This window comes from Camponotus vicinus, unplaced genomic scaffold, assembly GCF_025532165.1.
Source record: "Camponotus vicinus isolate PSW18456_S1 unplaced genomic scaffold, iyCamVici1.0 SCAF_2, whole genome shotgun sequence".
Classification (NCBI taxonomy): Eukaryota; Metazoa; Arthropoda; class Insecta; order Hymenoptera; family Formicidae; genus Camponotus; species Camponotus vicinus.
In genome coordinates, this window is record NW_028141956.1 from 17,144,199 (window position 1) to 17,288,377 (window position 144,179).

Genomic DNA, 144,179 nt, shown 5'->3' on the forward strand with positions numbered 1-144,179 from the left:
ATGTATACGCGAACGTTTATTTCTTAGGGCCTGAGCAGAATGGCTGCCTTAAGATTTTAAGACTATGTTTTATGCCTTAGGTCTTTGTCTTAGGTAACGCACAGTACTGTGTGTTATGTCTCGAGTCTTATGTATACGCGAACGTTTATTTCTTAGGGCCTGAGCAGAATGGCTGCCTTAAGATTTTAAGACTATGTTTTATGCCTTAGGTCTTTGTCTTAGGTAACGCACAGTACTGTGTGTTATGTCCCGAGTCTTATGTATACGCGAACGTTTGTAAAAAATAAACGTTCGCGTATACATAAGACTCGAGACATAACACACAGTATTGTGCGTTACCTAAGACAAAGACCTAAGGCATAAAACATAGTCTTAAAATTATAAGGCAGCCATTCTGCTCAGGCCCTTACAAATGTTCGCGTATACATAAGACTCGGGACATAACACACAGTATTGTGCGTTACTTAAGACAAAGACCTAAGGCATAAAACATAGTCTTAAAATTATAAGGCAGCCATTCTGCTCAGGCCCTTAGCAGTCTAGTGTATTATAGAAGTCTGTGTTTGCGACATTACGATACGACCAATGTAGACCCGGCTTTAGAGTCTATTCTCCTCTGTAGAATAAATTTAGATTAACTCTACCACTCATGGTCAGTCACTCGAAGTCACGGTCTTACATACAGGTCTGGAAACTCCGGTGGTGGGGGAGGTCTCACTTAGTGTGTCCGTTTTTCGGAAGTTCACGGCTTGCCTGCTAGGTTCGCTGCGATCTAGAAGTCATTTTAGACGTATGTTAGAGAGAGAACGACTACTGCCGTCTATCTCTGTCTCTCTCGCTCGTATTGCGACTTCTAGTCGAAAAACGGACACACTAAGTGAGACCTCCCCCACCACTAAAAAAGGCCTGAGTTTCCAGACCTGTATGTAAGACCGTGCTCGAAGTCAATGTTGCAAGATAAAGGTCAGTGTCTTGTACGAAGACGAATTTATTGTAAATATATATTCCCATTTTAATTAGTCTTGCGTACTGAATGATATTGAAAAATCATTCATATACATTTCTTCACTTATGGCGTACTACATGTGGTAAGAGTACTATAATAATAGTACTACTACTATAATAGTACAAATAAAACACAGGATAGCCATAATCAGCTGTCTACTAATGCTTGCGTACAAACGAAAATTGCTCAAAATATACTTGATGCATTATCTGGTGTATTATATGTAGATATAAGCATAATTTGAAAAAACACGAAGATGAAAAATTCAAAAATATATAAAAAAAGAAAATTCAATTTAAATTCGTAAATCTATTAGGTGCTATTGCATCTTTTGTAAAGAAATTTTATTACCTCAAACTATGAATAATCTTTTATAATTGCTAAGAGATATATATTGTTCCTTTTGTATGTATTATGTTTAAAATTTTTAAATTTTTTTAAAACTTCGTTTTTTTATATGTTTACAAAATAATTAAAATTATAATTATATATAACTATTTTTTAGTAAAATTATAGAAAAATATAAATGCGAAGTGCCACACAGAAAACTAGAAATTCTAGACCATGTGACATTTACATATTTGACAGCAAAGTTATTCGACAATTTTGTTGGCATTTCATTTTAACTGAAGAAAATAATGGTGTTTCGTAGGCTGCGTTCCGATATTCACTACCAGTACTGAAAATCTATAGTATGCGTGACATAAACTATAGATTCTCAGTACTGGCAGTGAATATCGGAACGCAGCTGTAATCGCGACTTGCTAATTTCAATCAAAGTCATCGTGTAAAACGACTGACACAGTCGTTTATCACCCGTTTTAGCGATAAACGGTATGCCAGCGATAAAAGATTGCACGACGAACGCGAACACATGTTCCACTTCCTTTATGGATATCTGCCCTATGGGGATTCGCATCAATGGGAGGTGGTATGACACGTGGCACGTGGCCATCAGCTGATCGTGCGCGGCACGCTCCGCTTTTCCAGAACATCTTACATCAGTCGAGTTCCAGCTGTTGTCGGGATCGGAGGACGTCAGCAGTCACCAACGATCATCGTGAAAAAAACGGTGAAAACGTCTTGCGTTAATTGTTTTCATAAATTTTCAATAAATTCATTTCCACTTGTTGATCGTCGAGCCATCGTATACGAAAACCTGTGAAACTTTGCGATTATCAAAGATCGCTAACTGTAAATATGTAAATATATTACTTAAATTTAATTAAAAAAAAAACTCGGACAATATATGCCTACGCTCAGTGAGAGATCAGTGAGAGTTTTAATATGTGCAGACTTAATATTCGCTTGAATCTGCATCGATTATAAATTAACAGTTATGGCCAATTGCGCGAATCCCAATGAAACGATTTCGAAATCTGTTTTTATTCATTTACTTATTTTTTTATTGCGCGTCTTGAAATAAAGATTTCTCACTCGTAAAAAAAGATTTAGCAAGTGAGAGAGCTAAACCTCACTTATAGTTCTAAAATTGTCTTCTCCCACTAAATACGCGTGAGAATCGCACGTATATTTACGTTTACTTGGGCAAATCGGTATTCCCATTATCGCAAGGTCGCTACATCATTGTTGATTTTAATTTTCGCACCGCTTGTATCATTTTAGTCAAAATTTTTACCTAATATGAAGGAATCGAAAAATTTATAATTTTATACAGCAAATTTGCGAAGAAAAAATAAAAATATTTTGGAATATTTTATATTTGTTGTATTATGCATTCTAGAAAAAATTCAAATATTATTGTAATTATGCATACTTATATGCATGTGTATTTATTTTTTTTTAATGTGTGGGACTTTATATATACATATACATATTCTTATATTTCATAATGTATTTTATTAATGTGTGACATTATAATTTTTTCAGATTTATTTTTCTACTATAAATTATTTTAAAACAAATGGTGCACATACAATGGAGACTGCCATTTCTACAATGAATAAACTATATATTAATGCTTCGTTTTATTAATTTAAATAGAAAAAAGGTAAATTGAATTAATTATACACTTTTTAAATAAAAATTTATATGTATATATCTTAATCAGTTTTTTTCTCTTTATGCAGTGTAATAGATATGTTCCTAGTTGCTACTTAATTTATAAAGTTGAAAAGCTAGATAAACAATGGCTGATAAAAGTAAGAAATTATCACGTTGGTATTTTGGTGGTGTTTCTTCTGCAGCTGCTGCATGTGTGACTCATCCTTTGGATTTACTGAAGGTTTTATTTACACTTTTCTTAGCTCAGTTTATTTTTTAGCTTATTTTTATAGTTGTCAGTAAAAATGATTTATTAATAGATATCATTACGTCACATATATTAATCAATATTTGGATATCAACATTTTTCATAAAAAGTAATTTTAATTTTTTTTTATCATTATCTTTCTCTCTTTAGTATCTCTCTTTAGTCTTTTTAATTATTAATAAATGTTGATTTTTATTAAATGTAGAGATTTAAGATTGAATGATTACATAAATCTTAATTTTCTAGGTCCATTTGCAAACTCAGCAAGAAGGCAAATTATCAATAGTACGTTCGACTGTTGGGATAATTAGAAAACAGGGAATATTAGCTTTATATAATGGACTTAGTGCTTCCTTACTTCGCCAACTTACTTATTCTACAATAAGATTTGGTGCTTACGAGGTCAGTATATAAAGAATGTATGTATTATCTGTATACGTATAAATGCCATTTCTTTCTTAATTTATTATACACAGGTCATATTGTTAAATATAATAGGTCGGCAAACAAACATTTGAAACACCTGACCGTCCACTACCTTTTTACCAAAAACTCTTACTGGCTGGAGTTTCCGGTGCTACAGGCGGTGTTTTTGGGACTCCCGGCGATGTGATTAATGTACGCATGCAAAATGATATCAAATTAGCACCAGAACTAAGAAGAAAGTAAGAACTTTGATATTATTATACATATACTACATATACTTTATAATTGTACTATTCTCTTATTAACTACATATATTTCTTTATTGCACAGTTACAAACATGCTTTGGATGGATTGTTTCGTGTAATTCAGCAAGAAGGTATTCGACAATTATTTAGTGGATGTTCGACCGCGACCATGAGAGCAGCGCTGATGACTATCGGTCAATTGAGTTTTTACGATCAGATTAAAACAATGTTGTTACAGACTGGTTATTTCCGGGATAATCCTTCAACGCATGTCTTATCCAGTGTATCGGCTGTAAGTGTCCATTGAAAGAAAAAATTTCAAAGTCATCTTGTACTTAAGAGCTAATGGGAGCTTTCCAGCAAGCGACACAAGTCGACACAAACATCATTCTGTCTTTTTTTAACTCCAATGAATAACGAAGATAGAATGATGTTTGTGTCGACTTGTGTCGCTTGTTGGAAAGCTCCCAATATCATCTTTTATATTAATATAAAGGGCGCTATTGCAACAACGCTAACGCAACCTTTAGATGTTCTGAAAACACGAGCAATGAACGCTAAGCCTGGAGAATTTAAAGTTAGTATATATGAGAATAATTATATATAATAGATTTTATGTGAAATATACAATTTATATTCTTACATTTATTTTCTGTACAGAATCTAATGGAACTTTTCTTATATACTGCCAAACTTGGACCACTAGCTTTTTTTAAAGTAAGTATAATTAAAGGATTTTTATTTCAACATTCTAAAAATAATTGTGATCATAAAGTTTTTTCAATGAATGATTCTATTTTACTCTAGGGCTATGTACCTGCATTTATTCGATTAGCACCGCAAACGATTCTCACATTTGTATTCCTTGAACAACTTAGATATAATTTTGGCTTCTATCCACAATCTGTGAAACCGTCATCGTAAATCTCATTGGTTTTGACAAGTAGAATACAACAATGAGATATTAAAATTAATTCTTTACACAATGTGTTATATAAACAAAAAAGTGTCAAATCTTTCTACAAATTTGAACAGACGGTTTTATTTGTATACAGAACAAAATGTGCACACAACAAATTGATTCATTTAATCATTCGCACACATTTAATCAAGCTTTGATTTAATTAGATATTATAAATTTGTTTCTCAGAGACAAATTTTGATCACATGTTATCTTCCAGTCAATACATTCCTTATATTATTTGTAATGTACATATTATATATACATATGTATGTAACAGTACAAATTTATACATATATATTTATTTAAATCAGCTTTTATATGCAAAGTGATTTTGTTTAGTATAAAGAGCTAATTTATTAATGGAAGATTTTTGTAATTTCTTTTTTATCATTAAGACTTCATATATTTGCAATAGTTATTCCATCTACATATACAACAAGCGAAATTGCCAATGAAATGTATAGTACAATTTACGAAAGAGCTTTAGATAAAAATATATAAAAGAACATATACAAAAAAATTATTTTTTTTAATTGCTAAAACAATATATGTACGAAAATATATTATTTATGCAGCAAGTATAATTTGCTAATAAAAATGCAAAATATTTTTATGATAAAGGTGATACATTGTAGTTGATTTTTTAATCTATTTTCATGCTTTTGGGAATGAAGAGAATATATTTAATAATCCAAGTGAGTCATATAATTATACAATTTTATTCAAAGAATTAATCCATGAATGTGATAGAAATTGTAAAATTATAATGGAAATAAATATATAAATGTGTTCACATATATATTTTTTTTGTATTTATATCCATACTTGTATTCCAATCTCGATTTTCGTTCTATCTGAAGATTATACATGTACCATATATTATTAAAATTATTTAATAGGCAGTATAATATACTTGGGTATAGTAAGATTTATATATGTTTTTTCTGGATTGTCTTTCAAGAAAAATTGTTCTGCATAAGAATCATATGTAGTTGCGCATAAGGAAGCCTCTAAAGTCTTCAAATTGTCATGTGACAATAAATTTATAACACCTGATGGTATTTCAGATACTGAAAACTTGTCACAATATTGTGCCAGACTACAGGAGTCTTTTCCATCACATATCACAATGACAGAATTACCAGCAATTAAAACTTGTGTCAATCGATCAAACAAAACAGTTTCATCTTTTTCTTTTAAGATGATAACACCTTTTGGCTGACGCATTTTTGTTATTTCTAATCGTCCACTTTGAGAGCACAGCAATGATGTTTCATAAATATTTGAAAATTTTATCCATTTTAATATTTTATCCGCCAATGCAAATTTACTAAAAAAAAATAAAAAATTATTAAAAATTACTATTAAGAATAAAATCAAAAACAAAATTATTATTAAGAAAATTAAAAATACAAATTTACAGCAAAATATAAGATATATAAAAACTTTTTAACATATATATAATAAATAATTTCAATATATAACATATATTTAACATACCCATTGCATTTTAACATTGATGCAAACTTGAATAATATTTGATTTCTAGAAGTAATAGATTTAGTACTCCAAATTTTAAATCCTTTCTCAGCTGAATCAATGCATCTCTTAATATCACAACTATAATAATAAAGCAATTAATTATAAATTTTATATGTAAATTTTATTAAATTTTTGAATTTAAGAATTATTTCAATTAAGAATATAAGACTAAGAGAATATATATTCATACCTTGTTGCATGTGCCCACAGAGCTTCATTATACATCCAATATGTATTTTCCACAGGTTGTTGCCACTTACCATTATAAAACAGATTATAAGTTGGAGTTTCAGCTTTCAAAGTCTCTGACTTTATCGCATAATTGTTAACATCACAATTCTGCAGTTTTTTGTATAATAGTGTATTCAATGTTTCACTGAATATTTTTATATAAGGTAATAGTACAATACCACTATATAAATCCATGTGTGTATTTATAAATAAAACTTCTTTCTGAATTATTAAAAACAGAAATAACAATTCTTAAAAAAATCTCCATTATACAATAATACTATGTATATAATTCAATAAAACAATTTAAATAATATACATTTAAGTATGATGCTAAATTTTTTGCAGCTATAATATCTTCCGACCATATGGATACTATTTTCATTTTACAATGTTCATGGTTTGTAAGTAATTCTTTCCTTGATCGAAATACATAGATGGGAAGAGTTAAATTCTCAAAATATTCTTTTACAAGCCATAAAAACTTTTCTTTTATAAACTCTTGGACCCAAATTTTATTAAAATAAGAAGAAAGATATCCTTGTTTAGGGTAGATAATTCTCAAATAGCTAATAACTGCATACAAATCTGAATCTTCTAGAAGTATCATTTCATTGAACTGATCTGCACAATTTTAAAATCTTGATTAAGAAAAAATATTTTATCATATTACACTTTTCTCTTACCTTTTATTAATTGGTAACATTTATGTTTCCATTGATATTGATATGTTCCATAATTTTTGCTAAAATAATATTAATGTAGAAATAATATTTATCAAATTGATAATTATATTAACTTTAAAGATAAAAAATATATAAACATTAATTAATATGTTTAACAAATATAACATAAATAATTACTAAATAACATCTTCCAAAAATAAGTGTATCTGAGTGTCTCCACATATATGTACAAGAGTAAGCATCACTAATAAAATTATATCATCTTTCTCATATTCCTCTTCTAGAAAAATTTAAAATAAAAGATTTTATACATATATGCTCCTTTTTATATTATTTATAAAAAGTTTTAAAATATCTTTATAATTGCAACTGATATTAACATATGTACCAAAATTACTGCAAAGCGAAAGTTTCACACCAAAATTAGTTAAATATTCAATAATAGTAGTAACCACATCTACATGTTTACATACAGATTGAAAAAGAGATAGATTCTTTTCTATTACAGATGCTGTTTCAAGGAATCTACAAAAAAATGTATTAAAAAGAGAAGCATTTTTTACATTTTTATCATATTAATATATCTTAAATTTAAAAATTTATTTACCTTTCTGAGATGTCATTAATATTTTTAAACTTTATTGTTTTAGATAAAGCAGATATTTTTGTTAGTACCTCCTAAAAATATGTATAAAAAGTAGTATTACATATTTTTTCTATGAGAGATATAAATTAAAATATATTCGTATCCGCAATTACATATATTATACATACATATATTAATATATTAAATTTCATAATTCATTAATAATATTTTTTATATATGTATATATATTTATACTTGCTTCTCTATTACTTTCATTATATTGTAGATTGTTGTAATATTTGTCTATAGTTTGCAGTCGACACATAATTATTAATCTCTGTAATTTTTTAAAAATTATCTGTAATCCCGTTTGTATTAGCTCTACACAGTAATATTAAAAACAATTAGAAGATAACATTAAAAAGTTTTTATTAAAAATTATTTTTATTTTTATTTTGAATTAGAAAATAAATTTCATACTTGTGGAAAAAGATATTTTGATATTTAAAGCAGCATAAAAAATGATGGTTATGCAAGGCACTCTTCGTAGCTCGTTTTTATCTTCGCAATATTACTGATAACTAAAAAGCGATAAACAACGTAAGAAAAACGTAAAATAAAAAATACATAACAACTGTGTTTCCATAAATGCAATGAATTTAATATAAATTGAAATGCGAGAGAGATAGCTTCATATTTTTATCTTTCTCAGTTTGAAGAAAAATATTTGCTTTTACACATATATAGGGCGTTTTCCAGCAACGACAATGACGTATATAACTAGACCACGGTCTTAAGCCTACGGCACACGGTACAATTTTTCGTACTGGATTTGATAAGATTTAGTAAAATATTAGAAATGCTGCATTCTGATTGGTGCATTTTTAGTATTTTACTAAATCTTATCAAATCCAGTACGAAAAATCGTACCGTGTGCCGTCGGCTTAACATACAGGTCTGGAAACTCCGGTGGTGGGGGAGGTCTCACTTAGTGTGTCCGTTTTTCGGGAGTTCACAGTTTGCCTGCTAGGTTCGCTGCGATCTAGAAGTCGCATTTAGACGTATGTTAGAGAGAGAACGACTACTGCCGTCTATCTCTGTCTCTCTCGCTCGTATTGCGACTTCTAGTCGAAAAACGGACACACTAAGTGATACCTCCCCCACCACTAAAAAAGGCCTGAGTTTCCAGACCTGTATGTAAGACCGTGAACTAGACCAAGCATTCTCAGAGAGGGGTGAAGCCGGAAATTGATTCGTATTAAGTTAGCCGGAAATTTTTCAGCCAACCAAAAATCTCCTTATGGAATCGTTTGTATTTCGTATGAAGATGTTTGAAATGTGATTAAAAACGTTTGTGAGTAATTAGAATAATTATAAAAAATTAATCATTTTTACAGTATGTAGTTAGCCAACATAACTAAATATTAAAAATTCTCCTTATGAATCGTTTGTATTTCGTATGAAGAGTTTTGAAGTATAATTAAAAAGGTTTGTGAGTCATTCGTTTAATTTTAATTAAATTTTTTTATATTGTGAAGTTAGCCGGAAGCTATATAAAATGGACGCCGTCCTGTGATTGGTCGATTTGCTTATGGTAAATACTAAAATTTTCTCATGTGTACTGACTTTAAGTGTAAGCAAAACGAGCAAATTTATCTCTTTTGTAACTTTTAATCCATGACTAATTTATTATTAATTCCGCATAATCGCATAATATATCATGGATCGTGGATAAGCGTAGATAATTGAAATATGTTTTTCTACCAATAAATAAGTAAATCTTTTATAATTGTTTTATAATGTAGTCATCATTCAGAAAATGATCACAATTTGTGATTATGTATTTAATTGTTATTTTATATTCGCTTTCAAATAATAAACTATATAATAATAAAATTTATATAAAAAGATGGTAATATATGTAATCCAATTAATCATAATTGACAAAATAACTTCTTGTGAAAAAATAAAAGTAAAAAATATAGAAGAATTTTTTTTATAGCTTGTATAAAAAATCAGTTTTATGCTGAGTATATTATAATTTTCTGGACTGTAGTAATATTTAATATATAATTTTTGCTATATAAATATATATTTCTGATATAAAATCTATTTCTACAGATAGTAAGATCGGCTGAGTTATGTCACAGAATATCAGAAGGCTTCGAAGCCTTCTGATATTGATGTAGAAATAGATTTTATATCAGAAATATATATTTATATAGCAAAAATTATATATTAAATATTACTACAGTCCAGAAAATTATAATATACTCAGCATAAAACTGATTTTTTATACAAGCTATAAAAAAAATTCTTCTATATTTTTTACTTTTATTTTTTCACAAGAAGTTATTTTGTCAATTATGATTAATTGGATTACATATATTACCATCTTTTTATATAAATTTTATTATTATATAGTTTATTATTTGAAAGCGAATATAAAATAACAATTAAATACATAATCACAAATTGTGATCATTTTCTGAATGATGACTACATTATAAAACAATTATAAAAGATTTACTTATTTATTGGTAGAAAAACATATTTCAATTATCTACGCTTATCCACGATCCATGATATATTATGCGATTATGCGGAATTAATAATAAATTAGTCATGGATTAAAAGTTACAAAAGAGATAAATTTGCTCGTTTTGCTTACACTTAAAGTCAGTACACATGAGAAAATTTTAGTATTTACCATAAGCAAATCGACCAATCACAGGATGGCGTCCATTTTATATAGCTTCCAGCTAACTTCACAATATAAAAAAATTTAATTAAAATTAAACGAATGACTCACAAACCTTTTTAATTATACTTCAAAACTCTTCATACGAAATACAAACGATTCATAAGGAGAATTTTTAATATTTAGTTATGTTGGCTAACTACATACTGTAAAAATGATTAATTTTTTATAATTATTCTAATTACTCACAAACGTTTTTAATCACACTTCAAACATCTTCATACGAAATACAAACGATTCCATAAGGAGATTTTTGGTTGGCTGAAAAATTTCCGGCTAACTTAATACGAATCAAGTATTTACAGTGCCACACATATGCTTGATACGCGTATTATTTTGATACGATACGCTTTCTCGATGCGTATCGTACCAACTCAAACGGCATTTACACCATAAATTTAGTACGAACATAACATTTGATACGCGTATCAAACGGTCGGTGTAAACCAGGCCTATGAATACTGGCCCTTATGCCTGTGCTCATTGGCTGCTAGTGCTACGTCTATATATTATTAAGTCGATGTGTAAAAGCATGGTGACACTAAATGTACAAGGCAACGATAGCGCAATTTCTTTCTAAATGTAATTTTACAAGATATAATACAAATCATAATCATAATATGATCAAACGATTGAACGACGTCCGATCTTCAACCTTTAGTTTCAATAATCTTTCTTCGATAATCTGATACTGGTTTAATGTGGCTTTCAAGTGGAATATTCTATTGGATAGCTCTCTTTGCTTGCACTTTTTAGAACTTTCAATTAAGATAAAATGGATATATCATGTATCGATGAGTGAGCGAGCAAGTAATCTAAGTGTAGAAAGTGTAGAAAATAAAACGGACAAATCGTTTTTCTTTAAGACAGAAAATCAAGTAAAGAGTAAGTGACATTTAATAATTTTACAGAAGAATATATATATATATATATATATATATATATATATATATATATATATATATATATATATAATCATTAAGAAAGTATTTAAGAAATTTTTTAATAATAGTTTGTTTGTGTATGATTTAATCTCATAGTAAAAAACAAACTATTATCGTTTGACAAGCTGTCAATATCTTAAATGTAAAGCATTATAAAGCACTAATTTCAACGAATTTAGAATTTTATTATTCAAAAATAATATTGTTATTTCTTATTTCTATATATGTATTAAAGTAGATAATTATTTAAATATAACATTTGTATTTAATATATTTCGAAGATCATTTCTAACATATACGAAGAATATTCTCATATATTACAAATATAAAAATTAATAAATTTTTCCAGTTATTAAAGATGATTGTATCAAAATAATATTCAATACTTAATAGTAACGAAAAGACTACTAATACAATATTAAAATATTGAAATAAAAAAAGAAATAAATTGAACAAAAGTAATATAATATAATATTAAAAGAGGATAAATTTAATAATTAATTACAAAGTATTATGTGTGCTAGTGTGTTGATCCTGTTTTAAATCTACACAAATATATTTATTTAAGATAATATATATCTACTAATTTTATATTAATATTATACTAAGTTTTATATTAATTTTATTAATATTATACCAAATTTTTTACATATTTTAGATAAATATAAAACTTTTTTTGATTATAACATATAACTGATTAATTTATATAACATAATTTTTGTAAAATAATATATATTTTTTATATTAATATATATTTTGTAAAATAATACATATTTTATCATATTTATCCTTATATATTTGTATAATTTTTTTGGATAAAATAATGTAGAAAGTATCAATTAAACAAGTTATTTAATAAGGACAGCTATATAATTAATGTTTAATTTATTCTAAAATATATAATATATAATAATATATAAATTAAAAATATTTATTTTATATTTATTTCATATTTATTTTCAGAAAACCAGACTGATAAGTTCCATGTTAGTTCATATATTTATATTACATATTATATTGATGCATATCATTATATATAATACATCTTGTATATAAAAAATACCTTATTTAAATCATTTTCATTTGAGAATCATTACAAAAAAAATTAGTTAATGATAAAAAGATTTTATTTTACAAAAAATATGTTATATAAATTAATCAGTTATATGTTATAATCAAAAAAAGTTTTATACTTATCTAAAATATGTAAAAAATTTGGTATAATATTAATAAAATTAATATAAAACAGTATAATATTAATATAAAATTAGTAGATATATATTATCTTAAATAAATATATTTTCTGTTTAAATAATATTTAGATGTATAGAAATCTATTTATATTTTTGATTATATTCATATTTTATGCAATAATGTAACTAATTTATGTTTAATTATTTAATTTATATTTAACTATAAATTTAGGCAAATATATTAAAGATATACTATTAAATATATCTATATTATAAATATCTATATTACTTATAGAGAAGAAGTTATCTTCTGATTATTTTTATTTTAACAAAAGCAAAGTATTTTATGGGAAAAACTTATCTATAATTTTATTCTTAAAAGACATAATCCATTTATAACTAATTTATCTTGCCTTGAGATACATGTAACTGATTAATTTATATAACATATTTTTTATTACAATATAAAATCTTTTTATTGTTAACTAATTCTTTTTTGTAATGATATATTCTGAATTAAAAATGATTTAAATAAGGTATTTTTTATATACAAGATGTATCATATATAATTTCATGTATCAATGTTTAATTTACATATTTAATATAACCTTTATGTGTAGATGTTATCAATATAAATATTAATTTCAATGATGTAAGAAAAATCTTTAAGAAAATAGATATGAATGAATAATTAGCAAAGTCATTATTAATCAAAATTATTTTGTTATTAAATTCTATCATTTTCATCAAATTTCAAATAGATATAAATCTAAAAAAAATTTACCTTGAATTGAAAATTTATCTTGAGTTTACAATTTGCCCTTTCCAAAAGAGATAAAATCAATAATTATGTCTATTAGAAAAATAAAATAGAAGACTGAGTTAATTAATATTTTTTCGAGAATTATATATATATACCCAGTCAGCAAAGTCTGTTCAAACAGATTTTGTCAATTTCTGCTACAAATTTTTGTCGACAGTAAGATTGCAGATTGTATAAAAAATTTGTTATATCAAATAATGATAACAGAATGTCAGCAGAAATGTTACAAAACCTGCTGACATAATTTGATAGCAGAAACTGAACAGGATTTGTTTAAAATTATCATAGCAGATTGGTGGCAAAAATCGAGCAAGATCTGCGCAACACAGTTTGATATCAGATTGGTTGCAGAAACCGAGCAGGATCTGCGCAATGAAATTTGATATCAAATTCTCGGCAGATATCGAGTAGAGCCTGCTGATATAACTGACGGCAGATTGATGGCAGAAATTGAACAGGATCTGTGCGACGCAATTTGACAACAGATTGTCGGCAGAAACCGAGCAGGATCTGCGCAATGAAATTTGATGTCAAATTATCGGCAAAAATCGCGTAAAGTCTGCAGATATAACTGACGGCAAATTGATAGCAGAAATTTAACAGGATCTGTGAGGCGCAATTTGATAGCAAAAATCGAGCAGGATCTGCGCACACAATCTCTGATAGCAGATTGACGGCAGAAACGGAACAGAGTTTGCATGATTCGATAGTTCCTTCACTTACCGCTACGTGAGCTGTACTTTCTCGTAATCTAATTTCTGTCAGAAATATATATAAAATCGCGAATATGAATAAAAGACTAAAAATATAGTAATTATCATTTTAATTTCTATCACTTTAATTTCTGATATCTGATATAAGCAGATGAGATTCAGAATATTAAACTGATTGGAATCAATATGATAAATGGAAAATTATTCATGTACTGTCTATTTGAGACATAAAGCAAGAATTTAATTCTAAATAAATTACATCTCCAGTTTTACAAGTTACATTTACTTTTATTATTTACTTTATTATTAATTTAATTTAATTAAATTAGTCCTTCGCTATATGAGATATAACTACGATATAACATATATTACATTAACATATATTACGATATAACATATGACATATATGTCATGTTAGAAGAAAATTGTAATTAACTTGCCGATCATATTCTTATTTAGCACTTATAATAATCAATTTTGTTGCATTTATATAATATTAATAAAAGTAAGCGTAAATCTTGTGCAGTTTCTGCTGTCAATTTGCCATCAGGTTGCATGCGCAGATTCTGCTCGGTTTCTGCTGGCAATCTAACATCAAATTGCATCGCGCAGATCCTGCAGTTTCTGCCGACAGTTTGTTGACAAGTTATATTTTACAGATTTTTCTATCGCCAAAACAAAAGCTTAATGCGGACACAGATGACTACGGTTCTGGTGTGGGATTCTGATCGAATTTGCTGCCAATCTGCTGCCAACCTGCTAACATTTTGCTTACTGGGTATATATATATATATATATATATATATATATATATATATATAAAATATTAATTTATAAAATATATTAGTGAAAAATATATTTATATGAAAATATATTATTATTAATATAAAAATTGATTATGTTAGAAAAACAATATATTTAATCAAAAATATGTTTTTTTTTCAATTCTATTCCAAATATATTTATAATTCTTGTTATTTTCTTCAGTATGTTAATATATGAAACAAAATATTAATTGTATAAATAATTTGTGTCTGCATATTATTATATCTGTATCAAAAAATTATTTGAAAAAAAAAATAATAGAAATTTTTAACTATTCTTATTGTTAAATAATTGTAATTAGTTTAGCATTAGTACAAAAATGATATTTTTTAAATATGCTTAAACATGTTCAAATATACTTTTAATAAATATTTTTTAAATTGATAGCAATCTTTAAAATGATAGCAATAGTTTAATATTATTTTTTAAGATATTTAATTTTATTGACAAAAAGAGATATATAAAGAATCAATCGATGCAAGATCTGTCATATGTTGTGTGTGAATAAATACAATAAGTTTGTCAATGGTACATTGATAACATTAATAAATCTACATTGACAGATTGCTCAATTTCTGCTACTATTAAGTTGTTATGTTGACAATATGTTCTATTATCAGCAGATTTTATCAATAAAACATAAGTTTTTAATGTGGACACTATGCCATTTTGTTGCAGTTTAAAATGGCGAACTATCAATATTGCTTTTTATTTACTAGATCATTCCAGGTAGCAAGCACACGTCATTTTGACGTTTCAAATTGGTCATTCACTGACTATTCTTGACATCACGAATTGACATTTTTATGACGTAAAAGTGACGTAATGTCACAGATTCTGACGTCATGACATGTACCACATTTTGACGTCGTAAAATGTACCATATTTTGACGTCTTTTTCTTAGCATAATAATGTATTTAATAGCATTGTCAAATAAAGCAGATTAACCTATTCGAGAGCATCATTGAACAATTACAGCCATTCTATTCTTCAGAAGAATCTCGGATCGATTAAACTGCTTTATTCGAAAACGCTGGAAAACGCAAATATGGTAAGAAAATAGGTCATAAGTTTTATATTTGTTATTATTATTTTATTTTAACGTAAATAAAAACTTACATCTAATATCATATAAAATTTTAACAAATAATGTCTCGTTGCCTGCGTTTTATAAAGATATATTTTGCCAATCAACTGTATTATAAAAAAAATATATATTTTTTGGTACTTTAATTACACTCGATTGATATAGCTAATATTTCACTGTGCACTAATTTAATGAATACTTGAGTGGTTAAGCAACATGAGTCGTGCACAAATAAATGCATATCTCGAAAGAAAAATTGTTAAAGTCTGATCGCGAAAGTCATTTTATGTAAAAAATTTTAAAAGATTTTTTAATGGGATCGATGTACTAACTAATCACATTAATAATATAATAATCGTCAGTTCATGACTGAAATATGACGTCAAAATAATGTCATATCAAGACGTCAATATAAAGTCATGTAGCAAATTAGTCACTTTGATGACATATGACCACAAATGACCAGTTTGGAACGTCAAAATGACGTGTACTTGCTACCTGGGATATTATATTTTTGTATTATATTCAGAATATTTATGCAGAATATCCTGTTTTTCATGCATCATTTTTTAACGATATATTTTTTAATTATTTTGGTATTGATTTTTCCTTAAAAAATATCAATGCATTAATAATTTTTAAGTGATTGAAAAGAAAACGTTTTTATAAATTAAAGACTATAAAGTATGCAATAAATAGATTAAAAATTTATTATTTTTTAGCTAATTTTAAATAAGATTTAATAAAATTTAAACTATAAAGATATACGATACTGAAGATTAGAAAACTACAATAGAAAATAAAATGTTAATTTGATATTTTTGTTAAAGAAAAATCGATTTCAAAACTGATTTGGTTGGTCAATTGATTTGAGTTAAAAAAATATAATGAGAAATATATATAGAAAATATCTTAATATTGCATTTTAAATATACATATAATAATTAAAATAATATAAAAATATATAATAATAAAATGTATATAATATTAAATATGTATATATATAATAATTAAATTATATAATAATATATTTTTATATGATTTTAATATATTTCTTATAATTAATTTTATAATTATAATTAATTTACTTATAATTACATAATTTATATATAAATAATTAAAATATAATATATCAGATATCCATAAAGATCAGAATTAAATTTTTATAATATGTTAACGGGACTAAATAAAGAAAATTTTTATAAACTTATATTTAAAAGTGCTTTATTAAAGAGTTAAATTTTCAAAATTAAATGTTGAAAAATAAGCGAGTAAAATTGTATTTATAACTCTTGTTAGACAGAATTGCTAACAATATTATGCATATTATTCAGAAGAAACACAGTTATTCACTGTAATTGCAAAAATAAATTCACAACGATTCAAATTGAAATTATAATATTAAACATATTAAAATCTAATAAAAACAAATGTGATAAAAATCTATAGATTCTATACATTCTATACATCAAGACATGTAAACAATAACTGAAAGTTATTTGTTTTCAAGTCAGCAAGTCTATTTAAGTTGCGTTTTGATATAAATTACCAGTACTGAAAATCTATAGTATACGTGATGTAAACACAGCCTAAGGCTGTATTAGAAACACAGAAACTTATTAGAAACTTTAATAAAGTTACAAGAACAAAATTGGCTACTGATCTTTGAAAGATTATAATTTTTTAATGAAGCATTTTCGGATATAAGTTTATATGAACTTTCTTAGCTTTATTTATTCAACCTATTAACATATCGTTTACATTTGATCCTAATTTTTACAGATCTGTTTTTACATATATTGTATTATATATTATATATATGTATTTATATACATACACTTTTTATATAATATATATATATATATATATATATATATATATATATATATATATATATATATATATACAGGGTGTCCCATTTAACTTGAGACATCGAAGTAACTCGAAACCATGGCGGTTTCGGTGAGAATGTTTTAAACAAAAGTTGTATGGTTTTAAGGGGGCCATAAGACGGTGTCATTGGTTTTACCTTGAAAAGTCGTTTGAAGGCCACGACAAGGCCACCTTGAATTTTTTAAATGGGACCCCCTATTTTTTATTACTTATTCTTGTAGCTTATCTCGAGAGCTTTCCAAAACACTATAATAAAGTATTTCTTTATTGAGTACTTTTTGAGTTATGAGGCTTGAAATAATTTCTTAATTTTACATAAACCATAAAATATCTAGTAAAATATTCATTTTTCGATTATCTTACCTTAATACTTTTATGTACAAAATAATGAGAGTAATCAATTGGTGTAAAGAAAACATACAATTGTTTTTAAGAAAAAATATGGAATTGTTAATTGCAAATTACATATTTTTTCTTCAAAACAACTATGTGTTTTCTTTACACCAATTGATTCCTCTCATTATTTTGTACATAAAAGTATTAAGGTAAGATAATCGAAAAATGAATATTTTACTAGATATTTTATGGTTTATGTAAAATTAAGAAATTATTTCAAGCCTCATAACTCGAAAAGTACTCAATGAAGAAATACTTTATTATAGTGTTTTGGAAAACTCTCGAGGCAAGCTATAAGAATATGCAAAAATATATAGGGTGTCCCATTTAAAAAGTTGGAGGTGACCTTCACGTGACCTTCAAACGACTTTTCAAGGTAAAACCAATAACACCATCTTATGGCCCCCTTAAAACCATACAACTTTTGTTTAAAACATTCTCACCGAAACCGCCATGGTTTCGAGTTACTTCGATGTCTCAAGTTAAATGGGATACCCTGTATATACAGGGTGTCCTAGACCACCCGTACACCCCTTTTCTTTCAAAAACTAAGCATTTTAGAGAAAAACGTTTTCGACAAAAATTGTATAGTTTTGAGGGTAACATAAGATGGTGTCATTGGTTTGATCTTGGATAGCATCGTTAAGGTGAGGTCAAGGACACCTTTAATTTCTTAAATGGAACCACCTATTTTTTATTGCATATTCTTATAGCTTATGTCGAGAGCTTTCCAAAACACTATAATAAAGAATTTTTTCATCAAGTACTTTTCGAGTTATAAGGCTTGAAATAATTTCTTAATTTTACATAAACTATAAAATATCTAGTAAAATATTCATTTTTCGATTATCTTACCTTAATACTTTTATGTACAAAATAATGAGAGGAATCAATTGGTGTAAAGAAAACACAAAATTGTTTCGAAAAAAAAAATGTAATTTGCAATTAACAATTACATTTTTTTTTTCGAAACAATTATGTGTTTTCTTTACACCAATCGATTCCTCTCATTATTTTGTACATAAAAGTATTAAGGTAAGATAATCGAAAAATGAATATTTTACTAGATATTTTATGGTTTATGTAAAATTAAGAAATTATTTCAAGCCTTATAACTCGAAAAGTATTTGATGAAAAAATACTTTATTATAGTGTTTTGGAAAGCTCTCGACATAAGCTATAAGAATATGCAATAAAAAATAGGTGGTTCCATTTAAGAAATTAAAAGGTGTCCTTGACCTCACCTTAACGATGACCCATCCAAGGTCAAACCAATGACACCATCTTATGTTCCCCTCAAAACCATACAATTTTTGTCGAAAACGTTTTTCTCTAAAATGCTTAGTTTTTGAAAGAAAAGGGGTGTACGTGTGGTCTAGGACACCCTGTATATACAGGGTGTTCGGAAATTCAATCGACAAATTTTCAGAGATTGTCGGGGGCACCATAAGAATCATTTTTTGCAAATGAACCTGGGGTTGGAAACATGTCATTACATCGCTACGGCATACGGAGTGTTCGAAAGAGTCGGGACCTCGAAATATCACAAAAAATAGAAGTTTTACAAAAAATTATTTCAAACAAAAGTTGTAGGGTGTAAAATGTCTATTTACTGGCGCCATGTGTTTGACCTTGGATGGCGTCGCCAAGGTCACGACAAGGCCACCTTGAATTTTTGAAATGGAACCCTCCACTTTTTATTGCATATTCTTGTAGCTTATCTCGAGGGCTTTCCAAAACACTATAATAAAGTATTTCTTCATTGAGTACTTTTCGAGTTATGAGGCTTGATATAATTTCTTAATTTTACATAAACCATAAAATATCTAATAAAATATTCATTTTTCGATTATCTTACCTTAATACTTTTATGTACAAAATAATGAGAGGAATCAATTGGTGTAAAGAAAACACAGTTATTTTTAAGAAAAAAAAAGTAATTGTTAATTGCAAATAACATTTTTTTTTTTCGAAACAAAAAAATGAAAAGGACTCGAGAAGGGCTACAAGAATATGCAATAAAAAGTAGAGGGTTCCATTTCAAAAATTCAAGGTGGCCTTGTCGTGACCTTGGCGACGCCATCCAAGGTCAAACACATGGCGCCAGTAAATAGACCTTTTTACACCCTACAACTTTTGTTTGAAACAATTTTTTGTAAAATTTCTATTTTTTGTGATATTTCGAGGTCCCGACTCTTTCGAACACTCCGTATGCCGTAGCGATGTAATGACACGTTTCCGACCCCAGGTTTATTTGCAAAAAATGATTCTTATGGTGCCCCTGACAATCTCTGAAAATTTGTCGATTGTATTTCCAAACACCCTGTATATACAGGGTGTCGCAGACCACCCGTATCAGCCGAATATCTCAAAAACTGAGCGCGGCAGACAAAAATACTTCAGACAAAAGTTGTAAGGTTTCAAGCAACGCATTACATGGCGATATCAGTATGACCTTGAAGAGTGTTATCAAGGTCACGTGAAGGTCACCTTCAATTTTTTAAATGGAACTGCCTATTTTTTATTACATATTCTTGTAGCTTATCTCGAGAGCTTTCCAAAACACTATAATTAAGTTAGTTTTCATTAAATACTTTCCGAGTTATGAGGCTTGAAATCGTTTCTTAATTTTACATAAACCGTAAAAAATATCTTGTAAAATATTCATTTTTCGATTATCTTACCTTAATACTTTTATGTACAAAATAATGAGAGGAATTAATTGATGTAAAGAAAATACATAGTTGTTTCGAAAGAAATATGTAATTTGCAATTAACAATTACATTTTTTTTTTCGAAACAATTATGTGTTTTCTTTACACCAATCGATTCCTCTCATTATTTTGTACATAAAAGTATTAAGGTAAGATAATCGAAAAATGAATATTTTACAAGATATTTTACGGTTTATGTAAAATTAAGAAACGATTTCAAGCCTCATAACTCGGAAAGTACTTAATGAAAACTAACTTAATTATAGTGTTTTGGAAAGTTCTCGAGATAAGCTACAAGAATATGCAATAAAAAAATGAGGTTTCCGTTTACAGAATTCAAGGTGACCTTTACGCGACCTTGACAACACTTTTCAAGGTCATACTGATATCGCCATGTAATGCGTTACTTGAAACCTTACAACTTTTGTCTGAAATATTTTTGTCTGCCGCGCTCAGTTTTTGAGATATTCGGCTGATATGAGTGGTCTGCGACACCCTGTATATGTGTGTGTGTGTGTGTATAGTATATGTAATATTTAATATAATATTTTATATACCTAATAATGTAAATATATACTTAAATATGATATTATATATTATATTTCTTTAATGTCCTATTCAAAATATGTAAAAATTAAAAAAATAATTTTACAATATTTTTCATCTATTTCCTTAAATGTCAAAACAAAAAAATATGTATAATTTTTAATAAATTTTTAATAAATATGTATAATTTTTTTATTTATGTAAATATTTAATAATTTTAATTTGATAATTATAATCTTTTATATTTATAGAAGTTTTATGAAATAATATGATTGTATTTATTTGTTAGGAGGTGTATTAAAGAAATAAAAAAAGAGAGAGGATTATTAATAATCAACTATATTCTGTGGATTACAAAGATCCTCCAATGATGTTTTCTTCAGGCCTTAATTGTAATCTCTCTTTTCCCAGTTGTTTGGGTTATCCACAAGATAGTGAGGAATTGATTCCAAAAATGGCACGTGAGCCAATTATTCTTAATGTTTATGATATGGTAAGCTATCATTTTCAACATATTGCAACAAATAAATATCATTAAGAATTATTTATTGTTATTACTTATTAATTTTTATAAATTTAGTTGTACACACACACACACACACACACACACACACACACACACACACACACACATACATACACAGGGTGTTCCCGGTATCTCGGAACAAAGTAAAGCCATAAGTAGATCTCGTTAAACTGAACTAAAAAGTCTTTTATTATTTTACAAAAACCACGTAAAATTTCGAGATATTAATTAAAAAAGATCGATCAATGCGCGTGGCTAGAAGCGTGCAGCGGCGAAGGCGGTCTCACTGTATCTTGATAGCGCACGGCGAAGCGTGAGTGGGAAGGGAGCGGTGGATGGACTCCGAAACATGATGGCGGCACGCGCTTCTAGTCATGAGAGCCACCCTTATATATATATACATATATATATATACAGGCTAGCCCACGTAAAGTGTTACAAATTTATATCTCGGAAACGAAGCAATTTAGAGAAAAATGTTTCAGACAAAAGTTGTATGGTTTCGAGGGGGACATAAGATGGTGCCATTAGTTTGACCTTGAAGAGTCACCTGAAGGTCACCTCCAACTTTTTAAATGGGACACCCTATATGCTTTTGCATATTCTTGTAGCTCATCTCGAGAGCTTTCCAAAACACTATACTTAAGTTAGTTTTCATTAAGTACTTTCCGAGTTATGAGGCTTGAAATCATTTCTTAATTTTACATAAACCAAAATATCTAGTAAAATATTCATTTTTCGGTTATCTTACCTTAATACTTTTATGTACAAAATAATGAGAGGAATCAATTGGTGTAAAGAAAACACATAGTTATTTTTAAGAAAAAAATGTAATTGTTAATTGCAAATTCCATTTTTTTTTTCGAAACAAAAGAACGAAAAGGCCTCGAGAAGGGCTACAAGAATATGCAATAAAAAGTGGTGGGTTCCATTTCAAAAATTCAAGGTGGCCTTGTGACCTTGGCGACGCCATCCAAGGTCAAACACATGGCGCCAGTAAATAGACCTTTTTACACCCTACAACTTTTGTTTGAAACAATTTTTTGTAAAACTTCTATTTTTTGTGATATTTCGAGGTCCCGACTCTTTCGAACACTCCGTATGCCGTAGCGATGTAATGACACGTTTCCGACCTCAGGTTCATTTGCAAAAAATGATTCTTATGGTGCCCCCGACAATCTCTGAAAATTTGTCGTTGAATTTCCGAACACCCTGTATACAGGGTGTCCCATTTTAAATAATGCATTAAGATTTTCTCGAAAACTATGGTAGATATGAAAAAGTCTTTTAAATAAATGTATGGTTCGGAGGGGCACATAAGAAGGTATTATTGAATTGAGCTTGGGTAGCATCGTTAAGATCAGGTCAAAGTCATCAATTTTTTAAAATGGAACACCATATTTTTGACTCCAGAATCTAATAACTGATAGCAAGAGCTTTTCAAAATACTATAGTGAAGTTCATTTTTATTGAGTACTTTCCGAGTTATGAGACTCGAAGTTACAGTTTTCAGCATTAGCACCGAGACCTTAAATTTATTAACGTGAGATTACCTTGCCTCTCACGTTGAGGTGCTTTATTAACATGAGTCCCCCTTGCTTCTCACGTCGGGGTGCTTTATCGTACTATTAGTGTTATAGTACATACTACATTAAATTCTTAATATTGCGTTTATTTTTAATTCATTTTTTGTGCACCACATTGTACGTACATAAAAAATGAACTAAAAATAAACGCAACATTAAGAATTTAATAAATGCTCAAAAACTCATCTCTCATAACTCGAAAAGTACTTAATGAAAATGAACTTCACTATAGTATTTTGAAAAGTTTTTGCTATCAGCTATTAAATTCTGGAATTAAAAATATGGTGTTCCATTTAAAAAAATTGATGTGACCTTGACCTTAACGACGCCACCTAAGGTCAAATCAATGATACCTTCTGTCCCCGTATGAACCATACAACATTTGTTTAAAACATTTTTCCGTATCTACCAGTTTTCGAGAAATTTTAATGCATTATTTAAAATGGAATACCATGTATACAGGGTGTTAGAAAAGTCTAGAAACGGTCAAATATCTCGAAGACGAAACGTTTCTGAGAAAAATGTTTCGAACCAAAGTTGTAGGATTTCAAAAGATCTATTTACTGGCGCTATGAGTTTAACCTTGGGTGGCGTCGCCAAGGTCAGAGCAAGGTCACCTAGAATTTTTTAAATGGGACCCCCTATTTTTTATTACTTATTCTTGTAGCTTATCTCGAGAGCTTTCCAAAACACTATAATAAAGTATTTCTTCATTGAGTACTTTTCGAGTTATGAGGCTTGAAATAATTTCTTAATTTTATATAAACCATAAAATATCTAGTAAAATATTCATTTTTCGATTATCTTACCTTAATACTTTTATGTACAAAATGTAATGAGAGTAATCAATTGGTGTAAAGAAAACATACAGTTGTTTTTTCTTTACACCAATTGATTACTCTCATTATTTTGTACATAAAAGTATTAAGGTAAGATAATCGAAAAATGAATATTTTACTAGATATTTTATGGTTTATATAAAATTAAGACATTATTTCAAGCCTCATAACTCAAAAAGTACTCAATGAAGAAATACTTTATTATAGTGTTTTGGAAAGCTCTCGAGATAAGCTACAAGAATAAGTAATAAAAAGTAGTGGGTCCCATTTAAAAAATTCTAGGTGACCTTGCTCTGATCTTGGCGACGCCATCCAAGGTTAAACTCATAGCGCCAGTAAATAGATCTTTCGAAATCCTACAACTTTGGTCCGAAACATTTTTCTCAGAAACGTTTCGTCTTCGAGATATTTGACCGTTTCTAGACTTTTCTAACACCCTGTATATAATTAGTATGTTATGAGAAATACTATATATATATGTGTGTGTGTGTTCTATTTCAGTACTGGATAAATGAATATACTACACCTATTGGCCTTGGTGTATTTCATTCAGGAGTGGAAATATATGGAACAGGTATATATTTGAAAAATTATCAATTATGAAATAAGAATTTGAAATGTATTTCTGCTACAGAATATGCATATGGTGGTCATGCTCAACCAAGAAGTGGTATTTTTGAAATCACACCAAGGGTAGCCGAAGAATTAGGCGAACAATTTAGATATAGGTACAGTTTTTATTTTTTATATAAAGATACTCTTTAAAATTAAAATCTACAGTGTATTATATGGTTATGTTATAGACAATCTGTTCATATTGGATATACAGATTTCACAGAAGAAGATGTTTCAAGAATTATTACAGAGTTAGGTAAAGATTTTAGAGGGGACCGTTATCATTTGATGAATAAAAATTGTAATCACTTCAGCAGTCAGTTTACACTGGTATATTATTTTTCTTAACAACATAGATATATAGTATAAACAATATAATGAAAATCAATATATTTTAGATTCTATGTGGGCAGGAAATACCTGGTTGGGTAAATCGTTTAGCATATTTCAGTTCATGTGTACCCTTTCTACAACGTTGTTTACCAAAGGAATGGCTAACGCCTGATGCTTTGCAACATTCTCTCAGTCAAATTAGTCATCACGAAAGTACACCACCATCGGATACTTCATTGTAACATTTAGTTAATATCGTTAAAATGCACGGTCTAAAATACCGTAGAAGTTATACATTCTAGGTAATATTAAATATGGATGGAAAAAATATTAATTAGAGCTATGACTTTGCCAAGATTTGAAAATCTAAGAAATTAAACCGTCAAAGCAAGGTACAAATTTGATATTGTACATTTGAATGCGACTGCTAACAATTAGTACTAAAAAGATTGCCTTTGTTGCAACACATCTCCTAAGATGGCAATCTGCAATGTCGCATGTGTTCTTTGTTGAATAATACAGTCAAGATACTATAGTTACATAATGAATAGATTACATATAAATTCAAATTATAATATATGCACAAGGAACTTGTATGTTAATGAAAACAAAACTTGTTATACTAGAAAAGAATAATTACTAAAATTAATTTTTTTACAAAAGTTTATTTCATATTTGAAGCTGTAAAGCACTAATAAGTTTTAAAATATGATGAATGAACGTCATATATAAATATGTGTGTGTGTGTGTGTGTGTGTGTGTGCGTGCGTGCGTGTGTGTGTGTGTGTGTGTGTGTGTGTGTGTGTGTGTGTGTGTGTGTGTGTGTGTGTGTGTGTGTGTAAATTATATGTAAGAAATATGCAATAATGTGAATATATTTAATGATCTAATTACTTTCTATAATTTGTGTATGTGTGTGTGTGTGTGTGTATACAGGGTGTCGCAAACCACCCGTATCAGCCGAATATCTCAAAAACTGAGCGCGGCAGACAAAAATATTTCAGACAAAAGTTGTAAGGTTTCAAGTAACGCATTACATGGCGATATCAGTATGACCTTGAAGAGTGTTGTCAAGGTCACGTGAAAAAAATATGGAATTGTTAATTGCTTTTTAAGAAAAAATATGGAATTGTTAATTGCAAATTACATTTTTTTTTTTAAATAACTATGTATTTTCTTTACACCAATTGATTCCTCTCATTATTTTGTACATAAAAGTATTAAGGTAAGATAATCGAAAAATGAATATTTTACTAAATATTTTATGGTTTATGTAAAATTAAGAAATGATTTCAAGCCTCATAACTCGGAAAGTATTTAATGAAAGCTAACTTAATTATAGTGTTTTGGAAAGCTCTCGAGATGAGCTACAAGAATATGCAAAAGCATATAGGGTGTCCCATTTAAAAAGTTGGAGGTGACCTTCACGTGACCTTGACAGCACTCTTCAAGGTCATACTGATATCGCCATGTAATGCGTTACTTGAAACCTTACAACTTTTGTCTGAAATATTTTTGTCTGCCGCGCTCAGTTTTTGAGATATTCGGCTGATACGGGTGGTCTGCGACACCCTGTGTGTGTGTATATATGTGTGTGTGTGTGTGTGTGTGTGTACACACACACACACACACACATATGTATAGATTTTATACCTTTTATAGAATGTTTTATTGTAAATATTTTAAATAGCATATTCTGAAAATGAATTAGAATCAGAAATTCTACTAGGATAATGTTAATGTTTTTTTTATTATAAGTAATTGAAATTAATAATATCACATGAAATTTCCATATTCAAGTTTGTAATACGTACGTATTTTCTCATCTGTTCTTAGTCTATAAATTCAATCAAGAACAAATCGATATAATAGGTCAATAGCATATCTATATTATTATCTATATTAGAGCTGAGGCTATATAGAGCGCTATGTTCGTTATGTATATTATGTTTACTATGCATGTGGAAAGTGACAACCTGTATTGACAATGTAAGTAGCCATACCATATACCTATAAAGATTGCGTTCCGATATAAACTGCCAATACTGAAAATCTATAGTGTACGTGACGTAAACTAGTGAATATCGGAACACTGCAAAAGTATATACTGCCGATACTGCTTGAAAAGTGAAGCCAACATTAGAGTGCAAATATATCATTTTCTCTTTCTTGATCTAAAAACTGAGCGATATTGCAAATGTGCATAATTAGTACGCAATCGCACAACGACGGATGTTCGACTCGATTGCAACGCTTCTAGAATGAGTAAAAAGGGAAATATATCTTCTTAAGCCCCTTGCATAATGCTAGGCAACAGGCAATAAGAACAGAAATAGTATTTATTCTCTGCTCCTATTGGCGAATATTTTCTGTTCCGCGTATTTATTGGTAAATAGTTTCTATTCCCTATTTCTATTGCCTGTTGCCTAGCATTGTGCAAGGGTCTTTACTCTCTTTGGGCGTTTTTCAACAAGTGTAAAATGTTACAACCAATGGCCGCATTCAGCAGACAACTGCTAAGTAGCAATCGAACGTGATTGGTTTCTACTTTCAGGTTCGACCAATCAGCGTCGAATTACATCGGAAAATCTAGTAATGTTGCCCAACTGTTGAGTCCGCTGAATGCGGTCAATGTTAGGGTGGGGTCCCATGGAGCGTATTACGATACGCGCATATCGGGCGTATTGAAAATCTGACCAATCGCAGACGTTCCGCTGTTTGTGATACAGGAAAGTTACGTCTGCGATTGGTCAGATTTTCAATACGCGCGTATCGTAATACGCTCCATGGGACCCCACCCTTATAGTGTAACATTGGCCGCATTCAGCGGATTCAACCGCTAAGTAGCAATCGAACGTGATTGGTTTCTATTTTCAGTTCTGAAGGCACAATTTCACGCAGCGAGTAAAAGCTGGCGTTTTACCCCCATTCCATCACAACGCAAAGCAGCGTTAAAAAGTGACGATTGCTAAGTACATAACCTGACATAACCGCAACAAGTATAAAAATGGAGTTGGAATATTATAATCAATACATCGAGTACGTAAAATATTATATACATACAGTGGCGGTTATAGCTCAAATTAGAAGACGACGTATAGTTGCTGCAGTTGCTGCGATGTTTTTATTTAAAAGAAAAGAAATAAATATAAGAAGAAAAGGTTTTGGGTAGCTCCGATTTTTAAAAATAATGAACACACGGATAATGAACACAGTTTCTTCTTTGCATCGGTTCCGAAATTGATATTGGAGGACATACGATTTCACAATTACTTCCGAATGACTGCAACTCAATTGGAGGAATTATTAGGAATAATCGGATACAAATTGCAGAAGCAGGACTTTATTCGAGAATCTATTTCACCACCAAAACGATTGGCATTAACCTTGAGGTTTGTTTAGCTCAACCAAATTAAATTTTTTAACTTAGTATTTTTTTAGTGCATGTATGAAACAATAGGTTTGTTTGCGGTAAACGTATTAGAGCACATTGGAGTAGAAGTATATTGGAGCATGTGACACGAACAAACTTAATGTTATAAATTTTTACTTAATGAATATATATAAATATTATTATATAAAATATTGTAGATATCTTGCTTCCGGAGATTCGATGACATCAATGTCTTATCAATATCTTGTGGGAGTGACAACAGCGAGTACTATAATACATGAAACGTGCAAAGCAATTTGGGATTATTTGTGCCCTTTGGTTCTTTCAAGCCAGCTTGAAGAAAAAGACTGGTTAGATATCGCCAATGATTTCAATGAAAAATGGATTTTTATTCACTGTATTGGAGCCATAGATGGTAAGCACGTTATTATTCAAGTGTGTAAATTCATTGTTAGTGTATAATATAACTTAAAAAGAAGTACAATTAAAAATAATCCTTCTATTTTTAGTGTCCCAATAATGCTGGATCAGCGTTTTTTAATTATAAAAATAGTCACAGTATAGTACTCATGGCCATCTGCGACGCAAATTACATTATTCGATTTGTGGATATTGGGACTTAGGCTGATGGCAGAGAACGAGATGTTAGCGCTTACGTTTGTCGTAGTCATAGACGTAAAATAAGGCAGAGAAAAATATATATGTTACTTACGTATACGTTTTTCTCTGTCTTACTTTACGTCCATGACCACGACAGATGTAAGCGCTAACATCTCGTTCTCTGCCATCAGCCTTATGGCTGAAGAAGTGATGGCGGTATTTTTAAGGAGAGTGCTATAGGAAAAGCGTTCGATGAAGGTCGAATGAATATCCCACAGCCAGCAGCGATTAAGGAAGGGGGACCTATTTTACCATATTGTCTTGTAGGAGACGAAGCCTTTCCTTTAAAATCATACTTACTTCCGGATACTACCGTATCCGGGAAGAGGTGGACTTACACCAGAACAAAATATATGCAATTATCGTTTGAGTCGTGCAAGACGAATAATAGAAAACACATTCGGTATAATCGCCAGTCAATGGAGAATATATAGAAAACCAATTATCGCCAGTCCTGAAAATGCAAAGCTAATGGTTCAGGCAACTGTTTGTCTCCATAATTGGCTTCGTCAACAGGACAATGATATAAATATGTATGTTCCTCCATCTGTGGTCGATGTCGATGATTATCAAAATAGCTTTAAACCAGGGTCTTAGCGAACTATCACGGAAGATGGATATGCTTTCAGAGAAGTCTCAAACTGCGGATCAAACACGAGTTCAAAAGAAAATATAGAAATTCGAAATAAATTTTGCCATTATTTTAATAACGAAGGAGCAGTACCGTGGCAATATAATAGAACTAAATAAAATTTAAAAAATGATTTTTATAATGTAATTTGTATAATGTAATTTGTATAATATTATATAATAGATAAAATACTAATAAATATAAACATTTTTTTACTACAAATAATTTTTTATTACAAAAACCTTTTTCTATAAAAAATATAAAAAGTTTCCATATATTATAAACTTTATTATATAATAAACTTATATATTATAAACTTTATTCTTTATTTAATACTTATTTAATACTTATAGAACTAAATAAAGCTGCTTTGTCAGTCGGTAGAGGAAATAAACGGCAGTGATTTAATTAGAATTTTTTTTCTTAGCATTATTAAGCAATTGCATCACTTGCAGCATTATGTCATCCATAACCTGAGGATTGATTTCTCGTAATTGAGCAGCAACAAGGTTACCATACAAAGCTGCTTTGTCAGAGGGTGGTGGCGTAGGAGGCACAAACGGTGGTATGCTAATCGATTGATTTATAGCATCAACTAATCGGTCAAAATTGGAACCATCTTCGCTATCTATGCTACTGCAGCTACGTTTGTGATTACCTACAATCATTTAGAGATTGTATTTTTTTACTTTTATTTTAATTACATTTGTAGATTAAATAGAGTAGCGAAAAATTGAAAACAAAAGATAAAAATTTTTAAATCTCATTAAAAAATAAAATTTCACAAATATTAATTTTAATTTTTCATTTCCGTTCAATACTTTTCATAAGAAAATAATTAATAAATTAACATACGTGATCCACGACCACTGCTGCTGCTTCATCAAAAGTCATAGTATCATTAGACTCTTCGCTGAGAAATGTCGCGATATTGATTACAGTTCTGTAACATACAGTTTAATTTTACATGCAATGAATATAAACAAATATGTACTACCCCAGTAAGCAAGAAACATTAAATCAATCTTTTGAAACATTAATTTTATGTAAATTTTTGTAACGTTTTGACATGATGTTTTATAAATATTTTAAACATATTATTTTATAATATAGTATTTTTGAATATTAAAGAAACATCCCAAAAACATTATTTTAAATATTTATCAGTATTATTGTAATATATTTATTAATATTAAATTCAATATAGTTGTAATAATTTTAATTTATTACAAATTTTATATTAAGAATAACGTAATTGCATTAAAGAATTTTGTGTTGTTATAAATGTTTCTTTTTTAATATTATTCTAATGTATTTATAACTTACAAAAAAGAAATATATATATAAATATACATTTTATAACGTGAGTTTTATTATACATAAAGTGAGAGTAAAATAATGTTTTTATTAGTGTGATAAAAAATCCAACAAATGCATAAACAATGCCAAATTCTTCAACAATAAAATTATTTAAATAATATATGTTTTATAATACATGTTTGATAAAAATTTTTTGTGAATCGGCCGCTAGCCGATGTACAACATTTGTAGTTGCGCGCGCAGCGGCTACTACGTCGATAATTGGTTAGCGAGTGATACTTGCGCTTACGTAAGCGAATACACTGCAATATCATGTCCTGATTGGCTCAGGGCATGCTGGGAAGTGGGACTGCCGGCACCGGTACACATCGACATTAGTCGAGCTTTATCTTCCGTACATCTCTCTCGTTTGAGGCCGTCCAGTGTCAACAAAGAAAAAGTTTTATCTTCCGGATTACACGGACAAAGGACTGCTAAGTCGTAAGATACGATCTTTTCTAATAATTCTAGAGTATTAATTAGATCGCAGTCCAAAAATAAAATTAGTTAACGTTAGTTCAAAGTAACGTGTAATTGTAGTCCATTGTTCCGTCCATTTTTTATAACGCATAGTCGTGTTCCGTCCATTTTTCGTAACGCAATCCACGTGATGTAAACTATAGATTTTTAGTACTGGCAGTAAATTCGAAACACGGCCAATGTATGAAGCAAATTACAATTACAGATTGTGCTCTACTAATCTCTGTGACAAAATGTTTCAGATATAACGCAAGAAAGGAACAAGGGAGAAAAGCTTCCATCATCTTTATCATTGTGTGTGAAAAAGGTAATTATTAGATCATGTCAATATTTGGGATATGTTCCGATATACACTACCAGTGTAGATGAATAATTATATATTATGCGTTAAATGAATTATAGATTTTTAGTACACTGGTAGTATTTATCGGAACATGCCTTTAGTTATGTAAGTGAGTAAAAAATATTATGCATACAGAGAAAATAGTATGCATACATATTTACATATATACATACATACCAACTATTTTGTAATATTCTTTTAGATTTTGCTTCGCTCATATCAACTTGTGTTAAAATGTTTCAGGTGGTATATACTACTGTCGAGGGAAGTTGAGACAAAAAAATACATGCTTGCACCCATGACCAAGCTCTGTGATATAGTTATTAGCTTATGATATATAACTAGAGATATATGTATTTTTTTAATTATTGAAACCAAAGACAGTATGACTTAAAAGTGAGCAAATAGATCTCGCGTTATAAAGATCGCTAGACATTGTGATTTAAAATCTGTTAGATATATTGATCTTTTCTTTTTTCTTTTTTTCTTTTGTTCCCGAGAAAACGCTTAGAACATATATCAATGGATAGGGAATTGGTTTGTTTGAATTTGTTTGTTTGCTTTTGTTTTTTTTTTTAATTCAAGGAAAGCATACCATCCCATGGCAACGATGATATCAATACGTGCATTGCGGATGATAGTTTGTCTCTTCCATTCTTTTTCGCACAGCTCTTGAATTCAGGCTCGTTCGCCGGAAACATAGGCAATTTCCCTTTTTCAATAATATATGTTTTAAAAGAAAATGAGAGATTACTTGAATGTGTAAAAACAAGGTAGAACTTTGATATTAAATACAAAGTAGAGAATTTTATTTTATATTATTAGAAATGTTATATAGAATATAACAGAGGGTTATACATATATATATTTTCGAAAAAAACGCAGAAAGTGTCATTCCATTGTTTCAAACCAAATTTTTTTTACTTTATTCTCTCCTCTGCTGATTGTGATATTATATGCGACATTATATGCAACAATTTTGTCATGGTGTAAAATATTTCAAATGAATATAATATCTGTTCTTTAAGATGTTTTTATTTTCATTACTCTTAGGTACATAAATGTGTAATATTTATGTGATATCATAAAATGATGTTTGTTTCTTTTTATATTTTTATATAATTTCATTTTATATTTATATATGAAAATAGATAAATATATAGAAATAAATAAATACAGGTTTTTCTACAGATATTTTCTTATCATCATTCATATTTTTCTCTCTCCCTACATACATACACATAATATAAATATATTGTATTATATATAAAAAATAAATAAACGCAATAATATATGAAGTACGTAATATATATATTTTCCATTTTTAGGAAGGAAATGGAAACATCAACATTATTATTATTAATATATTTTATTTCTATTGTAAGTAATATATTTCTTCCAATAATTTACAATTTCACATTTTTTTATTTTCCAAGAAGAAAATAGAAACGTTATAATTTTAGAAGTTTCAAATATAAACAATTTTTTATATTTGAAATTTCTAAAATTGTAACGTTTTCATTTTCTTCTTGAAAAATAAAAAGTGTACAAGAATTGTAAATTAGTGGAAGAAATATATTACTTATAATAGAAATAAAATATATTAATAATAATAATATTGATGTTTCCATTTTCTTCCTAAAAATGAAAAGTTAATGAAATGTTAATTATAATAGAAGTAAAATATTAATGACAATTTTAAATAAATGTTAGAATATATATGTATATATATCATAGAAAACATTTTGTTAATATTAATATTGTTATAGAAAAATGTAATTAACACTTTCACATAAATATTAGAATTAATATTATTTAATGTTAATATAATGATAAAATATAGTTACAAATTAAATTTAAATCAGCATTTATTTAGTATTATTAGAATGTTACAAAAACATATTATAGAAACATTGTCGATATTTCGAAATCTGGGTCAAAGTTTTTTCAGAGTGACGTTGTATACAACATTAAAAACTACATATTTGAAAACGTTAGACATTAGAAAATATCATTGTAATAACGTTAGGTTAATGATTTTTTGCTTACTGGGACTGCATTAAGATATGTTTGTACGCTCGTTATTTCATAAATACGTACTCGATTTCGGGCTGCATATCGCTAAGAAACTTCATTCGTTCGAAGTGCACCCATTTCTTTTGTGAGGTCCCTGCTGAACCGCTTGGTTTCTGCTGCTTACTTTTATACGTCCTATACCCAAGGAGAAATGACAAGTCGGATAGACGTTTGTTAGACGTCTAAGATGTCTAATAAACGTCTATTGGACATCTATTAAACGTTTTAGACGTCTATTCGACTTATCATTTCTCACTGGGTAAGTATCGCACAATGACTTCCATTTTTTCTTTATAGTCGCAATGTCTATTATATCTAGAAAAAATACAAAAATATGTTTAATGGCTCTCTACTTAATCTTATCCCAATTATGAGTATAGAATATTATTATTCATCGCTGTTTTTATCTCTTCCCACAGCTTTTTTTTTGGCTTGCATAGTTCGTTCACTAAGAGGAAGCTTGAAATTCCACAGCGGGGGACGTTTATGTATTTCTTCGATGAGCTGTTCCTCTTCCAAAATTTTACTATTTCGCCAATTGCTCTTGGCCTCTTGGTTTGAAACCTGGATGGTATCTGTTACGATCGCCTCCCACAGACTTTTATATATACTAGACTGCTAACTCCTTATATATAAGACGGCTTCGATTTTATGTACAAATCACAGATAGGTATATAAAGGTATTCTATTCTGCGCATGCGCTCTGCGATAACGCATGTTTATATGTATATACATACGCAAGCTAGGTTAAGTATATGATATATATCTATATCGATTGTATCTGCGCATGTGCAGAATAAGTCACGTTAGTACATAAAATGTGAGGACATTTTATATAAGCAAAATATGGGGAGTTAGCAGTCTAGTTATATTAGAAGTCTGTGCCGCCTCCTCACCATCTATTAAACTTTTGCGTATTATATGTCCGTCTTCTACACATTAAAGTATTCATGTTACTTGTAATGTTACTTATAAAATATATAATAATGAAAATGTTACTAATGTTCACCGGTTTGAGGATAAAAATATAAATTCTCATCTATAACCCGACAAAAACAATTACGTCACATCCTCGTTGAATCCACGTATTTTACGTGGCTTACGTGGATGCAGATTTATCCACGAATTATCTACGTGGATACAACTTTCTTTTTTCATTATTACATCGAGGTACTTTATTCTCGAAATATCAATGTAGATTTCATGTGGATATTTCTATTGAAATTATGATTAATCATTCAACGACTCGGTAATATTGTAATGTTAAAAGATATTTTATTAAAATTTTTCAATTGTAATTTTGTATCTGAAATATTTTAGAAATATACCTGCATCATGTTTTTTATAATATTTATAATATTTATATTATAATATTATAATATTTATATTTTATATAATATTGTATTTGCAATATTTCTGAAATCTTTCAGAAAGATAAAAAAGTTTGCTAAAAAAAAAGATTATATCTGTATGTTTCTAAATATGTAATAGTACATATGTATATAGAATATGCTTCCTCGCTTTGCCGCTATGCGGCGCTGCATCAAATTAGCTAACTCGTATTCAACTTTTCGTCATAAAATGTATATAAAGAACTGATACTAACACGGTCCGAAGTTTATTTTTTCTTTTAAGGACCGTCTACGGGGCGGCGTGTGGCTAAGGCGGCAAAGTACTTGCCTGCCATATAGGCCAAAAAGAGGTCTTGAATTCAAGTCCCGCTGAGGCAGAAAATTTATTTCTGCGATATAGCCGCCCCAATCCCCCTCCTACTCCTTCCCCTCATCCTTTCCCCTTCCTTACCTATATTACGCCTTACTCCACCGTCCACTCCACCGATATTATTTTCATTGTAGACGGTCCTTTAGTCAGTTTAATTTAATAAACTGATTTAATTTAAAATAATTTGTTTAATAATCTGGATCGCTTGTTGGGATTCAGAATATGGAACAGATTATTTGAAATTAAACGGATAAATGGGAGATAGCCTATTTATTGCGTATATTAAAAATAAAATATAAATAAAAATAAAATTATTCTTATGGCCGAGTGTATTTATATACTTTTATAAATGTCTAAGATATTCACTTATCAAAAATGAAAAAAGTAATATGTCTCGAAAGTTCATGAAATTTTCACATAGATTCCACGTACCCAAGGAACACACTGAAGTCAAAAAAAAGTCAAAATGACTTAATTTTGATTTGAAATAGTCACGCATTTTTCGTGTGACGAAAATTTGATTTATGACATGTGCTGCTCAATGACGAAAAAATGATCGATTTTACGCTGGCCCTGTAAATTTAGTAAATGTGTGAAAATTTTCTAAAAATGATAAAAAATTCTCAAAATTATACAATTATTATTCATAATGCACTAAAATAAATCATTTTTTTTATAATTTAATAGGCTTTCCACTATCATTTTACTTTTTATATGTAAACGTATTTTTGAGCTTGTAGGAGTTCTATTTATGGTGTATTATGTGTATGTAATAATTAATTTCGCAGTGAAACTGTTTTTCGAGTAATGCAGTTGAAAAAATTTTATATAGAAAGTGCAATATTATTGAAAAGGTGCTGTTAACTCATTTGAATTTACCGCGTGTTCATACATTCGCTACAGTAGCCAATCATCTCTTGCTATGTTTTGCTACTTCTGGAAGAGTAGCCGATTGGCCACCGCCGCGCATTTGCAATAGCCCATGTGTGCAACGTGCAAATGCGTGCAACGGCAACAGGCAACAGTATTATTTCCCGTTATTCAACGAATGTTTGTGAAGTGAGCCAAAATAGTCCTGTGAAAGCATTGCTATATTAATTACAGTAATAATAATATTAAAAGAATTTTCTACTGTAATTAAAATAATATTCTTTCGAAGATGGAGGATATCGAAAAACCAGTAAATATTATATAGCCGTGCATTACAATATTTTGCTTATGTTGTGTTTAACTTTTGTTTATATTCTGTATTTAACACTTTGAAGAAAGTTCAAATTAGCATTAAGCTTCTTTTAAGAACAAAAATTATTCATGCATTTTATGGCATACTGACAGCAAACAGGATTAGGGTTAGGTTATAGGTTAGATTAATCTCTTACATTTAAGATTAATCTTGTCAACATGTCTCTGTGCCATCCCAAGTAGCAAAAAAATATTTTTTTAACGTTTTTAAAAACATTTTTCGTAATAAAAAAAAAATGTTAAAAAAACGTTAAAATTAATGGGATAGTTCCTTGTTTTTTCATTAAAAAAATATTTATTTTAATATTTAATAAATGTTTGTTTTTAACATATAATAAATGTGTTTTTAACGTTAATTAAATGTGTTTTGTTAACATTAAATAAATATGTTTTTAACGTTATATTAATGTGTTTTGACATTAAATAAAATATTTTCTTAATATAAAATAAACGAATACATATATATTTATACATATATTAACATAATTTATAACTCTCATAGTGTGTAAATTATAAAGAAATTATTCGAGAGGTAAATTATAAAAAAAAGTAAGAAACGATGAGCAATGCAGCATATCCTCGTTCTCCATCTGTCTGAGTGTTTTATGCTTGGACGCGCGATTGGCGTCTGGTTCCTTTTTATGCTGTAACAATATGTCGTACCCGTTCTTATAATAGCCTAGGCTCTCGAGATTTCTATATACGAAATCCCATTCATTGCCATCTCTGTTGTTCGACTTACCGGTAATCTCTCGTTGTCGCTCGACTGTCGTGGAATGTTTTTGAATTTTAATTTTTAATACTTGGATTACTTGCATCACTGTTACTGGCATCACTGGCATCACTGGCATCATTGGCATCATTGGCATCCTTGGCATCACTGACATCACTGACATCACTGGCCTCACTTTCAGAGGTTTCTTTATTGTCTTCTTTATTAGTTCTATAATGTTAAGAAAAGAATAAACATACTAATTATGGAGATTGATAATTTATGAAAAGAAATAATTATTATTTATAAATTATTTACATTATAAGTAATTAAATTACTTCTATTATAAATTACTTATATTATAATTACTTATAAATAATATTTACTTTTTTAAACGAAAGGCAGCTTGAGCCAGCCATGGTCCGGCTTTTCTCCCAAATAGTATTGTATTCATGCTAGGATAGGTTTTCATTATTGCTTCTGTAAACAAAATATCGTACACAATTGAATCAAGTCTTAAAAATGTATCAAATAAAAAAAAGTTTTAATTTACCTATCATAACTTTACTGATTCGACGGCCACATAATTTTTCTTTTTTTCTCCTTTGGCCCTTCCAATTAAAGGAAACTGCTAAATTGTCGTGAAACACCATTCGTAACATCGAATTAATCTTCTTTTGAGCCGAGTCATCCGTACTTCCAACATGTAATGCATTAATCTAAAAATTTAAAAACATTATTTATTACAATATTGACAAAAGCTGCGATCGTTTTGACGCTTTTAGCGCATATTTATCTATTAACAAATATCGTTTTATATACTTATATACATATAATCGTATACTGTTTTAAAGAAAGCTAAGCCAAAACATTCCACTGTTAAATTGAAATTTGAGATTAAAGCCTGCAGCAAACGGTGCTTGTTTTTCTGCTGGATTGCTTGCAAACTAGTAAATTATTAAAAATATTTGTTTTTTAAAATTCAAATTAATTCAAAAAATAGGTTTATATTGATACATTTTAAATAATAGTGACTTTTAAGTAATTTCTCAAAAAAAGATTTAAACGATAGTAACTAAAGTAATTGAATCGCAGCACTGTAGTTATTACAAAATTAATATAAAATATTATAAATAATACTTATACGATTTTAGAACGGTAAGAATCATCTTTTTTAAATTTTCTTTCAACTGCCTTCAATTGATCCAAAGTTGAAAGTGGAAATTCATCTAGATAACTTTCTGGATTTTCAGGCTGAGATTGTTTAATTGATGCATTTTTATTCGTTGTCACCTCAGACTCCACAAAAGTTTCCATAGTTTTGTCAGTTTTTCGTAGTAACGATTTGCACAATGACAATTCACCTAAACAAAATAAAAAAGTTTTGTTATTTTATTCATGTTGTAAAAAATATTAAGTATAAATTTAAATATACAAAATTAATTGGTTTATATCGGTTTAGATATAACATTAAAAATAATTCAAAAGACTTTTACAAAATGCAAATAGATAATGTAAATAAAATATCAACATACTGCTGAGAAAACAGATTGCGTCTGCAATAGATTCTAACGACACTGTTCCATCTGAACCATATGCGCATTTATGTACTGCTTTTGGATTCATCTTACACAATCCTTTTTTCTTTATTGAAGAAAACTCTTCTATATTGCGACCTTTTTTATTCATATTATAAACATTATCTTCTTTAATATTATCAAATTGCCTATCAGTCAGAGGCTTTTTAGAATGTTTGCAAAGATGTAATGAATCTTCTTTAATATTGTCCAATTGCCTATCAGTCAGAGGCTTTTTAGAATGTTTGCAAAGATGTAATGAATTCTCTTTATTTTCATTCAAATGCAATGGCGATATATTTGTTACTGACGTAAACTTTGGAATAGGTGGTATGCTTGACTGTCTTTTATCCAATTTATTTTTTTAATTATCTCGGCATCAAACTGTTTTTTTGGTTTTTTTATTCTTTTTCCTTTTCCTTTTTCTTCCATGTCTGAATACAGCGTTGAATTTGAATCTCTGCAAACTTTTACAAGCATTCTCATGCCTTGATCGTAGTTTTCTACAATTGCAATCATATATAGACAAAAAATCAATATATTAAAAAAAAATAAATTGCACATAATCTTAAAAAAACATACTAATATTTTCCTCAATAACTTTCATAGAAAAACAATTCCATTTCGGATTAGCTTCTGCACACTGCTTTGCTAATTTTTGAATTGTCGATTTATGCTCACGGATAGGATACCAACAAAGTGTTTTATTGCTCGAAATCCATTTAGATGGAACAAGATCCTTAAATCTTTCAACATCGTCTTCTGTATCGGTGTCAAATTCTAATATAGACCACTGTTTAATTTCATCAGTGCGCACTTCGCAAGATGCTTCTTGATATGTTTCAGTATCATTAGAAACTACAAACAATGTACTGTTTGTGTCCATATTATCATTCATTGTGATTATTATAAATTCCTAAAAAGAAGATACAAAAAATTAACATAAGATATTATAGATCACTAAGTACTATAATAACAGCTAAATATTTTTTACAATCATATATATTATAATTTCTTTGAAAACTGCATGTCGAATGTAAATAAAAAAACCTTTTGCACAATTTTACATTTTTCTTTAAAAAATAATAATAAAATCATTAGTGTCAAGCGTTTTTGTGACATAAAACTTGTGAATTATTTATTATTTATTTTCTTCTTATGATAACGCATGAGTTGTCATCTCACAAAGTCGCTGTAGCAAACATTACTATTGTATCATAAATTTTTGCTGATATTTCAATTTATGTTATCATAAAAAATAAATAAACAATTCACAAGTTTTGTGTCGTAAAAACACTTAGCACTATTCAATATGACTTTATTTTTTTAGAAGCAAAACAAAAATATGTAAAAGAATTTACTTTTTTTATATTTAAGTGTGCAAACTTTCGTTTTTTAATTTTTTTAGTAAATGTCCGCATATGTGTGTATGTATGTCAATATATTTGTGATGTGCAGAAGTTAGAGATACCATACAGATATTTAAAATATTTACGATATCTGTAATTTCCACTCATCTTTTAATATCACTTTTTTTTTAATGTTGAATATCAATAAAAAAAGCTTAAGATAAAATTGTACTAAAACTGATAAAAAATTTTCTGTTTTTAAAAAAGACAAAAAAAAATAAAATTAAAAAAAACAAGATATCTACATATCACCAATATCAATTCAAGCAAAATATTTCTTGAATGATACTGTACATTTAAAAGCAAACTAAGATATCTCAAGATTTGTAGAAATTAAAAAAATTACAAGAAACATACATACAAATATTTCTTACAATTAAACATAATTTTTCGACATTTTACAATATTCTTAACACATTGATATTAAAAACTAAAAAAAATTTTTACAGAAATAATGCTTCCTGTATGAGGCAGCAATAATACACATCTACATTGCATATTTCAAATAAAAGATTCGTTGCACAAATATTAATTAAATATTTGCGCAAAGATGGATGCGCAGCACAATATTATATAAAAATTCAAACTTATCTCGTGCTTTATGTAACTATATTTTAAAAATGTTTATAATTGATCAAATTATAAGCGATTATGCATATACACATATAAAAAAAATATAATAAAATCACTTTACCTATTGTTGATCATCGTTTTCAAAAAGAGTCGCACTTACAACATAAAATCGAGTCCAGATGAGAAAAAAATATAAGAAAAGAAAAAATACATACAAATACAAACATAAACAAATTTAAGAAGCAAGATCAAGATGTAGTATAGATGCAAATAATATAAAATTATGAAATGTCACAATGTAAAATTGATGATGCTATGTAGTAATTTTTGTATGGTAACTGTACATATTTTACATTAATCTGTGACAATGGCCACATCTTCAAATTAGATAATTGCTTAATTTTAAATACACCTACTCGAGAACTCTCAATAGGTACATTATAAAAATCGTATTTATTAACAAATTCTCTGCCAATTACAACTGGAACCTATAAATAATCAGAAAAAGCGATATTTTCAACTTGAATGATTGCACCATTTGCAGTACCGCAGCAATTGTCGGGAGTTTTATTTGTAATTCTGAATAGAGGAAGAATAGCACCCCGATATTGACGTATGCAACCTGGTAATACAGGACCCGCGTTATGCGGAGAAAATAATTTTGGAAATGTGTGATTTTGGAGTTTTTCTGTTGGATAATCAGACTCGAACAACATGATTTCTCCAATTCTTCGACCAATTTGCTCAAATGGTTTATTGCGTCCTCTAACTTTATTTTTAATGCTTTGCATATAATTTTCAAACGGGAATGCAGATATTGTATGTAAACTAAAATTATCTAACTTGTCTTCAAAATAATCTACATCGTCAGCTATATGTATATTATTGTGAAAATTATGTGAAATAAAATCTTTATGATATAATATTTCAGTTGATTGAACAAAATGTTTTAAAATATTTTTAGCAAATTGTCGAAATTCCCGCTCTTTACATAGCTTTGCGTTTAATAAAATTCTCATCGCGCTATGGAATTCTAAAAAGTGAACATATTTCTCCTTACTTAAAATATTTTTTAAGACAACTGGACCTACATATAGCATGAATACCTAAATTCTGTTGCCTTCCATCTTAAAACAATGTATACCTCTCTACACTTTCTCGGAAATTCTGCAGGAATATAGCTTCGAAGCTGAACAAGATGGTTTGACAGTATTTCGATCTGAGCAGCAGTAAGTCTGTGAGGAATTGATCCCTTATACCACATATTCAGTATCATAGCACGCATTACACCAAGACATTGCAAATGTAAATAATCCAGAATAAAATGATGTACAAAGTCCAAACCTGCAATATTTATAAGCGGAGTAGATCGCCGACGAAAATTAGGATCTTTCCATTCTATAAAATCTTCGCTAGTACGAGCAGGACTCTCTAAATCAAGGAAAACACGTCGATTATTCGAGGTGACACCGCGAACAGTGCACCTAGTACATGAACTATATCCTGTATGCGATATCGTTCCTAGTATATAACTTTTTGCTGGTGCATCACAAACAAAATAAATAGCATCCAAAATTGTAGTGTGATTTTGAAAAAAAAGACCATGTTCACTAAGATTAGTAACTTCGATAATAAAGTCTTGTAAATAGTCGTTTAAACTTTTAGGTTTATCTTTTCCGTAATATATGCCTATAGGAATAACTTTATGGCGCAATTCAGGTATAGAAATTACAATACATAATATTGGATAAACTTGATCAAGAGAGCTTTTGAATAGGGGTAACCCGTCAATGTTTACTAATAATTTGAACGTATTTACATTTTTTAGATATTTTGAACAATTTTTTAATAATTGTTTCTCCAGCCCAATATGTATGTAATATCCTGGCTCAACAATTTTTTTAGTAGATTTTACATTTGTCTTAAGTAACGTTCGCGCATCGATACAGAATTTGGGTTCTAATTCGTCATCGGCAAAACAATCGTGACTCCTTTTCAAACCTGCCAACAAATCAGAAATTGCTATGTGTGTTATATTGTGCTTTAAAGACCAACTACGAAGAAATTGTAAAACTTTTAATTTTGAAGAAACTGAATTTTCACAACATTGAGACAAATTAGAAGAATCCGATGGTGAATGCGAATCTAGAGAAGAATCAACATCAATATTTTCATATAAAATGTTACTTTCATCATTACTATCTCTATTACTGTCAGAATCAGAATCAATTTGTTCATGAAGTTCAGAGAGTTCTGAATGTTCAGAGTGATTAGAAGAGTGTTCAGAATGATTGGAGTGTTCAGAGTGATTGGAATGTTCAGAATGTGAGTAAGAGAAATCTGGCAACTCGATTTTATGAGTAGTGCTACAATGTGATTGCTGAATACGCAATGGCTCACAGTCATTCGAGGAGTCACTTGAATTACATTTTTCAGTATTCAATCTCTTTCTTTTACCTCTTTCACAAAGTTTGTAAAACGGTAGATTTTTCGGTATATTTAACAATACACTGTAAAAAATATGTATACATACAGAATGTTTTATTTTAAATAATATGTTTCCAAATATCATTATATTAAAAAATTAAATATTACCCTGAGAGAAAGATTTGACTAACAATTTGACTGTAAATATAAATAAAATTTTCCTGGAAATTTGTTTTAATTGATCAAGACATCAATCACGCAACTCCCTTAGAGCAAAAAAGTGAAAAATGAAAATTTTTCTATATGTGTAACATTATATATAGAAAACTTTTCACTTTTTCGCCCTAGGAAAAGTTACGTGATTGATGCTCAGATAAAAATATTTTGCTAAAAATACTATAAAACTGACATAAAATATAAGTTATTGAAAAATTATTGTGTGTGTGTATGTGTGTGAATATATATAAATATATATTCTTTTATTAGTGTAACATAAAAATTAAAGAAAGTTCTTCATTTATTCTTAGTGACTACTAATATATAAAAAATTGTTAGTATAATTTAGCTTTACTGCTTACATTTCACAGTATTATGTTAAATTTTATTACGATTAAAATGAAGAACTTCTTTAATATTTAGTCAATCTACACTGGAAAATTTCTTATATAAGTTCTTTATGTACAATATTTTGACTAAATCTTTAAATCCTTTTCAAGAATCCTTAATTAAAATATTCCTCGATTATTTAAAAGCAAAAAGGTAAACCATAAATAATATAATACACTCTCCTCTTTTTTAATATTAATATAAGAAAACAAACACCTTAGATAATCACCAGACAACCACTATATGACGTGGCTCAGCAAATGTATATTTCCAAAGCAAGAAGAATGAAAGAAACCGGCAGTTTCCAAAATTACAATATGTAATATTATGTCCGGCACTCTGCTCTTGTACACAATGTATTTATCTGTAACAAGAATATTTCATTTGTAAATAGTATTTTTACAAAAATCGACATATGCACAAAATATATAAAATATTGCAAAGAACATCATCGAAGTTCATATTTTACGATTTTTGCGAAAAAGAACAATGGATTATTTCAGATAAAAACCATATATACAACATTACAACAATGTTTTATTGACGATTTGAGAAAAAATAACCTCAAATTTGCAAAAAGTTTTATCGCTTATTCCAAAACAAATATGAAAAATAACATAAAAATTATATTTATATAAATATATTTTTGGAAATTGGAATTAACATTTTTCTAATATTAATAACAATATAAAATATAATAATATAACAATATAATAATATAAAAAAACAAACACCTTTACCTTGGATAATCACCAGACAATTTAACCTATGCCCTAATAATTTAAGGCGGTGAGAGGTTAAGATCACTCAGTTTTATGGTCTTACACGTTATGACCGTTATACACCGAAATACTTAATAACCACCAGTGTGAATTAATGAACCAAAAATTATTGAGCACTTATTAATTATTTTCCAGTTCTGATGCTCTCTCGGATATTTCGGATAATATTTGAGTCACCAAAAGTACGTTGCTGTCGCTGTGAGTGCAATGGCGCGATTTTGCTTAGCAAATGTACATTTCCAAAAATACAGCTGCGTTCGGAAACTGTTTACTTCTTAAAATTAAACAAAGACAAAACGACACTCGAGTGCACCCGCGTGATGTTTCCGAACGCAGCCTATTATAGACTAGAATAGAGAGCCTATAATCATAGGCTCATGATTATAGGCTCTCTAGACTAGAAGAATGGAAGAAATAATTATTGGTAGTTTCAAAAATTACGATATATATATTAGGTCTGTTCGTTTTGTCTGAACTGACTGCACTAGTTCACAGTTTATCTTCTTCTATTGGAACAAAAAGACAAATTGAGAACTAATGCAGCTAGTTCAGACAAAACGAACAGACCTATTGAATATAGATATTATTAAAAAATAAATTAAAAAATAAATGTTAAATTAAAGTTCTTTTTTTAGATAATACGTATATTATTTTACATTTATATTTTAAATTAATGTTAAAAACATGTTTTTTAAGTCGTTATTAAAACAATTTTTTTCTAGTTTAACATAAATATTAAATAAACGTTAAATAAATATTTTTTTTAAACATTACTTTAAATGAAAAATTAATGAAAAATAAATATTTATTAAACATTTAATAAATATTATTTTTCAAATGAAATTGTACAATGTATAATTAATGAAAGATAAATATTTAAAAAACGTTTAAAAAATATTATTTTTTAAATAAAATTGTACAATGTATAATTAATGAAAAATAAATATTTAAAAAACGTTTAAAAAATATTCTCTGCTACTTGGGATGCATGGAAGGAAATAAATATCAAGTCATGTGCAGGGAATGTGCATATAAATTAGATGTAAAGATTTAAGTATGATAAGAATAAACCCGGTAAGCAAAATGCGCGCAATTTGCCAGCAGATTGGCGACAGATTTTCACAAAAGTTGCTAGCAGATTGGCATCCGTTATGTCCGCAATAGGCTCACGATTTGCTAGCAAAACCTGCTCACAGAATCTGATAGCAGATTATTAGCAAAAACCGAGCAGGATCTGCACGCAGGTAATCTGACGGCAGATTGGCAGCAGATCCCGAGCAGAATCTGCAGCTTCTGGTCATTCATATAAATAAGTAATATAAATACAATAAAATTAATTACTACAGATGTTAAATAAGACTATTATCGGCGAGTTATCGGTTAATTACAATTTTCTTCTAATACAACATATAATATGTAATATGTTATATCGTAGTTATATCTCACATAGTAAAGGACTCAATTTAATTAAATTAATAATAAAGTAAATGGTGAAAATAATTAAATTTAACTTATAAAACTTGAGATATAATTTATTTAGAATTAAATTCTTCCTTTATGCTTCAAATAGGCAGTAAATGAATAATTATCCATTTATCCTATTGATGCCAATCAGTTTAATATTCTGAATCTTATCTACTTGTATCACATATCAGAAATTAAAGTGATAGAAATAGTTACTATATTTTTGATCTTTTATTAATAATAGCGACTTTATATATATTTCTGACAGAAATTTGATTGCGAGAAAATACATCACATAGCGGTAAGCGAAGGAACTATCGAATCAAATGCAGATTGTTGCCAATTTGCCATCAGATCACGCATGCAAACCCTGTTCCACTTCTGCTGTCAATCTGCAGTCAAATTGCGCGCACGCAGATTCTGCTTGATTTTTGCCGACAATCTGATATCAAGTCATGTTAGCAGATTCTGCTTGGTTTCTGCCACCAATCTGCGTCAGATTCTGTGAGCAGACTCTGTTCGATTTTTGACATCAATTTGTCAACTTAATTGGTAATAACAGCTTCAGTACCAAATTTGTAGCCGTTTTGCTAACATTAGTTGATAGCAGACACTTGGCATGATATGCTTTCTACAGACTTTGCTATCTGGGAAGATAAGAATATTCTATTATATATGTTATAACGTAACATAATTCTAATTAATAAAATTATTATTAGTATGTGGCATATAATAAAAGAATTAAATAATAAAATAGCTTGCCAGTATTAGCAGAAACATTCTGCATGTGTATCACATTTCCAATAAATTTGACAAGTCATTTTATTTGTTATTTAACTCTTCTTATGCTGCGACAATAATAATTCTATCAATTAAAATTATAATGAGTTATAATATATTAATATATATATATATATATATAGAATATCTTTATTTTTATCATACTTAAGTCTTTATATCTAATTTCTATTTCTAATTCCTCATTTTTCTTATTGTGTCTGAATCTTAATCAGTCTGACAATTGCACATGAAATATTTCAGATTTTTGAAAATTGTTTTCATGTTAAAATTTTTATCAGGTGAAAGCATTCTGTATACTTTATATCTTCTTTGTATTTATACAGGATTGTAAAAGAAAAATTAGTCGTAAAGCCAAAACAAAAGCAGCATCGCGATTGCGTGTCATAAAGTTACAGCAGCGTATTAGAAACATCTTCAATCCCTCGCTTTCTTCAAACAGTAGTACTAATAACAGTAATAGTGAATCCGAACACGAAGAATCCGATTCTGATAGGAATAATGTCGAAGAGTTCAACATTGCCGAGACGCAGGAGAGCAGTGACAGTAATATAACTGAAGTTTCAAACGGCATTCATGAAGATAGCAATAATCCAGAGTTGATATAAATCAACTTCTAGAGCAATTTTTACACAGTCTGATTTCTTATATTTAAATTTATTTTTTATTTAGTAAAGTGATACATAGATTTTCATAATTATTAAAATAAAATGCCACTGAATAATATTTTTTCATTTTATTTCAAAAGAGACAAATTTATTAAATAAAATTTATTAAATAATTTTTTTTGCAGCCACTGTTCTGCAGAAATTTGGGAAAACAGTCGATCTAAAAAAATCCGAAGATTATGTGAAACGTTGGTTTAGCACCAGTGCTCAGCGAGTGGTGTAAATGCGCGACATTTTTTATTTTTAAACATTATCAAAAGAATAATTAGTTTTTTTTTACTTTTTCATTTTTAGTTTGTTTTCAGAATACTTGGTGCACAGCAAAGGCTAGCTTTAATACTTTTGTTTTAGTACAAAAATTTTAATGTGCAATTGAATTCTTTCGCATTCGTTTTTATTTATCGTTCTTATGTCAGAACTATACCCACACAGCAATCTATATCTCAGACGTAAATCAGATAGCATTTCGTCAATAAATTTTTGTTGTATTTGAGATATCTTGATATCTGATATATCTTGAATATCTTCAGAATATCTGATATCTTCAGAATATCTGATATCTTAATTATCAAAATATTCTAATAATATTTTTACGAAAATATAATCTTTTCTATCTGATTTGTTGCAAGATCAGATATCATATCTCAGATGAAAAAATCATACATTTTTGCAGTCTGGAAGATATCTTATAGATATCCCAGTCATATCTGAGTAGCATTATTTAAATCAGATATTCTGATATTTAGATATCTCTTAGATCTCTCTATGATATATTTTGCTGTGTGGGTATTTATATGTATGCTTTTTACTATTAGATATAGACAAGTTTCTTTTTTGCATACGAAATTTTGATTTGAGTTTTCTAGTCCGTGCTAAAAATAATCTTTCAAACAGAATATGATTGAAAATATCAACATTTAATGTAAAAAATTGCAATGTACAAGAAAAGTAAGTTTTATATATATAATATATATAATGTTTAAAATGTTTATTGTTAATTTTATATTATAATTATATAATTAGTCAAATAAGTTTAATATATATATTATATACAATAAATTTGTTTCATGTTTTACTGGATAAATGTGTTATATTTTCAATCTTCTTATAATATTGTAGTAAAGAAATAAACTTGTATATTATTTATAGGGTTGGAGCACAGACTGATGCTATATTGTATATAACGCATAAGAGAGAATCAACTATCAATCAGAAGCTTTCATTTTCATCCTGAGGATAGAAATGAAGAATTCTGATTCATTGATTCTCTTATGCATTATACGTTATGCAAAAGTCTGTCCTCCGGCTCTTAGACCGCTTTGATTCCTATATTAGTACAATAGGATTTCTTTTTGATGTTTTCTTGACGTCAACAAACCGTCAAATTTTCAGACCAAAAAGCATCATATTGACTTTTTCTATCATGATGTAATTATGACGTCAAAATGACGTCATTTTGACTATGATGTGTTCCTTGGGTAGATTCTAATACCGTTTTTGAGCGGATTATCCACTCGAATATCCACGTGGATTCAACGATATTAATCTGCGTGGTAATAACGTGGATTTCACGTAGTTTTTGTCGGGAAAGCATTTGTCATATCCCTCCAAACAAGGCGAATGACAAGATATTTCTTGTTCAGTACAAATAGTTTCGCACACACCACAAGTGTACGAGGGCAACAGAATTTCCTAAAATATAAGAAACACAATTATTAACACAATATAACAAAATTAATCTATCTAACATAAATAAATAAGAAACAAAGAGCAGTCTAACCTATAAGTATGTTTACTGTATGTATATAATATATACTAACTTCGTTTATATTTTCGGGTGCTGTCAATTCATTAAATCCTTCAGCCATAATTTCTTCTTTTATACACTTTTAATTAAAATAATTTAAATTTCAGCGTTGCTTCAATTCGCTAAAAGTTGGACTGTGTCGAACTTTGAGCGTTTATTCGCTGGATTCACCATTCTGGCGAAAATTGATGGAGTGGGGGTAAAACGCCAGCTTTTACTCGCTGCGTGAAATTGTGCCTTGAAACGCATAAATCGCATAAACGCATCAACGCATCAACTGCCTCAAGTCGAGAGTAGAGGCAGTCAATGCGCTGGAAGGAGTGCTAAGAATTTAGTACGATTAGTACAATCTAGAGAATTCTCAGCGCTACTAAAGCGCTACCAATGCGCGCATTGGTTAAATCGGAACGATTTTCTATGCAGTCTACGCGCTTCATGCGTAATTCGGAACGCACCCTAGAACAAAATAAATTTTTTTTTACAGAATGTAAAAGCATATATATAGTACTCATATATTGCTAACTCAATAGAAGTGAGCAAAAACATAACGGTGTAGACGATACCTTCTCTCTCGCACAGTTAGTCTCTCAGTTAGCCAAGTCTGCTCGAACAGATTTCGCCAAGTGCTTGCTAAAAATTGTTGTCAGCAAAAAGGCTACAATTTTGCTACAAGAGTTGTTATTACCTGATTAAGCTGGCAGATTGGCGGCTAAAACCGAACAAAGCTTGCTGACAAAATCCGACAACAAATTGGCGGCAAAAAGCAAGCGAAGCTTGCTGCATTACTTGACGTCAAATTGGCAGCAAAAACCGAGCAAGATCTGCGCGCATAATTTGACGGCAGATTGGTGGCAGAAACCGAGCAAAACCTGCATAATCGGTATTTAGATGCCTTGATTCAATAATTCCTTCGCTTTCCGCTACGCGATGCACGCTTTCTCGCAATCAAATTTCTGTTAGAAGTAGATATAAAGCCTGCTAGTGGCTATTAATAAAAGATCAAAAGTATATTTCTATTGGTTTAATTTTTGATATCTCATACAAGCCTAATATGAGAATACTAAACTGATTAGAATCAACAGGATAAATGGAAAATTATCCTATTTGAAGCATAAAGCAAGAATTTAATTATCATATAAATTATGTCTCAATTTTATAAATTAAATTTAATTATTTTCACAATTTACTTTATTATTAATTTAATTAAGTTGAAAGAGAATTTGCTACGTGAGATATAACTACGATATAACATTACATTTCATAGTTATTTATGAAAAGAAAATTATAATTTACTAATAAAACTTATTCTGTAATATTAAATTTTATTGCACTTTGGTCAAAAGCAGATCATGCTCGGTTTCTACCGTCAATATGCTGTCAGATTGCGCGCGCGCAGATCTTGCTCGGTTTTTGCCGACAATTTGACGTCAACATGTCAGCAAGCTTTGCTCGGCTTTTGTCACCAATTTGCTGTCAGGTTATGTCAGCAAGGTTTGCTAGCAAAACACGAGCTTAACGCGGACACAGGTGGCTATGGATTTGGTGTGGAATTTTGATTAAATTTGCTGCCAATTTGCACGCAATTTGTTAACATTTTGCTTACTGGGATATCATTTTTTATGATCAGAGATGGACATCATATCTAAGCATATACAAAAACGTATGCTCTGATAAAATCATATGTGATATTATATATAATCATATAAGACTGTATATAATTTTACTTTTTTTTATATAAATAGACATGGACTTTTTTTTCCCGGGAAGTCAAGTGAAATTTAGAAGCTGTTATTTATAAGATAAACGATCCCCAGAAAGAAATAAAATTCGTCAGTTTTCTTAAAGATAAGAATATTTAATCAAATTGCGATTATTATTTCGTTTTTCATTCGTCCATTTCCAGTTTATTTGTTACTTTATGTAATTTCGCGTTTGAATATTTTATTCTTAAGCGTTACGTTATAACCCTCCTGGACGGTAATAATTAAATATTGTGTAGAAACTGCAATAATATTGCATTTGTCTCGTTACGCGTTGCGCCGTCCCTGTTTGCCCGTTATATCGGACTCGTGAGTAGCCAACTATTTTCTATTATAACTCAAAAATTAAGCTTTGAACAAAATTTTTCAAGAGGAAAAATAGTCTTAGAATTCGTTCAAGAATATCATATTTCAAAGACATCAGGTTGTTTTGAATCACCCTGTATATATTTGACGCATTCGCAAAAGTGCTAAAACAGATTAACTGTGCGAGAGAGAAGGTATCGTCTGCACGTTATGTTTTCGCTCACTCCTCCTACTGGGTTAGCAATATAGGAGTACTATATGGTTGTTTTCCAGCAAGGGACACAGGCGACACAAAGTCACACAGTGTTCGACACAATGCTTTCCTACAACGACATAACTCGACACAAGTATATACAGCTAAAAAGGTGAGTCGAGAGATTTGTGTTCAATTCATGGCTGCCAATTATTTGACGAACATAGGAAAATTTCTTATAAAATTAATATTAAGCACAAAATGTATTTGTATAAATTACACTTACTATGCCGTCAATACACAATTTTTAATTTCTATATAATTTTTAGAAACTGATAGGTTAGGTTAGGTTATTTATAAAGAGATGTAAGAATAAAATTTTACAAGAAAAATCACTATTATTAAAGCGCGAATTATCGGCTGTACTGAGAATTAAATAATGTTCCAACAAGCAGCTTTACACTAGATTCGTATTAAGTTAGCCGGAAATTTTTCAGCCAACCAAAAATCTCCTTATGGAATCGTTTGTATTTCGTATGAAGATGTTTGAAGTGTGATTAAAAACGTTTGTGAGTAATTAGAATAATTATAAAAAATTAATCATTTTTACAGTATGTACCCAGATAGCAAAGTCTGTAGAAAACATATCATACCAAGTGTCTGCTATCAATTAATGTTAGCAAAAAGGCTACAAATTTGGTACTGAAGCTGTTATTACCAATTAAGTTGACAAATTGATGTCAAAAATCGAGCAGAGCCTGCTCACAGAATCTGATGCAGATTAGTGGCAGAAACCAAGCAGAATCTGCTAACATGACTTGATATCAGATTGTCGACAAAAATCAAGCTGAATCTGCGTACGCGCAATTTGACTGCAGATTGACAGCAGAAGTGGAACAGGGTTTGCATGCGTGATCTGATGGCAAATTGGCAACAAACTGCATTTGATTTGATAGTTCCTCCGCTTACCGCTATGTAATGTATTTTCTCGCAATCAAATTTCTGTCAGAAATATATATAAAGTCGCGATTATTAATAAAAGATAAAAAATATAGTAACTATTTCTATCACTTTAATTTCTGATATGTGATACAAGCAAATAAGATTCAGAATATTAAACTGGTTGGAATCAATAGGATAAATGGAAAATTATTCATTTACTGCTTATTTGAAGCATAAAGGAAGAATTTAATTCTAAATAAATTATATCTCAAGTTTCATAAGTTAAATTTAATTATTTTCACCATTTACTTTATTATTAATTTAATTAAATTGAGTCCTTTACTATGTGAGATATAACTACGATATAACATATTACATATTATATGTTGTATTAAAAGAAAATTTTAATTAACCGATAAGTCACCGATAATAGTTTTATTTAGCATCTGTAATAATTAATTTTATTGTATTTATATTACTTATTTATATGAATGATCAGAAGCTGCAGATTCTGCTCGGGATCTGCTGCCAATCTGCCGTCAGATTACGCGCGCGCAGATCGTGCTCGGTTTCTGCCGACAATTTGACGTCAAGTGATATTAGCAGATCCTGCTCGGTTTTTGCTGACAATCTGCTGTCAGATTCTGTGAGCAGGTTTTGCTAGCAAATCGTGAGCCTATTGCAGACATAACGGATGCCAATCTGCTAGCAACTTTTGTGGAAATCTGTCGCCAATCTGCTGGCAAATTGCGCGCATTTTGCTTACTGGGTAGTTAGCCAACATAACTAAATATTAAAAATTCTCCTTATGAATCGTTTGTATTTCGTATGAAGAGTTTTGAAGTATAATTAAAAAGGTTTGTGAGTCATTCGTTTAATTTTAATTAAATTTTTTTATATTGTGAAGTTAGCCGGAAGCTATATAAAATGGACGCCGTCCTGTGATTGGTCGATTTGCTTATGGTAAATACTAAAATTTTCTCATGTGTACTGACTTTAAGTGTAAGCAAAACGAGCAAATTTATCTCTTTTGTAACTTTTAATCCATGACTAATTTATTATTAATTCAGCATAATCGCATAATATATCATGGATCGTGGATAAGCGTAGATAATTGAAATATGTTTTTCTACCAATAAATAAGTAAATCTTTTATAATTGTTTTATAATGTAGTCATCATTCAGAAAATGATCACAATTTGTGATTATGGTTCATATTCTGAATCCTCTTTTATTGATAAAAGTGCCTTTAAAAGTGGCTTATAAGCCTTCTGATTGGCTGTAAGCCACTTTTAGAGGCACTTTTATCAATAAAAGAGGATTCAGAATATGGACCTATGTATTTAATTGTTATTTTATATTCGCTTTCAAATAATAAACTATATAATAATAAAATTTATATAAAAAGATGGTAATATATGTAATCCAATTAATTATAATTGACAAAATAATTTCTTGTGAAAAAATAAAAGTAAAAAATATAGATGAATTTTTTTTATAGCTTGTATGAAAAATCAGTTTTATGCTAAGTATATTATAATTTTCTGGACTGTAGTAATATTTAATATATAATTTTTGCTATATAAATATATATTTCTTCTTAATTGACAATAATTAACAAAGTAATCAATAATAATCAATAATAATTAACAAAAAAAATGATAACATAAAAGAATATGCTAAAAATGTGCGCTTATATATATTTGAAAATACAAAAGAAGATTTACTTCCGATAAGGCATGGGCAATTTTCAAGTTTTCAGATGCAAAAATAATAAAATCTACAGAGATATCTATTTTTGCTCTTACAACATCAGCAATGGATTCATATTGATATATGCCATTTCCTCTCTCTCGCATTTTGATGTAAGCTTTCCGATATTCTGTGACATAACTCAGCCGATCTTACTATCTGTAGAAATAGATTTTATATCAGAAATATATATTTATATAGCAAAAATTACATATTAAATCTTACTACAGTCCAGAAAATTATAATATACTTAGCATAAAACTGATTTTTTATACAAGCTATAAAAAAAATTCTTCTATATTTTTTACTTTTATTTTTTCACAAGAAATTATTTTGTCAATTATAATTAATTGGATTATATATATTACCATCTTTTTATATAAATTTTATTATTATATAGTTTATTATTTGAAAGCGAATATAAAATAACAATTAAATACATAATCACAAATTGTGATCATTTTCTGAATGATGACTACATTATAAAACAATTATAAAAGATTTACTTATTTATTGGTAGAAAAACATATTTCAATTATCTACGCTTATCCACGATCCATGGTATATTATGCGATTATGCGGAATTAATAATAAATTAGTCATGGATTAAAAGTTACAAAAGAGATAAATTTGCTCGTTTTGCTTACACTTAAAGTCAGTACACATGAGAAAATTTTAGTATTTACCATAAGCAAATCGACCAATCACAGGACGGCGTCCATTTTATATAGCTTCCGGCTAACTTCACAATATAAAAAAAATTAATTAAAATTAAACGAATGACTCACAAACCTTTTTAATTATACTTCAAAACTCTTCATACGAAATACAAACGATTCATAAGGAGAATTTTTAATATTTAGTTATGTTGGCTAACTACATACTGTAAAAATGATTAATTTTTTATAATTATTCTAATTACTCACAAACGTTTTTAATCACACTTCAAACATCTTCATACGAAATACAAACGATTCCATAAGGAGATTTTTGGTTGGCTGAAAAATTTCCGGCTAACTTAATACGAATTTACACTAGAGGTCTAAATATCAGAGAGACGCCAAACTACCCCCACCATGCCGCCGCGCCGCCATCTTAGATCCTACACGCACGTGATGTTATAGTGGTAGTGACGGTGTTTCAGTATTAGTCCATGTAAATCGCAGGTTAGTTTACCTTAGTATTCCCTAGGTTTACTCCCACTTTGTCACCGTAGCCGCTATCTTAAGAACGGATAGCTCACCACCAATCAGAAGGAGGCACGAGTTGGCGCCTCTCTGATATTTAGACCTCTACCTGAGAGGGGCCATGCCGTCATTTTTCGTGTGACGGTTTCACTAAGCTGCGCAGTGGCGCCCCATAGATCCATTTTAGAGCCGACGGAACTACATAGCCAGATCCACTTTTCGATGCCACGGTAAAACCATCGATTGGTGCGTGTCCGGACCAATCGATGGTCCTAGATCCATAATTGTGGATCAAAAGTATGAGAACATATTATGGGTTTATTAATTGTTTTATTACATATTATTAATTGCGCGTAATCTCTTTTGTTTTAATACATATTATGAATTCGAATAATTGATCATATAAGAAAAAACTATTTCACACTAAAAATATTTATTTATCATAAAATTTTGCGAGACATCTTTATACATATATGTGTGTCGTCACGCACGTATAAAGACGTCTCGCAAAATTTTATGATAAACATTTTCAATGTGAAATAATTTTTTTTCTCATATGATCAATTATTCGAATTCATAATATGTATTAAAACAAAAGAGATTACGCACAGTTAATAGTATGTAATATATATATATGTGTGTATGTGTGTGTGTGTGTATGGTATGTACGTATGTATGCACGTATGTATGTATAAAAGCGATGCGAGTGTTACATGAGGAAGCGAGAAGGACGAGTGAAATAACAATAAGAGCAAACGAGATAGAGATAGCACGAGCAACGAGGACTCGAGCCTCGAGCTCAAGAATCGGATTTTTCTTGCGCGCTATTATTTTGCTCTCGCTCGCTCCTATTACTGTCTCGCTCGCTCCTATTACTGTCTTGCTCGCTCCTATTATTGTCTCGCTCGTTCTTGTTACTGTTTCGCTCGCTCTCGATTCTTGGGTCCGCTTATCTTTCCGAGCTATCTATCACGATTGTCAAGTGTGACAGAGAAAGTAAGACCATGAGTAGAGAGCGAGGGAGATGACCTATCATCAAAGAGTTCCGAAGTACTCTTACAATCGGTTTCTTTGCATCCTCTATCCATTTGCAATTCACGAAAATGTAAACATCTTATAAAATAAAAATTGAAACTTTTAGTTTTAATTTCATCGGTTTGCAAGTAATTTTAATGAATTAAAGAGATTTTTGCGATTAAAATGGTATCAAACATGACGTGAATCGGATAATTTTTAATTAGTCTGATAATAAAAATTTTATAATTATATATTTAACTAAATTTATGCAATTTATATCGTGTTTGATATTATTTTAATCGCAAAATTCTCATTATTCTATTAAAATTACTTTCAAATGAATAAAAAATGCATTTCATTTTTTGACATATATTCGTGAATATTATAAATGACGTCTCATGTAAGAAACTTCGGAATCTGCGACATCGGTAATATTTTCGTTATTTATAATAATATACGACTTTAAATTACCATAAAATAAAAACTAAAGCTTTTATATTTTATTTGATCTTTTTGATTAAAAGGGGTCAATGAAATTTTTGCGTTTAAAATGACATCGAACACAATATTATTCGGACAACTTTTATTTATTGTTATATAAGTAAAAGTTGTTATATAAGTAAAAGAATGTATCTAATTGAATTTTATTCTAATAAAATATTAGGTTTAATGTGATTTTAGTCGTAAAAATCATATTAATTCTACAGTTATGTTCAGTAAGATAAATTAAGTAATGTAAAAATTTTAGTTTCTAATACATTTTTAATGTTATCAATTGTAGTGTTCACATGACGTTTCCTGGTCTAAATATGGTCAATATAATTAATATTAAATGGTCTATATATTGTGCAGTGAAACAAATTATTTTAATTTATTATATATATTAAAATAATTTATATATTTCTTTCACATATTTATTACACTTTCACGTTATTAATATATTTTAAATAAGAAAATAAGATGCAAAACATTTTGCATTTAAATATGTGAAAGAAATATAAATAACTTACGTCCGCTTCGGACGACGAGACACACTAGAGTGAGTGCCTCTATGACCTAGTTTACACCCAGCCGTCCAATCCCGATTCACTCCGAAGTGAACTGGATTTAGGGACCGTTTACATTTAGATTATCTTAGGCCGGTATTCATAGTCCGTTCTTATATTTAAGATCGTCTTAAGAACCCATTCAACCAATCAAATAGCTGCAATGCGGTCATTGATTGGTTGAATGGGTTCTTAAGACGATCTTAAATATAAGAACGGACTATGAATACCGGCCTTACTCCTAGTAAGAACTAGAGACCTATAATCAGAGATGCGTCAATGGCGAACAGTTTTTGATTGGTCAGGGCCTGAGCAGAATGGCTGCCTTATAATTTTAAGACTATGTTTTATGCCTTAAGTCTTTGTCTTAGGTAACGCACAATACTGTGTGTTATGTCTCGAGTCTTATGTATACGCGAACGTTTATTTCTTAGGGCCTGAGCAGAATGGCTGCCTTATAATTTTAAGACTATGTTTTATGCCTTAAGTCTTTGTCTTAGGTAACGCACAATACTGTGTGTTATGTCTCGAGTCTTATGTATACGCGAACGTTTATTTCTTACAAACGTTCGCGTATATATAAGACTCGAGACATAACACACAGTATTGTGCGTTACCTAAGACAAAGACCTAAGGCATAAAACATAGTCTTAAAATTATAAGGCAGCCATTCTGCTCAGGCCCTTCCAAACGTTCGCGTATACATAAGACTCGAGACATAACACACAGTATTGTGCGTTACCTAAGACAAAGACCTAAGGCATAAAACATAGTCTTAAAATTATGAGGCAGCCATTCTGCTCAGGCCCTAAAGGTACAATTTCATGCAGACGCTCGACGCCCATTTTTAGCGTCAAATCTGGTCACGTGATAGATTTTTAAATTCCCGCGTCGAGAGATAAAAGCTAAACTGTGTTTAGCTTTGACGCTCGACGCTCATTTCAGTCAATCCAGTGGTTACCCTACTGAAAAAAATCACATCACGAAATCACGTCACAAAATTAGATAATTAAATCACGTAATTAATGACATAAATAAATAACGTAACAAAATGTTTCAAATCGGTACCTGATTTTAAAAAATCATGTAATTTGAAAAATCACATGATTTTATAAAATCATGTGATTTTAAAAAATTACGTGATGTAGGGAAATCATATTTTTGAAATTTTATGATCTGATCTAAAAAATTATATTGTATCAAAATTTAAAGATTCTTGATATCTTCAAAAAAAGGTAAGGTCTCGATATTTTTAAATTAAAATATAGATTTAATGGAATCTATTATATATATATATATATATATATATATATATATATATATATATATATATATATTATTTATGTAAGTTCTAAAACGTTTTGTTTTAATTTATAATCTTTTTATTATTGTTACATCTAACAATAATTATAGTAATCAAATTTTAAAGAGTTGAATGATAGAAATAGAGAAAAGAAAAAATATATAATTTCAATTATATAAAATATTTATTATTCAGCGCTGAAAAGCATCGAAACGAATGTAGCCTATATATAATTCTTATTTGCAATCATATACAATATATTTACATTATGTAGAAGTATATTTACATTTTGTATGAGTAAGAAATATTTACATTATATACAAGTAAGAAATGATTAATAAAAATATAAATTTGGTACTGCGCATATATACCTCATATTATCTATATTCATAAAAACGCAAACTCTTTCAATGCTGTTGATGTCTTTTGCTACTAAATTATCAGAAATATTAACAATTTTTTTCAGTGGTAAAGAATTATTAAAAACATTTTCCGTACTTACTATATGACAAATAGTGTATTCTTTCCTTGTTGGTGTATCGATAATAAAGTCTACAATGTGAATAAAAATCCCTTCTGTTGTTAAAGCATATGAATTATCTGATCGAATGATATTTCTTTTTGATGATGTGTACAAACACCGTTCTTTTACAATTTTCTGATAAGTTCGACTTTCATCAGATAATTCAAGTTTTTCTATCCACATTGAACTAGTTTTGTAGTGTGGTCCGAAATATCTTGCATGCGAAACTTTACATGTTTGTTTTGCGCTTTTTTTGTCTAGGTAAGAAATAAAATTATTTACATTTGAAAACGCTTTCAAAGCAACGTGTTTCTTTAAAATCAATTCGCTTTGACTCATTGCTATCGATCTACAAATTTGATGTACAACGCCCTTAGCACCGTGGACTTTTCGAATTATTTGACCATTCCCATTTTCAAAACAATAGCCAGAATGAGCCCAAAGTGGGCCCCAATTTGCTACACTTTGTGCCAAATGCAATAGTTGATGGACATTGTATGTCATAGCAACTTTTAAATAATAGTATTCAGTGTAATAAACAAATTTTGTTAATAAAGTATGAGCATAATTGACTTCGTCACGTGTAATGCTTTTCTTTAATAAAATATGGAATGCTTCTACTAGAAATGACCAATGGTTTGCCCATATTTCTAAATGTGGAAAACATAATAGAATCGGTAAACTGTAATACAAAATCCAATTCTCCCACTCTCTTGCCTTCCAATATTTTCTATCTCGTATGGAGCGAGATAAACGAGCAACTTGATTAGGAGCTTTTATTGTTAATAACAAGTTATCAATTTTATTAACATCATTATTGGATAAAGAATATGGCAAGTTCGATTCCATCCAATATCCTAAAAATTGTTCTCCTATTCCCAAACAAAGACAGTGCATACTGTCTGGTACAAAACCAGATATAATATTGAAACCTTGTAAATTAATTAAATATGAAGGTCTTTTTACACCATAAACGGGATTTCGAGATGTAAGACTTTGTCGCATGTGCTCGATTGTTTCAATTTCAGTTCTTTTAGATGGTATTTCATTCAACAAAATATATTTTATACTTCCACCTTTCTTGTGGGCAATATAATACCCTGGGTGTAAACACCAATTACACCCAAAGTGGCCATTATATTGAACCATACCCTGCATCGGTGCACGGGCCACAGAGTCTACGCAGCAACATACAGTGAATATTTTAATAGTGCGTACTTCATTTGCAATAGTACATCGTATACCATCATTTGACAATTTGTTCATGTGAACAATGTACGGCTTTAAAAAAATATTCATATTTGGTTTATCTTTACCGAACCATATACCGCACACTATAGGTCTACAAGTTCTTACATCCAAGGACAATTCATTTATAATTACTTGAATCGGCCAAATCGAAAACCTAGAACTTTCGAAAATCGGCGATCCATCACTGTTCATCGTAAGTGTAGCAAAATTAAATTTATCATTTGCTGACAATGAATCAACAAGTTCTTTGTATAATACTCCGTCTATTATATCATCGAATTTTTCATGATTTCGTACTCTTTCGCGAATTATATAATCATAGTATTTTTGATTGTCTTGAATTAAATTTGTAATTTCATTATTTATATTTATAATAGCAAAAAAGTCAGTATATGTTGTATCTTTCAATGCAATTACAGTATTGCATGCTTGACATTCAACGCGACGATCTTTGCGATCAAACTTTGCTATATATTTTTTGCAATTTGGACAAACTGCATGATATTCTATGACTATTTCCGGATTGAACATTTGGTCAACAAGATAGCGTGTACTAGGCAACAAAGAAAAACTAAAGAAACAGTTCAACATTTTAAAAAGATCGGCTAACGCACTTTGTGATAAACAATACGTGAGTCCATACTTCAAAACTGCAAGTAAAATTTCAGCTTTACTTACAACTACTACAGCATTCATAGTCTCATTATTCTCTTCTTTTTGCATCATTTTTATTAATTTATTAAAACCAATATTATTTTCATTATTGACTTCTTCAAAGTTGACTTCTTCATCATTGTCATCGTCATCACTATCATCTTCATCACTAAATTGAAATAATTCTTCATGTGCATCATAGGCCCATGAATCCTGTAAATATAAATTACGTTTATTATTATGAAGTTTTAAGAATTGATTATAAAAATACTTATGATTTTTAAAGATGGAAAAATAAAATTAATTTCAACATTTATATGTATAATATATAGAAGAAGAGATAGGTAAAATAAATGTAATAACAATGAAAGAAAATGAATTGATTTTTTGAAGCTAAAAAGTTATTTGATGTTAATGGCCGCATTCAGCAGACTCAACCGCTAAGTAGCAATCGAACATGATTGGTTTCTACTTTCAGGTCCGACCAATCAGCGTCGAATTACATCGGAAAATCTAGTAATGGTGCCCAACTGTTGAGTCTGCTGAATGCGGCCATTGTCATATACAAATTACATATATATTGTAAATCATATGAAGTTAAAAAATATATTCTTACATGAAAATTTTCATGCTCAGAATCTGATAAGCTGTATATTTGATTCCTATTTATTGAAGTTTGGGATACATCTACTGCCTGCAAAAAACAAATTTTATATTTTAAAAAGTATACCATGTTCTTAGTGTATACAAAGTTTTTAATGTACTGCCCTATACTGGCGAATAGAAAAATTATAATTTAAAAATAACCAATAAAATATTTAGAAAAACTTTAGAATAAAAACTTTGTTTAATATTATTCATAAGCGAATTAAATTGAAAAACATAATAGCTACTTTTTGTATTTTGTTAATTACCAATACATTTCATAAAAATAGTAAATTTTAATAATAATAAGTTTTATAAATTACCCACAACACTCTCACACTGCCATGAGTGTTCAATAAAACTTTCATAACAAAAATTTTTAATTTTACATATCAAATATTTAAAAAGATTCCAAATAAAAAAGTAATTTTTCAGTATAAAGAGTTATATACTAACCTGTTCTAATATTGATGATTGTTCATCATTTCGCTTAATAAATGGATCTTCATATATTGATGAAGATTCATGACAATTATTTTGTATATGATCCATATACTGATCTTGTATTAAATGCAATGAGTCAGAACTAAGTTGCTTATTGTTTTCAATGTCTGCTAGCAATGCTTCATTGAAGGGTGATGAACGAATACTATTATGTTGACTCAGGCTATCAGAATCTGTGTTGTCGCTATCATTAGATGATTGACGATTACAGTAATCCTAAATGAAAGTAATAAATATATATATATATATATATATATATATATATATATTTATGTGTATATCATACTTGCAACACAAATTCATAATTTATATATATTTATATATATTTATATATATTTATATATATTTATATATATTTATATATATTTTTACCAATGTAACTTTCTAATGCTTACCCGCCATTGAGCATCTTCGACATTATTATCACTGCTTTGATCACTTGATTCACATCTTATACGATTTTTTCTGTATTGACTCGTTCTTGGGACTTCTTGAAATTTATTTTCAAGATAATTGTGATATCTCCCCATTATTTCATAATAAGAGAAGCACAAACAAAATACACAGTCACAAACGTGGATTACGACTTTGTCATTAAAAATTACGGAACACAACGTTTTCTCAATATAATTCAATATAATAAACTCTATTTATATATTTCTCAATATAATAAACACGCAAAGTTACGTATTAACCTATGGTATTAACAGTCTACACCATCTTATTGAGATGCGCGCGTCGCGGCTACTTCGTCGTGGATTGGTTGTGAGTGAGTAGTGTAATGTGTTGCGCCGATGATGTAGAGAGTGATTGGCTGCCACGACATCACGTGGGTGGCATGAGCTAGCCGGCAAGTGGGTTTTGGCGGGCTCATCGCCAAACAAAGGCAGATATGCGAGGAATATGGTAGAATATGGAAGATTGTCCGCAGCGATTGTTTGCAGTGATTGTGTTTTGTGGAAAGAGTATTCGCTAATTAGTGACGTGATTAGAAATCTTTGAACTGATACTTGCGTGTTTAATATTGAGGAGTACTGGGTGTGTAATATTGAGGATACTGAGTGTAATATTGAGGAATACACATTCGTCATTTTCGACAACACGTGTTCGACTTAGCAATACTTCCAAGCACATCAAGTAAATAATATTTTGTATAAAATTTGTTTGTATATTTTTGCGTTTTCAATCTACTTGAATACTAGAAAGAGAATTTAATTTGACTTAGTGGGATATTCAAAAAATGATTATAGAGTAAGCTAAAGGCTACAGTATAATTCTCTTTTTATGTTGTATTTTTTTAATTTCTTACAATTAGTAAAATCATTAAAATGATGTTCTCAAAATAATTAACATTTATCTCTATTCAAGGTAGTTTACATTATTTTTTATATACATTGCAGAAAGCATTTGAGTTTATGGACGTTTTTCAGCAAGTGACACAGGACACAGTGTAACACAGTGAATCATTTCATCCTTATTTACATTCGGCAACCAACAAGGACGAAGTGATACACTGTGTCGCTTGCTGAAAAACGCCCTATATTTTGATTCATGATTCATAAGCAAATTTCAATATTATTAAAATAATTTAGAATAAATATGATGTAATACTACATAATTTGAATCATTTTTATTGCAGTTAAGAAATGTTTCCTAAGTTTTGAAAACATAATAAAAAGAACTTTTTACAGATGATCATGGATTCACAAATTAAGTTTGCTAGTGTACGTTATTTTGATGACGAAAGCAAGAGAATCCACATTGTCCCTATTGAAAAAATAAAGAATTTTGCAATTCTGGAAAAGTACGAGAATCCATATTTTGTAAAAAGGCTGAATCCTATAACCATGGAAGAAAGTATGATCGCAGTTCAAATTATGGAAATAGGAAGTGTGTACAAAATTCATACAATTCTCATAGTAAATTTTAATTTTGTTTAAATTATAAAGTTTATTTTTTTTCCCTTAAAACGTTATACGGTTCTCTTCTTTCTTATTTTTAAAAATTGTTTTTTTTAATCTTTTTTATATAATGTTTATTATTATACTCCTATTATATTCTAGTTTTTAGTATGCTATTATCTACTAGTTAAAAATGTTCAGATTCTATCGTTTATTTTTTGTATTTTTTTTTATTTTCTTTTATCATAATAATTTTATTATCCATTCTAATCTTTTATTAAATATATCTAGTAAATGTTTTTCGTTTTTAATAAATGATGTAATTTTATTAAGTTTTTACTACTATTATTCTTTGTAGATAATGAAGAAAATTTGAAACATAACAAACAACGCTATGTTTTTAAAAAAATGCGTTACAGTGATGCCGTACAAAAAATATTAGAAGAATTAGAAGATCTAGAGTCTGATAAAATTCAAAAAGAAACGGTAATAATATTTCATCATGTTATTTTTCAATTGTAAAACTATTAATGCGAAAATAAATTTTATGATACTTGTTATTTTTAAATTATTAAAAATCATGAATTTTCAAGGAGTTCAACAATAATGAGAGGACATCGGAAGAAGACGATGAAAATATTAATGAGAAATTCAAATCTTCAAATAACGACGTTAAAATATCTGATAGAAACCATGAAAAATTTCCTAAAATTCCAAAATCTATTGTAGATAAGAAAATAGACGAAGATATAATCAATGAGAAATTGGAAATTTTAAATCGTGATAATATAGTATTTGAAAAAAACCGTGAAAAACTGCTTGAAAATCCAATTGTTCCAGAAAAGGAAATTCAATATCTTTAAGAAGAAAATAAAAAACTAGAATTGGAAAATCACAATTTGAAAAATGACATATTCCTTCTAAAAGATGAACTTAATACATTAAAAACAAAAAAACAATTATTTCCTGAAGGCAAAAGACATTAATTTTGAACAAAAATGTTTTTTATTTCTTTTTATTTACTAATTTTTATTAATGTGCTGGCAATGTATTTTTACAGAACTAAAACGTCCAGCATCACCCATAACCAGTACCCCGAAAAAGATAAGAAATGAGACTAATGCTCGTTTACAAGATACTGTTTTTAATGAATGTAGTACTTCTCAACCAATGTATGAACAATTTTCATTGCAAGGTGATTTTTGTACACAAATGTTCGTAGAAAACAATGATCAAACTTATAAAGCAAAACATCAGAAAACAAAAAGTAAGAAAAAAGATAAAAAAAACAAAGCACATTAAAAAAATCTAAGAAAGATAAAGGAAAAAAGAAGAATAAAGGAAGTGACCTGGATTACGATTCCGACCAATATATTGGACTAACAGACAAAGAAAATATGACTACTTGGAACGACGAAGTCAACGGAACAATTGTAAGTTTAATGTAAAAAATATTTAAATTTAAATGTATTAAATTAATGCATTTCTAGTGTGTTCGCAAGAATGAAGCAGTATGGGTTTTTCGTACTCACAACTTAACAATTTTTATTTTGTTGCGCAATTTGTTGTATTTTACTTGTAATTTAATTTTTGTTTTATATTTTTGTTCGTTGAGGTTTTGATAAAAATAAGTTTTGAGAGATTTTTGAGGTTTTGATAAAATTTAAGTAGTTTTGATAAAAATAATTTTTTGGGACTTATTTTTTAGTTTCAAAAACTTAAATTTTTTAAGTATGAGAAATAGAGAGACATGAGAAATATATAAATATTTATAAATTTTAAGTTTTTAAAACTAAAAAATAAGTCCCAAAAATATTATTTTTACCAAAACTACTTAGATATAATTCAAAAATTATTAGAACTATCTTAAATTTATAATTATAATTCAATAACAATAATAATAAAATATTTTCTACAATAACAAAAATTTTAATTACTTTTTTTAGATTAAAATGATGCACTTAAGATATGGTATCTCAATACCGTATACAACATGGAAGGAAATCAAGAAGTTGAGAACACCTTCTTTATTTGTTAGACATTTGAGTCGAGCACTTTGGGGAGTACACAAATTGATGAATAGAGCTCTGCTACTGGAAAGAAGTGACTACAAATAGATTGCCAAATCGATCCCCGAGAAAGCCACTGACACCAGTAAAAAAGGCTGTTTTAAAAAGTAAGTATAAAAGAAAAAATAATCACGTTGTTAGAGAGTTGTCTTAATATATAAAAGTATTTTCGAGAGGATAATGGAAAAATATGATCCAATAGTAAAGTTAGGATTTCACACATTCTCACTTTTAATATATTCTGTTAAAATAAGTCTAATAAAATCTTATTTCATATAGAGTGCTATTCAGCTTTTATTGAGATACATCACAATAAAGAAAAGAAAAAATTGCTAAATAAATGGAGACGCTACCTGAGCATCTACATCAATTTTCTCATTGAGACAAAAATAAAAGGTAAATATTTTTTTAACATCAAAATAAATAATTTTTATTTAAAATTTGTTTAAAAGTACTTTTCTTTTGATGGAGGATATGTTTATAGATTGATATAATCATAACAATAAAAACAACTTAATAAAATTAATCTTTAAAGCATAATAGTTTTTTCTATTAATGATTAATTATATATTGATTAGTTTTTTTCTATTAATAATTAAGTTTTTTTCTTTACTCTATACATTATTAAAAAACTCTTAAATTAAAAAAAATATTTAAAAAAGTAATTTATAACATGTGTTTATATGTAAATTATAAAAGACATTCAATTAAATAAAAATTTTTAGTAATTTTAAATATTTTTAAATATAGTTGATTATAAAAATAATAAATATTCTAGATTTTAACATTTTTTGAGACAAAGGCATATTCATCAAATAAACACAAAAAACCAGAAAATATACTCTAAAAAGTTAGTATTTAAAAATCAAAAATCGCTTAATAAATAATAATGTCAAAAATATTTTGCAGAAGAAGAAGAAAAACAAAGAAAACGTCAATCACCCAATTCATCAGACTCAACTTCTTCACGTGGCTGTGACTCAAGTTCAGCTTCTAGTGAATCATCATCAGATGATGATTAAAATGCGTTACCATAAAATATATTACAGTTAATTTTATATAAATTATATTTGATACATTTTAAAGATTTTGATTTATATAAGAAAAATTATATACTTACATATAGTATAATGTAATTATATACTTATATATAATATAATATAATTATATTAATTACATAGTGCAATATAATTATATACAATATTGATTTTTTAATTTAGAATTACCCATTCTGCTAAAATCCTGGTTTACATTTTACATTCAAATTATTAAAAAAGCAATCAAATAAATTTTATAGTTTCTATATTCTCTTTTTATTCAGATTTTCAGAAAAATTATATGATTTCCTAACATTACATGATTATTCAAAATCACGTACCGATTTGGAACATTTCATTACGTTATTTATTTGTGTCATTAATTATGTGATTTCATTACATGATTTCGCGACATGATTTCATTACATGATTTCGTGATGTAATTTTTTTCAGTAGGGTAGGCTCGTGGACCTAACATGGTTAGGCTATATTTCGCGTCCCTCTGAATTATTAAATATATTATTATTAAAAATTTACCACAAAGTTATATCGATTCCGGTATTAGTTTAAATATCTATTATAGTAGAGAGCAAGATGGATTCCCAACAGGTAAATATCAATTAAAATTATAGTGGTATCAATGTAACCCCCAAATATGCTTTTTATTACAGAATATTATATTGTTTGTTTCATATACTATCAAAGATGCGCTAAGTGATAAACAAGTCGATAATACGGATACAGACTCCGCAAACGCTCAAACAAGCATGGACGCTGGCTGTTTGACGCTATTGCCTCCTCCACAGATAGAGCGTCAAATGTAGTCACGTGACCAGATTTGACGCTAAAAATGAGCGTCGAGCGTCTGCATGAAATTGTACCTTAACATAGCAATTGAGCGATAACACTTCTCTCTTTGTAGTTGAATCAGTTCAAACTACAAAATTATAGCCGCTGGAATACGTGCGACAAATTTGTCGCTTTAATTGCTTATTTTAGCAGCACGTGAAATTGCACCTTTACGCATAAACGCATAAACGCATAGATCGCATAGGCCGGTATTCATAGTCCGATCTTATATTTGAGATCGTCTTAAGTTCGAGCTTGAAATGCTACGCAGCCATTTGATTGGTTGAATGAGGTCTTAAGACGATCTTAAATATAAGAACGGACTATGAATACCGGATTAAGACAATCTTAAATATAAAGCCCTTTGCACAATGCTAGACAACAGGCAATAAGAACAGAAATAGTATCTATTCTCTGCTCCTATTGGCGAATATTTTCTGTTCCGCGTATTTATTGGTGAATAGTTTCTATTCCTTATTTCTATTGCCTGTTGCCTAGCATTGTGCAAGGGGCTTAAGATCGGACTATGAATACCGGCCATAAACGCATCAATGCATCAACTGCCTCAAGTCGAGAGTAGAGGCAGTCAATGCGCTGGAAGGAGTGCTAAGAATTTAGTACGATTAGTACAATCTAGAGAATTCTTAGCGCTACTAAAGCGCTACCAATGCGCGCATTGGTTAAATCGGAACGATTTTCTATGCAGTCTACGCGCTTCATGCGTAATTCGGAACGCACCCTTGTATTACTGGAAAGCACTGTGTGTATTTTGTACATCACTTTGGATTTGTAAATTGTTAAATAATAGGAAAGAAAGTTTATAATTGAAAATCGAGGACTGCCGTAAATATAAAAATCAATAATTCACTATGAAGGAGGTAAATTTATTTTTAATTATAATTATTTTTTTGATAAATATATAGAATATTTTCTCGCCGATTTCGAGAAATTTTAATAATTTACCTGTTCGGATAATGTATATAAATAAATAAGATATTAATTATATAAAAACACAATAATTAAGTTCGTCAATTGACATTATGAAAAAAATTATCAGCTATTAAAATGACGCTGATAAGTGTTTAGTTTAATCCACTTTGCTCAAATTTGATGAAAATACATTTAATGGTCTTTTTTGTAAAAAAAGGTTTAAGAAAGTTAAAATCATCCTCGCTCGTACAAAAAGAATAATCAACAGTTCTAAATAGCACTTTGATGAAACGTCTAAGTAATGGAATATAAACGTGCACTTTGATGGAAATAGCATTCAAATAATTTACAAAGGCATGTTTGTATGGAAGGCAAAAAATAGTGCATAGGTCTCTATGAAAAATTATAAACTTGTACAAAGTAGCATGTAACTAATATAATTGTTTAATTATTATTTATATAATCCTAGCAAGTTTACAACTTTACTTTTCGTGTATGAGACAAGATTTTATAAAAGATCTAAATTTATAATATTTTTTGCTAAAGCAATTTCCATTATCACTCATTATTTTCTACTTTCCATCCATGTTATCATTTCCTACTTTCCAAAAACAATCATGTTATATAAATAGCATATTTTTATATACATATATATATATAACACATGTTAATATATATTTAAACTATATAGTTTGACTATAACTTATATGTATGCACATATATAACATATACAGAATGTATCTGAAATGATGCACTAAACTTTAGGAGCGTATTCTAGAGGTCAAAATCAGACTTTTTTTTTCTATGAACATGGGTCTGCAAATGAACCCCCCTTTGAGCTAGAGGCCCCTAAAGTTTGGGGAAAAAATTGAAAATTGGTTGTATTTCAGAAAAAAATTATTTGACCTTGGTTTTGACGTTACCTATCACTCTCTCTTGAGAGATAAATAAATTTGCGTTGCGGGTGTTTAGTCAATTTCACACATTTTCGAACTTTAGCTCGGAGGGGGGTTCATTTGCGGACCCATGTTCATAAGAAAAAAAAGTCTTATTTTGACCTCTAGAATATGCTCCTAAAGTTTAGTGCATCATTTCAGATACACCCTGTATATTTTATACATACATATATATTTTTTTACACAAATTTTTAACAAATAAATATATTTCCAAAAAAAGAATAAAGTTTTTATCAAAAAGAGTTTTAAAAATAGGGTGAAAAACTGAATATTTATTTTATATTTTTATTTTATTTAATAAAATATATATATATATGTATACAAAATTTTTTTGAAATTTATGAAATTCCACATAGTTAATTGATTATCATACAGATTATTTAATGTTATCTTAAATATATTAATATAGCTTATTAAACATATTACAGATTGTGGTAGATATTGAGCATCGTGCTGATGATTATGACAATTGTAATACATTTGTCTTACCTTCAAAAAAAATAAAAACAAAGAACATAAATAAGGAAGTAAAGACTCAGTTGTTATCAAAAAAACGTAGGAAACAATTAGAAAACATAATAGAGAGAAAAAAGAAGAAATTACAGGTATTTTACTCTTTTATGTGTAAAAATAAAAAAAATTAAACATATTATTTATTATAAAAGATATTTTTTTAATTTTATATACAACACAGAGAACAACATTGTTAGAAGATTTGGCGAAATTACAAGCATCTTCAGATGAGTTGCAACAATATACAAGTTTAACATCTTTGCAAAATAAAGGTTTAAAGCGCCATTTTCGAGAATTAGAAATGCCTATTTCAAAATTAAAATGTAAGAAAAATGAAATAGAGAAAAGTGATATAACAGAGGCAACTTTTTGTGCAAATTCTATCAAAGGTAGCAAGAAGAAAAGATTAGTTACCATTAGTTTGGACCATACAAAACAAAACAAAACTACTTTTGATTCAAATATGGTTGGATTTGAAGTAAGTTTCAAGTAATCAAGTGATAAAAATTGTCAAATTGTGATAGAAGTAAAAAAATAATAATATTTAATATAATTGTAAATATAATATATAATATTTATTTAGTCCAGTGATAGCAGCAATGAAAATGATTGTAACAATGAAAATGAAAATAAAACACATGTTTCTGACAATATTGCTATTTCTATGGAAAATGAAAAAAATAATGAGAATCTTCTAAAAGATACGCAAAAGAAAATACTTCCAGCTAAATCTCAGGAATCTAAAAAATCAGTAGGAAAGCAAACAGCTATTTCTAAAATTTCTTCATCTACTGTTTTTGTACCTGTAAATAGAAAGCCAGAGATACAAGCAACTAGATTAAAACTACCCATTGTTGCAGAAGAACAAATAATAGTTGAAACAATAAATGAAAATCCAATAACCATAATTACTGGAGAAACAGGAAGTGGTGAGTAAAATTAAATTTGAGGGATAATTATAATAAGAAAGTTATTATTAATTTCCTAAATAATAATATTGCTAATATTAGATAATAACTTAGGCTATAAGCATATTTTTTAAATTACTTACATTTGTTTATATGTGTGTGTGTGTGTATATATATATATATATATATATATATATATATATATATATATATATATGTATGTATGTATATATATATATGTATGTAAATATATATGTATGTATATATATATATATATATTTTTTTTTTAGGCAAAACAACACAAGTGCCTCAATTTTTATATGAAGCTGGATATGCTGAAAATAAATTAATTGGAATAACTGAACCAAGAAGAGTAGCAGCAATGTCAATGAGCAAACGAGTAGCTGAAGAAATGAATCTTACCGAAAAACAGATTTCATATCTAATCCGCTTTGAGGGAAATGTTACTGAAGAAACAAAAATCAAATATATGACTGATGGTGTTTTGCTGAAGGAAATTCAAAATGTAAGTAACAACATTGTAATATGTGAAATCAACTTTAAATGATTTGTGGCAAAATTTGAGACAAAATTTTATTTATAATTTTATATGTCATGTAATATAGAAAACAATTGAATATGTAAAATACATACAAATACAAAAAAAAAATATATATATATATATATATGTATATATATATATATATATATATATATATATATATATATATATATATATATACATATATATCAGAATACACATATACATTAAGAGACAATATATAAAATTATAAATAGAATTTTATTCTGCATTTTGCCGTGAATTATATAATAAATTATGTTTTTGAAATAAATTTAGCATTTTATGTATATAAATAATGTAAATAATTTACATGATCTCTTTGTTATAGGATTTTTTATTAAAAAAATATTCTGTCATTATACTTGATGAGGCACACGAACGCAGCGTATACACCGATATTCTGATTGGTCTATTATCAAGGATTGTTCCGCTTCGCAATAAACGCAATGATCCATTGAAATTGATAATTATGTCTGCTACATTGCGTGTGGAGGAATTTGTAGAGAATATGAAGTTGTTTAAAGTGAAACCGCCAGTAATTACAGTTGAAACACGACAATTTCCTGTAACAATACATTTCAACAGAAGAACAAACGAAAATTATATCAATGAAACATTGCGTAAAACAATCAAAATACATACTCATCTGCCAGAAGGTGGTATATTAATTTTTTTAACAGGTAAGTATATTAAATTCCTATTTGTCTTTTCACACATTATTATAGAAAAATAATTCTGTATCTCAACTCTAACTACTCAGTTATATTACTCTTCACTTTTATATTTCTCACAAATATAAAATAAAAATATTTGGTCTATTCTTTTTAATTGAACTGCTGCATTAGTTCAGAGTTTATTTTTTTTACTCCACGTTAAAAAGAACGAGATAAATTCTGAACTGCAGCCAATTTAACAAAAAAGAATAGACCCTATTGTTTCACGATTACATAATACATACGCACGTACGCATGCATATACATATACACACATTCTATGTATATATATGGCTAATAAAATAATAAAAGTACAAAACAAAAAACAAAGTAATAAAAATATAAAGATTTTATATGTGTGTAATTTTGTGTTATAAGAAAGAAATGGACACTACTATTATACATTATAAATATAATAATAATTTAATAAGTTAATATGTATAAATAAAAAAATTTAATATAATGTAATATTTTTATAATAAATATATATATATAGTTTAATATGATAAATATAATATTTTTATAATAATAATAATGAGACATTCTCTTTATATATTTTTATTATATATATATATATATATATATATATATATATATATATATATATATATATATATACAATAATAATAATAATAATAATAAATACGTAGCTTTAATAATAATAATAATAATAAATCCATACTACATAAGTTTAGCTTTTAATTTGCTTTAATTTTACACATTATATTCGAGCCTTTGATACGGTCGATCCAAATAATTGACATTTATGTACCGATCAATTTATTATGCAGTCGATAATCTCCCGCATGATAAAAAGATTGACACACGAAATAAAACTCACCCTGTATATATATACATATATATATGTTATATACATGTATATCTATTATTATACATTTTTTAAACATATTTTTTCAACTTATTAATTGCAGGTCAGCAAGAAGTGCATATGGTCGTACGTAAATTACGTAAATTATTTCCATTAAAGAAAAATAAATATCTTAAAATTAAATTAGTAGATTCTGAAAAAAATGAAATATCATTGAAAGAAGTAACGAATAATGAACATAGTAATAATGATGATTCCGATAATGATTTTGATGCCAAAGAAGCACATCATAATCAACAGAGGAGAAAGAAACAAATTATATTTCCGACTATTAATCTTGATGAGTATGTATATTCATATTGTAATTATTCTAATCTTTCATATTATTCTAAAATTTATCTTATAAACATTTATATTTAGTTATTCGACAACTCTTATTGATGACACACATGAAGATTTAATTAATGTACAAGATGGAGATAATTTAGACGAAGATGAAGATGAGGATGAAATTATTGATTTTAAGTTGATGACAAATACACAACCATTGTGGGTTCTACCTCTTTATTCTTTTTTACCAAGTCATAAACAAGCTAGGGTAAATATATATATGTTATATTTATCACGCATATGAAATAATTACAATAAAACATTCTTTAAATTGTAGCAATTAGAATTAAATTAATAATAAATTGATTTTTTAATGAGTTTAGGTGTTTGAATCGCCACCAGAAGGATGTCGTTTATGCGTAGTATCCACTAATATTGCGGAAACATCTTTGACAATTCCCAATATCAGATATGTTATAGATAGTGGGCGTTGTAAAACAAGACTATATGATAAAGTGACTGGTGTGAGCACATATCATATTTGCTATACGAGCAAAGCATCAGCCAAACAGCGTGCTGGCAGAGCTGGGAGAACTCGACCTGGTCATTGCTACAGGTATCTCGTGACCATTAAATATCATATATATTAGAAAGAGTTCTCGAGCTCAAATATGAAAAATTTTAATTTCAATTTGAAGGAGATAATAATTAATTTCACTGAAAATAACCTGAAAATAACCTGAAAATAACCTTATGATCAAAATTTACAATTATTTATTAATTTAAATTTAAAATAAAAAATAATTAAAAAAGAAAATTTTTGATATATTTTTCTAATTCATATTATCAAACATGCGCGATTCCATCCAAAAAAACTTATTATTTCAGTATAATTTACAAGAAAAAAGATATAGTGATTTCTTGCTTTTTACATCACCATTTAGCATAATGTCAATACAGGACTAATATGCGATTCTGTAATTTTAACGACGTTACAGAATTGCAATAGCCTTATAAAGTAAAAAGAATTATAGGAAATTTCTTCTCTTGTTATATAGGAAATCTTCTCACAATATGTATAAGATTTAGTTTTCATGTGATTATTATTTTGCAAATGAATGCTTTATACATATACAAGATATTTTCATAAAGATGGTAATCTCTCATAGAGTGTATCTCTCTTGTAAGTGTAGAGTAGATAAAAATAATCTCATAAGTTCTCATAAAAATTGTTTTGATGCATCTCTTATATCATTTTATTATCATCATTATTTACTTTCTATCAATTAAATGTGTTTATCTTGAGAACAGTTTTGACGAAATGAAACAATAGTACTCTTTTTTTAGAAAAAAATATAGAGAATCTGGAAGTATATTTCAAGATAAAATAAAAGTACCAGCTTCAAAGTTTTACAAGATAGAAGGCTTATAAGTGATCTGCCTTTGATTCTTCAAAGTATCAAGAAATTTATCATGCTATGTTTTTATAGATCTTTATTTAATATAAAAAAATTATTACAAATTGTAAAAATCTACAGAATAATATAAAAGTATTTAAGAAAAATACTTTCCAAATTTTAACTTTAAAGATATAAGCCAGTAGAGGTGCATTGTAAAAAAAATTTTATAAGAATATATAGGATTATTTTTATTTGCTCTACATGTTCACGAGAGCTCACTTTTACTGAAACGTCATGTATAAAGATTCTTAATATATTAAAATAGACTTTTTACAAATTTTAAAATTATAGACTTATTATCAATTCTTGTTTATAATAGATATTCGTAACGCTATTTGATAATCTACAATCTACAGCAACGAAAAGAAATGCACGTTTGTCTTAAAATCACTATAATCGATGCACAACCATATCCACTAATATACCATTAATACCATAATATCCGAACTAAATATTCATATAATCGTATATTCCAAATTTATTTTATTACAATTAATTAAATTAATATTAAGTATTAGATATACAAGATCATAATTGATGTCTCGTTCATCAAATGAAAAAAGTTAAATACCCTTCAAATATTAACCCTTTTTATGAAATTTTTTTATTTAAACTAGATCTCTCTTTCTCTCTCCCCTCTCCCCCTTCCTCCCCCCTCTCTCATATTATGAATTTAATTTCTTGCTTTGAAATCTTCATGTATATATAAAACTTTCTCTTGTGTAGATTATACTCATCGGCTGTGTACAATGACCAATTTGAAGAATATAGTCAATCAGAAATATGTAAAAAACCAGTGGATGATTTGTTATTACAAATGAAGGCGATGAATATAGATAAAGTCGTTAATTTCCCATTTCCTACGCCACCGGATATTGTACAATTGAAGTTTGCAGAAAAACGACTTACAGTACTTGGAGCATTGCAATCAGTTCCGAAAAAACAAGGTAATTAAACAGTCATTTGTTATTATTTAGATATTATAAAATTGCAAAATCAAGAGACACAACAGTGTCTCGCGCCAAGTTCATGCGAAGTATTAGCGAGGTACTCCGTGTATCTATATGCGAGTCGGACAGTTGAGAGTAACTCAGATTATTGGATTTCAATAACGGCTGAATGAATCGAATTCTTACTAGGCTTAATCGATAGGGCGAGTTTGAATTGTATAAAGAAAGTATCTTTATTTTTGCTGCGTGATCTATAAACGGAGATATCATGACGCAAAATCGAAATATGAAAATTTTCAATTAAAAAACGTCTTTATCATCACCGTCATCAACGTACATGTACACAACGCATAGAAAGAGAAAACGTACGTTTCCTACTCTCGACAGAAGATTACGTTAGCGACGTTTTGCGATATTAATGACATGTGTCATTAGTGACATGTATCATTAACCGCATTTTGAGTGATAAGTAATAAAGTGCAAGTTAAATAATAAATAATTAAATTATTAATTAAAAATTTGCAAGAGCCAGTAAGGTATGATAATTGGAGCGCAAGGTAAATAAATATCTATTTTACAAGCTAAATATAAATATACAGGGTGTATAAAAAGTACCGGGACGGTGAAATATCTCGAAAACTAAGCATTTCAGAAAAAAATGTTTCAGATAAAAGTTGTAGGATTTCAAAAGATCTATTTACTGGCGCTATGAGTTTAACCTTGAGTGGCGTCGCCAAAGTCACGACAAGGCCACCTTGAATTTTTGAAATGGAACCCTCCACTTTTTATTGCATATTCTTGTAGCTTATCTCGAGGGCTTTCCAAAACACTATCCAAGGTCAAACATATGGCGCCAGTAAATAAATATAACCTTTTTACACCCTACAACTTTTGTTTGAAACAATTTTTTGTAAAACTTTTATTTTTTGTGATATTTCGAGGTCCCGACTCTTTCGAACACTCCGTATGCCGTAGCGATGTAATGACACGTTTTCGACCCCAGGTTCATTTGCAAAAAATGATTCTTATGGTGCCCCCGACAATCTCTGGAAAATTTGACGGTTGAATTTCCGAACACCCTGTATATATATATATATATATATATATATATATATATATATATATATATATATATATATATATAATGGAAATATTTTCAACTTTTGATTCCGACCGGAAATACGCCATCCGGATCGGAAGTTGAATTTTTTTAGGGGAACATGGTACTTTTTATTACAGATTCGAATTGTACGTGAAAAAATAAGAAACTTTTGTATCAAACGTTTTTTCTGAAAGTGCCTCTGTCAATCTTAAAATTGACCTTGAAAGTAACTGTGATGAACTTTCAATAATTAATATTTCTATTATTATTACAAAAATCGTTACATGGAATAGGATTTCTTTATTTAATTTACTGCGCTCTACCTCCTCCCAAGTGCGTGAGCTCATGCTCAGGGACACCCTCTGTGTGTGTGCGTGTGCGTGTGCGTGTGCGTGTGCGTGTGCGTGTGCGTGTGTGTGTGTGTGTGTGTGTGTATACAGGGTGGCCCATTTTAATCCATCCAGTCGAATATCTCGAAAACCAAGCCCGGGAGAGAAAAATGTTTCAGACAAAAGTTGTTTGGTTTCGAGGGGGCCATAAGATGGTACCATTGGTTTGACCTTGAAGAGTCATTTGAAGGTCACGTGAAGGTCACTTCAATTTTTTTAAATGGAACACCCTATATATTTTTGCACATTCTTGTAGCTCATCTCGAGAGCTTTCCAAAACACTATAATTAAGTTAGTTTTCATTAAGTACTTTCCGAGTTATGAGGCTTGAAATAATTTCTTAATTTTACATAAACCATAAAATATCTTGTAAAATATTCATTTTTCGATTATCTTACCTTAATACTTTTACGTACAAAATAATGAGAGGAATCAATTGGTCTAAAGAAAACACATAATTGTTTTGAAGAAAAAATATGTAATTTGCAATTAACAATTACATATTTTTTCTCAAAAATAACTATGTGTTTTCTTTACACCAATCGATTTCTCACATTATTTTGTGCATAAATGTATTAAGGTAAGATAATCGAAAAATGAATATTTTACAAGATATTTTACGGTTTATGTAAAATTAAGAAATTATTTCAAGCCTCATAACTCGAAAAGTACTCAATGAAGAAATACTTTATTATAGTGTTTTGGAAAGCTCTCGAGATAAGCTATAAGAATACATAATAAAAAATAGGGGGTTCCATTTAAAAAATTAAACCTTCATGTGACATTTTTGCTTATTACTCTATAATTATTGCGAATTTTGCAAAATGGTAGAGGACTTTTCTTCTTAGTTTGACCCAATCTATCATCACTTTTCGTTTGGTCCCTCACTGCCGATGTTGATCATCATTGACAATCTGGAACGTACATCTCACAGTTTAGTCATGCGAAACGCACGCTCATTTGTCAATCTTTTTAAATTAATATTTCAATAATTATTGCGAAAATTGCAAAATAGTAATTGACTTTTCTTCAATTTAGTGCATTCTATCCGCTTACGAGAGTTGGCATAATTTTTATGAGACATCCTGTTCACATATTATTATTTTAATGGAATATTATATTGTTTAATATATTTATAGACTCAATAAATTCATTTGTTTAGAGTTGTATTGTGCAAAAGTGACATTGCTTGGACGTAGTATTGCCACATTTCCGGTTATCCCACGCTATGGCAAAATGTTAGCACTATCACATCAACATAACTTATTAAAATATACAATATGCATGGTAGCAGCTCTTAGTGTTCAAGAAGTGCTCATAGAGACATTTGGTATAGAAAGTTCGGTTAAACATAAATGGCTATCAATGCGTCGTTGCTGGGCTGGCACAGGCAATAGTTTACTTCTTGGTATGTAATTTCGAGACTATTTTATAACTGTTAAACACATACACATACTATATATAATAAATACGAAAATATGGATTTTTGTTATATACAGGTGATCTAATGGTTCTGATAAAAGTTATTGGATGTGCCGAGTATGCAGAATTTAAAAGAAAACTGTTCTCCTTCTGTGAAAAAACTGGCTTAAGATACAAAGCTGTAGCTGAGATCAGAAAACTTAGGCAGCAACTCACTAATGAAATTAATTTAAACATTTCTGCTCTAAATCTAAGTATTGATCCAAAGTATGTATCATATATAATCGAATTTTTCTATTCTGGAGTTTTTGTATGTTTTGAACTTTTTTTTATTCTGGATCAACTTTTTTCAGATAAAATTTCTCTTTTTTTGCTCTGCTATTATTTATATTTATTATATGCTTATCAAGGTTGGGAAGTAACGCGTTACTTGTAATACCGTTACCGTTATAGTTATTTTTTTTTTTTTGGTAATGTACTAATAACGCATTTTTTTCTGTAACTGTAATAGTAATGTAAGTTACATTTTTTAATAACGGTAACGAGAGAGAATTTAATAGTTATTTTTAGAGTTATTTTTCATATCTTAAAAATATTTATTATATTGTATTTTCCAGAGATGTGCAAAATGTGTGTCTAAACCCATTTGAAATAGAAAATGCAAAATAATTGGAATATTTCCATTTTAAAATACAAAATGCAACATAAATTTAGACTCACTTGTAATAGAAAATACAAAATAGCTATTTTTGAAATGGTTTCTTAAAATGGAAATAATTTTTTTTTATTTTTATATAGATTTATTTATATTAAATTTTATTTTTTTATTTATATATTTTTTATTATTATTTTCATTCTTAATTTTTACATAAACTTGGAAATTACAAAAATACTTGGAATTACAAAAATATTTGTCGTATATTATGCTCTTTAGAAATAGAACGTGATGCTTTTTTTAAAAAAAGAAGTTTTTCAAAAAAGGAATCTCCCATTTTCCTTCTGTAAAGTTTCATAATTAAATCACTATACGAGAAAAGTTCTGCAAGCGCTGAACTCGGGAAGCATGTATTGAATTTGAGAAATAATTTCAATGTCGGATAAGATTTTAACATTGAACATTAAAGTAATGTATCTCCATCTTTTAAATATTGAAGGGCTTTCAAATCTTCTATTGTCTTACTGTGGATGATAAATCTAATGAATCATCTTGGAACATAAAATATTATTCATCTCTTTTCTTTTTTCCGTATTACTATTTTTTTATTATTTTTATTCTGCTTCAATTATCTTATTTCTATTAAGAATAATGTTTTTACATATTCGTTTTTGTCTTTCGGTACCTATTTTATTCTAAAGAAGGGATGAGCCACTGATGGCAAAATAGCATCATTTGCTGTTGATTCGAAAAGCAAAAATTAGTTAAATTGCTGTCTTAAGTTCTTATCTATTATTTTAATTATATGCCTGCAATATTTAAGATCTTCCATTTTCAGATACGAAAGAATTGATGATTCTCATCAATTTAGGCAACAGCATTCCAGAGTATGTATTTTTTCTCCCTATAAATTTTGTATGCTTCGGCTATCGGCTTCAAAGATTTGACATATTCGCTCAAAAATTACAGATCTATTTCTTTAAAAAGCGGAAGTTTTAAACTATTTAGTACTTCATTCAAATTCTTCCTCCGTTAAAAAATCGTTTACTGACAAGGGGAGTATCAGGTAGTGAGATTACGGATTTTAACGAACTTTAAATATGTTTTTAGAGCTAACCCTTCACTATTTCATAGGCAACCTCACCATGCAATATTCAAGTATTCGCGAAAAATTTGCATTGAAAGTTTTTCCCGCGTCTTTAATATCATATTTAAAAGGTTTGCAGGTAATAAGCTTTAGCGTAGCGGATGAGACAGCGGACGGGAACAATGTATGTTGCAGGTTCGAATCCTGCTTTTTTCCAATTTTTAAAATGTAAATTTTTACAAAATATACATTAATGTGAATGATTAGGCAACATGGAGTCGTTGAAGTGGAAAAATTATTATTTTTATTATTAAATTTAATATTTTATATTAATAATTATATTAATGCACATTTTATATTAATACATTTTACGCCGCATTTCTGTCTGTAACTGTACGAATAATATCATTTCGATTAATATCGATATTTAACAAAAACCTCCAAAATCACATTTAAATGTTGCATTAATAGAATATAATTATATTTAATAATTGTAATATTAGTAATTATAATTACATATATATATATTGTTGGAATTAAATCTCAAACCAAGAGATTATTCCAAGTAAAGTTTTGATCATTACGCAATTACATCCGCGATAGGCTCTTATTACCCAAATATTAATATCACATATATATATATATATATATATATATATATATATATTTTAATTATAATATTTAATAATTATAAATATACATAATAATTGTAATATATTATACAGGGTGTTTCATTTTAATCCGACCAGTCGAATATCTCGAAAACCAAGCCCGGGAGAGAAAAATATTTCAGACAAAAGTTGTTTGGTTTCGAGGGGGCCATAAGATGGTATCATTGGTTTGACCTTGAAGAGTCATTTGAAGGTCACGTGAAGGTCACTTTAATTTTTTTAAATGGAACACCCTATATATTTTTATATATTCTTGTAGCCCATCTCGAGAGCTTTCCAAAACACTATAATAAAGTATTTCTTCATCGAGCACTTTTCGAGGTATGAGACTAGAAATAATTTCTTAATTCTACATAAACCGTAAAATATCTAGTAAAATATTCATTTTTCGATTATCTTACCTTAATACTTTTACGTACAAAATAATGTGAGAAATCGATTGGTGTAAAGAAAACACATAGTTATTTTTGAGAAAAAATATGTAATTGTTAATTGCAAATTACATATTTTTTCTTCAAAACAATTATGTGTTTTCTTTACACCAATTGATTCCTCTCATTATTTTGTACATAAAAATGTTAAGGTAAGATAATCGAAAAATGAATATTTTACTAGATATTTTACGGTTTATGTAGAATTAAGAAATTATTTCAAGCCTCATAACTCAAAAAGTACTTAACGAAAAGGTACTTAATTATAGTGTTTTGGAAAGCTCTCGAGATAAGCTACAAGAATGTGTAAAAATATATAGGGTGTTCCATTTAAAAAAATTGAAGTGACCTTCACGTGACCTTCAAATGACTGTTCAAGGTCAAATCATTGTCACCATCTTATGGCCCCCTCGAAACCAAACAACTTTTGTCTGAAATATTTTTCTCTCCCGGGCTTGGTTTTCGAGATATTCGACTGGTCGGATTAAAATGAAACACCCTGTATATACAGGGTGGGCCATTTTAATCCGTCCACTCAAATATCTCCAAACCTGTAAGTTTTAGAAGAAAACTTTTTAGAAAGAAGTTATTTGGTTCTGAGGGGGACAGAAGATAGGAATATTAGTTAGACCTTGGGTGGCGTTATTAAGGTCATATCAAGGTCACATTGAATTTTTTAAATTGAAACCCCTATTTTTTATTGCATATTCTTGTAGCTTATCTCGAGAGCTTTCCAAAACACTATAATAAAGTATTTTTTCATTGAGTACTTTTCGAGTTATGAGGCTTAAAGTAATATCTTAATTTTATATAAACCATAAAATATCTAGTAAAATATTCATTTCTTGATTATCTTACCTTAATACCTTATTACCTTAATTGTTAATTGCAAATTACATATTTTTTCTTCGAAACAATTATGTGTTTTCTTTACACCAATTGATTCCTCTCATTATTTTATACATAAAAGTATTAAGGTAAGATAATCAAAAAATGAATATTTTATGGTTTATATAAAATTAAGATATTATTTTAAGCCTCATAATTCGAAAAGTACTCAATGAAAAAGTACTTTATTATAGTGTTTTCGAAAGCTCTCGAGATAAGCTACAAGAATATGCAATAACAAATAGGGGGTCCCATTTAAAAAATTCATTGTGACCTTGATATGACCTTAACAACGCCACCCAAGGTCTAACTAATATTCCTATCTTCTGTCCCTCTCAGAACCAAACAACTTTTTTCTAAAAAGTTTTCTTCTAAAACTTACAGGTTTGGAGATATTTGAGTGGACGGATTAAAATGGCCCACCCTGTATGTGTGTATATATATATATATATATATATATATATATATATATATATATATATTAATAATAAAATTATATATATATATATATTATTTTATAATTATATTTAATGTGTAAATACATTAATAATTATATTTAATATAATTATTAATGTAAAAAATTAAATTTAATGATAAAAATAATAATTTTTTTATTTCGACGATTCCATCTAATTTATGTTAAATGTTGCATTTTGTAAAAATTTACATATCGTGTTCCTGTCAGATTCCTCATCCGCTACGCTTACCTACCTGCAAACATCTCAAATATGTTTGGTATAAAAGGCGCACGAAAAATTTTCAATGCAGATTTCTCGTGAATACTTGAATATTGCATCATGCCACTTGTCTGTGAAATAGTGGAGGGGTTAACTCTAAAACATATTTAAAATTCGTTAAAATTCGTGATCTCACTACCTAATACCCCCTTGTAAATCAAAATAAGAATTCCATTTTTCGGACATGAAGAAGTGGAAGATTTTTCTGTATATCTTAATTAATTTTTACAATTTGCAAGGAAAATGCATCTGAAATAAAAAAACAGGTAATAAAAACCATTTAAATAAAAATGTAAAATGGTTTATGAAAACATATTTTATAAAATAGATATTTTACATTTTATATTTCTATTTTAAATGCATCTATTTCAAACAATGCACATCTTTGGTATTTTCACATCAATTTCAATGTTCAACTTTCAGTCATCAATCAATATTCGTATACTAAATTTGGATAACATAAATTTATTATAATTTATTTATTATAATTATCGCTGGGGGAGGGGGTGATTAATGATCATGAGCTAATCACAACCATTCCATTTTCCTAAAGAATTAATCAATGATATCATTAATCATTTCCGTTTAAATTTGTGATTTAAATAATCCTAATCCAAATAATTGTCCTTGTAATTTCATGCATTTTTAGAAGAATTTTAAGTTTAAAATTATCATATTAAAATTTTTAAACATAAAATTGAAAGTACAAAGAGAGTATAAATTTAGCTGTATTTATAAATTTAGTAGAAATCAAAATTTTTTTATTTTAAGCATTTTAAAATCTTTCTGCTTAAATTTTTTATGGTTTTGCAAATTTAAAATAAATTTATTGCTTTTATTAATAATTTGATAAAAAACATTACAAAATAAATTTTTTATTACATTCTATCTCGTTTTAGTAACATTAAAAGTAATTTTTTTTTTACTAAAACATCATTACACTGACAAGAGAAGGGCGCGATCTTCAGAACACCGAATTAAATCATACTTTATTGCAATAAAGTACTCTGCCTAAAAAGTACTCGGGTAAAATATTAGACTCCAATGCTCAGCCATTTTCGAAAAAAACCGATCGAAAAAATACCGGTATCTTGTATACCAGTGAGTTTCGACCGATTATCGAAAAGGCAGTAGAACCCGAGACTATTATGCTGCAGGTCCACAAGGTTCGATTCTAGTCCTTTGAACTTTTTTTTCATTTTTTTTCTCATAATGCAATCTGCAATATTAAAATATAATTAATTTGATCAATTTTGTGTTTTTTTTAATTTGCACTATCAAATCTTTTTTAATCTATAAAATCTATTTTATATATTCCGATATAAAATATCCCTGTATATATCGCCGCGCGCTGGCAGGCAATGTTTGACACGGTGGGCCGTGCTATAGCTCAAGCACTTCTCTCATTCGTCCGATTTTAATAATTAATATTTCTATTATTATTGCAAAAATCGTTACATGGAAGAGGACTTCTTTATTTAATTTACTACGCTCTACCTCCTCACAAGTGCGTGATGGACACAGGGACACCCTGTACACACACACACACACACGCATATATATATTTTTGTAATTTTTATTTTCGATATTTAAATAATCCTTTTAAAATAACTCTCCCTCTTCCCCCTCACACCCTCCCTCCCCCTCCCCCTCCCTTTCGCTCTCTCCTTCATTTCCCCCTCTCCCCCTCTCCCTCCCTCCCTCTCTATATATGTATGTGTATATATATATATATATATATATATATATATATATATATATATATATGAAAGAATTTTTACAGAATGTTGCCACCAACTGACATCGAAGCTAAATTACTCCGTCAGATAGTTCTTGCGGGTATGGCGGATCAAATCGCGAAAAAGGTTTCATTTGATGAGATAAAAGAAGATCACAACAAAATCAAGTGGAAGCACGCCTATAAGTATGTTAACTATTATGAATATTTTAATTAATTCAAAACAATTTCTAATTTATTCTATTATATTTTTATATTTTAGAACAGCAGAAATGGAGGAGCCTATATTCATGCATTCTTCATGCATCTTATGGAAGACCAGTCCGGAATGGGTAGTTTACCAAGAGCTTTATGAAACAAATAAGGTGTATATGCGAAATGTCACAGCAATAGAACCTGAATGGTTACCAAAATTTGCACCTACATTGTGCAACCTCAGTGAACCATTGATTGATCCACCACCAAGGTATTCTTCTTACAATTGTTATTTTTCTTATTACAATATATATTGTCATTTTTTCCCAGCTGTATATCTATGTAATCTAAAATATGTTTGTATTTATTATATTATCGAATGTTATATATTTTTCATCTAATTTCTATAATTATTTTTATTATATGATTTTTGATATAATAATATTCTTCTATTTTAAAATTATCTAAGCTTTCATTCTAGAAACTTCATTCGTGTTTTTATTCTATTACAAATATGTAATGTAATATGTAATGTAACATATGTACGCTTCTGCGCAGGATAAAACTGCGCACTTTGCCTTTTTATTCGTATTTTCACTGTAAGCATATTTGCGTGGCAAACATAGTGAAAAAACATAGTGAAAAAACAGTGCAAGAAACGAAATTCTCTAGCACTTTGCACTCCGAAATTTTTTTAATACGAGCAACATCAAGACATTTTTATAGTGTAATTAAAAAAATTTTTTTAGCAAAGATGCTTATGTTTAAATTTTATTCATTTACTTTGTTAATATTGTATTACAATAAATTAACATAAACATAACAGTTTGTATTACAATAAATAAAATTTGAATTTTATTCTTGAAATACCTATATTTCATGATTTTATATGGTATCTGTGTAGAAATAATCTGCAAGTGAAAAAAACAAATTTATACCGAAAGAAAGATAACCGAGCTTAAATATTGAGATTCTATTATATTTCAATTATATGAAAGATAGAGATGAACGAAAGAGGAAAGAAAAAATAAATTTTTTCTAATGTAAATTAGAGAATGTTTTTTATACAAAAATAATTGTATTTGAGATTTTTTTGTCATTTACAGGTATGATCGAGAAATAGGAAAAATTATTTGCCGTGTAAGCGGCACATTTGGAAGAGCAGGGTGGAAACTTCCATTAATGGATATAGAGCATCCATTGACAATGGATGGTATCAAGTGGTTCGCATTTTTCTTCTTACAAGGTCAAATATGCCCTAAATTGAAACGATTTGTGCCATCATTATTGACGACACCAAGCAGCGTCACTAAATCTTGGGCCAAGTAATTTATTATTTTATATTTTTTTATGTTTATTAAATAGATTATTAATTTTGTGACTTGTCCAGGCTAATACCACGCACTCAAGCGATAGTACAAGCGTTATTATCGTATGAAATCATGTCCAAGGATAAACTGCTGCAAATGTGGAGTACAGATAAGAAATGTGAGTTTAAATGTGAATTTTCACAATTTCAATAGTAATCTTCGTTCTGATATATCGTCATATATAATCATCTTATATTTTAAGTAGATGCCGGAGTCTTGCTTAAACATATTTGCTTACTGAATACTTGCTTAAACATATTTGATTAAATATGAAATCTTTTAATTTCAGTCTTGTTAGTACCCTATCAGAAATGGCTGCCGGAATCAGCGCACGCAGAAATAGCTTTTTTATGGCCACCTTTATAATACAATTCATAATATTAAGATTGTAACTACATAATTTCTTAATATTTGTTATATATGAATTTTTTTATAATATAATGATAAAATGTATCTTAATTATTGTATTAGATATGTAAATTAAATCGGTGCCTTTAATTTTATCTATTGCCAATGATTAAATTTAAATTTACTCGCATATTTTTTGCATCTTGCGATTTTGAACTGTTATCATCAATGTATAAAATTATTGAATAAACTTGAAAAAACCAGGATTATACCGTAAATTTCAAAATTACGTTTACATGAATTGTTTATGTATTGTTACATCATATTTACATGAACTTTGTCATCTTGTCAACTTTGTAAACTATTGTAAAGTAAATAGAATGTGAAAAAACAATATATTATAAAATAGTTAATATAATATATTAGTAATATATTTATTAACATAGTAATATATTTGTTAATATATTACATAATATATTAATATATTATAATATTAATATATTATTATTTATTTAACAGTAATCTATAATATGTATTTTTTTTACTATGAATTCAGTTAGTTAAATCTTCTGTTAATTTTTTTGGTACTACAAAATATTAAAATTGTAATGTTACGTTTAAATCATGCAGTGTTGGTATATGAGGTACAGATTCCTTCAGACAAGACTCCTGTGTGATTACGTCAAAGTACATGGCCAGCTTCAATAAACTCATAATAGTAGTAGTAATAAAAGACGGGTGGGAGTCTAGGTCAGTCCCTACTGTCACCTGGATCTAAAAGTTCTTCTGTAACCCCCGTAGTTGATTGACGTTATGAGTAACGATCCAACTTACCCTTATAAGAAGGGGAGACCATTGTATAGATCGCCCACTCTCACGTTTCGCAGATCGCTGGGTTCTGGAAATATAAGAATCTGTATCTCCTAAAAGCAAGAACAGGACAATGACATAGAATGTGAATGCTGTCCTCTTTTTCTTCGCCACATGAACGGCAATCTTTCCGCTCAGCCAAGCCGAGATTAAATAGGTAGGCTCGGAGGGCCCGTGAGTAGACCAATAGAGACATTGAGTTTTCTTCTACTCATAGTTAGGAGTTCATCCGTCCTTCAAGAAAGGGATTGGTTCAGTAAAAGTTTGACTTGGTGACAGCCCTGAACCTGTCTCCACGAAACCAGACATTCTCGTCTTAGAGAATTTTTGATAAGGTTTTTGCTTATGACGAAAAGGACGTCGACGACCTGCCTAGCCGAGATCTCGAGGGTATTTAGCTTTGCCAGGCCGTTCGCCACTTTATTGCCATGGATTCCCTGATGACCAAGGACCCAAGCTATGGTGATCTTGTTAGTTTCACCTAGTTTGTTGAGTATTAGCATGCAGTCCCAAACCACCGAGGATTCGGTGGTGGTCTTGGCTAAAGCATTGATGGCTGCTCTGCTGTCGGAGCAGATAAGTATATTTCTATTAGTAGCTTCGACTGAAATTAAGATATTCACACACTCAAGGATGGCTAGAATCTCGGCTTGAAAGACCATGGCTAGCTCACCTAGGGGAAAAGATTCCTCATGATTAGTCCTTGAGCCCCGTAGACTCCAGCTCCAAATCGTTGTCACGTCTCAGTGACTTACCTTTCCCCTACATACCTCAGTTCTAGAGTAAACGTGTGCTCTCTTTGTTTTCAAGGCAACTTGCATACACCGGCTTGGGGATGCCGAGAGCGAGGATCTGACTTGTCAATTGTCGTGGATAAAATGTGAAAATCCGCAAATTGTGATAATGAATAGTTGTATTACGGCAAGTGTGGTGACAGTTTATATAATTATTTTCAGTGGATTAATGGAAAGGTATTTATTAAAGTGGAAATTCTAGATTTTCTATTAAGTATATCAATTGATCGATGTCAATATTATCCTCGATATATTCATTAATAAATTCTAGAAGTATGGCGAATTCGAGTCTGTTCACTAGTTGTTAGAGAGTAGAAATCCTTATAGTTATACAAAGGCTTCATTGAAGACTCTGTAAATAGTTTTCTATTTCACATTGATTTTCCGGTAGTTGTGATTTCAGTTGCGTTATCAAATCTGTTTTTGGTGAAGAGTCCTCGGTTGTATCTCTATAATTTATGATTTTTAAATAATAATTATAAAAAGGATCAGATTCTATATTTTTGTTAATCTTTTGTCGAAACTTCGGTGAAACAAAGTTTTCCGGTAATAAAAGAAGAAATTTATTTCTAACCCTTAAAATAGAGATAAAACTCTCAGGAAGAAAAACTCTTTCAATTGATTTAATAAGATTTTCTTTAAAATTTAGCTCTAGTCTTTTAATCCGGAAATTGAGAGATAGCACGATGTTCGCGTGTTGTCTTCCCGGCTGTATGCCTTCGTTTTTTGGATTTTGTTTGCAGATTTACATCTGCTGCGATATTTATGGGATTTCGGTACGTATATTTATATATTCATGTGATGAAGTTGGATGTTAAAATTATTTTCTAATTTTAGCATTAATGCATGTTAATACCTTATGTTGGTTATGAACGAAGCAGGATATTTAGTTCAGTGGCGAAAGACAAGAGAAACAGTTTAAGGTTCAATTAACACACTTTATTAATGAAGATGGCTTATGCGACACAACACGTGCTCGTCGGCTCGAGCGACTTCAAACAAGTGAAGGGCTCAGAGAGAAATTGATCGGCGCGAACGGAAAAACCCGCTCAGGAACTTTCTAGACGGTTCCAGCGGTTGCGCACGCATACGCGCGAATTACAAAGAAATACGAAAACCAATTACTTAACACTCTCACCGTTTGAGTATTTTGAAAGGGATCTTAATCCTAAGATATTACATAGTTTGCGAAAACGCTCTTTGGGTACAGCTTTAGTAAAAATATCAGCTCTTTGGCATTCAGTAGGTACATATCCAGATAGCAAAATCTGTAGAAAACATATCATACCAAGTGTCTGCTATCAATTAATGTTAGCAAAAAGGCTACAAATTTGGTACTGAAGCTGTTATTACCAATTAAGTTGACAAATTGATGTCAAAAATCGAGCAGAGCCTGCTCACAGAATCTGACGCAGATTAGTGGCAGAAACCAAGCAGAATCTGCTAATATGACTTGATATCAGATTGTCGACAAAAATCAAGCAGAATCTGCATACGCGCAATTTGACTGCAGAAGTGGAACAGGGTTTGCATGCGTGATCTGATGGCAAATTGGCAACAAACTGCATTTGATTTGATAGTTCCTCCGCTTACCGCTATGTAATGTATTTTCTCGCAATCAAATTTCTGTCAGAAATATATATAAAGTCGCGATTATTAATAAAAGATAAAAAATATAGCAACTATTTCTATCACTTTAATTTCTGATATGTGATACAAGCAAATAAGATTCAGAATATTAAACTAGTTGGAATCAATAGGATAAATGGAAAATTATTCATTTACTGCTTATTTGAAGCATAAAGGAAGAATTTAATTCTAAATAAATTATATCTCAAGTTTTATAAGTTAAATTTAATTATTTTCACCATTTACTTTATTATTAATTTAATTAAATTGAGTCCTTTACTATGTGAGATATAACTACGATATAACATATTACATATTATATGTTGTATTAAAAGAAAATTTTAATTAACCGATAAGTCACCGATAATAGTTTTATTTAGCATCTGTAATAATTAATTTTATTGTATTTATATTACTTATTTATATGAATGATCAGAAGCTGCAGATTCTGCTCGGGATCTGCTGCCAATCTGCCGTCAGATTACGCGCGCGCAGATCCTGCTCGGTTTCTGCCGACAATTTGACGTCAAGTGATGTTAGCAGATCCTGCTCGGTTTTTGCTGACAATCTGCTGTCAGATTCTGTGAGCAGGTTTTGCTAGCAAATCGTGAGCCTATTGCAGACATAACGGATGCCAATCTGCTAGCAACTTTTGTGGAAATCTGTCGCCAATCTGCTGGCAAATTGCGTGCATTTTGCTTACTGGGTACCACGGTCTTACATACAGGTCTGGAAACTGGTCTACTTTTTTGGTGGTGGGGGTGTCCCGCTTAGTGGCTCAAAATTGATAGTTTCCTGTATGTCTGCACGAGTCGTTGCGATCGAGGGATGTTCGGGCGCACATGCGCAATTCTCTTTTCGACAACAGAGATATCGATACATTTGTTTATCTTTTCCGATTACCACTTATATCGCTTATTATGTAAACTTATTAATAAAACATTAAAAAAAAATATTGATACAGTAAAATTATTTTGAATATAAATAAAATAAATGTTGAACGTACACGATGAAACTGTTACGAACAGACCTGTTAATATGAGAAATTTGAATGTATTGGACTTACATTTCTAGCGACAAGTTTAATTCGTTCAGAATTTCAGTATTTCGCGATTCAACGAAAAGCTGAAAAAATTGAACCACATTCAAGATGATGGGAATATCGATTTATAACAATGCCGAAAGTTATTATCAAATTATTTGAACAAAAAATTCAGGCAATAATGAAAAAAACTGTCAAATGAATTTGATTTTTCTGAGTACTTTCGAATTTTCTCGGAATTTACTTTCCTGCAACTTATTACTCCAGTAGAATAAGGCATAACTGTATTCAGTATCGAGTTTGAAAAGAATCGGTAACGGTATTCAGATTGTATAGTCTAAGATTATTTGAAAATGTAAATTCTTTGAAAAAATGGCATTTGCGAATTCCGAAAAAGCGTTCGAATTATAAAGAAATTAAATTGTAATTTTTTGTGAGTTTTGTTTCTGATTTGGTCTCATTGCATCTCCAATATTTTATTTATCTCCCAATAAAAGGATACTCAACTACTCAAGCAATAAGGGTAAGCAATAAGGATCAATTGAGGATATGAAAATAAAACAATGCACATGGATTAATGTTAATTATCTTTATTCATTACTTAACTTAGATTGTTTTTTCTGTCTGGCAGATTTTCGTTCCAGTTTTTTGTTCTGCTGGAATGAAAATTGTCGCATTCTTAGTCTAATATAATAGCATATTGCGTACGATAAAATATCCGCTGAATGTTTTTTACATAGAAACGCGAAATTATACGATGACAAAACGTTTTCAATTGTTAAGTCAAATACTTGTGTAGAGGAAGCGTGTTTCGCGAAGCACGTTTCAACATGACGAATTAATTTAAAAAACTGTACATTCGAATGAATTAATCCGCCACGAGATCGCATGTCGACTAATACTGATAGAGGTGTAGGATTTTTGTCAGGCTTGAGGAGGGCATCACGACATGAAGAACACGAGCTATAACGCCGCAGAATTTGTTTACACAAATATCCTGAAATACCAATAATTAATATTAGCATATAAGAGTGTAGCAAATTTGCTCATTTACGTGGAACTAGCGGAAATCTGTCAACATAACTACAAGTGGAAAAGAGTGTATTAGTGTGTGTCATTTTTGGACAACATATTTCTCACGACCAATCTATTAAATATATCAAAGAAATTCAAAAGATCATTGTGTAGAGAATTGAATTTGCTACAAAAAAAACCCTGTGAGCCATGTCTATAGATTCAACCCTTTCGCAGTTATAGGCGGTCGAATGTATGTAAATTTCATGCAGAATTTTACATTCGTTCATTACGTTTAAAATATAACGAAAAATTTCTAAAAAAAATTTTTTTAATCACCTGTAACTCTGAAAGGGTTGTATCTACAGACTTGGCTCACAGGACCTTTTTTTGTAGGAAATTCAAGTCTCTACAAAATGGTCCTTTAAATTTTTTTGATACATTCAATACATTAGTCATGAAAGACATTTTCACATCAAATTTGCTTTGAACATTAATAACTCCTCTTGTAGTTTGTAAAAAAACTTTTATTTGTAGAGAATTCAATTTCCTATGCAAGCTTATATTGGAAATATCGTAGTATGAAATGAGGCCGAGAACACCCAAAAATAATGAAATAAAACGGATTTTCAATGTTAATGAAATGGAAAAATTTCAATTACGTTGAGCGACCTCTACAAACAGAAATATAGACTGCAGATGGATAGGATATTCTACAGAAGTTATTTCATGAATATTTGTTAATAGGAATCAGTGACGTAATAAATAACACAATCCAGCACTTCAGGTAGAGAATAGTCGTGTTCCTTTCCTATAATGTCGTCGACCTCCCAGTCTTCATGACAAATAAGTTTGTCCAACTTCTCTTTTAAACGTTTTTTACGTTCGATATAAAGGGACGTCTTATCGCAATAAATATTTTTTAAATCAATTACAGTGACTAAGGTTCGGGGAACATCTGACTCTGAGACGGTACAATTACCGAACTTTGGCGGTTTAATAATACTATAAATTGACAGGACTTTGTATATGTGGAGAAACGTGGAGCAAGTTGGGTGATCATTTGCTCCAGCGGCTTGGCGGACGGTTCCAAAGAATTTCTAGAAAAATACATTCAAAACATCGAAAAGATATTTGGATGATCGTGTTTTTTCTCCAGGTGAAGACAAGGAACAACAATTGGAATTCAATCAAAAGGACACCTAAATACCTCCAAGTTATCTTGATTAACTCTTCCAGTTAATAAATATTGGAATTGATGTCGACTGATCAAATAACGACATAAACCCATCGTTGACATTAACGAGAGTCTCAGACCTTCAGATGTTTCTGGCGTTAAAAATTCGTCGGGCAATATTTCGCCTCTTCGCTTCGCGTACTCCCATTCGTTCAGCCACTCCAATGAGGATTCCAAAATCTGTAATGTAGAATACAAATAAATATCTCTTACAGTTAGGAAGGCCGGTGGATTTCGATTAATCAGAAAAATGTCTGCTACGAAAGCCTCCATAAACGTTTTCAAATTGTTTTTATATTAAGCGAATTACGGACAATTTACCTTATAATCTTGTGTGGCAGGAGTAACGCCTTCATTGGGAACTTTGCGGTTTAGCGCGTCGAATGTATCGTTGATCAGCTTTGAAAACTTGGCTGTTTCCTCGTACCCTTCCATTTCCTTGAATTTTTGCTGTGCGTAGAATCTTAAACCGTTTGCTATGGAGTTGCTCAAAACCTGTTTTAAAAAAACGTATAATATTCAGTACAACATCGATTCATAATATTTGAGACCGATTTATTGTCTGATATTGAAAACAATAATGTGTAAAACAATACTTGCGTAGCCAATCGAACTCGCATTTTTGCAGTATTGTCCAACTGTATGTGAGCCTTCGAAAGTTTAGGACAAACTCGTGCAAGACCAAACTGTTTGGTGTCCAAATTATATAAATTTTCGTAAAAACGCCACTCGATATATTCGCTTTTAGCGTTCATCTGAAATAATGAAATGGAGATTACAATTTCGAATATCAGAGCATTAATTTTAAAAATAGACGCTCGCTCAAAACGGTTCATGCTTGTATTTTTTCTAAATAATATTTTTGAACTATTATCAATATTTTGAGAAGTGTAGCATCAACATACAAAACACTTATTTTTACACAATAAAATTTCCTCCGTAGGAACGTATCACTAAAAACCATTTTCAGAACCTAATATGTGATGCGAATATACGTAGCGACTTGTTTAAGAAAATAAATATACGAAAGTGATACTAACCTTCAGACGTCGTTTGTTATACAATCGATTCCTAATGTTCTTCACAAGATGTGGTACATCCGAGAAGACGAAAACTTTTCGACCGTCATCCAGTGGATGAGTGAACGATGGTTGAGGTGAATCTAGGGTGCCACTCACTCCCAAAATAGTTGCCATTCTTTTATTTGTTTTGGCTCCATCGGAAATCACACCATGAATTAAGGCTCCGCAATTTTCTACGTAAGCGATAGCTTTGAAAACCAACTTTGCCAGTTCATCGCCTAAAACGGGATTTTGCGACGCAAATACTGCGATCGGTTGAGTATAAGTGTCCGCTATAGGTTGAAACATTATAACCAGTCCGTGAGTAGCCTGGTTATTAATGTCACTGGCTGTTGGTCCATCACTGCCAAAATCGGTTAAGCCACTGTACGTTAAATTTCGCGAGCAAACTGAGATTGATTTTCGTAGATTAATTTCATCCAATAACAAAACTCCATGTCGTTGCATAGGTTTTTTGGCAGCAAAATGTTTATTGAGTAATTGGGCAAAGTTAGAGTCGAATCCACACTTGCTGTCTATGATCGAATAGTAGTGACGAATAGTTCGAGTACACGGCAAGGGAATAATATTGTTTTTGCGTAAAAACTCGTAGTATGAAGGTCCTCGAATATTCATCAGCATGCAAAGCATTAGCCATTCCTCGGAATAACGACGACCTTGTGGATTTCTCTTTGCAGCTCCTACAATCTCTCTTAGAGTCATTTTTTGTGCCTCGGGAACATTAAAACTCGAGCACGTTTTGTCCAAAGATTCAGTTGACAAAGCAGCAATTTCTTCTTGTTTTATTTGGAGTTCATTCTCGAGTAATATTACCCGACATTTCGCCCGATTTTTCATTCGTATCTGCCAATTTCTTCCTTAAAACAATTAATTTTAAATTATCCGGAAGATAGCGAGAGTTCTGCATTCGACATGTCCGAGATGTGCTTATAAACCGCTGTTGTCTTCGTCGTATCATCTGTTTAAATTTTTTACAATTTTCGCATATGATCTTTTTGGCTAATAAAAAACAGTCCTTGTGACGCCATAATCTTGAATAATCTTGGAATGCATCGCTTCTTGCAAAAACTGCGTCAATGATTCCCAAACCTTTGCACACGTGCATTCTCTCAAATGCTACCAAAGTGACTAGGAGTGACGATACGTCATGAAGAATTTCTGCTAATCGAGTGTTTGGAACACGTACTTGCGCTCCATGTACATTATTGATGATTTGAAGCTTTGGAATTGTGAGTTGTTGCGATGAATCTTCTGCTGCCAAATGCGAAGGGACAATATCGGTACTATTGGGATCGGTAATCTTTTCGACACACTCCGATGAAATTTCTGATGTATGTTCTGGCGCCAATTGAGAAGAGACAACATCAATCCTATTGGAATCGGATACATTTTCGAAACACTCGAATGAATTTTGTCCTGTAATACCCAACATCATTAATAAAACTTTCAGTTATGACACACGGCAATGTTTTCTGTAATTAAAAAATCTATTCATGTATTTGTACCTGCATTGAATAAGCTCTCATGAGTCAGAGGTTCTTTACATTCCATCGCTGTTTCGAATGCATGTGAAGTTTGTTGCTCAATCAAATTTGATGTTGGTGTGTCATTAGAGCTTACGTTCTTTTCTTCATTTGTTAATAAAGCCTCTGAATCATCTACAATAAAAAATAAATTGCTTATAGCAATAAAAATAAAACCACCCTTACTTTAGTGTATTCTATTAATTCATTGCATACCTTCAAAATTAAAAATAGTTGGCACAGCATTATTTTTCAAACGAGGATGCTTGAGTGGAGCCTTTGTAAAAGCAATATTGTAAATAAATATAAAACTATGGAAATAATATGATTGTATTCACTGAGGATAAAATATTAAAAATATAAATGTTTTGAAAAATTGTATATTGCACAAGAATTATTTAATTGCTTGTCACAAGAGTGAAAATTATTTTTATTTAAGTATACTTACTTCTGCAATGAGCCGTCCATTAGCATCGTATGCTAGAAATTTTCTTTTAATTAAATGCGATTCAAAATGTCTTTCGCAAACACTTTGAGTTTCTTTTAAAGAGGTTATACCCGATATCGCCTCTTCTCATTGTTTTCGTAGAGCCTCGTTTTTGGGCACTTTAAAAACTGAATGTTTTCTAATTACACTTTTGTACCCAGTTTTGCACTTGGGTACAATGCACCCTTTCGTCATTTTTTAAACAGATTTTAAGATCGCGTCAGTGGAATCTGTGGACGGTCGTGCTGTGGACACCAGATACCGCCATCTTGTTTAACTAACATCCCATGCATGTTGCGAACCACGCGGCCAATATTCAAACTACACAAACCGAGGACAAAAAGCGGGACACCTCCCACCACCGGAGTTTCCAGACCTGTATGTAAGACCGTGCTGGGTACTTAACGGTGATATCGTGACTAGCGATTTTTTCGCGTATGAAATAATATCTTATTTCTATGTGTTCCCAGCAACCACCATAACAATTACATAACTGTTAGTTATAATTTCCCACTCAACAATATAACTGTTACATAACAGATATGTTATGTAACTGTTATATTATTGAGTGGGAAATTACAACTAACAGTTATATAAATGTTACTTGGTGTTTGCTGGGTTTGGTTCGTTTGTGAAACTCTGGATTTTTCGCGAGTCGTATAGCACTTTGGTTGTCGATATACAGAACGGTCGCCTTATCATAAACAAACCCAACATCTTTGGACAATTTCCGATGCCAGATCGCTTCTCGGGCAGCAGCCGTTGCTGCTACATATTCGAATTCCGTGGTACTAAGTGTGACGAGTTTTTGACGCTGGCTTGACCACGAGATTAATCCGTTAACTACGCTAAATGCGTATCCAATGGTGGATCGGCATGTTTCAGTGTCTCCCGCGTAATCGGCATCGCAATAACCAACGAGTTCAGATTCATTTCTACCGGATTTATAGAGGATACCGAGATCTTTTGCCCCGACTTGATAAGAAAAGATTCGTCTTACTGCTTTCCAGTAAGTAGCTGTATGTGAATTTAAATATTTCGAGACCAAACTAACCGCGAACGCAATATCCGGGCGTGACACTACGGCTAAAAATATAAGCGATCCAACTGCTTCGCGATACGGTACATTTGTTATAATTTCTTCATCAGATTTCGCGGCGTACAGAATAGCATGTGGATCCGCGGGTACGCTCACTAGTTTAGCATCGCCCATCTTAAATCTATCAATGATACGTTTTACATAATTACTTTGGTGGATAAACAAAGTCTTGTCCATTCTGTTTCGCTCTATCTGAAGTCCTATAAACTTTGTCCCGTCTCCGACTGTTATTTCGAACGATTCTTTTAAACACTTCAGTATTTTTTTAAGTGCACTTAACGACTTTGAGGCAACAAGTCCATCGTCTACGAATAGAACGAGATATACATCTACGCCCATGACACAACCTTTAAAAATACACTGATCAGCATCGGATTGAGTGAGATTAAACTCTTCCAAAAAACCTTTAAATTTACGATTCCAGCACCTTGGTGCTTGTTTGAGTCCATATAAGGACTTATTTAAACGACACACGACACTATCACTGTTGCGACGTTTTTTTTCTGGGACGACTAAACCCTCTGGTATCTTCATGAATATTTCTTCTTCTAGCTCGCCATAGAGGAAGGCTGTACACACATCAAACTGAGTAAGTTCGAGATCTTCTTGGGTAACTCGAGCCAGGAGCTCGTAACAGGAACATCCTGAGGATGTCGTATCTCACGACTGAATCGAAAGTTTCGTTGTAGTCGATGCCTTGTCGCTGAAAAAATCCTCTGGCACATAGGCGTGCCTTGAACCTGTGTTTGTCCTCCGACGATCTGGGTAATAACTTAAAGACCCACTTCGAATCGATGATTTTCATTTCGTCCTTTTTCTTTACTAACGTCCACGTCTCGTTTTTGTTATGAGCTTGCAACTCCCTTTCGATTGCAGCCGCCCATTCTTTTCCATTTGGACCGTTGATTGCCTCACGATACGTCACCGGAACTTTGTATTCCGCGAAGTCCACATTGTATCTTTGCGGTACTCTTAGTGACGTGCGATCTCGTAGTTGACGTTGTTTACCAGCCGCTACACGTTGCTCATCTCGTTCGTCTTCTCTTCTTCTTTGGAATGCTGGTTCGATGTCTTCGAGATCAGCCTCTTCGTCGTCATCTCCATCGTCGTCATCATTAATTTCGATGACTTCATCAGCTTCTCGCTCAGCCTCAGTTTTTCTTAGAACGAGCACTCTGTCGTCCGGACTTGCTTCATTTGCGCTTTTTGTGCTCAGCGTCTCGTCAAATACTACATCTCTTGACACGGACACCTTCTTTGACACAGGATCATAGAGACGATAGTTCGATGACTCTCCTTGGTATCCCATCAATATCAGTTTTTTTGCTTTGTCATCGAGTTTCTTTCGCAACTGTTTTGGCACATGTGCGTAAGTGGTAGACCCGAAAATCTTGACATGTTTCAGATCGGGTTTCCTTCCAGTCCACATTTCAAAAGGAGTTTTGACGTTTTTTCGACTTGAATGAGTAGTACGATTAAGTACATACACTGCCGTGCTCACGGCCTCAGCCCACAGATTTTTAGGAAGACTTTTCGCTCGCATTATTGTGCGAGCACGCTCCATAATCGTCCTGTTCGCTCTCTCTGCTTTCCTATTTTGTTGAGGAGTATGCGGCGCTGTGTTTTCCATGATGATTCCACGTTCTTCAAGATATTCGTTCATTTTTGCATTTTTGTATTTCCTTCCATTGTCCGAACGTACTATTTTTATCTTCTGTCCAAACTTGTTTGCTATCATATTTTCATAAAGTTTGAACTTTTCCAGTACTTCATCTTTGTGTTTTAGGAAATAAACGTAGCAAAACCCTAAGGCATCATCTATGAAAGTCACGTAGTAACTTGCACCGCCCAGCGACTCGACTTCGATTTCTCCGCATACATCAGTATGCACACACTCGCCTGGTTTTGTATTCCGCTTGTCTGGTCTTTCTTTGAACGGCAGCCGATGAGATTTTCCGTACTGACATGGTTTACAGATTAATTTTTCTGCTTTCTTTATTTTTACACCATTAACAAGACCGTTCCGCACCATGTCACACAATGCGCGACCACCAACGTGTCCGAGTCTTTCATGCCACATCTTAAATCAGTCTCTGAAATATTTACTTCACTAGCGACTTGTGGTTGTATCACTCGAAAGAACATGCGATAGATCGCATTTGTTTGTTTTGCACCAACTGCCATTAATTGTTTATCACGAGAAATTGTTACTTGATTAATATCAAACTGGACTATATAATCTTTTTCGGTACACGCACCCACAGAAAATAGATTCTTGCGTATGCTTGGCACATAGACTACACCTTCGATGCGTTCTTTACTCCACCGGCCGTTGACAAATTTTTCGACATGTATTGTGCCGACCCCTTCGACTTTACACTCATCGTCATTGCCGAGGACCACTGTACCGCCTTGACTAGGACGAAAATCATTGAACCATTCTCGTCGATAGGATATGTGTTGTGAAGCACCACTGTCGGTGAGCCAGGCGTCTTCCTTACCGACCGCAAGAAATTGGTGCACTTGTTCGGCTGACATTCCATTGTCGGTACAACAGGCGTCTCCATCGTTGATGACTACAAATGCACAGTTCCGCGAACCACTTCCGTCGCGTTTATCTTTATGAGATTTCTTCTTCTTCAATGGGCACTCACGCGCAAAATGTCCTTTTTCTTTGCACTTAAAGCATTCAACATCCTTCTTTAAAAACTTATTTTTCGGGGTTGACTGCGATTTGCTCTTCGCACCACCACCTTTTACTGCGGCTAATGCTTCTGTTGCGTCACTTCCTCCTGCGAGTCGTGCTTCCTCTCGAATGAGCCTTTCAGTTAGATTTTCTATGGTCTGTCTATGCTCTTCCACGTTGTCCCACACGGTCTGAAACGCATTGTATTTCGGTGCCAGACTCACAAGAATCTTCGCTATGACCGTGGTGTTCGTTACTGGTTCGCCGATATCTTTCAGCTGCTGCGCCATATTTTTCACACGCGCCACGTGTTGCACAATCGAGTCTCCCGCCGGCATCTTGTATTCATTCTTCTTCTTCTTCTTCTACGGCTCTACAGTCCTAAAGAGGACCTTGGCCTCAGTGAGTAGTCTTTTCCATTTTTTCCTATCTCCGGCCCTCGTCCTCCAATCGCGGACCCCCAACTGCTTGATGTTATCTAGCACCGCGCTCCACCAGCGGTGTCTGGGTCTGCCTTTCGGTCTTTTGTTGTAAATGTTACCTTCAAGGATCTTCTTGCAAGGGTCATTCTCCTCCAATCTGCTAATATGACCCAGCCATCTCAGCCTACCCATTTTAATATATGACACGATGTTAATGTCATTATATATCTGGTATATTTCTGAGTTCTTCCTTCTTCTGTATCCATACTCGTTTATCTTAATTGCCCCATAAATTCTTCTCAAAATTTTCCTTTCAAATCGGCCTAATCTTTCCGCATCTTCTGTCTTCAGAGTCCACCCCTCCGATCCATACGTCATTATAGGTCTTATTAGAGTTTTGTAGATGGTCGTCTTGGTTGCTCGTGACAGGTCTCTCGAACTCAGTAGTCTAGCTACTCCAAAATAGGCTTTGTTTGCCATACCTAATCTTTGTTTTATCTCCATTGTCTCGTTGTTGTCCGAGGTTATAACCGAGCCCAAATATGTAAACCGGTTCACTACCTCAAACTTGTAGCTTCCCAGCTGCAGCACAGGGTCTATCCTCTTCTGGGCCACTTGCGTTCTGGAAACTATCATTAATTTGATTTTTCCTTCATTTATGGTTAGACCCATTCTCCTCGCTTCTCTTTCTATGGATTCAAATGTTTCCTTTACTGCTTTTATGTTTCGACCGGCGATATCCAGGTCGTCTGCGTATCCTAGGATTTGGGTACTTTGATTGATCAGCGTGGTTGCCCTGTTGACTCCTGCCCTTCTTATTACTGCTTCTAACACCAAATTGAACAGCATGGGTGCCAATCCATCCCCCTGTTTAACCCCCTTCTCCATTCGCAATATATCCGATACTCTGCCATTGACTCTAACCCTGGCCTTCGCGCTTTCTGTGACCAACTTACACATTCGTACCAGCTTATCTGGTATCTTTAGCTCGGTCAGGGCTTTCCACATTTCTTTTTTATTAATGGTGTCGCCGTTCTGAAATCTATAAACAGGTGATACGAGGTGATGTTGTGCTGCCAGAGTTTCTCTAATAGGTGTCTCATAGTAAAAAGTTGTTTAGTGGTGGATCTCCCCTTTCTAAAACCACACTGGTACTCCCCCAGTGTTTCCTCATATATGTTTTCCAATCTTTTACATATTATATACGTAGTTATCTTGTAGGCCGTATTTAGCAATGTAATTACCCTGTAATTATTGCATAAAGTCAAGTCCCCTTTCTTCGGTATTGGATTTATGAGTCCCTATGTCCCATTCCTCAGGTAGTCTCTTTTTATATTTCCAGATGTTTGCGATGATTTTATGCAGTATTTGTGTGGTGGTATTACCTGCATATTTCATCATTTCTCCTGTTATGGCGTCTATACCTGGCGACCTGTTATTTTTTTGTGCTCCTATCGCTTTCCTTACTTCATCGATATCCGGGATCTGGTCGTGGCTCGTTTCCTCTTGCTCGTCATCCTCCGCGGATCCAAGTTCTTGCATCCTCACAGTAACTTCCACTGTGAAGATTCCTGTATAGTATTCCATCCATCGATGAACTATATCCTCTTGTTCCGTTACTAGGTCTCCGTCAGTCGTCCTATAAATTTGCATCGTGGGTTGTATTCCGACCTCGCGAATTTTATATCCTTATTAAACTTCCTGGGGTTTAGCGTCAGCCTTTCCGACTCTATTGTTCTTAGCCTGTTTGCGAAGTGTTCTTTCTTCTTTCGTCTAAATAACTTTTTTGCTTCTTTTCTCTCTTTATTGTATTTCTCTCTGCGGCCTCTAGTGTTATTATTTAGAACTTTAATTCTTGCTGCATTTTTCCTTTCTATTATCACCTTGCATTCTTCATCGAACCACTGATTGCGGCGTGTTGGCGCTCTCTTCCCCAGGATTTCTTCGGCTGAGTTCTGCATCCCATTCTTTAGAAGGGACCACAATTTATCTGGTTCCGACTCCTCTTGCTAGTCTGTGTCCCGCAGTTTGGCTTCAACCGAGCTTCCGAAGTGTGCTCTTGTATCTCTATCTTTTAGCTTTTCCATGTTCCATAGGTTCTGTGAAGGGCTTGTCCCTTTCCGCTTGTCTCTGTGTATTATCTTTGTTCTGATCTTGGTTGCCAGGAAGTGATCCGAGTCCACATTAGCCCCCCTTTTTGTTCGTACATCCAATACATGGCTCGCGTATCTTTTGTCAACCAATACGTGGTCAATTTGGTTGATCGTATTACCGGTGATTTCCATGTTCCTTTATGTATTTGTTTGTGTGGAAACCATGTACTCGATATCACCGATATTCTTAGGGCCGCTTCGACCAAACTTAATCGTTGATTAAAGGGTTGCCAACATGACAAAATAATTCAGTGTGACCAATTGTATTTCTAACAATATACAGAGAGAAGCCAATATAATTGTAGAAATACAGTATCGTCAGAAATACAATTGGTCACACTGAATTATTTTGTCATGTTAGCAACCCTTTAATCAACAATTAAGTTTGGTCGAAGCGGCCCTTAGACATAGCGAAGTCCATCAGATGTGATCCGTTATTGTTTGTGTTGTTGTGTAAGCTATGCTTCCCTATAGTGGGGTAATATATATTTTCTTTTCCGATTTTACTATTAAAATCCCCCATGATGATTTTCATGTCTAACTGCGGGGTGTGATCATATGCCTTCTCTAGCTCTTCATAGAATTCAGCTTTCTCCTCTTCATCCGTGTCCTCCGTTGGAGTGTGTACTGATATGATTGTGATATTATGAGGGCTCAGCCCGAGGCGTATCTTACATATTCTCGGGCCCAGATCCTGGGAATCAGTTACCTTGTTGTTCAGTTTTTTACTCACAAATATACCTGTACCGAACTGATTCCTATTGTGCGAACTGCCACTGTAATACAAGGTTCCTTGTTTTTTGCTTAATATTCCGCTTTTCGGCCATCTGATTTCCTGTATTGCACATAGGTCTATTCTGTATTTTATCAGTTCCTCCATTACCTCCTCAATAGCTGCAGCCCTGAATAGGCTCCTCACGTTCCAAATAGCAAAAATCATCTCATTATTCCTTAGTCGTAGCCGGTTTCGAATCCGATGTTTCCGTACCATCCGAGGTTCTCTCATCTGTCTGCTAATAATGGTTTTTGACGGAGATAGGTTATTGGCTTATCGTCCAACCCCCAACCTGGAGGACCAGTTGTCTGCTCTCTTTTGTTCCCTAGTCCTCCACCGGAGATATCCTCCGGTCTCCGACTAGGGTTAACAGCACCACCACTGGACGGCGAGGCAGACCTGGCAAAGGAGAGGTGTGAGGCCTCATTTCCTACTAGATCAGCCATTCAGGGGGTCGATTGTGTATCACACAACTTGGTGAAAATTACAAAAGTGAGCAAATGTACTAGAATATTTATAATTTCATTAGTCAATATCTAGTAACTTTGCTCACTTTTGTAATTTTCACTTAATAATGTGATACACAATTGACTCCCAGTGCACATCACTTCCCACTATGGTGCCTCTTGTATTCATTAGAGATCTATAATAAGAGATGCGCCAATGACTCCCCACCATGACTTCTGTCCACCATCTTGTACCCATATGACGTCATACACAGATGTCATAGACATCTGTGCGATCATGTCAACTGTCAACAAAGCGTACGGAACAGTCGCAAATAAATCGCTCATTTAAGTGTTTTCTAATGTGAGTGTGTAATGAAACCTAACCTATATAAAAATATGTAACAATAGTGACACTCGATAATACAAAGATTGAATTTGATTTATGTGAAACAACATGAAAGTGTATGATTTGCAGTCTTAAGAAAATAATGTGATGTTATATTGGTTTAACAGTCTAATAATTGAATTGTTTTTTTTTCCAGATTTTCCAGTTTACTTTAATCATTTTTCTTTAATCTTTTTCACCGTCTAAAAAATAAATATATTTAAGTCTTAGTGTTCTCTATAATTCTTATACACAGTCATGAATCATATGTTACAAACTTATGAAACTAATTTTAATAGTGAAAGTAGAAAAGTTTTTTAAATTAGTATATACAGGGTGTAGGGAACCGCAGGGAATATGACTGGTTCTTACTTATTAATCACACGGTAGGACTGGTAAAAAGGACATTTATTCTCTTATATATTAATGTGTGTGGGATACGAGGAGTATTTATATGTTCGTCTCTCTTGAGAACGTCGGTCTCGAGAAGGTCTCGAGGGGGAGTCCCTATGGGCGTAGCTATATGACTCTCCTCTCCTCGGTGGTCCGGTCTGCGTGCTGGCGTCCCGGACTCTGAGTCTGCTGGATCCTTTTTGGGTTCCGACCATCTTGGCGTCTGTAGTGGTCTGTGTCACCGCGACTTTCGTCTGCGCCGAGGCCTGTGTGGACGTGGTCCTGTTGACCGCGGGAACTTGTGTGCTGGTCACGTGGATGTCCCGTGGTGATCGTCGCCCCGGGGAAACTCGTGGCGGAATATACCACGGTATTGTGGCCAACTCGAGTACGGGAGCTGGAATTGATGGTTCCTCAGGCGACGGTCGTCTCCTCGGCTCTGTCGGCGGGAGTATGTCCTGGGGCTCCTTGCTAGTTCTCCCGCCGTTTCGAGATCGGACGGTGCCTATGCTGCGGCGGGAAGCCTTGGGACGTCCTCCTGGGCGTTTTCCGTTCGGCATCAGGGAAGGGTCATATATGAGTAAGTAGCCGCTTGCGCGCTTTTGGCTTACGGGAGAGCAAACTTGGCGCGTGCCGCGTAGCGGCGGAGCTCCGTACTCGACGCCGGCGCGCTATAACGCGGGACGCACTGCGTTTCGTGTGGCGTGTACCGCCACATTACCCCCTTCGTTGTATTTTATTAGGATGATTGGAATCGTACCGTCTCGCGTGAAGTTCTTCCGCTTCTTGTTTTGATTTCTGCGGGTGTCGGCTTTTCTTGATTCCCTGGGACTGTCGGAACGTTTTGAGCTTCCGTTTGTTTTTTTTGTATGGATTGGATCATCTACTAACATGTAAGCTAGTTTTAGTCGGTCCTTTGTTACGTGGACGGTTTTCCCGTTGATCCGTAACTTATAGACTTTCTCTGCTCTATCGAGAACTTCATACGGGCCATCATATGTAGGCTGGAGTGCTTGCGTTGGCGCGTCATGTCTGAGGAATGCATGTGAAGCCTTTTCCAAGTCCTTGTGTTCAAAAATTGCTGATGTTCCGTGTCTCTTAATTGGTTGTGGTCGTAGCTTTTTCATAGTTTGCCTGAGTCGGAGTATAAAGTCACTTGGGTTTTCTATTGTGTCCCGTGACTCTTGAAGGAATTCCCCGGGTAGTCTTATCGCTTCTCCGTATACTAACTCTGCCGGTGTTGCGTGAAGGTCTTCCTTGAAGGCTGCTCTGATTCCCATCATGACTACTGGTAGTACTTCCGTCCATGCTTCTGTTGCGTGACATTTTATTGCCGTTTATATCTGACGATGGAGGCGTTCGACCATGCCGTTAGCTGCAGGATGGTAGGCCGTCGTATGAATGTGCGTTGTACCTGTTATTTTAGTTAGTTGACGGAACAAGCCGGCCTCAAACTGCCTTGGTCCGTTGTAATCCAAACAGGTGTGCCGAATCTTGCAATCCAGTGGGTAAGTAGATTCTGAGGTACTGTCTCTGCGGATATGTCTGCCACTGGTATAGCTTCGGGCCATTTGGTAAATCGGTCGATTACCGTGAAGCAATACCTATAGTCCCTTGAAATGGGTAGAGGTCCGACCAGATCTATATGTATGTGTTCAAATCGTTTTGAAGGGCTCTTGAAACTGCCAAGTGGTGTCCGATTGTGTTTCTGTACCTTGGTTCGCTGACAGTTGATACAGGCCCGTGCCCATTGGTGGCAATCTGTTTTTATTTTTGGCCATACGTAGCGCTCTGTGATTAATTTTGCTGTTGCTCTGGTTCCGGGGTGTGACAGGCCATGTAGTGATTGGAACACTTGTCTCCTATATTCCTTTGTGACGAATGGTCTTGCTATCGGTGTTGATATGTCACAATATAGAGTGGAATTTGTTCCAGGAATGTGTATCTTCTGAAGTTTCAGCGCCGAGTCTTCATTTAGTAATTCTTGCAACTCAGTGTCGTCTTTTTGAGCTTTTGCCAGATCTTCTAGGTTAATTGCTATCTGGATCTTTTCAACTCTTGACAGTGCGTCAGCGATCGTATTGTCTTTTCCTGAGATGTGTCGTATATCGGTAGTAAATTGCCCGATATACTGTAGGTGCCTAGCCTACCTTGGTGAGCTATGCAGCGGGTCTTGCTGGAAGGCGTATGTGATCGGCTTGTGATCTGTAAAAACCGTGAAGTTTCTTCCTTCGAGCAAATGCGATAATGCTTAATGGCGGCATAAATCGCTAATAGTTCTCTGTCATAGGGGCTGTATTTTTGCTGTGCTGGATTAAACTTCTTGCTGAAGAAGACTAGTGGCTGCTCTTCTTCTCCGATCCGCTGCTGTATCACAGCACCCATTGCTTTATCGGATGCGTCTGTTGTGAGTGTGATATCCGCTTCGGGATTGGGATGTGCCAGCAAGGTTGCCCTGGCAAGGCTTTCTTTGCATTTTTGGAAGGCCTCATTTAATTCTACGCCCCACGTGATTGGCGATTTCTTTTTCATCTTCGGATCGCTGAGCACGTCGTTTAATAATACTTGTTCCCTTGCAGCGTCGGGGATGAATCTACGATAGAAATTCAGTGTTCCCAGGAATTGACGTAGTTGTTGAATATTCTGTGGTTTAGGAAAACTTTTTATTGCCTCTATTCTGTCTGGTGGGGGTCGTGTTCTTTTTTCCGAAACTTCGTACCCTAGGAAGAGCACTTGTCTAGCTCCGAAGTTGCATTTGGCGGGGCTTAGCAGAATGCCGTTTTCTTCTAGTCGCTTGAAGAGTTTGCGTAGATGTTCTTCATGTTCTTCTTCGTTGTCGGAGGCAACCAGAATGTCATCGATGTAGGCGTAGCAGAATTCCAAGTCGCTCGTGATTTCGTTTATGAAGCGTTGGAATGTCTGTGCCGCGTTGCGTAGACCAAACGGCATGCAGCGGAATTCAAAAAGGCCGAAGGGAGTAGTAATTGCTGTCTTCGGTACATCATTTGGATGCACCGGAATTTGATTATATGCCCGAACCAGGTCCAGTGTTGAAAAGATCTTCTTGTTATGGAGAGTCTGTGAGAAGTCTTCTATATGCGGAATCGGGTAGCGATCTGGCACTGTTCTTGCGTTAAGGCGCCTGAAATCTCCGCAAGATCTCCACGCATTCTCCTTTTCCTGAACCATGTGCAAAGGGGTTGACCAAGGACTTTTTGACGCTTTATGACTTCCTCTTGTAGTAGGATATTGAATTCCGCTTTCGCTGCCTTTAGTTTATTCGGATCTAGTCGACGAGGACGGCATGCCTCCGGTGGTCCCTCTGTAGTTATAATATGATGCACTGTGGAGTGTTTGATGGTTCGTGCCCTAGCAGTAGCCCTTGTAATCTCGGGGAATTCTGCCAGGATGCGATATCTGTTTTCGTTTGCCAGCACTTTTATTGATTCGATAGATCCTGTTCCTGTTGTACCTTTATATGTAACTCCATTCTTCCATCCAGTACTCCTCTTTGTAAGTCCGGTAGGAGATGGTAGTAGGCTAGGAAGTCTGTTCCGATGATGGGTGATGTGACGTTTGCTATGACGAAACGCCACAGAAATGAACGTCGTAGTCGTAAGTTCGGTTGTAGCGTAGTCCACCCGTAAGTAGTGATTGGAGAACCATTTGCTGCGAATAATTCATAATTCGTTGGCAACTTGCGTCCTACTGTCATCGAGCGGGGGTATACGCTGACATCGGAGCCTGTGTCTACGAGAAAACGTTCTTTAGTTGTTCGACACGTTACGTAGAGGCGGCAGGGTTTTGGGGCGGAGCCACAGGCCGCCATTAGTGACTGCCCTGGTATTTTTCCGAACTCTTGTAGGTGCATGGCTGTGTGCATTTTTTAGTCTTTTCACCGAATCTATTGTGGTAGAAACAGTGACTTCTGTTATATTCTTTGTTTGTAGCCTGACTTCGGCTTTGACTTCGGCTTCGGTTCCTTCTATCCAGGATCTTCTATTTCGTTCTTCCCCTTGCGAGATGCGTGGCCAGGGTTGCCACTTGTTTCGTTAGTGCTTGAATTTGCATTTCCAATATCCCCTTTTCTTTTGGGGCATTAGTAACCGCTACGATGGCCCGTGATGACATCTCATGAATGCGGTCGGCTTGTTCAGCTACTTTGTTGAGGCGATCTTCAGTGCGAGTTGCGAGAATTAATTGCATCTGTTTGGGAAGTCTACCAAGCCAAAGTGTCCTTAGAAGAGAGTCAGGTACATTTTCTTCTGCCAATGTGCGCAAATGCCGTAAAAATTGCGAGAGTTTACGATCGCTGATGTCCTCGAGCTCTAGTAACTGCCGCGTCCGCTGCTCCTGGGAGATTGACATTCGTTGAATGAGAGCTCTTTTTACGGTTCCATATTTATCCGCTTCGGGGGTTTGCGTAATTATATCCTTAATCTCTTTTATTTGGCGCGATTCTAACTGGGAGAGAACGTAGGAGTATTTCGTGGAATTTTGCGTTATGCCGCTGAGTATGAATTGGCCCTCCAGTTGTGCAAACCATAACTCTGGCTCATCATTCCAGAAGGGGGGAATCTTTACTGCCACTTTATGAACGATTTCTCTCGCTTCGCCCTCCATCTTACTATCGTGTGCGTCGGGGTCACCAATTTGTAGGGAACCGCAGGGAATATGACTGGTTCTTACTTATTAATCACACGGTAGGACTGGTAAAAAGGACATTTATTCTCTTATATATTAATGTGTGTGGGATACGAGGAGTATTTATATGTTCGTCTCTCTTGAGAACATCGGTCTCGAGAAGATCTCGAGGGGGAGACCCTACGGGCGTAGCTATATGGCTCTCCTCTCCTCGGTGGTCCGGTCTGCGTGCTGGCGTCCCGGACTCTGAGTCTGCTGGATCCTTTTTGGGTTCCGACCGTCTTGGCGTCTGTAGTGGTCTGTGTCACCGCGACTTTCGTCTGAGCCGAGACCTGTGTGGACGTGGTCCTGTTGACCGCGGGAACTTGTGTGCTGGTCACGTGGATGTCCCGTGGTGATCGTCGCCCCAGGGAAACCCGTGGCGGAGTATACCACGGTATTGTGGCCAACTCGAGTACGGGAGCTGGAATTGGTGGTTCCTCAGGCGATGGTCGTCTCCTCGGCTCTGTCGGCGGGAGTATGTCCTGGGGCTCCTTGCTAATTCTCCCGCCGTTTCGAGATCGGACGGTGCCTATGCTGCGGCGGGAAGCCTTGGGACGTCCTCCTGGGCGTCTTCCGTTCGGCACCAGGGAAGGGTCATATATGACCTTCCTGACGCCCCGAACTGTAGGCGTGGGATGTCGGACTCCTAGGATGATCTTCTTGGTGCGTAGTGTGGAGTCCTGGAGACCGAGGATGATGTTGTGCGTGGCGACTTGGTGGCCCTCGCTGGTCGAGAGTCACCTCTGATTGTCGAGGTGGACCTTCGTGGCGGTAAGAGTGCTCCGGGGCGTGGGACTCCCGGCTTCCCGTGGTCGGCGACCTTCCTGGTCGTTCCCGATTGTAGTGGAGCCGGTCGTGTTTTTTTCCTCGAAGGTATTTCCTCTATACGAGGAGGTTTTCCTGATCCGTCGTGGTGTCGCTCGATGGTCTTCTTGGCATGGATTATTCTGCTGCCTTTAGTGATTTACGCTAATAACGCGTGAGTAAGTCTTCGCTCCGTAGGGGTCCCTCTTATATTTCCCGTGAGTTGACTTTGGCTTACGGGAAAGCACAGTTCGCGTACGACGCCTAGCGGAGGTGTCCGGTACTTGGCGCGTGGACTGTAAGTAGCCGCTTGCGCGCTTTTGGCTTACGGGAGAGCAAACTTGGCGCGTGCCGTGTAGCGGCGGAGTTCCGTATTCGACGCCGGCGCGCTATAACGCGGGGTGCACTGCGTTTCGTGTGGCGTGTACCGCCACACAGGGTGAGATTTAATGGTTGTGTCAATTTTTTTATCATGCGGGAGATTACCGATCGCAATTTTAATTTGATCGATACATAGATGTCAGTTAATTGGATCGACCGTATCAAAGGCCGAAATATAATGTGTACAATTAAACCAAGTTAAGAGCTGAAATTATGTAGTATGGATTTATTATTATTATTAAAGCTACGCATTTATTATTATTATTATTATGTTCAAAGCTCGTCTAGCATTAGAAAATTAAGAATCGAGTAATTGCCCTCAATTAAAAAAGCGTCGAGGACCCGACCGTTTAATTTGGCGCCCCTGGCAGCCGATAGCGAGATATCTCTTTGTCAGCGCAAATCCGAAAACAACGCTCGTCCTTCTCGAAAGATCTACTAACAACAAAGCACGTTAGATCGTTAAATTTTTAAACGCTATCTCAGTAACTGTCGAGTGCTTGAAAAATCTGGATCTTTCGAGAAGAGCTTGAGTATAAATTGACGCGATCGGAGAGCGCTGCGCCTCTTGTCTAAAAGTCTCCGACGCGCTCATTTTAGCTCTCCGAAATTTAAAGACGTGCTTTCCGTTGCTCACGGAATAAACCGATTTTCTCTGTTGCTTGCGGATTCTGAAATTCAGCTCGAATTTCTTTTTTTCGATATTTCTGTGTTTGTTAATTAAAAGGATCTTTTTGCTCGGTCACCGTTTTTGTGTGCCCCGCTAATTTTCGTCGCTGGCTGGGTGCCGGAGTTTTTCGTCGCGGATTGAAAATCTTATCGCTCTTAAAACAATAACGTTTCTCCTTTTTTTTGTGTGTATGGGCTTTATTGTGGTCGTGAAAAATAAAGAAAAGTGTTTTGTAACATTACATGACTCGTATAAATTTTATTGCCGAGTGATCTACCGTCGTGCTGTCCATTGTTCCGGTCGCAATATTTAACATTGGTCCTTCGAGCCGGATGATTTTTGCGAACCGCGTCCTTGAATTGTGACGACTATAGTGCAGTGAGGTTTATCAGTGCTTCTGAGTGCTTCCACCTAAAAATTGAAGAGTCATGACTCCAGACATTAAGGCCCTTGTAGCGACTGCCACCGAGCTTTACGGCAAGATTGCACGCGTTCACGACAATCTACTGAAACTCGGCGTCGCCAAGATCACTTTAGGTGCGGTCGAAGCGCGTTTACACATGCTGGAAAAGTACTGGAGCAAGTTCGACGGGCTGAACGACGCGTTCGCCGACCAACACGCTCGGCTAGCGAACGACGACTACCTGAAATAAGACATACCAGTGTTAGCCGAAGAGTCGTATCTCATCAACAAAGGTCTGCTGTTGGACCTGAAGCGTGAACTCCAAGCTAAGGAGTCCACCGCCTCTGCGTCCCTTTCATCTACGACGTCTTCGTCGGCACCATGCACCACGCTTCCACGTATCCAGCTGCCTATCTTCACCGGCAAGTACGAAGATTGGCCGGCTTTCCGAGATCTGTTCCAGTCGCTCATAGGCAAGGACCAGTCGACGAAGCCTGTGGAGAAACTACACTATTTGAAGAGTTGCGTTAATGGTGAGGCGGATCTACTCATACGTAACCTAACAATTACTGAGGCGAATTACGACCGAGCCTGGAAGACCTTGAGCGATTACTACGAGAACAAACGTCTGTTGATACGCGCCTACTTAGCGAATTTCCTCGCGTTGCCCAAAATGAAGAGCGAGTCCGCGATAGAGTTAAGGACGATATTCCACGGCATCAAGACGACGGTTAGCTCGCTTGAAGGCATCCAACGGCCAGTGACCAGCTGCGAGGATTTGTTCGTTCACCTCGCCGTCAACCTTCTCGATAGCCGCTCACGTCGCGAGTGGAAGAATTCGATCAGTGATTCAGCCGATCCACCTACGTACGCCTCACTGGAGCAGTTCCTCGAGCGGCGACTACACACCTTGGAGTCAATGCTCCCTGTAAGGACCGACAACCCCACAAGCAAAAGCGGGGAGGGGAGTTCGAAGACGTCGCGATCTACTCGCAGCCATCATGCCCGCAAGCAGGAATCCAAGGAGGGAGGACGTGGACGTTGCTCCGTTTGCCAAGGAGATCACTTCATGATGTTCTGTGAACAGTATAAAGGTAAAACGGCTTCAGAGCGTAAACGTCATGTAACGGACAACAATATGTGCGTGAACTGTCTCGGACGACACAACGCCAACGAGTGTGCATCAAAGAAAAACTGTTCCGCGTGTAATGACCGCCACCACTCTTCGCTGCACGACGCGTTCCTTCAAACCGCGACCGTAAAAACTACACACGTCGTGCGTAGACCGAATTCAGGCCGTGCTCCTCGCTACCGCGCGCGTCCGCGTATTCGACCGCCACGGCTCTTGGCATCCGGTTCGCGCGCTCGTAGACCAAGGCTCGGAGTCGTCCATTGTGTCGGAGCGTCTCGCTCAGCGCCTGAAGCTACCTCGCGCCTCAGCATCTGTCGCGGTATATGGCGTTGGCGGTGTGAAGAACGGCGTTTCGAGGGGCCGAGTGGATCTCACCTTACAATCGCGTCAAGGCGGTCCCTCGATCTCTGTCGCGGCTCTGGTATTGCCGAAGCTCAGCATTTACGCCGGTGGATTCAGCGCATCCAAAACTGGCCGCACATTCAGGGTCTGGAGCTAGCGGACCCTGACTATTGCTCCTCGGATCCATTGGATTTACTGTTGGGCGCCGATATCTACGCCACTATCCTCGACCAGGGCCTACAAAAGGGAGATCCGAGCATGCCTGTGGCTCAAAAAACGTCGCTAGGGTGGATACTCTCAGGCGTCGTCGGCGAGACGTCAGCGGGATATCACGTCAGCACCCATCAATGCGGGATCGACGAGGACCTAAACAGCCTGGTGCGCCGCTTCTGGGAACAGGAGGACCCTCATAGGACAACCCCCCCTTCACCAAGGCGGAGCTCGAGTGCGAGGAAAACTATCGGCGCACTCACTCGCGAGATCTCGATGGGCGGTATATCGTGCGGCTCCCGATAATTGAGCCTCTGCCTGACCTTTCTGGAACTCGGCGTGCCGCGTACCGTGCCCTACAACAATTAGGAAGAAAATTAGAGAGAGAGAGCGCCTTCCGTAACATGTACTCAGAGTTCATGCAGCAGTACTTGGACCTGGGTCATATGGCGCTAGCTCCGCTCTCATCCGCCGGACGGGACGAACGGGCCTGCTACCTGCCCCACCACGGAGTGCTGCGCGCAACCAGCGCGTCCACGAAGCTCAGAGTAGTCTTCAACGGTTCGAACTTGACAAATGGAGACAATCTTAACAAGTTCCTAAGCACCGGGCCCAACCTGCTTCCCGCCTTGGTCGACATCCTGCTGCAGTGGCGGCGCCATCGGTATGTCATCGCCTCCGATATAGAAAAGATGTACCGTCAGATTATCGTTCACCCGGAAGATCGTGGCCTGCAACGCATATTATGGAGGGAATCAGTCAATGACGAGACAAAGGAATACTGGCTTAATACCGTTACTTACGGTCTGTCCTGCGCTCCATACCTTGCGATCCGCACCTTACAACAGCTCGCCGCCGACGAGGACCACCTCTATCTACAAGGTGCTGCAGCCCTCCTCTCAGACGTCTACATGGACGACATTCTAACGGGCGCAGCAACTCTACCGGAAGCTCTGGACATCCAACAGCAGCTGGTCAAAATCTGCAAGGCTGGCGGCTTTCCACTCAAGAAGTGGTCAGCGAACCACTGCCAACTGTTGTCCAACTTGCCAGCTGAAGATTGCCTCCAACAAGAAACGCGATGGTGGCTACCGGGGGAGAGTCACGCCACGCTAGGGCTGCGCTGGCAACCTTGCGACGACCTTTTTAGCTTCTCCACGAAGCAGATCGTCCTCTCCTCGGTCACGAAGCGAACCGTCCTCTCGCAGACGGCGAAGTTATTTGACCCCCTTGGCTGGCTTTCTCCGACAACGGTACTGGCCAAGATCTTCATCCAGTCGACTTAACTTCTCGGAGTTGATTGGGATACCCCTCTTCCGGACGTCGAGGTGCGACAGTGGCGGAGGTTCCAGGCTGAGCTTCACCGCCTGGAGCAAATCAACATCCCCCGGTGGTTAGGCGGAGGAGCCACTGATTGCAGACTGGAGATCCACGGCTTCGCGGACGCCTCCGTGCGAGCGTACTCGGCAGTCATCTACCTGAAGACAGAGAAGGATGGGACCAGAGATGTAAGACTGATCGCCGCTAGAAAGAAGGTCGCGCCGCTTAAGCAGATATCATTGCCTCGACTAGAGCTCTCGGCCGCGACATTACTGGTACGCCTGGTTGCCCACTCGTTACCACGCATCGGGGCAGTGGAGGCTCCTCTCCATCTATGGTCCGACTCCACAGTTACGCTGGGTTGGATCCGCGGACATCCGTCGTCATGGGCGACTTTCGTAGCCAACCGAGTTAGCGAAATCCAAACAGCGCTACCGACGGCTCAATGGCATCACATCCCGGGGCGCGAAAATCCCGCCGATTGCGCTTCTCGTGGACTCTACCCAGGCGAGCTGGTGGAGCATCCGCTTTGGTGGCAGGGGCCTCCTTGGCTGTTAACGGAAAACGGCCCCTGGACTATCTATGGTGACGATCTCGGAGCTGAAGACCTGCCGGAGAAACGCGTGCGCGTCCAAGCCGCCACGATCGACGATCACAAGGACGAGGAGCCGAAGTTGTTGCAGCGATACTCCTCCCTGCAACGCCTATTGCAGATTACTTCCTGGTGTCGCCGCTGGCTGCCAGGCTGCCGGCAATTCCGATCTTTCTCAGTGGACGCTGGGGAGCTCGAGGATACTAGGCTGCATTGGATCCGCCTCGTGCAAGCTGCAAAATATAAAGAAGAGTTATCTGCCTTGCGAGGAGGGAAGTCGCTACCTAAGCGTACCCCTCTCGTGAAGCTGAGTCCGTTTCTTTCACGGATCACTCACCTCATCATCGATGATTACCACCGGAGAACGCTGCACGGCGGAGTACAGTTGATGCTGTGCTCCATCCGCCAGGAGTACTGGATCCCTCGTGGCCGCTCCCTAGTGAAGGGACACATACATAGATGTCTAACATGCTTGCGATGGCGGGCGGCAGTTTCTCAGCCTCCCATGGGGGATCTCTCAGCACCGAGGGTCACCCCGGGCTGTCCCTTCCTGAGCATCGGCGTCGACTATGCTGGGCCGGTCTGGCTACGCAGCAGCAAGGGCCGCGGACACAAGGCGAGCAAGGCGTTCATTACGGTATTTATCTGCTTAAGTTCCAGGGCAGTCCACCTTGACGTCGCCTCGGACTACACCGCGGACGCCTTCCTGGCCGCCTTACGTCGATTCGTTGCTCGGCGAGGGATGTGCCGCACGCTGCACAGCGACTGCGGCACTAACTTCGTCGGAGCTGATTCCAAGCTCAAAGAGCTGTTTTCTGCCGCCAGCCAGGAGGGACAGCGTGTCGCCGCCTTCGCAGCCCGAGAGCAGATCCAATGGCACTTTAACCTTCCGGCGGCGCCCAACTTCGGCGGAATCTGGGAAGCAGCCGTAAAGTCCATGAAGTACCATCTCCGGTGCGTAATCGGAGACGCCACTCTCACGTATGAGGAAATGGCCACATTACTCACTCAAATAGAAGCGTGCCTCAATTCGCGACCTATCCAGCCTTTGTCCGACGACCCTGAGGACCTCAGCGCGCTGACCCCGGGCCACTTTCTTGTCGGTTCCGCCCTCACGGCAGTTCTCGAACCGTCCATCGCCGAGGAGCCTCCCTCGCGTCTCACCCGGTGGCAAATGCTGCAGCAGATGAAGGATCATTTCTGGCATCGGTGGGTTAAGGAGTACTTACATACCTTGGCCCATCGGCCGAAATGGTCCAAAATCAACCAAAAAGCTCATGTCGGGAGGCTCTGCTTGGTCATCAACGAGCTGACACCTCCCACGAAGTGGCCCCTCGCTCGCATCATAAGGCTGTATCCAGGTGCCGATGGCCACGTGCGTTTGGTCGAGATCCGTACCGCGAACAACACACTTACCCGGCCAGTGACAAAATTAGTATTCCTGCCCGGCGATGACGAACCCACGCTCACACGCTCAGGCCAGTCATAACCATTAAAAAAAAAAAAAAATCTAGCTCGTGATTTTACCCTCATTGTTAACCACATACTTACCTCACTAAACATAACGACCCGTTAAATTTTTAACTCACTGTATTACGATTAACGCGCCGAGATTCTTGTCGATTTTACACATCTTTTCGCCCGAAGCTTCGGGCGAGGCGGGCGGAATGTTCAAAGCTCGTCTAACATTAGAAAATTAAGAATCGAGTAATTGCCCTCAATTAAAAAAGCGTCGAGGGCCCGACCGTTTAATTCGGCGCCCCTGGCAGCCGATAGTGAGATATCTCTTTGTCAGCGCAAATCCGAAAACAACGCTCGTCCTTCTCGAAAGATCTACTAACAACAAAGCACGTTAGATCGTTAAATTTTTAAACGCTATCTCAGTAACTGTCGAGTGCTTGAAAAATCTGGATCTTTCGAGAAGAGCTTGAGTATAAATTGACGCGATCGGAGAGCGCTGCGCCTCTTGTCTAAAAGTCTCCGACGCGCTCATTTTAGCTCTCCGAAATTTAAAGACGTGCTTTCCGTTGCTCGCGGAATAAACCGATTTTCTCTGTTGCTTGCGGATTCTGAAATTCAGCTCGAATTTCTTTTTTTCGATATTTCTGTGTTTGTTAATTAAAAGGATCTTTTTGCTCGGTCACCGTTTTTGTGTGCCCCGCTAATTTTCGTCGCTGGCTGGGTGCCGACCGGAGTTTTTCGTCGCGGATTGAAAATCTTATCGCTCTTAAAACAATAACGTTTCTCCTTTTTTTTTGTGTGTATGGGCTTTATTGTGGTCGTGAAAAATAAAGAAAAGTGTTTTGTAACATTACATGACTCGTATAAATTTTATTGTCGAGTGATCTACCGTCGTGCTGTCCATTGTTCCGGTCGCAATATTTAACATATTATTATTATTATTATTTTTATTATTATTATTATTATTAAATATATTATATTTATTATTATTATTATTATTATTATTTTACTGTGATCAAATTAGGGATTTATTATTATACAGGGTGTCCGATTCGTGAGGGACCAAACGAAAAGTGATGATAGATTGGGTCAAACTAAGAAGAAAAGTCCTCTACCATTTTGCAAAATTCGCAATAATTATTAAGTAATAAGTAAAAATGTCACATTAAGGTTTAATTTTTTAAATGGAACCCCTTATTTTTTATTATGTATTCTTATAGCTTATCTCGAGAGCTTTCCAAAACACTATAATAAAGTATTTCTTCATTGAGTACTTTTCGAGTTATGAGGCTTGAAATAATTTCTTAATTTTACATAAACCATAAAATATCTAGTAAAATATTCATTTTTCGATTATCTTACCTTAATACTTTTATATACAAAACAATGAGAGGAATCAATTGGTGTAAAGAAAAAACATAGTTGTTTTTAAAAAAAATATGTAATTTGCAATTAACAATTACATATTCTTTTTTAAAAACTGTTTTTTTTACACCAATTGATTCCTCTCATTATTTTGCATATAAAAGTATTGAAGTAAGATAATCGAAAAATTAATATTTTACTAGATATTTTATGGTTTATGTAAAATTAAGAAATTATTTCAAGCCTCATAACTCGAAAAGTACTCAATGAAGAAATACTTTATTATAGTGTTTTGGAAAGTTCTCGAGATAAGTTATAAGAATACATAATAACAAATAGGGGGTTCCATTTAAAAAATTGAACCTTCATGTGACATTTTTGCTTATTACTTAATAATTATTGCGAATTTTGCAAAATGGTAGAGGACTTTTCTTCTTAGTTTGACCCAATCTATCATCATTTTTCGTTTGGTCCCTCACGAATCGGACACCCTGTATATATTCGATATATTAAAGCGGAAGAAATACATATTTAAAAATTCAGTTCAAATTTAACACTTTAACTGTTTTAGTGTTAAAAGTTTTATGTAAAACTTTATTTCAAATTCCGCATTTATTTTTATGATAAATTTTTATTGTTTTATATGCAGCAAAAAATTTTCTTCCTTCTTAAAATAAAATTACGCAATTGTTTCATAAGAATATATTTCTTGTGGAACAATTGCGTAATTTTATTTCGAGAAGGTAGAAATACTACATACCTTTAGCGTATAACAATATAAATAAAAATTTTTATCATAAAAATAAATGCGGAATTTGAAATAAAGTTTTACATAGAACGTTAAAGTGTTAAATTTGAACTGAATTTTTAAATATGTATTCTTACTGTTTTAATATATTAAATATGTATACGTAACTTTAATAATAATAATAATAATAATAATAATAATAATAATAATAATAATAATAATAATAATAATAATAAATGCGTAGTTTTAATAATAATAATAAATCCATACTACATAATTTCAGCTTTTAACTTGCTTTAATTGTACACATTATACATTTCAGCCTTCGATACGGTCGATCCAATTAACTGACATCTATGTATTGATCAATTTATTAAAATTGCGATCGGTAATCTCCCGCATGATAAAAAAATTGACACAACCATTATAACTCACCCTGTATATAAATAATAATAATCATTCAATATATAAGTTAAATTTTCTGTAAAAATGCATTTTATTTGATCTGTTAAAATTAATTATAAAAGAATAATATTTAAAAAATTAGAATAAAAAAATTTAAAAAATTGTAAATATTACTATTTTTTATATGGCATAAAAAATGCTATGATAATTTTTCTAAAGCTACTATTTCTTGATGGGTACAAATAAATAAAAAAATTTAATAATTTATACATTATTAGTTTTTATTCTTCTCCTTTTATCTATATTTATCACATGTGTCATGCATTGGACTCAAAAACAAAAAAAGTATCACAAGACTTTTATCTATATTTATCATATGTGTCATGCATTGGACTCAAAAACAAAAAAAAATATCACAAGATTAAAGGCCATGGCACACAAAAAAACGTAAGCAGTGAAACGTAGTCAGTAAGCAAATTGACCAATCATGATTGAGTAGTAAGGCAGCCATATTAAAACGTAAGAAAACGTAGGAATTCCGATTGGTCGATTTCCTTTCTGACTACGTTTTACTGCTTATGTATTTTTGTGTGCCAGGGCCCTGAGTACCAACAACAGATTGCACATATGATTGCATAAGGTACATAAAGAAACAATCTTAAATGATTGACATTAAAATATAAAACGAAAAAAATTTAAACACTAACATAAAATTTAATAAAATAAAATATTTAACTTTAATATTTTGAAGTTAAAAATAAAATAATGTATACGTTAAATTTTTGTGTAATGTTATATTGCATGCATGGCCATAGTTTTACTACCGTAATGACTCCTATTAAGATGTGCTAAATTTTCACAGCATTGAATACCGTATATCCGTAGTCTCATAATAAAGAATTTCTTTAAAATTTTTTGTGTAATAAAGTGGCATGTGGGTATATTGCAGTCATCCCACACATATTTCATTTGCTCTATTAAGAAACTCACAATGTTAATTTTACCTGTCTCACACAAATCATGCCGAATTTCTCTGAATGTTATCTCTGATTTTGCGATTGCTTTAAAGCAATCATCGGAAACTTCTATGAGGTTGTAGTCTTTGTAATTCTTCATTTTAGTTACAAGGGAATAAGGATGACGGTCACTTTCCTGCCACAGGACGGTATTGAAACATACATCACAAATCGTCGTGCTACCTATTTTTATTTTTATGAAGAACTGACCCTGCCATGTCATATATAATGTGTAATTCCCAAGAATCTAACAGGCTTATGTGATGATCTTTCAATTAATATTAAGGCAGATGATTCCATCAGTTCTTCAATATCATTTTCTGCACGTCTTGCTACAGCCAGATCTGTAGAAAATTTGATGAAATCAATGTTTACATCCTCAATATCCTCATCGTAGGTGTCATTATCACAGCTGGTATTTTTGACGTTAATGCACATTTGGCTCAGCACTACAACTCTTAGATTTTGTTTAACTTGGAGAGGGTTTGGGATAGGTTGCTTCACTCTTAATACAGAAAACAAGTTTTCCAGACCACATTGGCAAAACTGTCCAGTAAGTACAAGTTTGTAGGAACGTTTGTACAAAAAATAATCCTGCAATTCAATGATGCTTGTGCATGCCATGACGACGCCTGTTTGACAGGCTTCCAATGTCTGTTAATGCCAACTGTCATAGAAGAAAATACAAAAGCTGTTTTCCTGATATGATTGATGGCTTCTTCATATGCTTCCCTGTTCAATAAGCCAAGAGCCAGCTTCGAAAATCTGTTTGACATTAGATCAAACCAATGACTAATTTAATAAAAAAAGCAGTGGTCCAACCAATGACTAATTTAATAAAAAAAGCAGTGATCTTATATGTGTCTTTACCAGTACGCTCAGCATATTTTCTCAGGGCTATCCCAGTTCGTCGATTAAAGACTGATCGCCATTCCAACTTTCATTTTTTCATAGGAATTCTGAAAGTGAAGCTTAGCTTTCTTCAACCTATAAGCTATTTTCATTTCAAATTGCAATTCAAACTCTAGCACATCATCTATATGTTGGATATCAACTATTGGATGCGTTAGTTTCTCAGAGACAAGAAAGTCATGGGGAAGATGAATAATTTTATTGCTTTCAAGCATAGTTAGGATGTTTTTAAATAAATGTACTGGATCTGGTAGAAAGTAAAATCTGTCCTCAGGCCTAACCTAACTGGATGTTGTATACTGACTACAGCATCACATTCACATATGTAACCAACACCAAATGCATTCCACATGGCTCTATTTTCAGCTCTCATGTCAGTTGTAAGTGAGTGAACTTTCAATCCTATTTTTTCACATTTGTCAATGACTTCTAATATTATATTTTTCAAGGCAATGCCTTTGTTATTAGCCTTTTTATCTTTTATTTTAGGGTCTTCCTTTCCAGTGAAAAAATAAGCCACAACAACTTTCCATCTTCTGTTAATTCCTCCACACATAATGACTAGAACTTTCTTAGCTGGTCCGATATGAGTAGGAAAGGTGCATTTTCCAATAATTTTTTTAGTTGGTAAAACTAATCCAGCTTTAATTGTCATCTCATCGGCAACAATCATGCAATCTTTTTCATTGTCAGATAGGCCTCTTATTGTTTGTTTGAGTATGTCAAATACCTCGTGTAAGATGCCACTTTCAAACTGAATGTGTTCAACCGTTTTTTGCAAAGTCCTCACTGATGGAAAAATGGGTAAATAATTTACAAAATTAGAATAACCCGTAGTACCCCACTTCATTTTGAATTCAAGAGCATCCTTGATAGTTTTTAAAGTCCATTTAAGGCCACGATTGGATTTCCTTTCCAAAGACGCAATCTGGTCAGCACGTAATCTTGATTTTAAGGAGAGAGTGAGCTTTGTCTTGCTTTGCTCAGAGCGCCACAATTTAAGCCTACATTTGTCATAATTAGACTTAACAGCATAAATTTTTTTGTCTTTTTTTGTATTATAGTATTTAAAAGTTTGTTGTTATGTTGTAAAGTTTCTATTTCTTCTTTTTGTTTCTTCAGTTCATCTTGTAATTCTTGAATTTTTTACATGATTCGAATGTAAAGCCTAATTTATATAAAGAAAATCAAAGAATACTGCGAGTAATTAAACTGATAACAATGATAGCCATCCGGATCAGAGTAGAACAATGGAACCGAGGATATGGTAGTTTAATTAAAACGTACTTAGATGTTAAACTCTTGCGATATCTGTGTGTAGCTGTGACTTATAGATAGTAAAATTAGTTGCTAAACTCTTATTAATCAGCCTATGGTGGCCAAACTAATGTATTATACGGCTGTGGCGTTATAATCGTTAGTGATTCATGAATATAGAAATGAAAGGAAATAGAAGTGACAGAATAAATGATAATAAAGGAAAATATTATATGAGAAAGATACAAGTCAAACTATATGGAAAAGTGATGCTAACTAAGTTACACCGATAATCTCTCCTAAGGAATAGGATGATATATCGCAGAGTACAGGAAGAGGATGAAAATGTATTAGATATCGTAGCTCGGTAACACGGAGACACGGGAAATTGTTTCATTGGAATGTATTAAAGTGTATATATCGATCTTTAATCTTATGGATGTATATGGACTATAATTAGTATTATAAAAAATCAATTAGAATAGAATATATATCAGTTTAAATGTAAGCCAGTGCAAATCGTCGTAGTTGTTGTTAATAATAAATGATAGATAAAATTATTACCGTAAATAAATAAGGATTAAAGTTAATCTAGCTGATAGGATATAAGTATACAATAGTTAAAATTGGGAAGGAGAAACCCACAAAATAAAATAAACATCAAAAACAATTAATGAAGACACAAGAAATCTCCAAGGGCTGGGCGGCCTCGCGCCCTCCTCGTCACCGCCGAGATGACCTACTCGAGAGAAACTTGGCCTAGGAGAAGGCGACTCCGAAAATAAACCAATGAAAATTTAATGGAAATGAACATTAATAAGAAAGAAAACTTACCTCCCCAAGAAGTTCGGATCCCCAGGGGACGGCGTGGGGAGGGTCCGCAACCCGTTATGGATGCGTGCCCCGCCCGACCTGCGTCGAAATCCGGCAAGGAGCGATCCACGGTGTTGGGAGCGAGCGCCGCACAGTGGGACCAAAGCGCCGTTCGAGCGGACAAAACCTCTTCATAATATACGCTGCTCTTTTTATCATCAAATAAGATTTAAATGATCTTGTGAAGCATCCCAAAATACTTTTGTTATGCGTATGTCATTTTAAATATTAATCTTTGAGTCGTATTAATATCAGAATGTTAGCGTAGTATCCAAACAGAGTCACTATATTGAATCTGGAAGTAAAAAAAGCAGAGCATTAGAATAACAATGATATGTTATATATTTTCAAATGTGAAATTATTTATTATACATGAATTTAACAAAAAATATTAATAGATATGAAGAAAAAAATATAAAGAAAAAAATATAAAAATATAAAGAAATATACATATTTATATACATTTATCTTTATTCATCGTCTGAATCTTCAATATCTTCATTGCTTTCCAAATTATCCAGAAGAGCAATAACATTTGGACTTAGACATCCTTCTTTTCTTCGAGGAAGTGATCTGTATGATGAAATAACAGGATCTGAGGATATCAAGAAGATATGCATTACATCTTCATTCGTCGCAGTTCTTGATATTTTTCGTGTAAATTTCTCACGAAATGTCCTAAAATCTTTATTCCGTGCTTCTTGAGCCTCTTCACTCAACATTCCGATGGGAAGCAACGATACAGAAATGACATCTGAACCATGAATAAGTATTTTGTGAACTGATGCCGGTATTGGATACCAGGGATACTCCTTTACATATAAGCGTGCGGTATCCAATGCGTAATCTTTAAACGCATTCACGTTGACAGCGTATCCACAGGATAAGGTTGTTAAAATAACTGCACATCTGGATATGACTTCTTCACTTATTCCCGTTATATCGGCAGATTTACTTGCATTTTCGAAAAATCGACGAGCCATGTTTCCGTCGTGAGTTGTGCCTTTTCCTTGAATGATTATGCCAACAGGCAAACCCATTTCTGAATGAAAACGATTTTTTATGTACGTTTCCCTAGCATCTATCAGCTCCTTAACATCTTTTCGTTTTTGCCATGACTTTGTATCTAATCTAATGGAAACATGATACAACCATTCAAAAAATCGGACGTAGGCATGAAGAGTTGAAAGACCAAATTCGCACACACTTTTATCGATTTCTCTCTTCAAAACTTCATCGATATTATTCATATTTGCAGGAGTAACGCCACACATGTTACATTTTTGCGCCGATTTAGTATTAGTTACAGCATTGCATGTCTTTCCATCAATCATTGTCATGCACAGATCATGGTTAGGTTAGGTGGTATATAGTTATATGAGGCAAATTTGGAATCTCCACTTCTGATGGAAGTAAATTTCGAATTTGGTTTTCCATTTTTGCCTTCTCCGTGCGTATCACCTCTGCAGTTTCTTTAATAAATTCTAATTTAATGGCTCTGCAATATCGAGTGCAATATGGTCTTGGATTTTGCCACAAAATTGTCTTTTTTCCATCATCTTCGGAAACAGCGTACAGTTGGAGAGGCACTAAGCATGTCATAAATAAATCGCTATCCGATTGTTCCACAGTTGTAAAAACTTGTTTATAAAGTGAGTGACCGCTGCTCCCATCACAGCCCCCCCATTTCGATATTAAGCGTAAATTATGTAGCATATTTTGTGTACGTTGCAAAACTTCAGATTGCAACTGAATTATGCGACGAACCGTGAGATCTAGTAATGCCTGTAATTCAATTTCAGACATTGTTTCTGTAATGTGGATACATTCTTTTGGCGGATAACATTCAGCTTTAGCTTCGCAGAGTCTCTTATAAGATGGATATATATCTGCTCCGCGAGATTTTGCTTGAGTTCGTATAATTTGATACGAACTCTTTGTCAATCTACTATCTATCATTAAAGCTAGTGTTTCTGCAGGCGTATAAGAGATAATATTAGGAATGTTCTTAGAAATACTCCAAGCCTTATTTATTTTTCTTGACCGTGAAGGTGTTGTCATTATTGCTTCTTTCATTAATTTGGCTTCCTCGTGTTTTCCGTCTACACGCAAACTCTTCTGTGCAGCATACACTAAAAGTTCTGTATCATTTTTAGACATTTCATTCGCTTTTCTCCTCTTGCTTCGTTCACCGCACAATCCAAATTCTTTTACTGGACGACCGCGACCGCCTGGATTCTTTTGTGCACTTGCCTCGGAATTATGACCAGATATTGATATTGTAATCACAGTATCGAGCCAATTAGAATTATGTTCCATAAAACGCCTTCGGTTCCGATTACAATCCTCCCATTTCCTTTTTATTTTTGAGTAATGTTTCGTTAACTCATATTTTGCAACTGAATTCAAAGTATCTATGCACAACATATTTTTGATATAAAGATTTGCACATTCATATCGCGAACTCCATGAGTTAGATGTTGAATTCGTTTGTATTAACGCTTCAAACAGCTCTCGTCGTGTAATTTCGAAAGACATTTTTGATAACGCAATGTGACAAAACTGGTGAATGACACAACACAACGAAACGAATGTAAAAATAATGGAAATATAGAAGCCTCTAAATACGTGACTATCGACTGCAATGTAAGATACTACAATCGGTCATAAACAATTGCCGATCGAACAGTTGATGATCATTTTCCGCATTTTATTGAACGGTATTACATGGAGCATAATATTCAAAATAGATGTTGCGTTATTGAAAATGTCTTTCGAAATTACATATCAAATCTAAAATATGTTGTGCATACTTTGAATTGAATTGCAAAATATGAGCTAACGAAACATTACTCAAAAATAAAAAGGAAATGGAAGGATTGTAATCGAAACCGAAGACATTTTATGGAACATAATTCTAATTGGCTCGACACTGTGATTACAATATCAATATCTGGTCATAATTCCGAGGCAAGTGCACGAAAGAATCCAGGTGGTCGTCCAGAAAAAGAATTTGGATTGTACGGTGAACAAAGCAAGAGGAAAAAAGCGAATGAAATATCTAAATCAATTTGCTTTTCGTGTTTAATAATAAAAAATATAAGAAAAAAAAATTGTTTAACTCTAAGACATCAACGATTGCTGTGTCCATTGCAGTAAATTTATACGTTACTTGTATTACCTTTTATTCATTAATTGTTAAAAACAATGTAAACAACACTTACCTAATATATCAATCACATCTAATAAAGTTATTATTATTCTTGATTAGTAATGAATAATGAGAAATCAGGTGTAAAGTTCGTGGTTGTGCATTTGGCGGCTGTCGAATAAGGTTGACGCGCGGTTATGCATAGGCCGAACGCCATGCGTCTCTGTATAAAAAAATGCAATTTTCTCAAAATGGAGCAAGTATGAGCACAAGCGCTTTGGCGTGCACTTCATGGATATCTTTAGCTTACAATTCATGATGAAAACAGAGCGGGGCCTCGTGGGGCTTTTTTTATAACCCTTCGAGAAATTTATTATTTTACTTCATGCATCATAATTACAGAATAAAATTTTTATATCTTATACCTATGCAATAATTATTTATTCCATAATATTTCTACAATAAAAAGGTTCAGCAAAACTAAGAAATATTACATTTCATCTATTTCTAACATTCTCTAGAATCAGGAGACCAACATATTATTACTATGATTTACAAAGCGTTTCAAAATCTCTCACAACCACGAACTTTACGCCTGGTTTTCTTATTAGTCTGATGATGAATCATTAAATGGCATATATTTTCATAAACTTAGGACATATCTGCATAATACTACAATAATTAAAAATCCTAGCAACAACTTTTATTTTTGAGGTTTTGTCCGCTTAAACGGCGCTTTGGTCCCACTGTGCGCCGTGGTGGATGTTGCTATCGCTACCGTCAGAGAAGAACCTGAAAATGAAACGAATAAGGAAGAATATCAAAACATTGGAGATTATACGGAGGAAACATACGGGGATAACAAAAACAAGGAGAATCTGGGAAAGGATAGAACGAGGGATGACTTGGAAACAAAGCAACTGTGCGATCTATCAATGGAGGAACTTAACAAACGCACAGATCAGGCAATCGAAGACCTCGACCGCGGAAAGGCAAGAGACTTGGTAGCGGAAATTTCTCGCAGAGCTCTGTCTCCTGATCTCAGTACCGTGAGCGCAAGGGCCAACAACTCGCAACTGAGGCTCAAGATTATATCGCTGGAGCAAGAGGTTAAAAATTTAAGAGAAGAAATCAAAAAATATGCAAATGTAGAAAATAAAAACAGAGGATGGAAAGCGACTGGAAGCGGTCCTGATCATACCCAAGCCCCGTGTATGGAGGGAGAGGAGTCATGCATGGAATGGACAATAAACGAACCAGGGAACAAGCAAAGTCCCCCACATAATTATGAACTAAACAAAATTATCCCAGAAGTAACAAAGCGTGTGGTAGCTGCGGTGGACCTCACCTTGGCAAGATTCGTAGAGAGGCTGGTTCCATTGGAGCACTCGGTTACAAGACTGTTGGAAAATAAGACAACTGAAGCTGAGAGAAACATACAGAGCGAGAACACTCAGGAAAATACCAGAAGAGGAAAGAAGAGGACGGCTGAGGAAATTGCTTCACCCATCCCCCTCCCTCCTCTGTTTAACAAAGAGATACAAATTGGAAGAAACAGAATGCAACCTATACCCGTGGACGCTGGTGTTCCAGAAACAAGAAGAAAAAGAAACATACTGCAAAATAAAGAGCGAAGTATTAGGAGCGGATATCTCCGTACGAGGGAACCTAATGCTATTATCGTAGTTAAAATTAAAGAAGAGTCGGAAATAAGCTACCAAGCGCTTATGACCGAATTAAGAAAGACTTAATCCGGAAGCTGACTTGGGTATTAAGAAACTAAGCGTCCATAAGGCTATGAGCGGGTGCAGAATCATAAGAATAACTGGCGAAGAGGCGGAATACCAAGCGGACCTGCTAATCAACAAGATTAATGAAAACATTAAAAAATACGGAGATTATGTATTAATTTACAAACCCGATCTGGGTGGTAAAAACCAGATGCATTTTGAGGTCGGAGGGTCGGATGATACCATAACGGAAGATGAAGTTAAAAAAGAAATACTGGAAAGCGTAGGAAGAAGCGATAAAGACTTTAAATTTAACAGATTCCTGTACACAGCGAGAGGATGGCGGATTAGATTTAGTTGTACGAAAAATATAGGAAATAAGTTACTCGACAGGGGCTATCTGAAGATAGGATGGTCCAGAGTCAGACTATTACCTAGGGCAAAAACGCGGTGCTACAGATGCCTTAAAACGGGTCATACAATTAATAATTGTAGGGAAGAGACAGATCGCGGACGAAGATGTTTCAACTGCGGAAACATAGGGCATAATGCCGGCCAGTGCGTGATGGAAGCGGGATGTCCGCTATGTCGCGATTTAGGCTTTGAAAGTACACACAAATTGGGTAGTTTTAAATGCGTATATCCATCATTCCCCACGCGGGGGGAAATAGCTAATACTAATAGATATGGTAGTAACTATACGGTTAATTTTGAGGGGGGCGCGTTCGATGGTCGGAGATCGTACGCTAAACCCAGCAGGAGAGGGTTAAGTGAGTCAGACAGTTATTATTATGACTGACAAATTAAAACTAACAGACAACGCGATACCCGAGACGTTACGGGCCCTGTACGGAAGGGAAGAAAATCCCCTAAATAATAAAACTAGTGATAAGGTGGAAAATAATACAGACAACCTTGAAGATCATAACAACGAGGGAAAAAACGTAGCAAAGAATGTAAGAAAGGAGAGAAGCCCGGAAAGAAAGGACGGCGAATGGGCAAATAATAAAGTACGTGAAATCGAGGACACTCTGGGAACACTAGGATCACTTATAGACGAGTACAGAGTAAATAAGAATAATGAATCGGACACAGGGACAGGACTAGGTCATAGTAAAATGGAGGTAGAACAAGACCGGATGGGGAAAAGAAAGAAAGAATCCTCACCCGAAAATAAGGAAGATATTATAAAGGATGATAGCGATACTAATATAAGACCAGTTAAGAGAGCCAGTGTCAAGTCTAAGATCGACATGAGCCTACCTATCTATAGGATAGACTCAAGCAGCAACGAAGAGGGAACGTCAGAAGTTGAGTTTACCGGGATTGAAACCGGATCTGAAAAGAAAAGAACCAGAACGATTAAAACGTTAAAAAGAAAGACTACAGGATCATTGGACATGAGAATCAAAGAGATATCGCAGACCGAAGGTTATGGAGAATACGAAAACATGTCAGCGCTCAATATTGGATCGTTAGCAATAGAATGGTTAAACGACATAGAGTTAATCCGTAAAAAATGCGGCAACATACAGAGGAGACTGTCAGGACACATAAAGGACAGAGTCTCGGGCATTAAAGAAATTATTGAAAACCTTATTCGGAAAGCAGAATGTAAAGGCGATCCCGCCATTCTGAGGACAAGAAACAGAGCTAACAGCAGAATTGAAGGTATTGAAAGGAGAAAATGAAAGTAGGAAAAAAGAAACAGAGATGCTAAAGAGAACTATAGAGGATCTTAAAAAAGAAGTGCTGGATTTAAAAAGAGAAAGGGAAAGAGGCAATAAAACGCATAGAAAGCACGAAACTCGGAAGGTAGAAAACATGGAACACGACTCTTCAAGTCCTATTGAAACTACACGGCGGGACAGCCGGCAATCCACACTGAGCCATGCCGTATTACTAAATAGATCAAATAACCTGAAACAGAGAAAAAGTAAAGAAAGAATCGACAAAAAAGAAATAGAGTCCGATAGAAGACCGGAAACTGAAATAGCTAGAAAGGATGATACAACGAGCGGTGATACAGAATATTGGTTCGAAGGACAAAAACGCTATGGCGAAGACGGACGGGAAACTTATCCAACAGGAAGCTACATGCATGAAAGCGTAGATAAAAGCGAACATAAAGAAAAACCGCTCCCGAAGAGGGATCCAAGGATTAAGCCTAAAATTTTTGTAAAGGAAAACATACAAATAATGCCGCCATACGATGAAAGAAGAGAAAGAGAGCCGGCAGAGAAAAGGATAGAAGAAATAGTGAAACATTTCAGAGTCACGAATAACGAAATGGCCAAAGAAAGAGTATGGGAAACTGTCACACGCAGGAAGAATAAGAACGTAAGAACAGCTACAGCAGGAAACGAAGGGACTATCGATAATAGAACCGATAATAGAGAAAAAATGATAAACAACAGGATCAGAAGACGCCCCCCGAAAACAGTAGCAGTGGCAATTAAAGGGTAAGAAGGCTTTTCATATGCAGATGCGCTAAAAAAGGCAAGAATAGAAATATCCCTCAAAGAAATCGGGAAAAAAGAGAAAAATATCAGAGAAAAAATGATAAACAACAGGATCAGAAGACGCCCCCCGAAAACAGTAGCAGTGGCAATTAAAGGGTAAGAAGGCTTTTCATATGCAGATGCGCTAAAAAAGGCAAGAATAGAAATATCCCTCAAAGAAATCGGGATTGATACCACCAAGATAAGAAGAGCGACAAATGGAGGAATAATAATCGAAATCCCTGGAGCGGATAACAGAGAGAAGGCTAATGTCCTTGCACAAAAACTCAAACAGATATTACCGAGGGAAGCTAAGATCACGAGGCCACCCATTAAGGGAGAATTAAGAGTGGTCGGTTTCGACGAATCAGTAAAGAAGGAAGAGATCAGAGAAATCATGATGGAGACGGGTGAGTGTGAATACGATGAAATCAATATAGACGATATCAGACCTATGAGAAATGGATTGTTTATGACATGGGCCCAATGTCCGCTCGTTGCGGCGGTAAAAATGGCAAACAACGGCAAAATAAAACTAGGATGGTCGGAGGCAAGAGTCAAACTCCTCGAGGCCAGACCGAAACAATGCTTTAGATGCTGGGAATTTGGACACACGAGGAATACCTGTTCATCTGGAACTGACAGAAGTGCCCTCTGTTTCAAATGCGGCAAATCGGATCACTTATACAAGGAATGTACAAACGAGCTACATTGTGTCTTATGCGCTCAAAAAGGAATCGAAGCCAATCACAGAATCGACTCTTTCAGATGTAAAGCTGGTAAGAAACCCATCAATACTAACGCAAGTAACTTACGACCAAGCAGGACACAAAAAGGGAGTATACTAACGGAACGGAGGTCCGTCCCCATTTCAAAGTATGGAAGTACGGATAGTGCAAATTAACCTCAATAAATGTCAGACAGCGCAGGACACAATGGATAAACGAAGAACGCTGTAATCATTGTAGTAGGAATGTAACTGGCGATTGTATGCGGATGAATGTTATGATTTTATTAATCATTAAGAGCCTATAAAATTAGTAACCAACAATAACAGTAATAACAGAGAGAGGGAGGCAATGATCACTCAAATTATTTTACTATATCAAAGAATCTAAACGGCAATAACTTAACGCGGTTAAGATCAGGAAAAGAAGAAATACTAAAACTATGTATAATTATAACTCATGCGAGTATGTATGTATAAATAGTGAGACAATTGTGTAATACAATCAAAGATAGAGTAGATTTCTATAGATATTAAAGCGACATTAATAATCATGCGAAATCAGAAATATAAGTGTCCTGATAACATCTAAAAGCAAGCCGGATTGTAATGAATTATACTCGCGTACGTTAGAGGTAGGAATATTCGAAATCCATAAGAAAACGAATCAAATAATTAAAGTAAATAATAACGACGTACTGAGAATGTGAGAAACGGATATACGCGACATCATTCTCTCCTCTTCCCTTGCTCAAGGATTTAATGATAATAACAATAGTAATAATAAAGAAGGCGAAAGTAACGGTCGTTGAATTGAGTTACTATACTGAAAAAATAAATAAATTAAATTAAATTAAATAGTAATGTACAAGAGGCAGATAAGCTCGAAGGAATGAGAAAAGAGAGAAATGTAAAAAGTACAAGATAGACTGTATAGAATTAACATGCGTGTATATACAAAATAACTAGAATAATGCTCTGTCCGATACTAACGTGGTTGGTTAAAACTGGATGTAATATAATATAATCTAAATTAGACTAAGGTATATATATAGACTGTGAGAGGAGAGGAGGATAATATATTATTAAACAAATGGGAGATAGATTATCGGGACGCTTTGTACACGTTTGTAATAGAATCTAAATATATGATATCGAGATATGGCGATCACAATTAGCTGAGACATTGCAATATTATAATTGCATTGCACACACTAGAGGTAGAATGCTCGGAATCTTGAGAAATTGAATCAAATAATCAAGTAAATATAACGATGCACCGAGAATGCGAGAGGCGGATATATATATGTGATATCATCTTCTCTCCTTTTTGCATAAGGATTCTAATAATAATAACAATAGTAATAATGAAGACGGCGCAAATAAGGGTCAATTAAGTTATTATATCGAGGAAAATTAAATTAAACTAAATTAAATCAGATTGTAATGTATAAGATACGGATTAATTCAAGGAAAGAGAAATTGAGAAAATATGAGAAGTGAAAAAGATTGTAAAGAATTGTCACGCGCATATATATGAAATAATTAGAAGAATTCTTTGTCTGATACTAACGAGCGATCGGCTAAAACTGGATGTAATACAACATAAAATAATTGAAGTTAATGTATACAGGGTGACCCATTTTAACTTAGGCAGCCAAATAACTCGAAAAATAAGCAAGATAGAGAAAAATGTTTTAGACAAAAGTTGTATGGTTTCGAGGGGGCCATAAGATGGTATCATTGGTTTGACCTTGAAGAGTCATTTGAAGGTCACGTGAAGGTCACTTCAATTTTTTTAAATGGAACATCCTATATATTTTTGTACATTCTTGTAGCTCATCTCGAGAGCTTTCCAAAACACTATAATTAAGTACATTTTCGTTAAGTACTTTTTGAGTTATGAGGCTTGAAATAATTTCTTAATTTTACATAAACCGTAAAATATCTTGTAAAATATTCATTTTTCGATTACCTTACCTTAATAGTTTTATGTACAAAATAATGAGAGGAATCAATTGGTGTAAAGAAAACACATAGTTGTTTCGAAGAAAAAATATGTAATTTGCAATTAACAATTCCATATTTTTTCTTAAAAACAACTATGTGTTTTCTTTACACCAATTGATTCCTCTCATTATTTTGTACATAAAAGTATTAAGGTAAGATAATCGAAAAATGAATATTTTACAAGATATTTTACGGTTTATGTAAAATTAAGAAATTATTTCAAGCATCATAACTCAAAAAGTACTTAACGGAAAGGTACTTAATTATAGTGTTTTGGAAAGCTCTCGAAATAAGCTACAAGAATGTACAAAAATATATAGGGTATTCCATTTAAAAAAATTGAAGTGACCTTCACGTGACCTTCAAATGACTCTTCAAGGTCAAACCAATGATACCATCTTATGGCCCCCTTGAAACCATACAACTTTTGTCTAAAACATTTTTCTCTATCTTGCTTATTTTTCGAGTTATTTGGCTGCCTAAGTTAAAATGGGTCACCCTGTATATATAGACTATGAGAGGATAAGAGAATAATATATTGTTAAATAAATAGGGCGCGGATTATTAGGACGCTTTGTATATGTTTTGTATCTAAACCCAAGTATATGATATCAATATGGAAGATCTTAATTAGCTGAAAAATTGTAATACTATAATACTGTTAGTAAATAAAAGGAATAATGGATCTCTTCGGCTGCAGGTAGGGCGGGACATATTATATTTAATAAAAACTATTTATCTTCCTCCTCCTTGCTTTCCCCCCTCGCGGCCGGACGACGACTACTGCCATGCATGCCCATTTTCTCTTTCCTGATGTATCCCCCTGGTGTATTTTAATTCGACCATAATTAATTATATCAATCTAATGATTGCTTGTGGGGTGTGTTTCGGCGCTCGCGGCTCTCTCCCCCCTCTCCCTGGATTCTGGGGAGCGATGTGGGGCAGAATTGCACTGCAATAATAACATAAATAGACCGGTAAGAATCCCGGCTGGCCGGCTCTGGCCTGCACGCGCGCATACGCTCGGCGTATGGGGTGGCGTGCGGAGCCTAGGGCGGTATCCCCAGGATAGTAGAAAGCTTCGCTCCGCTTACGCCGGGACATACGGACATACGAACTAACCGATTAATTACTCGACGTATCGAGATATATTATGCAACATATAACATACATACATACCAGCAATAACAATAACATTTAACATTTATCAATTGAACGTAACTAAAATGAAAGACTAGAAACACACATATGAAACAAATAAAAACGCGACACAGATATAACAGACTAATGATATGACAGATTACCGGTGCATCTAAGCACGCTCGGGAAGGACAAAACTATGTCTCTTCAAGTACGGGACATACATAAAAACGATAAAACAATACAAATACAGCAAATTACCGATGCACCTATGCTCGGGGAAACTAAAAGCTCCACTAACCGGGTAACAGGGATGCAGCGGGTAATATACATACATAGGAGATACCGTAAATAGCACATTAGACACATAGAATCTATACAATAATATACATTGTTCCGTCTGCGCGGCAACAGTACACTCGGAAAAAAAAAAGGTAAAATATACCTTTCCGACAATCAGACGACATGGACACAATGGATAATACATAACAAACAAAACACATAATCAAACCAGAACACTGACATACAGAACTGATACATAGAAACAACAATGATACAACGAATAACACATAGACAATAATACACACTATACACATAACAATACACACACACATACACATACACAATAAGACAATAGAACTGACAAGAGCATTTTTACCTCGGAAAAGGTAAACCTTTCCGATAATTAAATATGGATACAGCGGATAATACATAACACATAGAAACCAGCAAAACATACATTCAAAAACTAGAATACTGACACACAGAACTGATACATAGAACTATAAAACAATAGCACAATGAATAACAACATACACACACACATACACAATAAAACAATAGAATTACGACATGAGTAACAAAACAGGAGCATTCACATTTATAAAACAGGAGCTACAACAACAAAAGCATCAGCGACGGAAGCAGCACGCTGTGCGTGATATTCTCGGCCCGCGCCCGATAGCATATGAAAACGATTCTCGGATGTGGGCAATGACGAGAAACCGGCGGACACGGGGAGGTTTTAGCCGGTATGCCCTGCCGCGCGGGGGTGCGTCCGGCCTTGCCGGCGAGTCTCGGTGCGGAGGGGGGGGGCCGGCACTACCCCGCTTGGCGCTGGCCGATCGGTAAACGATCCTGGTCTGCCTTGCAGGGTGTCCATAAGGTGGATTTCCCCTCGACAAAAAAAAAAAAAGGTTAAGGTACTAAATGTCTCCCCCGACGGACGCCACCTTGATGTGGTGGGGGAGCTTAAGGGGTTTCGGTCGTTTGGTGCGGCTCGGTTAGTCTTTGACTGCCGTTCCGGTCCGGACGGGCGGGGCCCTACTGGAGAGCGTCCATTGCACTTCCCCTTCCCGGAAGGGGAGGGAAGGGGGGTTGCGCTCCCTCCGGGCACTTTGGCCTGATGCGCATAGAGGTTGGCGGCCCTGACTTCACTCGCCCGGCTGCACGGAGCCGTTAGGGGAGGTTTTTTAATCTCCCTCCGTGCACGGGGTGTTTAGCGGGTGCTCCCGCTTGGGGGGTTAGCCCTTTGTGGCTGGGGTTTCGGTCTTTGACCGGGGGTTCGCTTCCTGGGGGGATGCGGTGGCTGGGCATATCTTGGTGTCTGAGGATGACACTCCGCTTTAGGGGTGTGCATCCTGGCATTGGATATATTCGGCGTCCCGCAGTTGACCGGTGGGGGCTAGGCCCATCGGTCGAGGGGGGATGTGGTGGCCGGTTCTCTCGCGTCCGGGGCGGCACCCTTTAGATGGGTGTTCGCGTCAGCGCGGGGGGATCGGCGTCCAACAAGGGGGTAGACGGCCTTCACCGCCTAGCAAACGGCCTGGGTCCTGGACCTAGAATACGCGCCAGGCATAGGGGAGGTGACGGGTCGGCGCTTGCGTGTCCACGGACACCGGGGTACGCCCCCCGCCGGCCTGGGTCGCGACCGGGCCACCCGGACGTATTCCGGGCTCGGGTCGGCGCGACGGAGATGTCGCGGCAGGGAGAGGAGCCAAGGGTTCGTCCCGCTATCCAATCCCTGTCGCGGCCTGCCGCCAGGGCCGCTGGGACGTATTCCCAGGTTGGGGTCTGGCGAGAGCTCGGTGTACCCGGTGGGAGTCCGCGACCGTTTCCCCTTTCGAAGCGGCTCCCACCGGGACGGCGCATGCCCCCTGACCCGGACGTAATTCCCGGTAGGGGGGTGGCTGGTCGCCACGGCGGGCAAGACTGGGGTAGGGAAGTGGCTGGCCCAGTCCCAACCGTCCGTGGGGCCCCTCGGGTGGCGCCACCCGCAGAAGTCGACGAGCCCACGGCAGCAGCCCACGAGGTCGGAGGCGTGGGACCCCTGAAAGCCCATGGGGATATAAAAACCCCCCATGGGTCAGTAGGGGGCTGGAGTTCAGTGCCGGTGCTGCCATTGGCCACCGGCCCGCGACATATCCCGACCCCCCCGGGAAACTTGGGGCCCCCCGTCGTGAGTGTTGCCGGTCATGTTTTGGGACACTCGCGGCGGGAGTGAGGGTATACCCGGTCGGGGGAGCTGCTGCGGGGAGTGAGATTTATCTGAAATGTCAGAATCCAATAAACAAACCCACTCAATAACAAAAAAAGATAACAAAAACAAAAACATTAACAACACCGAGGAAGGAGAAGATGAGAGGGGCAAGGCCATCGCACGGTCTCCCTCCCCGGCCCGTTACATGAGGGCGACTAGATCGTCCATCGGTAAGATGCGCACAACCCGGCTCAAGGATGCGCGCAAAACACCAATGCCGGGTCGAGATAACGCGAATAGCTCGCAGGACTGCACAAAGGAACCCGTCATTCGTCTTGACAGGATCAAGGCGACGAAGGTGGAGAATGTCCACCTTAACATCACCATCGACAAGACGGGTATGCAGCGAGACGTATCCTCGCTCCCTGGCACTAGCGGGATGGGACTTAATCCCACCCCTGCCACTACCACGGAGGCCAGGGAGACGCCGGACAGGCAACGCTTCCACACGCGGACGCAGCCAGTCAACCATCAATGGCTGGCCTAGCAGCAACCCTCAGTGGAGGTCGGCGATGGAATGGAGGTCGCGAATACAGAGCCTGATAAATACGACGCCGATTCGATAGAGGGGGATATCCGAGAGGGGGAATCCGCGCAGCACGACCACCACAGCGACGCGGATGTGGACGTGGACTCCATACAGGAGGAAGAAGCCCTTCTGCCAGAAAAAAGGAATGAAGGAAGGCCTCCTATCACCGGCAAATACGTCGACTATCGTCTCGTTCACGACCGAGAAGAGCGAGCGAGGCAGAAGAAGGCCAAGGAGTTGGAGGAGAAAATTGCCTGAATTTTCGGCGAATCCGTCCCCAAATCACGGGCCTGGAAGGCCTTTTTGAAGGCAGAAGCCGTGTTAAAGGAGGAGCTAGCCGAGGCCACAACGCCCGACCTTGCATCCCGACTGATCAAGAGACAACCAATTTTTAAGGCTGCTACTTGTTCAGCAAATATGAAGGGGTCTCTTGTGAGCAGAGTGAAGAAGGCTGCGACTACGTGCCGTGCAGCAGCGAATATCCTGGTAGCCCGGGCTAGGAGGGAACCGGAGGTGGTAGCGCCTTTCATATTTGGTAGGGGGGAGGATAAACTCCGCAAGGAGAACCAGGATCTGCGTAGCGAGCTCGAGAAGTTACACAGACGCCTTGAGGACCAGAAGGCTCCTGCATCTCCCCCCGTAGCGGTAAGGAACCGCTCAACGAAAAGGGCTCGGAGGAGCCAATACATCGAGAGCTCGGATGAAGAGGTGGTTCCCCAAGCCCCCCTCGACATTCGGAATGAAAAGGCCTTCCCTTCTCTCCTCCCCTTCTGCGGGGAAACGAGAGAGGGAAAAGAAGACGGCAGTCTCCACGGTGCCTGCTATTGCACCTACTCCGACAGCGGTCCCCTTCCTTAAGGATCCCGCGCTGAAGGGAGAGTCGTGTCTTATCGACCCTTATCCATTGGGGTTAAGGCCCGAGAATAGGGCAGCATACGATGCCCTATTGGAGGAAGTTGGAGGAGCAATCCAGGCCAAATTAAACTCCCTCATGCAGGGAGAACAGCCTGCACCGACTCCACTTCCCCGCAAATCCGCTCAGACCTCAGAGAGGAGATGGCTATTATAACCTCCTCCCTGAGTCAAACGTCATTGCGGGAAAAGAAGGCCCATCTCCCGCTCCCTCTGCTGTTACAGCAGGAGCATGGGAGGAAGGCACTTCTTCTAAAAAAAAGCAGAAGGGGAGAGGCAAGGGGAACAAGGCGAACCAAGCCGCCCCCTGCCGCGAAGACATAACCGGCCCGCCGGGTATCTAGAGGGACTCAGCCCTCTCAACCTCCCACCAAGCCGGCGGCTTCGGAAGGGAGAAAAGCCTCTCTTCGCTCAGGGAAGAGAGACCCTCCTCCCGTTACCAGGAAGGTTTCAACCACCATACGACCTCCTCCCCCGCCCCCTGCTAGCGGGGTATCGGAGGAGTGGTCGGTAGTAGTAGGGAGGAGAGTTGGCAAAGGAGCGGCTAACAAAGGACGCACGGACGGTGCGTTCACTTCGAAGGTCACACCCAGGCCAGCCGACAAGAAGCGAACGAGTTCCCCACCCCAGCGACCGCCGGCTCAACCTGTTCCTCCCTCCTCCAAGAAGGAGGGGAAGAAGAAGCGACGAAGACGAGTCCCGCGCACGGCCGCGGTTGTGATCACGTGCCCACCCGGCCAATACCGGGACGCACTCAGGCTAGCAACGGCCAACATTGACCTTGCTACCCTGGGCATTGGGGGATTGGCGGCTAGAGAGCCGTTATAGGGGCGCAAATTTTTGAGGTGGGAGGCCCCGACCATCATAAGAAAGCGAATGCGTTAGCGGAACGCATTCGTGAAGTCTTGGCGGAGAAAGAGGGGGTGCGCGTGTCACGTCCCTCCCCAACCGCCGAACTACGCGTGAGAGACCTGTGCGATGCCGTCGAGGAAGAAGATGTGGCGACGACAATCGCAACTGCCGGCAAATGTGGCCTTGATGCTGTCAAGATAGGCCCCATCAGGTCGACCGGCAGGGGAATGGGCATCGCCTGGGTGCGGTGTCCACTCGCGGTGGCCAATCAATTGGTCGCCGCTAAGAAGCTACGGGTTGGTTGGACCAACGTCCGTGTTGAGGCACTGGAGGCTCGGCCCCTCCAGTGCTTCAAATGCATGGGCAAAGGCCACATGCGCGCCCAATGCCCCAGCACTGTGGACCGCACGTCACAGTGCTACAGGTGCAGCAAGCCTTTTTTTTTTGGTGACTCAGAGAAAATGCTTTATGCATACCCTCGCTCCCGGGGGAGAGACGAGGGTTGGCGTGATGTGGGACTTCCGGCTGTAAAACGCCGGTTTACCCGCTAAAATCTCTGAGGTGACCTTCCGCGCGTATGGAGGGGCAGGCAGGGACCCGGAACTCACAGATGCATTGCATCGGCATCCCTGGCTGTGATTCCCCTCCGCGCTTACGACCCAGCGGCTTGATTACTGCCGCCGGGTCTCCTTCCTGGGGAGGGCGATTGTTGCCCTCTCCTCCTTCCTTACTGTGGGCAGACGGGGCCACGCCGTCCACCCACCCAATGTTGCCAGAAATGAGCTGCGCACGGTCTCGCACACAAAGAAAAAGCCGTGTACGTGAGGCGCTCGGCCCTCGGCTATCTTCGGGCAGTGGAAAAGCGCCGACGTATAATCTACTGTCTCCTTCTTTCTCGAGCGCTGTAGCTATAGTTAATGCCTCGAGAATCGTATGTTAGCGGTTCGATCTATTTATTAGGTCTCGCGTAAAAACATGTAAAATTTATGCGTAAAATTAAATAAATCTTTAATCCTTTCAAAAATTTAATTAATTAATTAAATAAATCTCCTAATTACAATTTATTTTGCATATGAGATATAACTAATTTGAAAAATAAAGGATAGAAAGAGAATAAATAATAGAAATCCACTCTTGGCCAACATGTACGTTTTTTCTTTCAAAAATCACACGTTAATAATATTTTCTAATAAATAATATTTTAATGCCATGTATGACATTTTATCAATTCGTAAATGGACATATTGAATATTATTATTAAATTAAATAAAATATAAAAATTAAATATTTTATATATGAAGTAAAAAATACTTATAATGATATAAAATATATATATATATATATATATATATATATATATATATATACAGGGTGAGCCATTTTAATAAACGCACGCAATTATTTCGGAAACAAAGCATTTTAGAGAAAAATGTTTCAGACAAAAGTTTTATGGTTTCGAGGGGGCCATAAGATGGTATCATTGGTTTGACACTGAAGAGTCATTTGAAGGTCACGTGAAGGGCACTTCAATTTTTTTCAATGGAACACCCTATATATTTTTGCACACTCTTGTAGCTTATCTCGAGAGCTTTCCAAAACACTATAATTAAGTACTTTTTCGTTAAGTACTTTTTGAGTTATGAGGTATGAAATAATTTCTTAATTTTACATAAACCGTAAAATATCTTGTAAAATATTCATTTTTCGATTATCTTACCTTAATACTTTTATGTACAAAATAATGAGAGGAATCAATTGGTGTAAAGAAAACACATAGTTGTTTTTAAGAAAAAATATGGAATTGTTAATTGCAAATTACATATTTTTTCTTAAAAACAACTATGTGTTTTCTTTACACCAATTGATTCCTCTCATTATTTTGTACGTAAAAGTATTAAGGTAAGATAATCGAAAAATGAATATTTTACAAGATATTTTACGGTTTATGTAAAATTAAGAAATTATTTCAAGCCTCATAACTCAAAAAGTACTTAACGAAAAGGTACTTAATTATAGTGTTTTGGAAAGCTCTCGAGATAAGCTACAAGAGTGTGCAAAAATATATAGGGTGTTCCATTTAAAAAAATTGAAGTGATCTTCACGTGACCTTCAAATGACTCTTCAGTGTCAAACCAATGATACCATCTTATGGCCCCCTCGAAACCATAAAACTTTTGTCTGAAACATTTTTCTCTAAAATGCTTTGTTTCCGAAATAATTGCGTGCGTTAATTAAAATGGCTCACCCTGTATAATGTACAATTATATTATGTGTGTATATACAGGGTGTCCCATTTTAATCGATCACCCCGAATAACTTTTTTAATTTTGATTGTAGAAAAAAACTTCAGACAAAAGTTATATGGTTTCAAGTGGGACATGAGACGGTGCCATTAGTTTGACCTTGAAGAGTCAGCTGAAAGTCACGTGAAGGTCACCTCCAACTTTTTAAATGGGACACCCTATATGCTTTTGCATATTCTTGTAGCTCATCTCGAGAGCTTTCCAAAATACTATAATTAAGTTAGTTTTCATTAAGTACTTTCCGAGTTATGAGGTTTGAAATAATTTGTTAATTTTACATACACTGTAAAATATCTTGTAAAATATTTATTTTTCGATTATTTTACCTTAATACTTTTATGTACAAAATAATGAGAGGAATCAATGGTGTAAAGAAAACACATAGTTGTTTCGAAAAAAAATATGTAATTTGCAATTAACAATTTGCTGCATACTTTTAACGTATAAATCAATAATACAAATTTATGAATCATAAAAATAAATGCGGATTTTGAAATAAAGTTTTACATAAAAAGTTAGTGTTTTTGAAAACTGAATTTT

General features: G+C 33.6%; 10 protein-coding genes, 4 long non-coding RNA genes and 3 pseudogenes across 38 annotated transcripts; 9 read left to right on the top strand and 8 right to left on the bottom strand.

The window, feature by feature from the left end:
• Window positions 1–2,896: 2,896 nt before the first annotated feature.
• Window positions 2,897–5,711, top strand: Dic1 (Dicarboxylate carrier 1). The gene is made up of 8 exons (XM_083090523.1): window positions 2,897–3,017; window positions 3,097–3,251; window positions 3,525–3,680; window positions 3,777–3,943; window positions 4,035–4,242; window positions 4,447–4,527; window positions 4,611–4,667; window positions 4,758–5,711. The coding sequence occupies exons 2-8, from the start codon at window positions 3,156–3,158 to the stop codon at window positions 4,872–4,874; spliced, it is 882 nt and encodes a 293-aa protein (XP_082946649.1). The 5' UTR covers window positions 2,897–3,017; window positions 3,097–3,155; the 3' UTR covers window positions 4,875–5,711.
• LOC145966458 (uncharacterized) lies at window positions 5,611–8,868 on the bottom strand. Of its 8 annotated transcripts, none has more exons than XM_083090517.1 (11): window positions 8,697–8,868; window positions 8,440–8,540; window positions 8,219–8,340; window positions 7,981–8,051; window positions 7,762–7,898; window positions 7,551–7,653; window positions 7,374–7,432; window positions 7,007–7,311; window positions 6,647–6,909; window positions 6,415–6,534; window positions 5,611–6,244 (listed from the first exon to the last, which is right to left on the bottom strand). In XM_083090517.1, the coding sequence occupies exons 3-11, from the start codon at window positions 8,282–8,284 to the stop codon at window positions 5,803–5,805; spliced, it is 1,566 nt and encodes a 521-aa protein (XP_082946643.1). In that variant the 5' UTR covers window positions 8,285–8,340; window positions 8,440–8,540; window positions 8,697–8,868; the 3' UTR covers window positions 5,611–5,802. The 8 variants fall into 8 exon arrangements, with proteins under 8 accessions (XP_082946643.1, XP_082946642.1, XP_082946641.1 ...); XM_083090516.1 differs by having other exon boundaries at window positions 8,219–8,296; window positions 8,697–8,867; XM_083090515.1 differs by having other exon boundaries at window positions 8,440–8,868.
• Window positions 8,869–11,234: 2,366 nt separating this feature from the next.
• Window positions 11,235–26,916, top strand: LOC145966193 (deubiquitinase DESI2). 2 transcript variants are annotated; one of them, XM_083090115.1, is made up of 7 exons: window positions 11,235–11,605; window positions 15,053–15,171; window positions 22,145–22,348; window positions 25,308–25,380; window positions 25,441–25,534; window positions 25,610–25,751; window positions 25,820–26,916. In XM_083090115.1, exons 3-7 carry the CDS (start codon window positions 22,223–22,225, stop codon window positions 25,994–25,996), a joined length of 612 nt encoding a protein of 203 aa, XP_082946241.1. In that variant the 5' UTR covers window positions 11,235–11,605; window positions 15,053–15,171; window positions 22,145–22,222; the 3' UTR covers window positions 25,997–26,916. The 2 variants fall into 2 exon arrangements, with proteins under 2 accessions (XP_082946241.1, XP_082946239.1); XM_083090113.1 differs by lacking the exon at window positions 15,053–15,171.
• Window positions 26,917–28,892: 1,976 nt separating this feature from the next.
• Window positions 28,893–30,670, top strand: LOC145966195 (uncharacterized; annotated as a pseudogene). The gene is made up of 4 exons (XR_014436986.1): window positions 28,893–29,146; window positions 29,346–29,583; window positions 29,658–29,771; window positions 29,940–30,670. The product of XR_014436986.1 is annotated as an uncharacterized LOC145966195 (transcript).
• LOC145966196 (uncharacterized) lies at window positions 30,653–35,434 on the bottom strand. Its single transcript, XR_014436987.1, has 3 exons — window positions 34,722–35,434; window positions 31,295–31,382; window positions 30,653–31,097 (listed from the first exon to the last, which is right to left on the bottom strand). It is a non-coding gene; the product is annotated as an uncharacterized LOC145966196 (long non-coding RNA).
• LOC145966194 (uncharacterized) lies at window positions 31,835–33,648 on the top strand. The gene is made up of 3 exons (XM_083090116.1): window positions 31,835–32,239; window positions 32,521–32,585; window positions 32,865–33,648. The coding sequence occupies exons 1-3, from the start codon at window positions 31,974–31,976 to the stop codon at window positions 32,921–32,923; spliced, it is 390 nt and encodes a 129-aa protein (XP_082946242.1). The 5' UTR covers window positions 31,835–31,973; the 3' UTR covers window positions 32,924–33,648.
• A 2,669-nt stretch (window positions 35,435–38,103) lies between the features above and the next one.
• LOC145966884 (uncharacterized) lies at window positions 38,104–46,125 on the bottom strand. 2 transcript variants are annotated; one of them, XM_083091313.1, is made up of 10 exons: window positions 45,706–46,125; window positions 45,182–45,329; window positions 42,054–44,442; window positions 40,533–40,866; window positions 39,909–40,453; window positions 39,520–39,737; window positions 38,927–39,092; window positions 38,760–38,853; window positions 38,404–38,604; window positions 38,104–38,305 (listed from the first exon to the last, which is right to left on the bottom strand). In XM_083091313.1, exons 5-9 carry the CDS (start codon window positions 40,060–40,062, stop codon window positions 38,451–38,453), a joined length of 786 nt encoding a protein of 261 aa, XP_082947439.1. In that variant the 5' UTR covers window positions 40,063–40,453; window positions 40,533–40,866; window positions 42,054–44,442; window positions 45,182–45,329; window positions 45,706–46,125; the 3' UTR covers window positions 38,104–38,305; window positions 38,404–38,450. The 2 variants fall into 2 exon arrangements, with proteins under 2 accessions (XP_082947439.1, XP_082947441.1); XM_083091315.1 differs by lacking the exon at window positions 42,054–44,442.
• A 2,605-nt stretch (window positions 46,126–48,730) lies between these two features.
• On the bottom strand, window positions 48,731–58,670 carry LOC145966885 (uncharacterized). 4 transcript variants are annotated; one of them, XR_014437220.1, is made up of 3 exons: window positions 58,652–58,670; window positions 50,498–50,940; window positions 48,731–50,369 (listed from the first exon to the last, which is right to left on the bottom strand). It is a non-coding gene; the product is annotated as an uncharacterized LOC145966885 (long non-coding RNA). The 4 variants fall into 4 exon arrangements; XR_014437219.1 differs by lacking the exon at window positions 58,652–58,670 and adding an exon at window positions 53,030–53,044; XR_014437218.1 differs by lacking the exon at window positions 58,652–58,670 and adding an exon at window positions 51,048–51,347.
• Window positions 51,792–68,740, top strand: LOC145966887 (uncharacterized; annotated as a pseudogene). Its single transcript, XR_014437222.1, has 9 exons — window positions 51,792–52,011; window positions 52,824–52,915; window positions 65,259–65,457; window positions 65,827–65,954; window positions 66,062–66,440; window positions 66,529–66,901; window positions 67,415–67,644; window positions 67,817–67,933; window positions 68,447–68,740. The product of XR_014437222.1 is annotated as an uncharacterized LOC145966887 (transcript).
• On the bottom strand, window positions 60,163–64,767 carry LOC145966883 (uncharacterized). The gene is made up of 4 exons (XM_083091312.1): window positions 63,963–64,767; window positions 63,520–63,783; window positions 63,035–63,112; window positions 60,163–62,631 (listed from the first exon to the last, which is right to left on the bottom strand). Exons 1-4 carry the CDS (start codon window positions 64,095–64,097, stop codon window positions 60,325–60,327), a joined length of 2,784 nt encoding a protein of 927 aa, XP_082947438.1. The 5' UTR covers window positions 64,098–64,767; the 3' UTR covers window positions 60,163–60,324.
• A 318-nt stretch (window positions 68,741–69,058) lies between the features above and the next one.
• LOC145966886 (uncharacterized) lies at window positions 69,059–69,573 on the top strand. The gene is made up of 2 exons (XR_014437221.1): window positions 69,059–69,183; window positions 69,246–69,573. It is a non-coding gene; the product is annotated as an uncharacterized LOC145966886 (long non-coding RNA).
• Window positions 69,574–70,070: 497 nt separating this feature from the next.
• Window positions 70,071–88,783, top strand: Kz (putative ATP-dependent RNA helicase kurz). Of its 6 annotated transcripts, XM_083091309.1 has the most exons (18): window positions 70,090–70,301; window positions 71,738–71,914; window positions 72,004–72,300; window positions 72,406–72,751; window positions 73,021–73,256; window positions 73,642–73,993; window positions 74,959–75,199; window positions 75,276–75,453; window positions 75,569–75,801; window positions 77,372–77,592; window positions 80,249–80,494; window positions 80,586–80,775; window positions 82,002–82,050; window positions 86,750–86,901; window positions 86,978–87,181; window positions 88,017–88,235; window positions 88,301–88,398; window positions 88,570–88,783. In XM_083091309.1, exons 1-18 carry the CDS (start codon window positions 70,293–70,295, stop codon window positions 88,644–88,646), a joined length of 3,525 nt encoding a protein of 1,174 aa, XP_082947435.1. In that variant the 5' UTR covers window positions 70,090–70,292; the 3' UTR covers window positions 88,647–88,783. The 6 variants fall into 6 exon arrangements, 3 of the variants coding, with proteins under 3 accessions (XP_082947437.1, XP_082947435.1, XP_082947436.1); XM_083091310.1 differs by lacking the exon at window positions 82,002–82,050 and having other exon boundaries at window positions 70,097–70,301; window positions 86,761–86,901; XR_014437214.1 differs by lacking the exons at window positions 88,017–88,235; window positions 88,301–88,398; window positions 88,570–88,783 and adding an exon at window positions 85,217–85,243 and having other exon boundaries at window positions 70,073–70,301; window positions 86,761–86,901; window positions 86,978–87,119.
• A 381-nt stretch (window positions 88,784–89,164) lies between these two features.
• LOC145967095 (uncharacterized) lies at window positions 89,165–91,385 on the bottom strand. Of its 6 annotated transcripts, none has more exons than XR_014437298.1 (4): window positions 90,867–91,385; window positions 90,269–90,741; window positions 89,463–90,171; window positions 89,165–89,402 (listed from the first exon to the last, which is right to left on the bottom strand). XR_014437298.1 is itself a non-coding variant. In XM_083091746.1 (2 exons), the coding sequence occupies exon 2, from the start codon at window positions 90,158–90,160 to the stop codon at window positions 89,735–89,737; it is 426 nt and encodes a 141-aa protein (XP_082947872.1). In that variant the 5' UTR covers window positions 90,161–90,741; window positions 90,867–91,384; the 3' UTR covers window positions 89,165–89,734. The 6 variants fall into 6 exon arrangements, 1 of the variants encoding a protein (XP_082947872.1); XR_014437295.1 differs by having other exon boundaries at window positions 89,463–90,741; window positions 90,867–91,046; window positions 91,149–91,384; XR_014437297.1 differs by having other exon boundaries at window positions 90,254–90,741; window positions 90,867–91,384.
• LOC145967096 (uncharacterized) lies at window positions 89,791–91,970 on the top strand. The gene is made up of 2 exons (XR_014437300.1): window positions 89,791–91,068; window positions 91,174–91,970. It is a non-coding gene; the product is annotated as an uncharacterized LOC145967096 (long non-coding RNA).
• A 13,075-nt stretch (window positions 91,971–105,045) lies between these two features.
• LOC145966427 (protein CFDP2-like) lies at window positions 105,046–105,606 on the bottom strand. Its single transcript, XM_083090471.1, has one exon. It carries the CDS (start codon window positions 105,604–105,606, stop codon window positions 105,046–105,048), a length of 561 nt encoding a protein of 186 aa, XP_082946597.1.
• Window positions 105,607–115,700: 10,094 nt separating this feature from the next.
• On the top strand, window positions 115,701–118,697 carry LOC145966429 (uncharacterized). The gene is made up of 2 exons (XM_083090472.1): window positions 115,701–116,549; window positions 116,634–118,697. Exons 1-2 carry the CDS (start codon window positions 115,701–115,703, stop codon window positions 118,695–118,697), a joined length of 2,913 nt encoding a protein of 970 aa, XP_082946598.1.
• Window positions 118,698–123,332: 4,635 nt separating this feature from the next.
• Window positions 123,333–124,258, bottom strand: LOC145966430 (uncharacterized; annotated as a pseudogene).
• Between the last annotated feature and the right edge of the window lie 19,921 nt (window positions 124,259–144,179).

Excerpts from the sequence above, each read along its gene's own strand:
- Kz (XM_083091309.1), top strand. Across the intron at positions 80,495-80,585 it reads AGGCAATAGTTTACTTCTTG|GTGATCTAATGGTTCTGATA; the intron begins GTATGTAATTTC and ends TGTTATATACAG. Across the intron at positions 82,051-86,749 it reads TTAGGCAACAGCATTCCAGA|AATTTTTACAGAATGTTGCC; the intron begins GTATGTATTTTT and ends TATATATGAAAG.
- LOC145966193 (XM_083090115.1), top strand. The coding sequence starts at position 22,223 with ATGATGTTTTCTTCAGGCCTTAATTGTAATCTCTCTTTTCCCAGTTGT. Across the intron at positions 22,349-25,307 it reads TTCTTAATGTTTATGATATG|TACTGGATAAATGAATATAC; the intron begins GTAAGCTATCAT and ends GTTCTATTTCAG. Across the intron at positions 25,535-25,609 it reads GGCGAACAATTTAGATATAG|ACAATCTGTTCATATTGGAT; the intron begins GTACAGTTTTTA and ends GTTATGTTATAG.
- LOC145966194 (XM_083090116.1), top strand. The coding sequence starts at position 31,974 with ATGTACAACATTTGTAGTTGCGCGCGCAGCGGCTACTACGTCGATAAT. Across the intron at positions 32,240-32,520 it reads GGACAAAGGACTGCTAAGTC|ATATAACGCAAGAAAGGAAC; the intron begins GTAAGATACGAT and ends AAAATGTTTCAG. Across the intron at positions 32,586-32,864 it reads TATCATTGTGTGTGAAAAAG|GTGGTATATACTACTGTCGA; the intron begins GTAATTATTAGA and ends AAAATGTTTCAG.
- LOC145966429 (XM_083090472.1), top strand. The coding sequence starts at position 115,701 with ATGTACTCAGAGTTCATGCAGCAGTACTTGGACCTGGGTCATATGGCG. Across the intron at positions 116,550-116,633 it reads GCTGGCTTTCTCCGACAACG|TGGCGGAGGTTCCAGGCTGA; the intron begins GTACTGGCCAAG and ends GAGGTGCGACAG.
- LOC145967095 (XM_083091746.1), bottom strand. The coding sequence starts at position 90,160 with ATGGTCTTTCAAGCCGAGATTCTAGCCATCCTTGAGTGTGTGAATATC.
- LOC145966458 (XM_083090517.1), bottom strand. The coding sequence starts at position 8,284 with ATGTGTCGACTGCAAACTATAGACAAATATTACAACAATCTACAATAT. Across the intron at positions 7,899-7,980 it reads ATTAATGACATCTCAGAAAG|ATTCCTTGAAACAGCATCTG; the intron begins GTAAATAAATTT and ends ATTTTTTTGTAG. Across the intron at positions 6,535-6,646 it reads CTGTGGGCACATGCAACAAG|TTGTGATATTAAGAGATGCA; the intron begins GTATGAATATAT and ends TTATTATTATAG.
- Dic1 (XM_083090523.1), top strand. The coding sequence starts at position 3,156 with ATGGCTGATAAAAGTAAGAAATTATCACGTTGGTATTTTGGTGGTGTT. Across the intron at positions 3,681-3,776 it reads TAAGATTTGGTGCTTACGAG|GTCGGCAAACAAACATTTGA; the intron begins GTCAGTATATAA and ends TAAATATAATAG. Across the intron at positions 4,528-4,610 it reads CTAAGCCTGGAGAATTTAAA|AATCTAATGGAACTTTTCTT; the intron begins GTTAGTATATAT and ends TTTTCTGTACAG.
- LOC145966883 (XM_083091312.1), bottom strand. The coding sequence starts at position 64,097 with ATGGGGAGATATCACAATTATCTTGAAAATAAATTTCAAGAAGTCCCA. Across the intron at positions 63,784-63,962 it reads TCGAAGATGCTCAATGGCGG|GATTACTGTAATCGTCAATC; the intron begins GTAAGCATTAGA and ends ACTTTCATTTAG. Across the intron at positions 62,632-63,034 it reads CTGAGCATGAAAATTTTCAT|GATTCATGGGCCTATGATGC; the intron begins GTAAGAATATAT and ends TTATATTTACAG.
- LOC145966884 (XM_083091315.1), bottom strand. The coding sequence starts at position 40,062 with ATGAATAAAAAAGGTCGCAATATAGAAGAGTTTTCTTCAATAAAGAAA. Across the intron at positions 39,738-39,908 it reads CGCAATCTGTTTTCTCAGCA|GTGAATTGTCATTGTGCAAA; the intron begins GTATGTTGATAT and ends TATTTTGTTTAG. Across the intron at positions 38,605-38,759 it reads GCTGCCTTTCGTTTAAAAAA|AACTAATAAAGAAGACAATA; the intron begins GTAAATATTATT and ends TTAACATTATAG.
- LOC145966427 (XM_083090471.1), bottom strand. The coding sequence starts at position 105,606 with ATGATTTTTGCTATTTGGAACGTGAGGAGCCTATTCAGGGCTGCAGCT.